At 52.1% G+C, this 137564-nt stretch overlaps 29 protein-coding genes across 29 annotated transcripts in view; 18 read left to right on the forward strand and 11 right to left on the reverse strand.

The window, feature by feature from the left end:
- Positions 1-934: 934 nt before the first annotated feature.
- On the reverse strand, positions 935-5702 carry IPI1 (Pre-rRNA-processing protein IPI1; the record flags this gene model as incomplete). Its single annotated transcript, XM_036644024.1, has 8 exons — positions 935-1335; positions 1388-1882; positions 1936-2373; positions 2426-2619; positions 2666-2962; positions 3025-3105; positions 4607-5574; positions 5655-5702. The coding sequence occupies 8 exons, from the start codon at positions 5700-5702 to the stop codon at positions 935-937; spliced, it is 2922 nt and encodes a 973-aa protein (XP_036490846.1).
- A 452-nt stretch (positions 5703-6154) lies between these two features.
- DYNLRB1 (Dynein light chain roadblock-type 1) lies at positions 6155-6737 on the forward strand (the record flags this gene model as incomplete). The annotated part of the gene is made up of 3 exons (XM_036644025.1): positions 6155-6172; positions 6252-6551; positions 6633-6737. 3 exons carry the CDS (start codon positions 6155-6157, stop codon positions 6735-6737), a joined length of 423 nt encoding a protein of 140 aa, XP_036490921.1.
- Positions 6738-13610: 6873 nt separating this feature from the next.
- CGCS363_v012177 (uncharacterized protein) lies at positions 13611-16369 on the forward strand (the record flags this gene model as incomplete). Its single annotated transcript, XM_036644026.1, has 3 exons — positions 13611-15330; positions 15383-15877; positions 15930-16369. The coding sequence occupies 3 exons, from the start codon at positions 13611-13613 to the stop codon at positions 16367-16369; spliced, it is 2655 nt and encodes an 884-aa protein (XP_036490847.1).
- A 683-nt stretch (positions 16370-17052) lies between these two features.
- On the reverse strand, positions 17053-17877 carry CGCS363_v012178 (uncharacterized protein; the record flags this gene model as incomplete). The annotated part of the gene is made up of 1 exon (XM_036644027.1): positions 17053-17877. One exon carries the CDS (start codon positions 17875-17877, stop codon positions 17053-17055), a length of 825 nt encoding a protein of 274 aa, XP_036490923.1.
- A 1649-nt stretch (positions 17878-19526) lies between these two features.
- On the forward strand, positions 19527-21190 carry CGCS363_v012179 (uncharacterized protein; the record flags this gene model as incomplete). The annotated part of the gene is made up of 2 exons (XM_036644028.1): positions 19527-20271; positions 20322-21190. 2 exons carry the CDS (start codon positions 19527-19529, stop codon positions 21188-21190), a joined length of 1614 nt encoding a protein of 537 aa, XP_036490848.1.
- A 2813-nt stretch (positions 21191-24003) lies between these two features.
- CGCS363_v012180 (uncharacterized protein) lies at positions 24004-25010 on the forward strand (the record flags this gene model as incomplete). Its single annotated transcript, XM_036644029.1, has 2 exons — positions 24004-24284; positions 24356-25010. 2 exons carry the CDS (start codon positions 24004-24006, stop codon positions 25008-25010), a joined length of 936 nt encoding a protein of 311 aa, XP_036490161.1.
- A 3452-nt stretch (positions 25011-28462) lies between these two features.
- On the reverse strand, positions 28463-31605 carry AREA (Nitrogen regulatory protein areA; the record flags this gene model as incomplete). The annotated part of the gene is made up of 3 exons (XM_036644030.1): positions 28463-30490; positions 30679-31063; positions 31202-31605. The coding sequence occupies 3 exons, from the start codon at positions 31603-31605 to the stop codon at positions 28463-28465; spliced, it is 2817 nt and encodes a 938-aa protein (XP_036490162.1).
- A 14792-nt stretch (positions 31606-46397) lies between these two features.
- CGCS363_v012182 (uncharacterized protein) lies at positions 46398-47366 on the reverse strand (the record flags this gene model as incomplete). The annotated part of the gene is made up of 3 exons (XM_036644031.1): positions 46398-46639; positions 46695-47016; positions 47190-47366. 3 exons carry the CDS (start codon positions 47364-47366, stop codon positions 46398-46400), a joined length of 741 nt encoding a protein of 246 aa, XP_036490163.1.
- A 2127-nt stretch (positions 47367-49493) lies between these two features.
- On the reverse strand, positions 49494-51560 carry sid2 (Serine/threonine-protein kinase sid2; the record flags this gene model as incomplete). Its single annotated transcript, XM_036644032.1, has 3 exons — positions 49494-49857; positions 49909-50947; positions 50996-51560. 3 exons carry the CDS (start codon positions 51558-51560, stop codon positions 49494-49496), a joined length of 1968 nt encoding a protein of 655 aa, XP_036490164.1.
- A 558-nt stretch (positions 51561-52118) lies between these two features.
- Positions 52119-52984, forward strand: saf1 (the record flags this gene model as incomplete). The annotated part of the gene is made up of 2 exons (XM_036644033.1): positions 52119-52191; positions 52257-52984. The coding sequence occupies 2 exons, from the start codon at positions 52119-52121 to the stop codon at positions 52982-52984; spliced, it is 801 nt and encodes a 266-aa protein (XP_036490165.1).
- Positions 52985-54821: 1837 nt separating this feature from the next.
- CGCS363_v012185 (uncharacterized protein) lies at positions 54822-56101 on the forward strand (the record flags this gene model as incomplete). The annotated part of the gene is made up of 2 exons (XM_036644034.1): positions 54822-55664; positions 55715-56101. 2 exons carry the CDS (start codon positions 54822-54824, stop codon positions 56099-56101), a joined length of 1230 nt encoding a protein of 409 aa, XP_036490498.1.
- Positions 56102-56510: 409 nt separating this feature from the next.
- CGCS363_v012186 (uncharacterized protein) lies at positions 56511-56984 on the forward strand (the record flags this gene model as incomplete). The annotated part of the gene is made up of 1 exon (XM_036644035.1): positions 56511-56984. One exon carries the CDS (start codon positions 56511-56513, stop codon positions 56982-56984), a length of 474 nt encoding a protein of 157 aa, XP_036490166.1.
- A 406-nt stretch (positions 56985-57390) lies between these two features.
- CGCS363_v012187 (putative pyrophosphatase/phosphodiesterase) lies at positions 57391-59716 on the reverse strand (the record flags this gene model as incomplete). The annotated part of the gene is made up of 2 exons (XM_036644036.1): positions 57391-57824; positions 57874-59716. 2 exons carry the CDS (start codon positions 59714-59716, stop codon positions 57391-57393), a joined length of 2277 nt encoding a protein of 758 aa, XP_036490167.1.
- Positions 59717-61109: 1393 nt separating this feature from the next.
- Positions 61110-63727, forward strand: CGCS363_v012188 (uncharacterized protein; the record flags this gene model as incomplete). Its single annotated transcript, XM_036644037.1, has 5 exons — positions 61110-61294; positions 61461-61734; positions 61784-61979; positions 62029-62235; positions 62292-63727. 5 exons carry the CDS (start codon positions 61110-61112, stop codon positions 63725-63727), a joined length of 2298 nt encoding a protein of 765 aa, XP_036490168.1.
- Positions 63728-64527: 800 nt separating this feature from the next.
- Positions 64528-65595, forward strand: CGCS363_v012189 (Lysine acetyltransferase; the record flags this gene model as incomplete). The annotated part of the gene is made up of 1 exon (XM_036644038.1): positions 64528-65595. One exon carries the CDS (start codon positions 64528-64530, stop codon positions 65593-65595), a length of 1068 nt encoding a protein of 355 aa, XP_036490169.1.
- A 5570-nt stretch (positions 65596-71165) lies between these two features.
- On the forward strand, positions 71166-72835 carry TEF (translation elongation factor EF-1 alpha; the record flags this gene model as incomplete). The annotated part of the gene is made up of 5 exons (XM_036644039.1): positions 71166-71304; positions 71360-71395; positions 71451-71549; positions 71665-72737; positions 72800-72835. 5 exons carry the CDS (start codon positions 71166-71168, stop codon positions 72833-72835), a joined length of 1383 nt encoding a protein of 460 aa, XP_036490733.1.
- A 631-nt stretch (positions 72836-73466) lies between these two features.
- Positions 73467-76105, reverse strand: CGCS363_v012191 (uncharacterized protein; the record flags this gene model as incomplete). The annotated part of the gene is made up of 3 exons (XM_036644040.1): positions 73467-74768; positions 74821-75089; positions 75145-76105. The coding sequence occupies 3 exons, from the start codon at positions 76103-76105 to the stop codon at positions 73467-73469; spliced, it is 2532 nt and encodes an 843-aa protein (XP_036490368.1).
- Positions 76106-76429: 324 nt separating this feature from the next.
- On the forward strand, positions 76430-77517 carry nse3 (Non-structural maintenance of chromosome element 3; the record flags this gene model as incomplete). The annotated part of the gene is made up of 4 exons (XM_036644041.1): positions 76430-76459; positions 76515-76722; positions 76778-76909; positions 76970-77517. 4 exons carry the CDS (start codon positions 76430-76432, stop codon positions 77515-77517), a joined length of 918 nt encoding a protein of 305 aa, XP_036490732.1.
- Positions 77518-77738: 221 nt separating this feature from the next.
- On the reverse strand, positions 77739-78114 carry CGCS363_v012193 (Uncharacterized protein; the record flags this gene model as incomplete). The annotated part of the gene is made up of 3 exons (XM_036644042.1): positions 77739-77783; positions 77850-78056; positions 78112-78114. 3 exons carry the CDS (start codon positions 78112-78114, stop codon positions 77739-77741), a joined length of 255 nt encoding a protein of 84 aa, XP_036490731.1.
- A 398-nt stretch (positions 78115-78512) lies between these two features.
- Positions 78513-79893, forward strand: CGCS363_v012194 (uncharacterized protein; the record flags this gene model as incomplete). Its single annotated transcript, XM_036644043.1, has 2 exons — positions 78513-79460; positions 79513-79893. 2 exons carry the CDS (start codon positions 78513-78515, stop codon positions 79891-79893), a joined length of 1329 nt encoding a protein of 442 aa, XP_036490737.1.
- A 1019-nt stretch (positions 79894-80912) lies between these two features.
- On the forward strand, positions 80913-83286 carry CGCS363_v012195 (uncharacterized protein; the record flags this gene model as incomplete). The annotated part of the gene is made up of 4 exons (XM_036644044.1): positions 80913-81049; positions 81323-81880; positions 81930-82441; positions 82490-83286. The coding sequence occupies 4 exons, from the start codon at positions 80913-80915 to the stop codon at positions 83284-83286; spliced, it is 2004 nt and encodes a 667-aa protein (XP_036490736.1).
- Positions 83287-84106: 820 nt separating this feature from the next.
- Positions 84107-84414, forward strand: CGCS363_v012196 (uncharacterized protein; the record flags this gene model as incomplete). Its single annotated transcript, XM_036644045.1, has 2 exons — positions 84107-84269; positions 84365-84414. The coding sequence occupies 2 exons, from the start codon at positions 84107-84109 to the stop codon at positions 84412-84414; spliced, it is 213 nt and encodes a 70-aa protein (XP_036490735.1).
- Positions 84415-88752: 4338 nt separating this feature from the next.
- On the reverse strand, positions 88753-90274 carry CGCS363_v012197 (Secondary metabolism regulator LAE1; the record flags this gene model as incomplete). Its single annotated transcript, XM_036644046.1, has 9 exons — positions 88753-88789; positions 88839-89258; positions 89322-89459; positions 89513-89550; positions 89609-89763; positions 89816-89857; positions 89915-90002; positions 90055-90090; positions 90146-90274. The coding sequence occupies 9 exons, from the start codon at positions 90272-90274 to the stop codon at positions 88753-88755; spliced, it is 1083 nt and encodes a 360-aa protein (XP_036490734.1).
- Positions 90275-93822: 3548 nt separating this feature from the next.
- scw1 (Cell wall integrity protein scw1) lies at positions 93823-95379 on the reverse strand (the record flags this gene model as incomplete). Its single annotated transcript, XM_036644047.1, has 1 exon — positions 93823-95379. The coding sequence occupies one exon, from the start codon at positions 95377-95379 to the stop codon at positions 93823-93825; it is 1557 nt and encodes a 518-aa protein (XP_036490739.1).
- A 9610-nt stretch (positions 95380-104989) lies between these two features.
- Positions 104990-105362, forward strand: CGCS363_v012199 (uncharacterized protein; the record flags this gene model as incomplete). Its single annotated transcript, XM_036644048.1, has 3 exons — positions 104990-105068; positions 105171-105237; positions 105299-105362. The coding sequence occupies 3 exons, from the start codon at positions 104990-104992 to the stop codon at positions 105360-105362; spliced, it is 210 nt and encodes a 69-aa protein (XP_036490738.1).
- Positions 105363-111950: 6588 nt separating this feature from the next.
- aflH (5'-hydroxyaverantin dehydrogenase) lies at positions 111951-113006 on the forward strand (the record flags this gene model as incomplete). Its single annotated transcript, XM_036644049.1, has 1 exon — positions 111951-113006. One exon carries the CDS (start codon positions 111951-111953, stop codon positions 113004-113006), a length of 1056 nt encoding a protein of 351 aa, XP_036491144.1.
- Positions 113007-117134: 4128 nt separating this feature from the next.
- CGCS363_v012201 (uncharacterized protein) lies at positions 117135-117817 on the forward strand (the record flags this gene model as incomplete). The annotated part of the gene is made up of 2 exons (XM_036644050.1): positions 117135-117271; positions 117562-117817. 2 exons carry the CDS (start codon positions 117135-117137, stop codon positions 117815-117817), a joined length of 393 nt encoding a protein of 130 aa, XP_036491107.1.
- Positions 117818-126997: 9180 nt separating this feature from the next.
- On the forward strand, positions 126998-128054 carry Rap1 (Ras-related protein Rap1; the record flags this gene model as incomplete). Its single annotated transcript, XM_036644051.1, has 8 exons — positions 126998-127029; positions 127094-127125; positions 127182-127208; positions 127271-127350; positions 127405-127427; positions 127478-127506; positions 127556-127813; positions 127867-128054. 8 exons carry the CDS (start codon positions 126998-127000, stop codon positions 128052-128054), a joined length of 669 nt encoding a protein of 222 aa, XP_036491086.1.
- Positions 128055-136976: 8922 nt separating this feature from the next.
- The window catches only part of CGCS363_v012203 (uncharacterized protein), a gene marked incomplete at both ends in the record, with an annotated part of 975 nt that continues 387 nt past the window's right edge, over positions 136977-137564 (reverse strand). Inside the window, one exon of the mRNA XM_036644052.1 lies at positions 136977-137564. This exon is cut by the window's right edge and continues 387 nt beyond it. Coding sequence (XP_036491061.1) covers positions 136977-137564 — 588 coding nt within the window.

A 137564-nucleotide genomic window follows, 5' to 3' on the forward strand; every position in this document is an offset into this window, starting at 1 on the left:
CACGCCTGGTCCTGACGCAGAGTCCATCCTGTCGGTCGCCAACGCTCCCGACTTCGGACTTGGTGCCTCGATCTTTGGCGGTGACAACGACCCCGTCCTCCGCACCGTTGTCGACGGCCTGAAGACGGGCATGGTGGCCATCAACGACTTTGGCGCGACCTATGCCGTCCAGCTTCCTTTTGGTGGCGTCGGCGGTTCCGGTTACGGACGTTTCGCCGGCGAGGAGGGCCTGCGGGGTCTCTGCAACGTCAAGAGTATCTGCGCAGACCGCTTCGGCTGGATGGGTGTCCGCACCGCCATCCCGCCCCCCGTCAAGTATCCAGTGCCGGACCAGGAGCGGAGCTGGAGGTTCACGAGGGGCGTCGTCGGCGTGGGATACGCTATCGGCCTTGTTGGCAAGATCAAGGGTCTGTTGGACATTATGAAGAATGCTTGATTTACAGCACAGGAGTGGAGACGTATGATTCACGATTCTTAGAGCGTCTTAGACAGACGGTAGATAGACACATATTAATATGGCGAGGGGCGACGAAAAGCATAGTTTAATACCTGGTAATCAAAAGCTGTTTGGTCTGTATTCGAATCCTCGCTCTGTCTCATCTTGCGTGACTGTGCCTTTTCAGGTGGTGTCCTCGCAAATTCTTGTCGTAGATTTAGCTAGATACACGGTCGCATGATAGATGTGGCGTCGACGTCAGTTCAATAGAATCTAGGAGCCGTGGTTGTTCTCAAGCTTGGACAACGTGTAACAGGACCATCATTGCAGACGTCACCAAAGCCAACAGTCAAAACATGTGCGAGAGAATTATGATTAGTTGCCTCCAGACCCTATTCCTTTTGGCCGTCTAAAAATCCACCAAAGCATTCCGAATAGTCTGTGGGCAAGCTACCTTCAAATCCTCTAAACTTCCGAACCGAAATGTCCAAACACCAGTCACCAGCCATCGCCACCGGCAGACGCACCCCAGGCGGGAGCCTCGGTCGTCTGGTTACCGCCAGCATCGTCGCCGCCGCCACCCCAGCCGCCAGCATCACCGCCAGCATCGCCGCCAGCATCACCACCCCAGTCACCGCCAGCGTCACCACCAGCGTCATCACCACCCCAGCCGCCACCACCGAGGTGAGCAATGCCAGCCTCCTCAGGGTCAAAGTCCGACTCGGTCTCGAACTTCAGGTTCTCAAGACCCTTGCCAGTGGGCTTGAAAGGCTCCAGGAACTCGGGAATATCCTGCTTGGTCTCCATGAGTGTACGGACCAGAACGCTGGCAATGGGCTCATCACGCTCAGTGTAGAAGGATGTAGCAATGCCACGCTGACCCATACGACCAGTGCGACCTGGATGTTTTGTCAGTATGCAAAAGGTCATACTAGTCAGGGTGCGTCTTACCGATGCGGTGGGTATACTCCTCGATACCACCATGGTCCATGCTAGGCAGGTCGTAGTTGATGACATGCTTGACATTCTTCACGTCGATTCCACGAGCGCTGATGCCAGTGGCGATGAGAATGGGAGCCTTGCCCGCGCGGAAAGCGCGCATGGAAGCCTCACGCTCTAGCTGGGTACGGTCGCTGTGCATGGAGGTGCACGGAAAGCCCATGTTGAAGAGGTAGTCGTCAAGCTCGTCAGCGGTACGCTTGCTGTTCACGAAGATGATGGTGCGGCAGGCAGCGAGAGACTCAATCTGCTCCTTCAACTTCGATTTTTTGTCAAAAGGAGCGACCTCGATCACGCGCTGAAGAATGTTGGTGTGAGTGCTGCCGATACGACCGACGCTGATGCGGACACTGGAGGAGGTGCTGAGATGCTCCTTCGCAAGGTCACGAAGAGCCTTGGGGAAGGTGGCGGAGAACAGCATGTACTTGATGTTCCCCTCCTGCTGTTCTGTGGAAAGGGTCAAACTTTGGTCCGTAGAATAAGATCAGGGCGAGACTTACCACCACCGGTCATGATGACGTCGAACTCCTCACGCCAGTCATCTTGAAGCATCTCATCGGCCTCGTCGAACACCATGTAGCGCAGGCGGCGCAGAGACAGGACGTCGGGGCGCTGGATGAAGTCGCAAAGGCGACCAGGAGACGCGATGAGGACGTCGCAGCCCTTTCCGAGCTGCTGAATCTGGTCACGAATGGGGCCACCACCGTAAGCGACGCAAGGACGAAGCATGGTGCGGTAGCACAACTTGCGGGCCTCGTTGAAGATCTGAATGGCAAGCTCACGAGTAGGACAGACCACGACAACCAAGGGCTCGGCGCGAACGGAAGCCTCGCCCAGCTGAATCGAGGCAGGGTTGGGGCGCGGAGCGGCCAGCTTCTTCGCCTTGCCCATGAGCTTGTTGAGGATGGGGACTAAGTAGGCGGCGGTCTTGCCAGAGCCTGAGTAGGGAATTAGCTTATGGAAGAAGCGTCCCTGGAATGAAAGACCTACCAGTCTGCGCGACAGCAACGACATCGAGGCCCTTGTGGATGGCCGGGATCGTGTATTTCTGAATGGGAGTGGGGGCATCGTAGCCACACAGGTTAATGTTCTCGAGCATGACCGGGTGAAGACCGCCATTCTTGTAAGAATCGATGGGGTTGACGCGAATTTCGCCCTCCTGGTGAACCTCAACTTCGGAGATGCTAGGAATGTCAGCTTCAATCTATGACTTTTTGGAAGAATATTTACGCTGTGAAGTCAAGGCCGGAGTGGTCACGGCGAGAGTCCGGGTCACCAAAGAGCATGAGCTCAAGCTCGGGGTGCTGAGGACCGACCTCACCGTACTCCTCGTCCCACTCGTAGATGGCAGCATTGCCCTCCCAGTTGCCGTTCTCGATCGGGCCTGACTGGGCCATCTCCTCGTAGTTGTACGTCTCGGGCTTAGACCACTCCTTACCCTCGGCGTCAAGGGCGACAGGCTTCTCAGAGGCAGCAGGCAGCGCCGCCTCCATCTCACCGACGGAGAAAGACATGGCGATGGAGTTGCTGGAAAGAAGTAGGAGTTAGCAGTGGGAAGCAAAGCAAAGGTGTCTGGGTTTTGAACCTACCAAGGTCGACTGATGGTCAAGAACGCGGTGAAGGACGACTGATCTGATGACCGCAGGCAAGACTGGACGAGATCCTTCCGGCTGGATGATTTTTTGTCAGTCGAGGAAGGATAAAACGCGCACAAAACAACTTGAGGATGAAATTGTTGAGGAGAAAACCGAAAAGGCTGGGTGAGAAAGGGAAAAAGGATTGAAGCAGCTTCGGCGGACAAGTAAGTGGGAAGGAAAAGGGCAGGGCAGAGTGCTGTCGGATGGAATCGAGGCTAAAATCTCCAGCCGACCGAACTCGAGACTGTGTTTTTGGAGGAAAGAACGCGCTCTAATGAAGCGCAAGGAAAGTGAGATGTGCTTGGGTCTGGGAAGGAGGGATACGGGGGGTTGAGGGAAACCAGGAAAGGTCTGCAGGAGGAAAGAGGCATGACCAGCGAAACGAGAAGCACCCAAGCCAAGGCTCACGAAGCGAATCTCAGTGACGCTTTTGATCTGATGACAACAAGATGGACGATGACGTGATGATGGCGATGGTGATGGTGATCTGAAGAAATGGGGGTAACCTACCTCTCGTGATGCTTGATAACGTTGTTGAAGACAGGCAAATCTTCTGATGTGAACCTCCCGTCTCGAAAGGCTGTGTTGTGTGGAGAGAAGAAAAGAGAAACAAGTCTGGATCTTGGAGGAGGGAAGGAATTAAATATCGGAGGGAGGAAGGGCGCGCGGCAAGGCGGGTGGCCCGAGGGTCGTCGCGTCGAGACAGGCAGGCAGGTAGGCGGCAATCAACAGGGCAAGAGTGAAAGAGGGCAGAAGGGCAGTCGTCATGGGCGTCATGTGGAAGGAACGGGGACCCAGGGCATAGGCACGACGTGGTCCTGCCTGAGGTAGGTGGTCTTGGTCGAGAACTGGCGTGAGAACTCGAGATCCAATGTCATCGGCTAGTTAGCCTCCTGAATCTGTACCACTGGATACGATCAGTCTACAAGCCAATCTCACATGTCTTGATAGCCTACGTCTTGGTGCACAACTACTGGGCTTGACGAGATCTTCTCGAACTCCTGAGGCTTGGAACTTTTCTAGAAGAGGGCTCAGGTGAAACCGAACTGCATGATGCATCTTGCCGTACCCAGCATGCAGCCTGCATGTCACCACAGCAGAAAGAGACGGTAGGCTCTGTTTGGCGACCAAAAAGAAAGACATTTAGCAGGGTGGGCTGCTTCACTTTCAACAAAGCCCAGGGCAGACACATAGAAACATAGAAACGGAATTCTCACCGAGGTGAGCGGGTATCATTGATGTATCCATCCACATCTATCAAACGCTGTCTGTTCATAGGCGTATCTATGGGGTATCTTGTGGAAGCTTAGGTTGAGTCTCCAGCCTTCATCTTGGACCGCATGTGCGATAGACTCCAACGTATGCGTATATACCTGCTTCGGACCACACGCTGCTTGACACCTAGGGCCAAACTGTCGCTCTAAGGAGTTGCTGAATGGCTGATGGCGTTCCGCAATGACGACGGAATCTCTTCTGTTTGTGATCCTGACTTTAGGGAAGCCTTTCATCGGTCGAATGCTCCTATGCCCCTTACCATAAATCCAGCAAATCCTGAGGGTCAACGGCGGAAGTAGGCTCATATCCCTCCATATCCTTCTTCAATGATTTCTCTAAAGTGATGGCAGATCGACCACTCGCACCGCCCTCCTTCTTTGCCTGCTCAATACCGCGGCTGAAGGATTCCGAGAACCTCTTATGAAAAACACGCTGTCGAGACTCGCGATCGTTGTACATCTCCGCCTCTTCGTCTCTACGAGTCCCGAATAGGTTGAGATACGCAAATGGATTTGGTGCCCGTGGGATGCGGTACATGTTGTCGTAGAGGGCGTTCGGGTTACTCGGCACCGCAACCTCTGGCTTGAGCCCTGCCTTGAGAAACCTCGCCAGCACTCCAACTTGCCTTGCGTGCGATTGCGAGTCTTTAGATCTCAGGCCGGTCTTTGGCGCACTCGTCCACCCCGTACTCGACTTTACGGACCATCCCATCAGCGCGCAGAAGCTGTTGAGCGTCTTGACCCAGCCGCCGGGACAGCTGACGGTCTCGTCCTCCGCAACATCAAGAAGCCACTCCAATACTGACAGGGAGTCGTTGCTGATGTCGGCAGAAAGATGCGTCATGCCGGCGCGAATGTACATGATGCACTTTTCGGCGTGATGCTTGACTTCGGTTTCTGGGAGTTCACGAAAGAGCTTGAGTAGTTGACTGCGGACGGGACCTGAGGCGTCAGAGATGAGGGGCAGGAGTTTGCCGAGGATGGTGGCGGTGCCGACGGGGTTGTTGCCAAAGCCCACCTGGCTCGTGAGATGTGCCAGCGCTTCTTTCCGCACCTTGTCTGATCTTGAGGTAGATGCGAGGGAGAGGTGGTGTTTGAATTGTGTTCCGACGTCAGGGGCTTCTTCTGCGAGGGACTGCTGGCCCATCACAATGGACTTGGCCTTGAAGCTAGTGTCTGTGAAGTTGGCCGGCTTGGCCTTGGTCTTGCCAACCTTGAACTTTGGTTTCTATGCCATACTGTCAGTAACGCTTCAGAGCCATGATAGGGTTGAAGGTGGTCCATCCACGCCTCATTGGATTCTCATACCGCAAAGTCCTTGGCCTTTTGGTTCTTTTTCCTCGTGCTGGAACCCATGGTGGCTGTGTATGTGAATAATTAAAGACTACTGAAATATTTCGGTGACGATATTGCCTTCGGTCAAGCGTAAGAACCCCCAAAACCGTGTCTGATATCTTTTTACTGAGATTTTCACATGAGAGCAGCATGTCACAGCAATCAGACCCCTGCCAGAACGGGTGCCAGAAAATTTCAGCGGTCAGAAACGGCAGAATTTGAGCGGCGCTCGGCCCCACCAAGGCGTTGGTACGCTGTTACCCAGTGAATCCTAGCAGCAGTAAGGTACAACAGCACCGACCGAGCTTAAGCTGATCCAGCCTTACAGACCAAACACCCGAGCTCTACGGAACCGGCCGTCCACGATAGAACGAGTCACACACTCACCTTGGACCTCCCTTCCTCAAGTACGGCGGGCTGACGAGCAACACCACTTTGGCTACCTACCCCGCCTCCGTCGCAGCACACACATAATGGCCGAATCAGTACCCGTGAGCGACCTCGAGACTCCTCTGCCAATGTCGTCATAGCTGACATCCAGCGCGCCCTTCGCGCGCGTGCAACACGAAGACCAACGGCCCCGATGCCCTCGACGAGACTCTCAGTCGACTCTCCAAGAAGCCCGGCGTCAAGGCCGTCGTCATCCTCGACCGAGTCACCGGCGCGATCCTCCGCACGACGGGACAGCTGTCCTTCAACGCCTCAGCGCTGCCGAGCGGCGGCTCCTTCTCAGGGGAGGGTGCGGCTGCGCAGCAGCAGCAGAACGGCGAAGGCGAAGGCGATCAGCCGCAAGGTCTGGAAGACTTCGCGGCCAAGGTATGGAACTGGGTTAATGCGTCGGGCACGCTGGTGTTGGACCTGGATACAGAGGTGAGGACGCCCATCCACCAACACTCGGAGCGCAACCTTGAAAAATTGCTGGGAGAGCTGGCGCTGACGTATCGGGGGTAGGACGAGCTGAAGCTGTTGAGACTACGGACGAAGAAGCAGGAGCTGGTCATCGTGCCGGATCCAAAGTACCTCCTCATCGTTGTCCACGACACACCGCCTGCTTGAGAGGCACACTCAGTCATCACGAACGACCTCAGCTGGCGTTTCACGAGGCCCCTTCCTCTTGACCACATCGAGCGAAGTGCGCTTGATGCATGCATGCATATTAGCGGGCAGGGGAACCCATTGGGCAGGCCGGAAGATGAGGGCATCTCCAAGATTACCTACGGTGCAGAAGGTCGGCGAAGACTAAGACGGAAAACTCTGCGGCACGCACAAACACACATGCATATAAGATTGCTGCAGGCAGACGAATCGACAAGGGCTGTCGATGGGCGGCGCGAAGGCACCAATGATACCCTGAAATTACAAATTCATGACCATGGCATTTAGGCCCGGAAATCCAGCCGGGTCGGCAAGGCGGGTGCGGTCACGACGTCCGGGCCGCTTGCTTGGCTAGGTTAGCTTTTCGACGCTGTTGGACGAATATGAATATAAGATGAATTGCAAACCTAAGCCCAAAGTCAAACGAGGTCGAGAAAACGAGAAAACGAGGTCCGGACTGGCCGGCTTGAAATAGCGCGTAAACAAAGCCACCGGCTTCTTTCCCCGAGATCTTCTGGGCCAGTCCTTGCTTCGAGGCGGACTCGTCCATCAAAAACATCAAACTGGTCCGTTCGCCTCCTGTCGTTCACTCCCCGAAGGCACGAACGACATCTCTTCACCGAACACCACGTTTTGGCACCAAGAACCGTGGCGCGACAGACCGTGGACGGGAAGTGGGTTGGCTTAAGCGTCCAGCCGCACGCAGGACCACCCATCCACACACCACACCAGACGCACCTCAGAGCAACAACCCCCTCGTTCGTTTTGGGGGCTTATAACAAGCCTAGGATTAGATTAAAGGCCTGTCCCTCTGGAAGCCGCCGCCGTCATCCCCTGGTTTCGACCAGTCGGCAGTCGAGGTTTCGTAACCTCGCGTCAGAGAAATCTTTCCACGGACAGCTTTTTGGAACGTGAAGAAAGTGGTCCAACATGCAAAGGCGGGAAATGGGAATCTCGTTTCAGCAAGCTATGGGAAATCCTTGCCGGGCACTCCGTGGCGCCGGCCTGGCCCCCCGTCCCCCCTTTCGTCATCGTGTCGAGTTGCTCTTTCGTAACGAGAGATTGTGGGCAAAGAAGTTTTTTAAACTTTTTTAACCTATTCGTGCATTTTTCTGGGCGTGGTTCGCTGCGAGGCGTGTTTAATTTTGGTGCTGCCCTGTGGTAGGGTGCCCTTGTAGTGTAACCTTCCGTTTTGGAGTGACACGACCTATTTGAACTCTGTTCGGGGTTTTGTTTACATATTCCTTCGCCAAGTGTCGCAATCAGTTGCTAGACTTGAACAGTTTTCGCGATGTCGAGTGCCATCTAATGCAACTTGATGGATGAGGCCGGCTCTCTTCCCGGTGTCCTCGCATGCTCCGTCTTCGGCCCCGTTCCCGATGACTTTGAGACAACCGCGTTCGAGAACACTGGAGAGAGCAGAGAGTACGCAGACGACCACTCGTGAATTGACGTTCTCACCCATGGCACTGTCGTCTCATGTCAAGGAAGATCAGGGCCCTCAGCTGCCCAATGCTTCTGCGGATACCTCTCTGGAGCTTTGGGGGAGCTAAGCTAGGGGGTGTGGTTTGGTTTCCGCCGTGGCTGAGGGAGGCAGCAGAAGAAAGTCTGCCGCGACGAAAGCCTTGCGGTCAAGAGCTCCCGTCGTCGACGTTTCAAAAGTCTTGAAAATAGTTCCAGATACAGCATAGGGAAGGGGGGATCTTCAAAGTGCTGGGCCGCACCGGTTCCACCACGGACCCCGAACCTGGTCGGCAAACGGTTTTCTTTACCCCATATCGAATGTTAGAAGATGTTCGAGAAAGAAAGAAAATTGAAGGACTCCTTGCATTCTCTGTGTTTGGAAACTCTGAAGCAAGCAGCATGGGAAGGGGGGCCCCGGCAAGGAAGGCTGAAGCCACATCCGCACGCATTGCAGAGGAACAATGTATCTCGGCGTTATCCACTGGTGGCACACGGCATGCTTCACCAGGATACGCGACGGGCCGACAGAGTCTTGACGATGGTGGCGTTTTTATTTTCTTCGTCTGGTCCCTCAATTCTGCAAGGCCACGGCACAGGCAATGCCAATTTGCTTCGATCCCGCACGGCGTTGCCAGGGTTGCGAGCTTCGCCGAGCTTCTGGTCTGCGGCATGATACGTGGTTTGCTTTTTTCCCTTCCCTGGTGCTTCTTTTTTGCACAGCCCGTATTACAAATTGAAGGCCAACCCAAATCCAACTAAGCCGGTGAGTCTTGAACTCGAACCAAGGCAGTTGAGGGATCAACAGCGCGACAACTCAGCAGACGAAAGAGTCCACTGCTACGTAAAATCTCCGTACAGCTCGTCATCTCTTGGAGGACGGGGACCGATGACACCTGTTGGACAACGCTGGACTCGCCTCACACCCTCTCCTGCACAAGTGGAGAGTGATGTTGCGGATCCCGAAACCACCTAATCAGAGATCTGCTGGAGACCCCGGTCGTGTACTTCATTCACATGCGCGCCTGGTGGCTGTTCGTTCTTGTTCTGGCCTCTCGCAGGAACCTCATCTTCAGCTGGAGCACCATTTTCCACCGAACATTTCTTTAGCTCTGCCTTCTCCGCCATTGATATTCGCACCTGGTTCTCCAGAAGGAAAGAAGAGATCAAAATCCACAGACGTCAAGCAGCTGGGGTGAATTTCCCAAAGTGATGTGCTGTTGCGGCCGTGGTCATGGATCCCTTACCCACTTGCGGCCTCCGTGCTCTGGCGCCGTCTGTGTCTTGTCTTTGCTGTCTGCTACCTGTCACCGGTCTGGATGTCTCTGTCCCTGGATGTTTGTCTTCCATTCCGGCACTGGCACTGGCCTGACACGTTCCCGGGAGGCGGCCTCGGCAGGACGCAGCGCGTTATCATGCAGTCTAACATCGTCGAAAAGGAAAGGGGAGGAGGACATACATACAATACGTTGGGCGGCGGTGCTATAGCTCTCGCACTTTTTTGCCTGTGCGACGAAGAGTGCCGTACCGCGAAATGAGAAGATGGGAGATGGGATAGGCCTGCAAATCAGAGTGACAGCCCGTGCCATGGAACCGTCGCTTTCTTGTGTCCCTCCATGCTAGCTTAGCTTCCCACGGTAAGGCAGCACGACGCAAGGCGGGACAGGGGACATGGTCCTGGGCTCTATCACTCTGGTACATCTTGCAGCAGCACCAGGTCAGGATCAAATCCGGCGGATGAGAGCACGGAAGGCAGGCTGTGAAGGCGAAGTCGAAGAGAGAGGGAAAATGGTACATGCTCTGTTGTCTGCAAGATACGGAACACCCACACCCCCCAACTCGCATAGCGGAGATGACGAGCGATCTAGCAGAGGTCCTGATGGTTTTGTTTTGCATGTTATTTTTCATTATTTTATTTAACTATTCTTTTTTCTTCAGCCCTCGCGTCGCTGATTGTCGCCTCGAGTTGCTCGAGAAAGACGAGCCTTAGCCCGTTTAAACCGCACAATCTGGGATCTGAGACTGCCGGGCTCCGTCGCTTGTCCTTGCCCAGATCCCTGAACGTCTCCATCTCTGCCTATCTCCAGTCTGGACGCCCCTCCTCAATCGTCCCGCCGGTGCTGATGCTGCTGCCCTTCTCCTCGTCCTCCTCCCCCTCCCCCAGCTCCGGGGGTGCTATATTCAGATACGTGAATAATAATTCAAGGACTCCCGTAGCCTGCATGACAAGACAGAACACAGACCAGCCAGCCAGGCCCATGTTGCCCTTGCGCGTGCGCGTGCGGCTAGGACGAGGGGTGCACCAACAAAGTGGACATCTCGCAGCGCGGGCTGTCCTATCCAGTGCCTGTCTTATCCTGTGCCATCTGTCACCATCCAGTCATAGGAGGGTCGTTGCGGGAAAACGCAGCCCAGGCCCAGCCCAGCCAGACAGACAGACACCAGCGCAGCAGATGCTGCCCAAAGAGGTGAAGGAAGAGAGGATAAGGTAGACGTGGAGAGTGGACGATAACAGGAACATGTCCTCCCCCTGCCTTGGCAGCTCGTGGTGCATGTATGCTGCGTGTGTGTATGTATGCGTGTGTCTCTCTATCTGTCTCTCGCTCTCACTTGATTCGCATTTCTTGTTTTAACATCCCGTCGCCTTGCTTCCCTCTCCTCTCTTCCTCTCTTCTCGCAGTCACACACTATTATTCTCTTCACCTACCGTCATCCATTCCCCCTCCATCTCGATTCTGCTCTTCCCGTTTCCCGTTTCTCGTCCCCCCACCATCATTATTGTCTTATTGCAGCAGTCAGTACTTGGTTCGACCATTTTGTCCCGCGGTGCCCCCCTCTCCGTTGCAACTCCAAGGTCGCCTTGCAGAAAAGTTGGAGTCGGCTTTTTGCCTTGCACGTCGGGATAGGACCTCAGCCCCCCTCCCCCCCTCATACGCCACCTTGAACCAGCCACGGCCAGGCGAGACAGCAAGAGAAGCTTGGAAGACCACGACGACAACCAGGAAGGAGGGAAATATTCCAAGACTCGAAGGGAATTTACTTGGAAAGAAAAAGAGGGACGGTCCAGGAAGACAGGGCCCAGAAGAGGTCAAAGTTGGAAATCCCGAGGGAAAGTCGAGACGAATGAGACGAACACAGCAGCCACCTTCATCTCATCCCAGAAGAGACGACTTAGACGACAGGAAACAAAGATGCCGTCGCTTTCGCTCCTAAGACGGGGGACGACCAAGAGACACGAGCAGCAGCAACCGATCACACCCCAGACGAGTCCGCGAAGAGAAAATGAGAGAGTGCAGCGAACGGGTACTGGCTTCGGATCGGTGGTAGGAGGCGGGGGTGCAGGCGCAGGCGCAGGAACGTTGGCAGGATCAGGGACGGGCGAACGGGAGCGCAAGTCGTCCAAACGGGACTTCTTTGGCGGGCTCTTGGGTCGCAGCAGGAGTCGAACGCCGACAACATCGACGTCGTCGCCGGCCAGCTCTGCGCGGGGGACCGGTGCCGAATCACCAACCAAGCTTCCTGTAAGTCGGCATTCGCGCGTTTACTCATGTCATTCTTTTCTTTGGTGTCTTTTCCGTTCCTTTCCCCTCCCCTCCTTTGACATTCAGAGATCATCCACACACACCCGTGGTTCTATTTTCCACCTTTTTAGTGGCCCGCTGTGGTTCTGGCTTCTCGGTGCCCCTCAAGCAAGGTCCCTGAAGGGTGCATTTTCGCTGGGGCGGGCGGGCGAGTGCCCATCTCCAGTTTCCCGATGCTCCGATGCTCCGATCGCGCCGGCGAGAGGACGGGAGGGGGAAAGGGTCTGGAAGTGGGAAATGAGGGAGTCCTCGGAATAGAAGCAGGTGTGCTGGGAAGTCTCAGATGGGTGCAGGCAGACAGGCAGAAGATGCATAGACATTACGCAGTGCGAATACCTACCTGCTCCTGCTTGCAGAGGACGGCAGATTGGCGCAGCATGATGATGTATGTACGCGGCGAGGCAGCGCGCAGCAAGAAATCACAGCAGCGCGCCAAAGCAAGTGGACGCATCTCTCAGTGTCACCCACCCCTCAGCTCACCCCGCTTCCTCTCTGTTGAGTGAGTCTGAGTGTGAGGTGCCATCTCACAGTGACCCGACTTCACCTCAGGTCAGGTCAGCGGCGTCAGTGGGTTCGCCTTACCTAAGGCTGGCTGCTGGGCTCCGTCACCCGTGCGCTAAGCCTACGCTTGCCGTTGGCCATGCCTCAATGGACGTGGGCAGTCACCACCTCAGTGTGTGGACGTGGAAGCACCGAACGTGCGATGTGGGGACGCCCAGTGGGTCTTGCCTTCCAGCCCCTGGGCCTGGGTCTGGGCGGGCTGAAGCTGCACCCTGCAAAAAATGCCCTGCTGATGCTCCAGTGTCAGTGGTGTCCCCGTCGTCGGTCGTCGGCGCTCGCCCTCCCCACCGGGGCCTGCCCGGGTCCAGTCCACGTCTGGGTCTGGGTCCTGCACCTGAGGTGAGGTGCCTGCCCTGGGTCCCGCTGCCGCTGCAGACAGTCCCCTCCTCGGAGCTAAGAATACCTACCTACTGCGGCAATGGCAACCAAACCACAGTCGTCACTGCCAATTCCCCTCCGTCATGGCACTTCCCCGCCATCATCTCATCCAATCCCTTCATGGGAGCTGCATCAGGCCACTTTCAATGCCCTGTCTTTCTTTTCTTGCCCACCTCATATACCACGCTGGTGCAATTCCCGTCCTCGACAGTCCACTGGATGGATGCGGCTGGTGTAAAAAAAAACTCGTTCTTGCTGTGACGTCCTCCGAGATGTTTCGCTTGCTGAACCTGCACCTCCGATGCTCCTCTCCCCTGGTCTGAGATGCGAGATGCTCTGACGATCTGTACCCGTTGCTCCCTTGCATGTTGCTCTACCGCGTGACCACCATCCGGGACCCAGCTCCAATTGCCTACCTGCACCCCTTTTGTCTTTGTAAAACACAACTTCCTCCTTTTCTTTTTTGTCTTCTTGTGTCAGAGACGTCAGAGAAGCTGCTTGTCAACCGATATACAACACCTTTCAAGACAGGCCACGAGCGTGGTCAAGCCATTGAGAACAAAGACCTCACTTCCACCTCCTCAAAGAAGCCTACCCGGTCCTACCAACCGCCATTCTACTTCAGTTTCGTCCAATTGGATCATCCTCGCTTCAGCCGTTGCAAAAAAAATATAAGCCGTTGTGTCTCACCAGCAAACCCCAGGTTTCCCCTCCGCAAAGCAGTGCCGAATCCCGCTCCTCTCGATCGCCGCCCCCTCTTAACCCCAACAAGCCACTTCCTTCCCCGCCTCCTGCCGACAGCGAGCAAGCCAATGGCCAAAAGGCCAAACCAGTCTTGAAGCTGACCAGAATTATGGCGACCCTCAGCGACGATGACATTGAGAAGCTCTTCTCCGGAGCTCCTCAGTACTTTGCCCGCTCCGAGGGCCATTACACCGGTGCCCCGCATCCTTCCGTTGCCTTTCCCTGGGACGAGTCTCTCGAGATCCGCGACTTGACCGACCATGTCCAGATCGAAGACGCCGCCTGGAGCTGCATCACAGCATGGCCTCATATCACGAGAGACATGAACAGCAATCCCGCTGCCATCAAGTGCGCCAGAGAGAGGAAGCGCGCACACTTCTACCCCCGATGTCGAGAACGGCCTAATATGCTGAGCATGCAAGGGTTGGAGAAGGGCACCATGGGTTACCAGGCCGCTCTTGAGGTTCCTGTCGGAGATGCTCTTCAGGAAGAACAGTTCGGTTTTGGCACTCTCGGATCCAAGGCCAACGCCATCATCGATGCGCGCCAGAAGCTGCTTGCTTCCAAGGACGGCCTTCGCCGCCAGGAGGAGTCGGCTATACTGGACCAGCTTATTAAGAATGGCGCGAGGTACAAGGAAAACCGGATTCACAGGAAGATATCCCATACCTTGTACAACGAGCTGTTCCTTGGCATCTTGCACCCGCCCACCCGGGTGATCGATCACCATGACCCCTACAGCCTCTCGGTCCAGATACAGGCACTCGTTAAGGTGCTTGCAGCGCCCAACGTCTGGATCGACTTTGCGCATGTGGAATGGAGAATTCGTCTAGGCCAGATTCTCTGGGGCTCGTTTGAGGGCGACGAAATTGAAACCGACCCTGAAGTTGACGACGCCGAAACCAACGAAGAACGTAAAGAAGAGAGATATTGGTTGCTGCTTCAGATTCTCCTGTCGTGCGAGCTTCTAATAAGATTAGACGCAATTACCGAGGGCGAAGAGCTGGGGATTGAGAGCATTAGACCCGCCGAGATTCACCGTTTCGAAAAGGACGCGAACCAGTCCGTCAAGTGGTCGCTACACCTTGCGCGGGCTTGGCTAGAGAACATCGAGATTGTCGAGGCCAAGGTCGACCCAGCCAATGTTGGCCAGAAACGCAACTCTGGCGGCTGGCTGGCTTCGTTAACTGGCAAGATGAGCCTACACCATCACAACAACCATGCCAACTCAGGAGAGAGCATGTCCATTTACACTATCCAGGGTCGTTACAGCGAGAGACAAGTGAACGGCCTCACACACTTTGCGCGGAAACTGCGATGGCCTGATATCGAATCGGACATTTACGCCGAGCAAATCGAAGAAACCGTGGGGAAGGTGTCGGAGGCAACCCCTATTCATACGCCCGCGGAAACCCCATTGAGTATTGACACGCGGAGGTCGTCCTACTTTGGTGGCGGCAGGGCAGAAGCCAGCGTCACGAAGCATTCGTCAGGCAAGCGTGGCGTTTCTGCGGCTCTCCACCCGTCAGGTTGGCTTTCCAAGTCCTATGTGTCGGGACTCATGCTTCCTGGCGAGGGACTGTACCACTTGATCATGTCCACCCTGTTGGAAAACGATAAAGAAGCAATGGCAAAGCTGGGGCCAATGGCCAATCTCTGTGGCGGGTTTGTCTACCGGGGCAAAAGCTTTTGGAGCACAGCTTGTATCGTTGGCCGTGTTTTGGCAGCTGGTAAGGGCTCTGCTCAATGCATGGGCTGGATTTCAAGCGACATCACGCCTCAAGGCCACGGCGAAGGCTGGATCAACATTGACGTTGCCGATGTTTCCGGTAAGTGAACAGACAGTTCTGATTTGTGCGTGATTGCTGATTCTTGTAACAGCCGATATGAAGAAGACGGGTAGACAAGCTCGGCTTTGGGGTAAGACACACGTTGAGCGGGACTCATGCGTCCTGGGGGATGCTGATCCCAGCTCTGTCTTGCCTGCGGACTTCATCATTCCGTACGAGAACAACTACTCTGAACCGCCGCCCAGTCTGACCATTGATTTCCTCTCTCTGAATCTCTCTGCGCCTGTGGATTCGGTTGACACAACACCCACTGAGGAATTCGTGACTCCGCTCTCTGATGTGACTCGGAGCTCAGAGATCCACACCTATCCGTCCTCCATCTCGTTTTCCGTCGGCTCTCTCGGCGGCGAGTCCAAAGAGCACAATTTTGCGCTGTCCAACGATATCCATTTCGTTACAGCGCATCCGTGTGCTCCATCATCTCATGTCAAGGTGATGAGGTCGCCTTCAAGCCCCACAATCCAGCAAATCGATGTGGACGGCACCGGCATCGGCGGCAAGAGCTCAAGCCCTGCCACCATCACCGGTAAGTTGCCTACTTCTCTCGCCGCGCAGCCACGTATACTGACTCTTTCCAGGGCATCCCCTGCACAAAATGTTCACTTACACGGTGATCCACCTTTCCGAGCTGCTCGAGAAGTCGGCCGCCTCGCTGGACGATTTGCTGCTCAACACGGCCTCAGTCCGGCGCCCCTCTCTCACGCCAATCATTAATACGACACCCCGGGTCCTGGTCATTGACTGCATCACGGGTATCACGCGTCAGCCGCCGACGCAAGAGACTCCGACGTCGCCTATCCTGGAGCGGACCGCTAACGGCGCCAGCCTCGCGGCGGCTAAGATGCACCTCGAGTCGCGGCGCCGTCAGTTTGGTAGCGACATGGAGATCCTCGTCCGTGCCTTTTGCGCCGAGAAGGGCTGGAACGCCATCATCTCGCGACGTCGACGAGGCTGCCTTGCCTGTGCCATCAGAGAGGCCGGGGCACTGGCGTGGAAGGTCATTATTCGTGTCGAGTAGAAGGCCGCCCCCCTTTATTTCATTTGTACATGTAAAAGCTTGACAGCAGACGGTTTCAGTGTTTTCTTAATTTTCTTTTGGGCGTACCGGGGACAGGGACGGAACTACATGAAGTACACGACGTACACATGCACACACGAGAGGCATATAAAGCGTTGCTTCCAAGGAATGACTGAAGAAAGACGGAACGAGGTGTCTGCATAGTTACGTAAAAGCGGCAGTGCGAGATACCCCCTGATATACAAATACGCTGTAAAGAAGATAATCAACTCTCCTCAGCCCATCGGTTGTGTAACATTTGAAGGTAACGTGGGTGTCAGACGCTGCTGCACTGAATAGGGAAAGCGGCGCCGGTTCGTGGCTTGACCGTTGCAAAAAAGTAAAACAATTTATATGCATGTTTTAACGAAGGTGTGCTATGTCGCGTGGCACTGCAGGCCAAGTAAGGTAGGTACGGATACGTAAACCAAGAATGCTACACTGAAAACAGCCGCACCACGGGCTCGAAAGACTCATCATCGCAAGTAATGCACACGACGCAGACCATCCATCGTCACAATCTGGGAGCTTTACATTGGTATCATGCCAAATCACACGCACACGCACACAAACAAATAGCCTCCTCTGTTTCGTTTGCGCATCACGAAAACGTTTTCCTCTCCCCCATCCCAACCCACTCCAGCTTAGAGGTCGCTGCCGTCGAACCAGCTGTCGACGCTCCACTCCTTCCAGCCGCGCTCCTCGCCGGGAAGCTTGATGGCCTCGTACTCGTCGCGGGTGACCTTTTGCCACTCGTCGAGGGGGATCCAGCCGATGTAGGCGCGGTCGCCGAAGCCGCCGATCCAGTAGACGGAGGTGACGACGAAGCGGACCCACTCGGACTCGTGGACGGGGCTGCCGGGGAGCCAGTACTTGCTGTCGGGGTGCTTCTTGACGAAGCAGCCGGCGAGCTTGAGTGAGGTGACGGGGTCGACAGGAATCTTCTCGAGGTAGCCCATGAGGGAGAAGCGGGGGAGGTTCGCGGCGGAGTAGGGAACGGTATCGGGGCCGTCCATGATTTGTTGGTCGCCGCCAAAGATCTTCTGCTTCAGAGAGGACAGGAGAGAGATGCGCTTGGCCGGGGGGAAGGGCGGCACCCAGTGCATGGAAAGGGAGATGTTTGAGCCGGCGCGGACGTTCTTGAACGAAGTGGCGATGGTGATTGCGAGGATAGTGGGGTTTCCCTCGTCCTCGCAATCGGCGACGTAGTCCATGAGGCCGATGGGCATGCCGGAGAGATCTGAGCCGGAGGCGGAGTGGGCGCCGGCCGGGAAGACCGTAGAGAGCTCCGCGAGCTTCGTGTGGGCGAGGATGCGGCGGGCCATAACGGCGGACTCGTACGAGGACGGGATGCGGGTGAGGGCGTCGGCGGCATCGTCTGGGTTTTGGAGGATGTGGGAGGGGGTTCCCGCTGGGAGGAGGGCGGAGGCGGAGGCCGCGAGGGCGAGGAGGGAGGCGATGGACTTCATTTTCAGAGAGCCGGTCGGTGGTTGTCCTAGAGGGGAAAGAGAAAAGAGAATAACTGTGGTTGTGCGAGGGGGGTAGCAGCCGGTTTATGTAGTCCGTCACTTGAGGCTTCCTTGATTCGGTCGGTCGGTCGGGGAGGACGGGATCGGATCGTACGAGGTTGGGCTGGCGGGTCGGAAAGGCTAGGAGGGCCAAGAGTTTGTCTTGGGAAGTCGCCTAGGTGAGGGCGAGAGGCTATTGAAGTGCAGATGCGGCGCGGGGACGATGCCTGCTTTTGGAGGTTCTTTTGAGACGGAGGTCTTGGTCTTGTTCGGTCGGGGTCCGCGCTGGGCGGCAATATACGGGGTACGTAATGAAGAAATCGCAATAGAGCCCTGGATCGAGCGAAGCACGGCGTGTTGGACGAGTCGGGTTCTGTAGCGGGCGTGATGGGGACGGAGGTTGGCTAGGTAGGGGTTGGTCAGTAGGTTACCTCAGGTCTTGGTTTAGCAAGCAGACTCCGCAGCGGCCATGAGGAGGAAGAGTGGACATGTGATGTCTGGGATGAGACGCTTGGCCGGGGTGGTTTAGATCTGATAAGCCAAACGTCGCCTAGCGCCAAATTGTCAGAAGGTTTTTGCTGGGTCTCCCACTGGGAAGGCTCATCATGCGGGCATGGGTAGGGGCATCGGCCGCTGTATGCGAGCCTGCAGGTTGGTTGATTTTTCCCTCTCTCTATCGCTTGTTGAGCGTCGGTCTCCCACTTGGCCTTGGGCCGAGAAGGTTAGACCAGTTTGTGTGTACGTGTGCGTGTATATGTGTGTGCCTTGCAGGGAAGATGTTGCATGATCATTTGCGATGTATGGTGGGAGCAAGTGGTTCGATACGGGAGCATGTGTGATGTTGATGGGTTGGTTGGGAGGACGAAAGGACGAACAGCCTGCCACACAGAACATGGTTTGCTCAGATCTGCGTGCCGTCAGTGAATCATTCTCGCGCGGAAATCGCAGCGTATGCCCCTCCGGTTCTTGCCCTCAGCGCCAGCCACATGCAGAGCAGACCGGGAATGCACCATCTGGAATGAGCACGAGGAGCGGCTGCGTCAGACAAATAGCGTTGAACGGGGATTTTCCAAAATGTCACACAAAGTTCTTCGAAGCAAATTGACGTCTGGTCATTTATGCATACCACATGGCATTACGTAGATACCTGATTAGATGTAAAAGGGTCTGATTTGCCTGGGACCCAGAGAGGTACCTAACGTCCCTGGAGGGGAAGGAGGGCTTTGTCGCTAGCGAGCTTTGATTGGTGGAGCAGTGTTTTCTCAGCGGGGCATCTGAAAGGCGCGCTCTGCCAACAAAGACACCACCACGACGTAGGGGGGGCAACACTGTACAAACTGAGCCCTTCTTTTGACGACGCGACGACATTGAACCGCTATAGAAGGCGCGCCTTGGTCACCGGGGGAGATTCTCGAGTTTGATCTTCATTCGGCGCCCTCTGTGGTACGAAGGAGGGCATTCGGCAGCATCCGTTGTCTCACTCTCAATCAACCCCACTGAAAAACTGCATCTCATCTCAGTCGACCTCGTCCGCCACGGACTTAAAGGAGTGGACAAGAGCTCTCGCAGACACCAAAAAGTCCCAGATTGAGATGGAAACACAGACCGAGATGGCAACATGGAACGGTCTCCCTGTAGAGCTCAGAGGCCTCATCCTCGGCCACCTGGCCAACAGCGCCGTCGCCGAGCGTCGCTCCAAAATCTGGCGGAGTAAGGCCAACCGCCACGACATGGGCAGCTACGCCGTCGTATGTCGCCAGTGGCAGGGCTTCATCGAGGAGATCAACTTTAGCTCGCTCGAGATCAACTCCGCCAAGGATCTCTCGCGCTTCGACGAGCTGACCCAGGACCCCCGTCGCCGCTCGCTGCTTCGCCGGTTGGCCCTGCGTATCGAGCTACCCCGCTATGCCCTCAAGCTCGCCAAGGTCCCCGAGACCGACGAAGAGCAGAACGCCAACGAGATCGCCTTTACGCAGGCCATCTGGAACTTTTTCGACATCCTCAGCAAGTGGGAGCCGACGGGGAAAGGTAGCATCGAGCTCGAGTTGAGCGCTGCTTCACCGAGCGACAAGAATAAGTACTTTGGGGAAGCGGGCCTCGACCAAGACGGCAATTCGAGATTCTTCGATCATGATCTGGACTTTTCATTCATCACTGCGGCATGCGAGCAGATTGGACGACACGGGTTGCCGGAGGTCTCCGTGGTGTCAAGCTGTCAGGTGCTTAGACAGAATCATCGCAACTTTTCATCCCGGTCGCTTCTCACCATCTACTCGAGTCTGCCCAATCTCAGGGAGGTTCGATATGAGCCATGGCATCAAGTGGATATGGAGGCACAACTGGAGGTTGACTCAGGTACTTGCCCCCCTTTTATAATTGCTCGCATGTGACGCTAACTTTCAAAGACCACGCGCGAAGTCTACCCTTTTGGCCGTCGTATATCAAGCGCTTCAGCATCTTCGAGCACTTTGACGCCTTCAACGACGGTGCCGGTGGTGAAGAATGGGAGGACGCAGATTCCGACAGTGATGATGATGCTGCGGCAGGGGCAAATGGAGGCGGCAATGCAGACACCAACGACGCCGAGGACCAGGGCGACGTACCAAGAACAGCCTGTCCAAGCTTGGGTCAGAATCTCGGATATCTCAGTTTACAAGCTGAAGAGATGGCCGTATCTAATGTTGCCGACGCCTTGGACTTCTTTGGTGGTGTCCTCGGCCGCAAATCCACAACTCCAGTCTGGCAAAATCTGCGCCTGCTGACTCTGACCTCCCACACAATGATTTCTGGCGTGCAACCCGAGAACATCAACGCCGTCCTCTTCCTCACAGCCACAGCGGCAAAGCACATGCCGGCACTCAAAATGCTGGAGCTCTATAAGGTGGACCAGTTCGGCGCCGCCGTCTTCCGCTATACTGTAGACGACAGGTCGACAACTCTCAGCTGGGAAGGCACATGGGAGTTCCGCGTAGAGAAGCGCGTTAGGGACGCTTTTGCGAGTGTCGCCCGCAAGAACACCCCAAACGAGCTGACACTCCTGCCAGAGACCTTGCTGGGCGACTACCGCGGACCATTCATCTTCATCAACGAGAATCTTAAGTCCAAGGAGCTGGTGCTACATCCTACGTCGTTAGAGGACATGCTGTCCAAGAAGATGGACAAGTGTAAAGCCTGCAACGGCTTCTGCGCCCACCCCAAGACGGGCGTTCAGGTTGAATGGGAGTCACTGGCCATGATCCCTGGCCCGGAGGAAACTGAGGACGGGGATGTGTGAGATCGATGCTCTAGTACATTATGGATGAGTACATGATTAGATACCCGGCGCGCGCCTGGAAACGACGGAATGCCATAGACAAAACAGCATGAGTGAAAGTTTACCATATATGTCAAAATATTTAGTGAACCTCTCCCAATCAGTCAAGCCAAGTCTAGTATCACCCCTAATTCTCGCCGATGATTCATTCGGCGTGCCACGGACGCTTTGGGAAGGTCCTAACTCCTAAATCCGAACTTTTGCCGGGCCATTCTCTCCGCCAAAGCCAAACAATCGCTGGGAGAGGGAAAAAAAAAACAAAGGATGCACTGCTCGCCAAAGCCCGATTCGCCCCACCCCCACGTGACCAGGGTCCACGCACACAAACGGACAATTCGCCCTCGCTCCAAGCCTGCCCTCACCCCATCGCAAGCAATCCGACGCCCATCGCCCGCGAGTATTCTCGACAACCCTACTCACCGAAAAATCAATCACAGCAACACCACCCCAAGCCGACAACATGGGAAAGGTTCACGGATCGTTGGCGCGTGCCGGAAAGGTCAAGTCTCAGACGTAAGTCTTGTCCCGGCCGTTTTTCTGCTTGTTTTTGGGAGGAGGAGGCGACGCTTGGGTCATCGCGGCAAACGATGAGGGGGAAAAGACACCGGTCGGTCGGAAAGAGGAGGAATCATTTCGGTGCACCGCACAACGCGTGCAGGCTATTCCATCGCAAGACGACAGAAGATTTAGGGACGATGAGAAAACGAATGACCGACCGGGCTTCTTTTTTGCTGGGATATTTGATCGATGAAAGACGACGAGATGCTGACATTCTCGATAGCCCCAAGGTTGAGCCCCAGGAGAAGAAGAAGACCCCCAAGGGCCGCGCGAAGAAGCGTCTCACATACACCCGCCGCTTCGTGAACGTCACCCTCACCGGTGGCAAGCGCAAGGTACTATTCCCTCGATGAAGACTCGCTCCGTCTTCAGAAACCCTCGACGATAAACACAGATTTGACTAACGCCACCGACTCACAGATGAACCCCAACCCCGGCTCTTAAGCACCCTGCCCTCTTTCTGTTTCCCACAATGCATTCGATACGACTCTAGGAACGTTTGTGCCCACACCGACATGAGGGTGGAATCGACGGGACGTTGTTAAAAAGGGTGGTGGTTGGCGAACAATGGAGAAATCTTTTTTATGGGAAAAATGCCCCCGTTCGGCGTCGGAGGAAGTGCCCACGCACTGCAAACGTGGAGGAAGTCTCCCCGCCCCTTTCGGCTCGACGATTGGCATTAAAGAGAAACACGAATGCGTACTGCAGAAATACGTAAAAAATCATTTCGGTTTTCTGGCATTCAAATCGGAAATGGGGAAATTCATTTTACATGCTGCTTCATTGTCTTTACTTCGCCACGCCCGCATGCGCAATGTTTGACTGCCTTTACGTTCCGGAATGTCCTGGGCCAGCTGGTCCCTCGCTCGAGGAGAAATATATGACTGTTTTCTCCTGCTACACGCACACTTTTACTGTTCCCTGCCGTGACGAGATAGCTGACCTTGGTGGCAAATGTCAGATACCGCAACCAGCTTTGTCGAATCCACATCTCCGTTGTGTCCAGTTGGTCATTCTTGTCTGCGACGGACACCCGTTCGAACGCTATTGCGCTTCGAAGCATACTTAGCTGGTCCAGAAGGAGACAGCGAAACACCGCAGAGACTGATTTACCAAAGGACTACAACCCGGATCAACCCCACGCTCAAGTTTGAGTCACGACTTCATCAAGAACTTACTTGACCACGACGTGAGCTGGTGTTACAAAAGCGTATCGTTGAAAAAAGTCTGCCTAGTACTCGACGCCACGCCATTGCCGGTAACTTGCTCGACCAAGATCTTGAGAGGACAGTTGCGGTTGATATTGCCACTCGATTGGTCTATGTTCTGGTGACTGGCAATACCTTTGAGGGTTCTAGCATCGTGCTATGATTCTCTCGGTGAGGGTTTGGTGGCTGCTGACGGACGAACAGGTTGCAGCCAGAGACATCCCCACATCGAGATACTAAAGGTCCCAAGACAGTGTGGTCGAGATACTGGATCGTTCCTAGCGACTCTAACACGGAGGGAGTCAGGTTACCAAGGGTTTCGCTCCTGGCCATCAACAAGTCCTGTTGCATACGCTGGTCATAGGTGGCTACTTTTGGCCCATTAGCTCCTTTCCTTGATAAGACTATCCAGGAGTTCCAAACAGCCAAGAAAAGGTGGAAGGAGAAAGTGGCTGGATGGACCACCAAGGGAACCCAAGATGTAGACTCAGAGGAGCTACCAGCGAGAACATGCCTGGTGATTTTTGCCACCACCTTATTATATCGAGGTCATTTGTTCGAAGGATACTTCTCACTTGCGGCCATCTTCCTACGTCATGCAGCTCAAGCTTGGTACGACGAACTCCAGGTAAGCCGGACCAGAAATTCAAGTTTTCACATGACAGAAAGTCGAACGGTCCAGAACGACTCTCGCTTTCATGACTTGAGAAGACGTTGCCAAGCTGCCTTTTGACGAGGCCGTCCATGGCCCTGGATAGTCAACCTCTGCGAGTTCCTCGCGCCCCAGATCAAAGTATGATAGCCCGAGGCACCACACGGTAGATTGCAAGAAGCTTCAGCTACCTTGACATCTCATGCCAAAAACTTATATATACACATGCTCGCCGCCAAACTCTTCACTTGCTCTCTGAACAACTTCTCCCTTCTATACAACTTTTACCCCAACATTACCTGCATGATTTCAACGACAACAACAACTACTAGTACTACTACAACTACAACGCTACAATGAAGTTCGCCTTCGCAGCCACGTTGTTGCTGACCGCAATTTCGGGCGTCGCGGCCATTGGGTGGCCGTCAAACGCTGGTTACTATCACGGATCAGAAGGCATCGTGCCCCCGGGACCCTGGGATGCGCCCGACGCCCGATCCAAGTGCAAGTATAGCAGGGGGAGACAAGTCGGTGGTGGACGGCGGTCGCGTTTCCATATCCGGATCAAGGACTTCAAAGGCGACGCCGGCTCCTTCTGCCATAGATTTTGGGAGAACCTGAGAAGATGGGGTCTTATGTAAGTCTTTCCTTTCCATCACAAGCCCCATCCCGTCCTTTGGATGGACATGGCTAACACGGATGACGCAGCTGCACGCCCAACTCGTTTGAGACCTGGAAGCCTTTCTGCGGCATGGAGGAGGGCGACCTCGCCTGGAGGTTCGAGAACAGCGTTAGATGTAACGAGGGCATGGTCGCATCCACCTTTTGGGAGGTGACCCAGAACGAGTGGGGAGGCATCCTCTGCAGAGACTACGCCGTCGATGAACAAGACGGCGCTTGTGCACACTGCCCCCTCATGAGCGAGCCTTTCTGGGCCCACACCATCTACGACAAGTTCAAGGATGACAAGGATGATGACAAGAAGGATGTCAAGAAGGATGTCAAGAAGAGTGACGTGAAGGATGCCAAGAAGGATGTCGAGACGGATGTCAAGGAGGATGTCGAGACGGATGTCAAGGAGGATGTCGAGACGGCTGTCGAGACGGATATCGAGACGGATGTCGAGACGGATGTCGAGGAGGATATCGAGGAGGATGACGACTCCGACGACGACCTCGACGACTTCGGCGACCTCTTCGACGACCTCGACGACGTCCTTAACGAAGACCTCTTCGACGGCCTCGACGACGTCCTTAACGAAGACGTCTTTGACGACAAAGACATCTCTGACGCCTTCGTCAACCTTGACGAGGATGACGAGAAGAAACACGAGGGCCTTATTGGCAAGGAATTCCAAGCCTAATGATCGCCCAAGTGGCTCACGGAGAAGCAAGTTTGACAATGCTGCATCTATTTCAAGTCGGTAACAGTCAGTGAGGGGAAGGGGGTATGCTTTTTTGGGCACAGTTCTGGGAGTTTTGCTAGCTAGGTAGTATTGGTTAGCCATCCAGGCAGTGTCAGTTACCTATCTAGGCAATATCTACACAGATCTATAATCTATTTGTCCTCCACTAAAGCAAATATATTCCTTATGTGCTCGCTATGTCGTCGCTATCGCTGTCGTCATTACTTGTTATTCCTATGTTATCCTCATCTATTATCATCTATTATCGTACATCTTCGTTATTGTTATTACCATTCCTGTTGTTGTCTCTACTGCTGTCGTCCTTGTGCAAGTATGACGTGTCTACGATACTGCCCTGCTATCCAGACTCTGCTTGAAACCATCAAGTTCCCGTTACTAAGCACAAAAACACTTTTTCGTAGCGCAGGCTTTTCAGACGAGAGCCTTGCTCAGAGTGTCCGCACCTTCATACACAAGAGCAATAGTGATTAGATGAATTCGAAGTAGTCCTCCTACAGTTTGTCCACGTCAATTACCACATACACCACGCATCGCCCATCGCACGCGCACCTTGAGATCCCAGCCCAACCCAGATAACCCTCCGCCCTTCCCTCCCACCACCTCTTCGTCCCTACACAGCGCTCCCAAACGAACCACCGCCCCTGACAAGAATCTGCCAAACCTTCAAGCCCGGGGGCCCGTCTGCCTCATCGCCTCCGCGCACTTTTCCAAATCGTCAGTTCCGAACTGAGACTTGCAGACCCTGATAACCTCTGCTTTCTGCACACCCGGCGGCGGCGTTAGATAGACCGCTGGTGGCAGCGCGACGCTGACGAACATTGGCTTGGGCAGTCCAGCGGCGATTTTTCGCTGCTCTTGCAGATGCTTATCATGCCCTGAGGGATGCGCGAAGACGCCACCTAGGGCGAAGCCGGCGAGGAGAGTGGACGGTCGCATTGTCGAATGAGCCGTGGGGTTTTAGTTTGTATTCTTTGGATGAGGCGGCGTTTGGCGGGCTAGGTGGGCTATGACGAGGAATTTCTCTATGGCGGTGGTTCAAGGATTGGGAGATGAGAACTTTTGTGAAAGCCTGGCGCCAGGATGTATTATAGAAGGTCAGCACGCAGGTCATACCATGCGAGACGTGATCCAAAGACATACGAGTACGGTCTTCTTATACTTGGCATACACACGCGGGGCCCCTCTTCTCGAGGACGAAGCCAACGACCATAGGGCTGAGCCGAGAAGGGCTGCGGTAGACACGAACACCGTCTGCGTCTGTCCGGACAAAGTAGCATACTTCGAAATTATTGAAAGACTAAAAGCCGAGAGACGTCGGCACATTTCTTCTTCCCCAGCGTGGTCTGCTCGCGATGCTGGAGGGCTATTGGATCGTGGCGGAGATGCATCACGCAGGCGTAGATAGTTCCCTCTTCCCCGTCTTCCTCGGATACTCCCGTGGTTGGGTCGAGATGTAAGTGGGTGTTGCTTTCTAGTCCTGCTCATCCTGCAGGATCGAAAATCAAATAGCGTTGTCGGTAACACGGCCATTCCCGTTTGCAAACCCCCTCTTTCAACATGAAATATGTAACGGAGAGAAGATCGAATTGATAATCTCGTCTACAGCTGATGGCAGCGAAAGACACAGACACACCAACGGGAAGAGATCACTATCCAATCGCATCTCATACGTCGAACGCGTGCTTGAACAATGGCCCCCGGTATTCGCCAAGCCACGGCGAACTCAAAGAAGCAACCTTGTCGACTGCAGTCGGGCCTCATGACCAAAGCCACAAAGCCAGAGCGACGGGCACCAGTCCTTTAGGGCTGGCCCCGCCATTTCCATATCATCAACCTCTCTGTGGTCTGTCAGGATTGTGACCTTTGCAACTCGACGTGAAACCAGGCGCATAAGCGACGGAAAACTCGCCGCACAGCTAGCTCGAAGAGGGGGGAGGAAAACAAGAACGCCTACAAATCTCAAAGGACCTATCTCGAGAAGAAGTACAAGAAAAGAAAACAGACCTTACATGATGAAATTGGCATTCATCTTGGCCCTCGCCGTCGCTCTAGGAGGGGAAGCCGCCGCAAAGCCGTCGAAACGTCATCCCCTCTCGCCCGATTCACCCTACTTGACGGGAAAGGGATGCCCGCGCGGTTGGAAAAATTACGGTGTCGAGTACAGCCCCCAGATTTCCGGCACGCTGTATAAATGCTTCTAACATGGCCGGAAACATGTAGCTTTGCAATGGAGATTCGTGCCAGTGGGCAAACGGGCGGAATTACAAGTGCAGTCACGGATCCTGTGTAAGCCTTGTCCCTCTTCCTCACCTCGTTATAAATTCGTCATTTGCTTCCAAAGAAACCAAAGGGGAACCCTTTACTGATATCAATACGTTGGTTTAGGTTGGCAAGGGAGGTGGTGACGGCGCTTGTTGTGGGTGGCCGGAAATAACCTGGGAGGGTGGAGCAACATGCCCCAATGGAGGCTGGTGATCTCGGGCCCGTCTGCCAGGGTGTGTTCCAGACCGGCCTATCAAGCGTACCTTGGGAACCGGCGACGGAGCGAAGTATATCCCCGCAGTGCTCCGGGGGTGGGGCGAAAACGCCGAAGCCTCAGTATGTAGTCCTTCAAGGTCGCACGAACTCAGCATCGGCTACGACAGGCATGACCATCACCAGCGTCCACATTGACACATCGCAGGGTCTAACTTAGCAATACAAGTTTGAGGCATAAAAGAGGTATCTCAGTTTATATCATCCGATGCGTGGCTCTAGGTATAAAAACATGAAATTGACCAATCCGTGAAACCCTCTCACCCTCTGCGTACAAGGGGGACCAGTATATCCGGCGCTCACCCAGGTCTTTCAAAGACGCCGCTCTAGAACGCTTGGAAGCAGAAAGCTCGTCCCTCCCAACGTATCTGGAGAAGATCCAGATGGTGGCCGCGCGCTCGGGTAAAATAAAACAAACCCAGGTCATGCTCGTAATTCGAGAACCGTTGCTCCTCCGTAAAAACATCATCATCTTCGGCGTCTACAGCCTGACGCATAAGCCACCATTACTCAGCGCATTAGCTGGGATATCGCTCGCAGATCAGGCATCCCGAGGGTGCCTCTGATCCAAGAGAACAGACTTGCGCAATACAGCCGTTCAACCCCATTATGTTCCCTGTTCAACTGGCCAAAAAGACAGACAACCGCCACGTAAGGACCGATATCAAGGTCTGGTATCAAGCAAAATTCGTAAACAGCGCAGAAAGCATGGCCCGATCCTCAAATCGAACTCCGACCCGAGAGTGGGGAGAGAGTGTGTACCCCACCGCTGATTCTATAAGTCGCAAGAAAACGCTGAAATTCAAATATGGCGCATTCCGTGTGATGCCGTGCGAGTGGTCCGTCGCAGGGCCTTACAAACTCATCGTGAGCCACTCCCATTCTTGAGGACCGGATGCCGTACCACCAGGGTTCATCATCGGCCCATTTTGTCCACCGGGCATTCCCATCATGCCCGCGCCCATCATGGGACGCTGGGTCATGCCGAGACCGTTGGCCAAACCCAGGGAGCCTGTTGTTGGCATAGGCGTAAAACCAGTGGACCCGAGAGATTTCGCAGCCTCGTTTGAACCCGTCGAGTTTTCGGGGCTGTCGACTTCCATGCCAGAGAGCACATCGCTGCCAGCACTCTTGCTGTGGCGGCGCTGGCGCTTTGATGATCCGGAGGAGGACGAAGTGCCACTGTTCCGGGGTAGGGAGGCGGCGCCAGGACCCGGTGTGTTCTTTGGCGGCGCGGCGGCAATCGGCACAACGCCCTTGCCACCAGCAGCCGCGCCGGTAGACGAGCCCGTTCCGTAGCTGGTAGGCGTGCTACCAGCAGTGTTGCCTCCGGATGCGGCTCCACTTGCGGGACTCTCGCCTTCGTTCGCACTGCCAGCACGGACAGCAGCAGGTGGTGTAGTGGCGGTGTTGACGGGCGTAGAGGAGATGGCCAGGGTCGAATTCTTTCGTGAGCCAACGCCCGAATTAGCGGCGTTCTTCTTCGACCGCGTACTCGTGCCGCCGACCGGCAGACTTGCTCCCGAGCCACGGTTCCTCTTCTTGATAACATCCGTCTTCAAACTCAGAGGTCGCACCACACCGTGGAGTTTCAAGAACAGACCGCAGGCATTGCAAAGGGGCTGGCCTTCAGGGTTTCGTCTCCACAAGGGCGTTGTTTGAGTGAAGCAGTTCGTGCAAGTCGTCGGCGTGTTTCCCTCTCCCTGGTTGCCCGCTGCAGCCTGCAAGTTCGTTGTCGAGCCAGACTTAGAGCCAGGCGGCGACGAAGGTCGGCTCGGAGCCACGGATGAATAGCCTGAGACGGTGCCGTTGTTTTCGGGGGGCGAATTCGGTGTCGACTGTGCCATGCGGTCGAAAGGGTTTCCATTCCTTCCCAAGTGCCCTGCTGGAGTTGATGCGGTGCGCGGAACTTTGCTGCCTCTTCTATCTGACCCTTGACGGAAAGACTGCGACTGAGATCGCGGCAAGTTGCCGCCTTCCCAGTCGTTGTTGTCGACGTAGTCTGTAGTGGTGCCGCCGATGGTGACTTGTTTGCGAGGCGGCCCGCCCGGGTAGCGTGCAGCTTGCGTGCTGTACTGCCCTGGCAGAGAAGGATCCCAGCCTAGCGAGCTGCCGTCGTCCATGGGCCCGGGAGAGAAGTCTTGGTTCATGACCATGTTGCGATCGGCGAATGCACCACCATCCTCCTCGTCCGAGTCGGCACCAAAACTGAACATGCCCTCATTCGGCAGGGACATGCCAGGTGAGCGGACCGAATGATCTTGCTGAAAGACTTGCGTCGGATCAATGTGCCCAAAAGGACTGGTCGCACTGCTGAAGGCGGATACAGACTCCGTAGTAGGAGCAGATGCAGGGAACATGGGGTTCCCGTTCGCATTGTTGTACATGAACTGCTGGTTCATTTGGCTTCCCATGTTCTGAGAGCCCGGGCGGAAGTTTTGCGACCTCTGGCCGCGCATATCCATCGATCCAAAGTAGAAGTTGTCGTTATCGGGCATGGGGTGCGGCGTCGATACAGTGGAATGATAAGCCGATCCCGGGGGCGAATAGAAATCTGACGGGTTCAACGAAGAGGGCTGGGCTCCAGAACCATTGTAGACACTGGAAAAGGGGCCATGGGACACCATGGGCGAGGTGGAGGGGGAGAATGAGAAGTTCTGCTGGAAGGGCCCAGCTGAGGTGATGATAGGGTCGTTCTCGATGTAGGTATCGAGAGGGAAGGGAACTCCCGACTGATGCGGGTTCTGCGTCATGTTGGCTTGATTGGCGTTGTCGAGTGAATATTCATGAAGTTCCGAGTCTGCATCCAAGTCATTGGAGTTTGTTGTGTTGCTGTTGACGGCGGGCACATGGGGAGAGAAGTCGGCCGGACGTTTACGGGTCTAAGTGCGGACGGGTCAGCGAAGCCCAAAAAAAGGCACTAACAATGATATCGGGGGGTGTGGCGATGGGCGCTGGGGGGTGCGCCAGATAGGAAAATGAGATAAAAAAAAAAGTGATGGATGGGCGGGAAAAAAACATGTGCGTCGCTGAATTGGGTTGCAGCTTTGACAAGGGAAAAGCGGCTCACCCGTCTCTCGTCAATACTCGTTTTACGGTGATGGCGAGTAATGTAGTTGAATTCATCTTGGGTCTTTTGGTGGTGAGGAGGAAACGGAACCGACTGCGGGACAAAGTGCTGTTGAGCGACCGAGTCTTTGCGCGATTTGATGGGAATGGCGGAGGTGAAGGACGAGTGCATCTGGTTCCTGTCGTCGCTTTGCTTCTGTGGTTGAGGGGAAGGGTTCGTCACTGGCGTCGCAATGTTCTCGGAGAAGATGAAGTCGTCGAGATTCATGGAATCCGGGTGGTTGACGTTTTGCTCTGAAGACTTGCGCAATTGAGCAATGCCACTGGGTGCATTCAAGCCGAACGAAGCGGATGCAGCTGGCGGTGCCGGCGCAGATCGAGCGAGTCTGCATCATCCCACACAGGTTAGCCAGGTCTGTCAGCAACGGCCGGCCGTAGTAGTCCTCGTGGCCATGGCATACAACGCAGCAATAGCAGAGCACCACAACCAAAAAAAATTGAAGGCGGAAAGGAATATTTCTTACCTCGCCTTCTCCTCCTCCATTTGCTTCTTGCGCAAGTTGAGAGCCATCATTCTCCAAGTCAGGTTCTCCATGCGCTGCTGGTTAGGCAGCATCTGCTTCGTCTTGCTGAAGAACTTCCACACCTGAGTCGCCAGCGGATCCTCCCTCTGCATGTCCTCGGGGCTCTGGTTAGATTCCATGGCTGATGCCTTCTGAAATGGCGGAAAGGCCGAGTTTCGCAAAAAGTCGTCCTGCGCATTAGGATACAGCGCAGCGGAAAGGTCGAGTCTGAGGTCCCTCAGGCCGGCGGGCAGCTCGCTGGGACTGGCTTTGGAATGCGCCTGGGGTTGCGACGTAATGGTAGCAAACGGGTCGTCAGGCCTTCGCGGGAAGCGATAGTCGTGTTCTGTTGATGTGGGATTCATTGAGGTGAATGGACTTGACGTCGAGATTGGTGACGATATAATGGCAGCCATGTGAACAGGTTCTGTCTCTCGTGCTCTCTCTCAAGTGAAGCAGAGGGAAAGGAAAAAAAGCTTCCTTGGGGAGAGGGTAAAGGTTTCGGTTTCGGCGAGTCGAGGGTCACAAGAAAGGAATTTCCCCACGTTCGCTTGGCTGCAACTCTCACTCCCAGACTGGTAGTGGTCGTCTGTGACTGGGTGGCTTGCTTGTCTCCGACTCGCTCTCTCGCTGGGGCTGGTCGGCAGCGAAAGGTACTCTGTCAAGGTACCTTACCTTACCAATTACCTAGGTAGGTTGGCTGTGGTGTAAGGCACACGCAGAAGAGGCACGCAGAGGTTTGGACAGAACAAAACCCGTATTCTGACGGCAGATGGTGTCTCTGGTGCTGTCGGAAAGGTCTCGAAAGGGTTAAGAAAGGAGTTTAGATCAGGAGGAAGGTTTCGATGACTGGGCCGTCTCTTCGATGGCGCTGGGTTTTTGGTTCGGTGCAGCAAGCGTCGAGGGGGAGAACGGGAAGAGACGTTTGTTTGTACTATGACCATGACCCTACAGGTCGGCGGCGGGAGGGATCTCTTGTCGCAGCGAGGGCCGGCGGAATAGTGGGCGGTATTGCGTAGGTAGCGCAGCGCGCGAGAGAGAGAGACAGAGACGACCTCCACTGAGAGAAGGAGCGCGCGACCAACAGCCGTGAGTGGTGTCGCTTGCTGGGATGCGATGGGACCAGCATCAGTGCCCACCCACAGTACGTACTCGTTCTCTTAGCGCAGCGCAGGTAGCGTAGTGGGTGCCGTGCCTCGTGCAGGGTGTGTGCTAGGTGCCAGGTGCTGGGGGGGAGGAGGGGAGGGGGGAGGGGGGCAGCGTGGTGGGTGAGTGGGAGTTGGAGTTGGAGTGGGAGTCGAAGTGGGCGGGTCGGCGTGGGACGGACGTCGTCGTGGTCGCTCTCTACCTTACAGTGGCTACCTTACCGGACGTGACCCTGGCCATGCAAATGCGGGAGGTGGGTGTGGAGCCCAATCGACCTCTCACCTACCGCGGTAGTACCTACTTTGGCACGAATCCAAGCCTCCCGTGCCTCTCGCTGCACTCATCTGTCTGTCTCCCCCCCCAAAGACCCCCCCTCCTTCTCGCACAGAGAGAGAGTTCGTTCGGCTCCTGCACCTCTGAAAGACCAGCCGTTTTACTGGCCAATCTTGCGCTGCTTGTAATGCACCGAAGCAAAAGGTGGATCTTGCACCGAAATTATTAAGGTGCTGTTGTAACTATCAGCAAGGTGGTGGGGGAGAACGAGAACTCCCAAGGCCCAAGAGGGGGACCGCCGCTACACTTACGCCCCGGCTTTACATTCTCCTCTCTCTCTCTGCGCCTGGAATACTACAATCCACGCTCAAAGCCGCCGTCCGTCTGTCTGTCATTCGAGATGCCCTCGCAGAAGGCCCCATCTTGTCTTCCGTGCCGCTCTGGAGCCTGTCTGCTGCACTCTGTACACGACCTTACCTCCAGCTGGGTAGAGCGTGCAGCGGTCCAGTTGGGCCCCTCCTCCTCTCTAGGGACCACAGGCATCGCTGCATCCCAAGGTCTGTCGCTCCGCCAGGGGGCAAGGCCACAGGCAGATCCCAGTGAGAACCGACAGCGGCGGACTGCTCTTCCCGGCTTTCCACCATCACCGGAGGGAAGATTGCTTAGCCTCACGATTCGTTGGTGGAAGTAGTTTACTTCACCGTTGTCGCTCCACGAGCTGGGAATACCCCTCTTTGAACCCAAATCCCCAATACCGCTTCTTTCATCCTGATACTCGCCCTCTGTCGGACCCCTCTACCGAGACGAGACGTTAACATGGCCCTTCATCGACATCCTTCCTTTCAGGGGAACATTCTCCATGGGGACACCGAGGGGACTGACATCTGATCCGAATACACGCCGCGCCCGGCCCTACATCGCATGCTAATTTGTCCCTGACAGCTTACTAGCAGTCGGCAGCACGAGCTTCATCCACTCCATCGGACACCATCTCAAGCCACGGCGTCTTCGAACGTCGCGAAGAACAAATCAGACGCATTTGTCAGGCTGACCATCGCACGCCGTAGGCCGACGGGGAACAGGTAAAAAAAAATACCGCTCAACCGTACGATGCCCTTTCTGAGAGGGTAGCACCGAGCCGAATTGCTCCAGCGTGGCAGAAACCAGTGCGCCGGGCAGCGGACGTTGAACTGAATTAGAAGAGGTGGAGGCCACTAGAGACCAGAGGCGGCAGCGGCAGACGAATCGTACGCACTCGTCTGTACCGCAGTACTGCCGTTCGGAGTCTGCCCGGCCGGCAGTCCAGCTCGCCGCTACCTTGTCTTCAGTGCAGTGTCTTGTCTCGTTGCTCCCTCTCCTGCGTCGTCTGCCTATCCTCCTGGCAGGTCAGCCACCCAAGACAGACAAGCGTCATCACCAGCACTGCCCGCCGTGTTGGTCGATTCCTGAGCATCAGCTAACATTTGCCATCGCTTCGGCCGTTCCTCCTGATCAGAGTCGAACAGCACACGACCTCCATCACTTCCCCGTGTGTCTGGCCCGCTCTGCGTGATCGAGACTCCAGACCAGCGTGACGACGTCCGAATCTAAGCCCGGCGATGCGACCGTCTGTAGTCCAAGGACATCGACTCCGCGCCGCTGGTCCAGAATCCATGGCAGCTAGCTTACATGATCCCGCCCGTCAAGTCAGATTTCAGGGTCCTGTCGGGGCATGGGAGGAAACTTGCAACAAGCAAGGCACGGGCAAAAACCCGCCCCTCAAGTCCCATCTCGGCGGAACTCCACTCCAAAGGACTTCGACTGTGCGCTAATGAAGCATGGGTGAGGAGTAAATCGAGGCACCACTGCAGCAGTTGCGCGCCGGGCGGCGGTCCCTGGTAGCGGTACAATAATGCGTAGCAGTCCTGGCCTTCTGGCACCGGCCTGGCAGCGCCTGCCCGCGTGTCCAACGACGTCGCTGGTGGGACTGGTTCTGACTCCAGGGCCAGAGCCAAGCCGTCGCTCTAGAGAGTTTTGGTTGACCGAAGCCATTCATTCGATAGATCATGGACGGCATCTCAGTCAAGAGACACAGACCTGGCATCTGAATCCGTCGTCGGTTCATCAGATCTTTCCCCATCCGTTTGCCTCCTTGGGCCCCTCTCCAATACCCGCACCCATCATCCACATCGATATCGGAAATACGTGGTTATTCCTGTTGCTTGCGCATGTTGAACGCGCATTCCAAACACGGGGCAATTTCTCGTCAATGAGATCTGCTGTATTCTTAGGCTGTCGTACCCGTCCATGTTAGGCGGAGCCCATGGAGACGACCGACTGGGCCACATGTTGCTGGGAGCAATTGGTCCAGGCCCCTGGTGCGCCACTGCCTGGCCTTCTTCAGTGCAGACCAAGCAGGGGGGACTGAGAGCTTGTATTCGTACGCGGCTCGCTGCTGCCGCGGTACATGTTGCGCTTCCGGCTGCCATTGGGGGCCTTCTTCATGACAGTGTGCGGCAGGCCCTTAATAAAGTAGCAGTTCGTGGCCAGGTTTGGACAAGCTAATCCTAGAGTGTCGGTGGCTAGTGAGGAGAGTTGCGCCCGTTGAGGCGGGTTGCTTTGCTGATGGTAATGAGCAGGCATGACGGCTTCAAGGAACTGCAGGCTGGAGGCTTCGTGCTCATCACGGATCTGTTGCTTGATTGATCCATGGGCATCCACCCAGAAGCAAGCGAGAATTCGGGCGCTTTTGGCCGTGGGAAGCGTGGCTTGAGACCGGCTCGAACCCCACCAACTTTCACCTGCTTCTTCCCTGGCCGGTGCGCCTGTATGATGCCGCCAATCAGGGGTGCCGCATGCAATAGTCTCGAACAGGTTGGGGTCCAAGGTACTGCGGCTGTACAAGATCGGAGACGCCAGTTGGGTAGGTGAAACTCTGGAACATGGCATCTCGCCATGAGATGTGCTTGTATTGGCGACAATGACCCCCGGACAACCATCCCACGCTGCAGGTCTGGCCAGTAGCTTCCGTTAAATGAAATAAATAATTTGTCCACGCCGGGTTGGTTGTCAAGGTCTGAATTAAGTGAGGTCTATCTTGGGGAGCGTATTCGCAGAGCACTGCAAATAGTCGACAGTGGCCATATGACGAAGCTTGAGTGGAGTTCGCACGTGTGGCAGACCAAGGACATAGGTAACAGCCAGCCTCTTCTTCCCCTCACTCCGGGCTTGAGCGGAAAGACGGAATGGAGACGTTGTTGATGGGGCTGGTCAGCCTTAGGCTTGGAGATTTGGAGATGGCGGGATATATCTCAGCCTGTCGCTGGCTCTGCTTTATGGTGTACTCGTAAACCCGCACGGCTATCGACCCAGCTTCCAGCCGGGTTTGGTCCCCCACGCGGCAACGTCTGAGGGTTGTGGTGTCGTCGTCCGATGGTAGGCTGGTGTAAGGAGTCGCCCAAATGCACGGACGAGACATGAGAGAATGCAATACTGAGGTGAGAGGTGAATGGTCAGCTCGCGGTGCGTAGTAATTTTAGGCTAAAGAGAGCCGCGCGAGCTGTGTGGGATATCGATGCACCGTTGGGCGCACCCTTCCCGCCCAAACATGGTTCCGACATGGCTGCGTCGACTTTTCGGCTCTCCAAGAAGAAGGCAGGCTGGCAGGTGCAAAGCTGCGTCAAGAAGCGACGGAAGAACACCGAGGACTCCTGTTCTGAAGGCTGGAGGAAGGTGCCTCGAAGCTCAAGCTTCGAAGCTGTGCTGTGTGTTGTGGTTTGTTGTGCTCTGGTGCGCTGTGCTGTGACGGAGCATCGATGGCAATCGGATGCAGGTTGATGCAGCTCGCGAGACTCGGCCGGCATTAAGGGACGAGGGAAAGCGTCAGCATGCAGCAGACGGAACGAGATGCAGCAACCAAGCCTGCAGACTCACCAGAGGTCTGCAGAAGAGTGCAGCCAGCGTTGCAAAGAGGCCCGGCTGGAAGGTGAGTTGACAGCCGTTGGGCGAGTTAGAGATGTTCCCGCCAGGCAGGTATGGAATACCGCGAAATGGGGTGGATGCACATGTAACGGGCAGGTACCCGAGACCGAACAGGCAGGGGAAGTTGAGCACTTGCAGGAAAGAGCACAGGGAAGTGACAGGGAAGCCATGTTGGAGACCCCCACACGACAACCACAAATGGCAGCGACGGACGCGGCGACAAATGGAAGGGAAAGAGCAGGGCAGCGGCAGCAGCAGCAGGCAGGAGCAGGGCAGCGCAGCCGGGCGCGCGCGGGCAGGAACGGGAACGGGCAGGCACCACGGAGGAAGTAACGGCCCTGCTCAAGCTGGCCAGCCCATCGCCATCGCCATTGCCATCGACATCGACACATCGACGGCGACCTGACATGATACTAGGTACGGATACAGAGTACACCTACCTAGTTATCGACGGTGAGGTCGTCGGGGCAAGTTCCTCCACTGCCACCACCACCACCACCAACAACAACAGCAACACCGGTCAGTTTGTGACCCTCTTTTTCCCTCTGCAACGATGGGCATGAACATCACCGGCAGTGGGTCTCGGCGCTCCTTCGCGGCATTCTCCAGACTCGAACTCCATTCACTCACACAGCGATGCTCTTCTCCAGTCTCCAGTCTCCAGTGCGGCGGCCCCGTTTCTCCTCTCCAGCGCCTCACTTCGCTCCCCTACTCCTCCTCCTCCACCAACGAGACGGGACTGTTTACTCCAGCAACCTGCCGCAGATACTCACTTCATCCGAAACCTGCTTCCCCTCCACGGCCTTCCTTGTCTCTTTTACCGAAAGCTATCCTGTCATCCAGACGCATTTCCCGCTATTTTCCCTTGGCCACCAGTACACTTCCCACGATATCGATATCGATATCGAGCTTTCTACCTGCCTACCAACTCCATCACTACGGAGCATCTCCACTTCCAACCAAACACGACATTGGATCTCGCTCGGATGAGGCACCCTGCCTCAGACACAAACAACTTTCCGCGGTTCGTCTCGAACACGGCCGCCGCTATTCTGTCCGTCTAAAAGCCGTCCGGAGCATCTCCGCGACCCAAGCATTCAACTTCCAAGCTCTCGTCGATTTCTACAGTACGACCTTGAATCGTGGAATGACGAGTACAGTCGTTACCCCTGAAAATGCATGGCCCTCAAACGGAATATTCACCCCAAAATGCATACGTATAAGCTGCCCGCTTTATTTTATATAGTCAGAATACGAAAAAACGTATATCTATATACTATATATAGTCTCTTAGATTTATCCTTTTTAAGGGGGTATTATAGGGGGTTTAAGTTAAACTATAGAGCTAAGTAGGGGTAGTAATAGGGATAAAAAATCCTAGATTTTTATACTAAAAGGGGCTAATCTTATATTACTACGCCTAACTTATCTTTATTACTACCTCTTTTAGTATTACTTTTTTAGCTTTTTTAATAGCTAAACTAAGCGTATAAAACTACTTAGCTTTATATAAGTAAGTAAATAATTACTTAGTTTACTCTTTATAGAGGGAGATTATTATATATACCTTTAAAGCTTTTAATATTAGATTAATATAGCTAAATATCTCTTACTTACTTAGTAAGAAGTAGTAAAAACTTATTACTAATACTCTATTTACTCTTAAGGTATAGCGTAAAGTAACTACTTAATAGCTAGTACTTAAAGCTATCCTCTATAGCTAGTAAGTTAAGTTTAAGGTGAAAAGATATATAATATCTCTTAATTTACTATAAAAGAAGGTATATTTAATTTAGTTAATAGTTCTTAAAGCTAGAAACTATAAGGTTAATATTAGTAACTTATTTAGCTTTAGCTATAAGTAGCTAGCCTTATTTAAGAAGAGATATTATATTAAAAGCTAGCTCTTCTATAGTGAAGTAATATTAATAGATCTCTTAGTAAGTTTATTATAGAAGATCTAAAAGATCTAAATTATTATAAAGTAGTATTTACTAAATAATATATATAATATAGATAAGATTAGTTTTTATTAGCGTTATATACCTACTTCTAGTTAAACTATTATATTTTAGCTTAAGGTTAAGAGGGATAAATCTTAAATTTCCCTCAGCTTTATTATTAATACTATAAAAGATAACCCTCTTTAGATCTAAGTAGTTAGGAAAAATAAGATATTATATATACTTTATAGCTTTAACTTTAAGGGTATTAATATTATATAGAGGTATAATAAATAAGCTTAATTTATAATTATAATTATAAAAGATTAGTTAATTATATTCTATTACTATATAAAAGTTAAGAAGCTAAGTTAATAAGTCTTACTCCTTATAAATAACTTCTCTACTTATATTACTACTACTAAATTTAACTTACTACTTTTAAGTATTTAGATTAAGTTTTTACTACTAAATATAACTTTATACTTCTAGTTAATAGATTAAGGTATTATTAATACCTTTAAGAGCTACTATAAATATAGCTTTCTCACTTAGATAGTAAAAATACTCTTTAAGTTATTTAGTAATAATTTTATAAAGCTTATAGATCTTTAATATACTTTATATTAAGTATTAGTAGCTTTTTATTATTTACTTAATTTATATATAATTTAAAACTATTAGAAGAGATTAACTTTTTTTAATAATAATAAGATATTTAGTAAGTTATATATAGTTTATATTAATAATCTTTTTACTCTTTTTTAGTAAGTAGTAATATTATCTTAAAGTTCTAAAGTTTTAAAGGACTTTTTAGATCTTTTTAATAAGAATATTATTCTTAGAGAGCTTATTATACTTAATGAAGTTATAGCTTATATTTTTTATAATTATAACTATTAAGTACCTCTATTTTTAGTAGATAATAAGGAGATTAATAAAGAGGATAATAATACTACTAATTAGAATCCTCTAGTTATAATTAGTATAATAGAAGCTATTAGCTATATTAATAACTTTTTCTATTTTACTAAAAATAGAGATTATATTTAGTAGTAAGAGCTATTTATATTATATAGTTTTAAAGTGAAACTGTTTTAGAAGTAAGAAAAATATAGTAAATAGATATTAATTAAGGATTTTTTTATATTATTATAATCGTTAAACTCTGTATTTTATGTGTGCATTTTTAGAATAATTTATTTTACTATATTGACTATAGTAGCGATAAAATTCGTGGGTGATCCAGAAAATAGATATATGCGTTAAAGTGTATATCGAAGTGATGCCCCGATTGTATGCATTTTCAGGGGTAACGACTGTATTAAAGGTTGCTCCGCACGTTATTTGGTTCATCCCTGCCACCGTCAAGTCAATTCTGAATAAATCACCAAAAATCACGGTCCAACCGGTCCTTTTCTCCAATTGCGAGTCATTTTAGAGGCACCCATGACTCCCTTCACAGGGCAGACAGGGCGGGCCAGCCACTGGCAGCCAGCACTCACTCGTTTCCTCGTGGCAGAGGGTCCTTAAACGGGCATCTTCCTGGCCTTCAGCTTTCGCCTGGCGGGCGTTTTGCGACAAGGGTGGCCATCGGAGAATTGTCGTGTTACGACTCAAGTTGCTGGGTCTTGCCGAACCAAAATAAACTCAACACACAACGACTTTGCGGTCGGTGTAGGACCTGATTTCTGCGCTTCGGTCGCTTTCCCAACCTCAGACTCTCTTAATTCGGTAAGCCGGAACACACGCCAACCAACAATGGGACATGTCACCTCCAGGAGCCACAGCGCCTGCTTACGTTCATGGATTGTGACACAGAGCTCTTCACCTGCTGCTACCCTGTCTGTCTTGTTGTTGATGTACAGGCATCTCGCAACTGCTGGACTAGTCGGATGGATCTCCATTTCGCATCGACCTCGGCAGCGAGCCAGGTCCCATCCAAAGGCTTCAATGCCTACCGAGTATGACGCTAACACGTCAAGGATGAGAGAGACGTCAGCCGCCAGCGACATCGAGGGGCCTTGTCAAATTGATCCCGCCGGGCATCAAGCTCCGTGGTAGGCTCGCATCAACTCGGACTTGCAACTCACAGCTCTCGGTACATGCACTCCTCTGCGATGCAAGTTGCATCATGTGTGGAATTGTTTCACCAGAAACGAATGTCCATTTTTACAGCCTCCAACTTCGCGATACTGCGATCAAGCAAACTCATGACGAAATTCTGTTTGTCCGCTGTCGAGTTGAAGACACCCCAGCCGGACTGAACCAGTCAGGGACCCTGGCTCTTGACGCAGGGTGCGCAATTCGGCCCCGTCTCCTATGGACCGATCCACGACTGCGGCAGCGGCGCACAGGGCTTTTGCATCCGACTGCGCAGACTATTCTGGACTCGGTTCAACTCGCATCACAGTGGAACTACCTAGGCCTTCAGGCTGCCGACTGAGAGAGCTCACGAACAGAACATCGACGCTGCAACAGGGTATCACGGATTATGAACCGGAGGCTAAGATGAATCTACTCCTCTTCCCGAGTCCCGGTGCCCCGGCTGCAGCGTGAATTATCGACATCTGGATGGAGACCCCGTTCCATGCGTGCACGTCCAGCCGCTGCGGCCGACCTACCGCACGTTTTTGGAGTGTCCAGGGTCCGACGAAAATGGAGCGGAACGAAAGACGCCTCCCGACCTCCATGATCGGAGACTGCAAGACATGCCCAGCGTCGGGCTTCACCAGAGTCCTAGATGGCTTACGGAGCCAGAGCACCCTTCCGGAAACACTTCTTGACATCCAGAGCCTTGTTGGTCCTGGCATGGTTTCGAAGGGCCCAGTGAGCTTTGTCCACCGCTAATCTCAATCTACTCTGTACTGCACAGCATGTAACTACGACGGGAGCCAGCATCACATGTGATCCATTTGGAGTAGCATGGAGCCCTCGATCGAAGCATTCGACATGTCAACGGTGCTATGGCTGACGTCGTGGTCTAGAACGTTCCCGGTGTCTGTGTGATGGTCTCATTACACCAGCGCCCGTTTCTACCGATGGGGATTTGGAGGTTGATGATGTGCATGAACAGCTTCAATGAGTTATGTCGGCTTGGGGCCCCACGGCTACGACACGACAACAGTGCATGGCAGCCGCATGGCAGGCATTACGCTGTCGGATACCAGATGAATGTTGTTGAGTTCTACATCTGCCGTTGCCTTTTCTGCCTACTCGCCATATGCGACACCAACAACACCTTGTTGTTGTTGTTGTTGTTGTTGAAGAGAGTCGGTAGAAGTGCATCCTGCCGCTCAACTGAGGACAGATACGGAAGCTGAGAGTGCGCCCCTGCTGGAATGCTTCTGCATCTGGCCGGTATCGCAGTGAAACTGGCGGGTTTGAAAAAAACCGCAGACTCACCAGCAAGCGCTTGTATGCAAGTACGAATCCAGAGCCATCGAGCCTTGTCAGCCTTCTCGAGTAGATGTCGGAGCTGGGCCGGTACCCCTCCATTGACACTGGCGGCGTATACTTCGCGAGTTTATTGTGGATGGCGGTGAGTCGGGAGTGGGCTTCAAGTCCCCGGCAACGCCACCGTTGTTCGTCAAAGAACATCGGCCATCCTGGAGAATCGGCATGAGTCGCTGCGCTAGGATGACAAGTGGTCCATGACTTGCTTCCCTGGCTACCTGCACGAATACCTCCCAATCGAGAGTGCAGACTTGGTCGTTTCAGACGAGAACAAGTCAACCGCCGCCCATTGGCTTGGACCGGTGTCTCTTATCGAGTTCCACCCCACCTGGATATTTTAGGGCCCGGCAATCTCGGTCAAATTGCGTGCCCCCCACCGTCATCCAGCTGCGGGACTTTGTCGTGTGCCCTCCGGCGTCGTCGCTGATCCAAGAAACCAACCAAATGCTGCTGAATGGTCATCTAAAAGGCTCAAAGGCTCGCGGTTTTCGGCCGACAACCGCCTGTGATGCTTTTGCGGGTTATTTCGTGCCCTGGCCCATGAGCCTTTCATATATCCACCTCTTGTCCTACCGACGATGTCACCGTTATTCAGGGTCCGTCGGGGCGAGGTCGGCCGACGTGCAAAACGGCCGCTGATCCAACGTCGGATATAAACCACCATGGTTTTCGGAGCAACGCAAAGCGAGGGCGTACGTGGTCGATCACACCTGAAAAGGGGTGCTTCCGCCGTGAAACCCTCAACTGTGGTCAGGCATGAACTTGCCCCGCGTGGGGGTCCGGATCAATTCTGTGTTCACTCTGGCTGCGCCTGCCCAGGCAGGGAGCATGCCAGCATGCCACTCAACGCCTTTGCCATGGCGGGTGGTTGGATGATCAACACCACATCACCAGTTCGCTATGGCCGGGTGAAGTCATGTCCTCCATCTGTTGTAGCCACGAGCCCATCCACCATGACGCTTCCCGGGTCGCTCTCGGGAAGAAGGACGGCAGTGGTCTCGTGACATATGCCGATGTCTCGGGAAATATTACCAGTCAGGTGTCCAAGAAAAGCTGTCTGGAAAGTGTTGCATCGTCGAAACCTCCGAGGTCATCCTAGCACCGGTTGTCGACACAAAATTGTGTCGAGCATATTGAAATTGTCGAAATCGTCGTCGAATGGTCCGCTACCTCACACGTCTGGAGAGAAAGGGAAGACGGCTTGACTTATAAGCTGCTCTTATCTTTGCCGATTCTCCCAAGACGAAGGCTGAGCCAACGACTTGCTCGAATAGGGCAGCTCATTCTTTGCACCATTTTTCCAGCAAATTAGCAATGCGATGCCGCCAGAGATCGGCTCCCGTGCGCAATCGTGTCCCTGTCGGTATCGGTGCTATCTCTCTCTATCTTTCCCTCGGACCTGCCCTATCGGCCGGTGAACGCACACCACAAGGTCAGGAGAGGCACCAGGAAATCACTGATTCGAGCGTTGTTGTATTTTGCGTTGCTATCATCCCATGTACCTGGAACACCTGCAGCAACTCTCGCTGCCTCCTCTTATCTGTGCCATGCCGCCTGTGGCAGCTGCTCTCGTGACACCCTTGTCGTTTGTCGACCATTTCCTGCAAGGAGGGTTCAGCCGTAAGGCCTGTAGCAACGACCTGCCTCGAAAATCTCTGCGCGCTGCTGCGATGCGGACATGCAGGTTGGCCCTATACTGCAGGTCACGGCTCTTTATCTTTGCTGCCCGTCGCGTGGGATTTGTGCGTGTGTTTGTTTCAAAAGACGACCTTCTTATCTAGAAGATGGGCGGTCTGGGCGGGAACGAGGGGGCCCGTTATCTACGATTCCCCCCTTTCTCCAGACTTTCCCCGGAATTCGATGCCGCCAGTCGGAATGGTACCTTCTAGATAAAGATACCACCGTCCTGTTGGAATCTGAGTCGTCGAGTTCGTCCCTTCTTTCTTTGCCCGGTGATATGGTCGTTCACTCCCGGTCTTGGCCGATGCGCGAGCTACTTTGTACTTGTGAACCCTCTCGAAAGATGCGGCTCTTCGGAAACACCCAATGCCATGCCATATAACTTCCGAAACGATGAACGATAACCGAGCGACGAGAACCCAGGCCGATGCTTCATACGGTGATGATGAGAATGTATAGGGAGGGAAGACGTCAGGGCAGCACAGGCTTATGAGCTACACGAGACACATCCCGGTTGTCGAGACAAAGCATCGTCATCCCACCGAGGGCTGCTCGGGCTAAGCTGCGCGAGACATGGTCGGAACTTCCGTTCCGAGCCCTTTCCGCGGCAAGCTCTATAAGTCTACGGACCTACCCAGTTCAGCGCTTGAGGATAGTTGGGCTACGAGAAGCTCAGGTTATCGACGACATTGGGTTCGTGTGACGAAGGGCACTTTTGCTGTCCCATGTTGCACCCCAACGTCTCCAGGTGCGACGTCAGCCTCAACGGCGCATCTTTGTGTCATCGGGACCGAGTGTCTTCCACGCCTCGGCACACAGCCGGCGGTTCTGGCGGGTGTGGGATGGGCGAACTTCTTTCCCATGCGATATTCGATTCGAAGAAAAGACCGACGAAAACGAGGAGGAAGAAGTCTAGTCGTGGCACTTCGTCGACGAATGTTCTGTGTCATGGACTAACTCTGGCTGGGTTCCCACCCTGATATGGCCCATCTATGTCGAACGACGAAAACCGCAAACGAAGCGACGATATGCCGGCCTATACGAGAAAGGAAGACACGGTTCGGATTTGTGGTGGGGGGTTTGCTATGTGTTGGTATATAGGCTAACTAACACCGGCCATATTCGACATTGAAAGGCTGTTTGAGCGCGGCGGCTTTTGTCTGCAAGACCTTGGCCTGACGCACACGCCTACTTGGATGCGGCTCTGGTAATGACAGACGGCTTGGAGTGGTGTGTGATCATGTCTGAACTTACGTAGACAACCCCCATAATGTCCCCATGTGCATCGGCCAGTGGTATTTGGGCAACATGTTCGTGACGAAAGCTTTGCTGGGGCATAGCCAACATGGCTGCATTTCTTGGTCACTCATGTTCAAGAACAAGAAGAGCTTGCTGTCCAAGCCTTGTCATCCAACCCTTCATTTTGCGTGGAAAGACTATCGATATCAGTCAGGGACAGACAACTAGACTAGCAGTGGGAAAACGGATCATGGAAAGAGTAAATGACCCAAGTCATGTTCAATCGCCCATCGAGGTCCGAAGATCACTTCAGCGCAAAGTGGCGAATAGATCAAATGCGTCGCGACTGTAGAAGACAAGTCAGTTGAGACATTGTGAGAAACTGATGTTTAGGAGTATTAAACCCCCTTTGCACTATTCACTGCTATGTTCCGTACTTAGGGTAGACGTGTAATACTTCTGATGATGACAAAAAGACATTGTTGTCGATCATTTTCTCCGCAGACATGACGTCCGAGTAATTACTGAAGGCGGGCGTTGGAGGCCCCCAACTTCGGGTGCATATTCAACATTGACATGCCAGGACCTTTTGGCATGAGATGAATTTCTAACAGCATCATTGTCCCCTCTGAAGCTCTTGTCTTGTTAACTAATGCCTTTGTATGGCACATTTAGCTTGGAACTTTTCTCATCGACTAATACTTGTTGTTCAACCTACCATCCCAAACAAACGCCAGGGGGTGGTGGACGCCAGATTCGACCATGGACCATGGCGTGAAATCGCTCGAAATCACTCCGAGTATCTTTCTCAGAGTACCTATTGGTTGTTACTGGTCCCCGGCCATAATAGTGTCAGAGTATGTCTACAAGAGGTAGGGGTTCTATTAATGTCCTACTTGCAACCGAAACATTCAATACCATGTTAGATTCAATCCAAATTCGAACTGCCCGTAATATATCGCTTGGCACATTCCAATGGTGAAACGAGAGTAGAGATGGCGCGCTTATAAAGGCAAAAAGTCGCTCTTTGAAAACCTCATAAGCATCATTCTAATCTTCACATATCACAGTTCACATAAGAATCTCGCAGCTTAAGTAGAAACATCTCTGTTCCATCATCGTATCCGGCCGTGACTATTCTAATGGTAGTGTAAGGACTGTCGTCGTCTCCGTCCATGGAGAACCTTCATCAACTAATCGTTACACAAGGTATCCAGCCTTATTAATTTCCGCCATGCCCCAAGCCAACTCCGGGTCATTACAAAGGAATGAAGTAGAAAGTAAAAGATATGAACCTAATCCCCCAAAAGCCGGATCCCTTATTTGCTCCGAGACATTTTTATCATGTACCCCAGTTCCCAATTCTTATCATGCGTCCATGCCAAAAAGAGGGAGAAAGAGGATGGGTAAGGTATACAGAGAAGCTGTGTTCAGCTTGGCGTTGCTGGCGGTGAGGCTTCTTACAACAGACCGACGACGGCGACGGCGGCACCGAGGCAGGCACCGGCGACCTTGACGCTACGGTCAATACCAGCAGCGGCGTTGGTAGAGCCAGTCTCCTGGGCGGCGAAGGCGCCGGTGAAGGTCGTCATGAGCGTGCTGCTGCCGGAGACGGCCTGGGCGACGGTCTGGGGGCCAACGGTGGTGATGACACGACCACCCTGGCTGAAGGTCCTGGTGACGGTGTCGGTGTGAGTCTTGTCTGAATGGAGTGTTAGTCTTAATATGGAAAGTAACGATGAGCGGGAGTGACTTACAAGCCCAGCCAGGGCCCATACCGCCCCAGGCACCACCCTGAGCCCACCAACCGTCAACGGGGCATCCGGTCATGGTAACGGCGGCGGCATCGCCAGTCTTGGTGGCGGGACCCCACCAGCCGCCGGTGTAGGTGAAGGTGCTCTTGGTAGCACAGTCGGTGAAGGCGTGGCAAGCGGACGAGGAGACGGAAGACCAGGCAGAGAGGGCAGCGGTCTGGGTAGCGCAGGCGGAGCTGACGCAAGACTTCAGATCAGAGTTCTCCGTGCAGAAGGCAGCGGGAGTGGGGGTAGCGGTTTGCCAGTGGGAAGCGAAGCAAGAAGCCTATTGGAGGTTCGTGTCAGTCAATTGTACGGTTGAGTTAGAGTTTATCGAAGATGGGATAACATGTGGGAGCAGATGGCCCGGGTGCTGTTCATCCGCTCTTTGCACACCGACCACCACATCTCTTGATACAACAGACGGGACAGAAGAGGAATTGACGGGAAAAGACTTACGGCGCAAATAGCGGCAGGAGATCCGCCGAATCCTCCGAAGCCACCGGCGCCCCAGCCGCCTCCAACTCCGTAACCGCCAAAGTTGCTCTCGTTGGAGCCGCCCCAGCCTCCGGGTCCGGGGGCAGCGATGGTGACGGCGCTCTGGGCGAGGGCAGCGGCGACGATGGAAGCCTTCATCTTGACTGTATTTTTGAAGATTGTTGGAATGGGTTTTGTATGTTTTTCGTGATTCGAGAGATGCTTTGCAGCAAATAAACTCTTTGACTTTTGGTTATTGCTCCTTGGCTTACTGAATAGGAAGGAAGAAAAGGTGACTGAATGTTGCGACGAAAGGATGCGTCCCGAGATGATGGTTCAAAACAAGACCAAACACAGGATGACCGAAGATCGAACAAGACCTTTATATCAAAAGTTTCACCCTCTGTCAAAACGGCAAGGCTCTCTGTGTCTCTCCTCTGGCGCACGCCGCCGCCTCCTCCGCCCCCTTCGCTGATCCACTCGTCGTGCAGCCGTTGTGCGTACACTATTTTCGGTCCCGAGAAGTCGAATACCCATAGAGAAGGGGGGGAAAGCAATGACATCGATACCTACTCACCCCCCTTCGTCCCTGTGGTGTTACCGGTCACGGACACCGCGTGGACGTCTTTGGACTTCCGCAGATCCTACCACGCAGCTGGTTCCCTCTCCCCCTTCCCCCTTCAACGGCAATCCTCCGCAGCCGCATCCGCGCATACATCCAATCCCGCTGAAAGTGTTCCAAGCTCACCCTTCCATCGGCGCACTACGCAGGATGACTAGATGGGACACACGCAGAGAGAGAGGGCGGAAGGGCTGGCCCAACACCGCGCGGCCCTCTCTTGCATGGCAGGCTTGGCGCTCACCACCGGGCGCGGTGTCACAGGAGAAAGCGCGATGCTTCCCCAACGCACATGGCTGCTTGTAGTAAGCAAGCCACTGCAGCATTCGGACGGCTCCTCACTGGCTCATCGGCGGTTTTGCTCGGCCGGGGGATGGTGGGTTCGCACAGGTTTGCTGAGGTTTGATGGAGGTAGGTAGGTTGTTGTGTTAGTGTCCGGGATGAGGATTGGGGAACACCGGACAAAGCGGCCCCTAGTGTCGGTCAAGAGCCGGCCTTAGTCTCTAGGAAACGAACGACCAACCAACCACCATCTTTGAAGCAAGCATGTTGGCTCGGTCCCCCGGAGAGCGGTCAAATCCTTCTTTTCTTCTGTCTCTTAAGCTTGTGTCGCATTAGCCCCAAATTCTCATCCAGTCTCGAGGTAGAGGCAGACTGACGTCGTTGTGCCGATTCGTCCGAATTGGTCAGTTGCTTTGCCATTTGCCTACTGCTTCTTGCGCCTGCGCCTGCTTCTGCGTCTGCGTCTGCGGCGCAAGACTGCCGTCGTAACCGCGATCCCACTGCTTCCACAAGGGCGAGCCACAGTCTTGTCCAGGCGCCGAGATGGTGACCACCGACAGCCCGACTGAAGTCTTGTGTGTGTGTGTAAACGACCATGTTTCAGAATATGTGCTTATGCTGCTGCTCGGTTCGGGCTGATCGTGTCCACCTCCACTACGAAAGCCCAGCCGCCAGTCAGATTTGGCAGCAGATCGTTGGCTAGCTGCCGTCGCGCCGAGAGGCGAGGCTGGCATTTGGTGCTCACTTCGGCTTACACTAAGGCAGGAACTCTCACGGTGTCTTGCGCCAGCCTCAACGGATGACGCGGAAGATCGACTTACATCGGGGACGTCGGGGGATACCTCACCGATCCGAAGTAATAAGGCCAATTTTCTGCGTGTGTGTATCGTCTCTAGTACAACATGATATCGGATGTCGGCTGTCTGCAACGCCGTTTTCCATCCCTTGTAATTATTCCCGACCCAAGAAAAAAGTCCCTGCTTAATGCCATGCAGCAGGCCTGTCGTCCCGATCCTGTCCTTCTGCAAACTCCAACGTTAAAAAAAGAAAAGAGCCCGATATTTCGTCTCAAACAAGCCGTTGCCGCAGTGCAGCTTGCAGCTGTCCAAACTCATACAAGAAGTCCGTTGCCTCCCAACACCGCCTCAACCTGCTTTCTAATCCCATGACGTCTACCTCATCATCATCATCACAGGCGCTCGCCAAATTCAGGTTCAGCGAAGACCTCTCAGAGTCACCGAGGGCCCCTGAGCGTTCCACCGTGGACGCGGAGCTTGATATCGCGCCCGCGTCTGCGCATACCACTGAGCTTGCGTTCGATACTTCGCTCGACACTGCGCCTCATATCGCGCGTGGTACCGTGCCATTCGCCACATTGGTTGGCTCTACAGCATTGTGCCGAAGGCATCGTCGTTGTTGTTGTTGAACGGAAGAGGCTTGCGCGGACTTCCCTCCTCCGTGGTCTTGCGGTGTCGGAAGGTGAAGCCGACAAAGAGGCTCTTGCCCATTTCGTCATCACGGTCCGCCATGCTCTCCAACGCCTGCTGCTTATCATGCACCTCCTTGTACTTGGCCATATCGGCCTCGTTGGTGAAATCATCGAAGTAACCAGCATCAGTCTCGGAGTCCAGCTCGGGTACGAAAGGCGCCTTAGTCGTTCGCAGCTGCTCCCAGTCAACCTCGGCGAAGTATTGGTGAGTAAAGATTTCCTTGATGTTGGAGAATCGCTTGGACCGAGAGTTGATGCAACTAAGCTGGGGTTAGAAACCTTTAGAAACAGTGGCATTGTGGGTCACTTACGTCGTGATAAAGTTCCATGTGCGGTTGCTGAGGAAATAATTGGGATCCTCCCAAACAGGTCGCTTGAGCACCTCCCTCCAATGCTTCAAGTTTCTCCAAGTCTCATCAGGAGTAGATCCGGCGAAGGGTGGGAAACCGGTCAAGGCCTCGAAAAGCATACATCCCAAACTCCAGTAGTCCACAGTGTAATCGTACTCGTCACCTCGGAGCACTTCAGGCGCCATGTAGTCAGGCGAGCCCACAATGGACTTGGCGTAGTTGGTGTCCTTTGCGCGCATCGTTTGGTATCCCTCTCGTCGCTCGGCGACACTTCGCTGATCCATTGGCTTGCCAAATGGCACTGAGGTCTCGGAAGCCTTCTCAAGGCGGATTCGCATGGACTCGATCTTCGCAGGAGCAAGGAAGCCGGCAGCCAGGCCGAAGTCGGTGAGCTTGACGTGACCTGTAGAGTCGACGAGGAAGTTCTCAGGCTTCAGATCTCTGTGGATGTAGCCGAGCTGATGGAGGGCATCAACAGAGCAGAACATCTCTGCGATGTAGAAGCGGGCATGGCGATTGCTCAAGACTCCAGTGTTGTTGAGCAGAGTGCGGAAATCGCCACCAGGCACGTACTCCATGGCAAGATAAATGCTCCTATCATCTTGGAAAGAGTAAAGCAGTCGAACAAGCCATTCACTCTTGGCGGTGGTGAGAATGTCACGCTCCGTCAAGACATGACGAACCTCATCCAACTTGAACAGCAACTTCTTGCTCATCACTTTCAAAGCGCACACTTCACGAGTATCCTTCTTCTGAGCTAAGAACACCTGGCCGTAGCCTCCCTGGCCTACCTGGGTAAGGATCTGGAAATCACCCTGGCGAAGCCTGACACGCCTCTTTCGCAGATTGGCGCGCTCTCGGCCCGCGTACTTGGACCACATCTGCTTGTATGCTGCCTCATCGGTTTCGGGCGGGGGAGGAATCTCGGAGTTGAATGCCACCAATCGGTTCTGTCTGGAGCCAACGTAGGTCAACAAGTCGAAGTAGTAGTCGAGGAAGTCTATCGTGGGTTAGCAAGCATCACTAGAACCTATGGGAGAGGACATACAGAGCTGGGTGACATTGACCAATCTGCGAACGTTTGGGCGTTGCAGGATCTCGAGCTCCTCGGGAGTAAGCGGTTTTTGGGTGTTGAACTTGTTTCTGGGCGTCAATGGCTTCTCCTTGGTTTGGTATAGCTCGTGCCGAGAGATGGCAGCGTGACTTTGCTGGTACGGTGAATCGGTGCCTCCCAGACGCGTGATCGGAGGAGTGTTTTCCTGGCCGTTTGACTTCTTCAAAGGGCTGCCCGTAGATGCGACGCCCTTGTGCAGCACGCTATCTTCGACATTGGGGCTCGCCTCACTCAAGTTGCCCTTTCCTGGTGACTGCGGGGTATTGATGACGCTCAGCGGGCGCTCAAGCCTGGGTCTTTCGAGGACGGGGGTGTTCAACTTGAGTGCGCTGTCGAATGCATCGGGAAGCTCGTTGGCGCCAGGAGGGACAGTCCGTTTGCTTGGGCTCCCTTGAGGCGTGCTGGCGGGGTTGATGAAGCTGTTTCTGGTGGGCGTCTCGGGCCTGGCAGAAGCATCCTTTGCTCCTCCAGGGAGGAAATTGGACATGAAGCCCGACATTGTGGCGGCGTTGACGATGCTCGTAAATGCGATTGGGGGAGGGCGGTTAAAGGGAGTAAATAAGAGTGATCAACCCGTGAGGAGGGGTCGTTTAAGAGAAGATGGGAGGGATGGTCGATACCGCTGCAAGGTACAGATAAAGTTCAGGACTCCGACTCGCGATAGAGGATGCTGGCAAGCGAGGAGTGTGTTGTTATCTTCTCCGCCGTGGGGTTGATGTTGGGTCGGAGTCCAGGGTGATGGATGGAGTCGGCCCAAGATCTGCCCAAGAGAGAGTGACCACTGCACAGTCGATCGCTGGGTGGACACCAGAATGTTTTAGGGGGGCAGCGGGAACAAAGCAATAGTGTTATTGGGCGTTGCGGGGTCCTAAGTCAACAATGTTGCAGGGGCAACTATCGGGCCCCTGTTGATTGGACGCCTCATTAGGCGCGATAAGATAGACGATAAGGTTCCGTAGCTCCTTATCGGTCTTGGCGAAGACGGAAGCTTTCGACGTCAACGCCAACCCGTCTACTGCACATCATCAACCTTGTTTCACACGACAGAACCACAACCATGCCCAAGGAGCGCAACTACAACCCGGTGCAAGCCCAGCGCAAAGCTGACAAGGCCAAGGCAATCAAGAAGGGTACGTGGGGATCAATTTCGCGCGCATACAGTTATATCCAGACGGTCACTGACTTTTGCATCCAGGAAAGGCTTCAATACAATCACAACGAAACGAAAAGCTCGCGCGCCGCAATCCCGAACGAATCCAAAAGCAGATTGATGACTTGAAAGCAATTACAACAGGAGGCGGCAAACTCTCACGACATGAAGAGCAGGTTTTGGATGGACTCGAGAAGGAGCTACGCGCCGTGAAGAAGGCGCGTGAGGCACTCGGCGACAAGGCTCCGTCATTCGGCCGAGGCTACCACCGCGATGGCGATTCCTCAGGAGGCGTGCTAGGAAAGCGCAGACGAAATGACGATGAGTTGACGAGCGATGAGGACGTACCCGATGAAGTGAAGCGCATCCCGATGCCTCGCGACACGCCACCGCCGATACCGAAGGAAGTGCTGGACAAGTGGTACGCGAAGAGACGCGCTCGCAGGCAAGCCGAGCAGGCCGAGAGAAACGAGAACGAAAAATCAGACGAGAAGGAAAAGAAGACGTCAACCCCAGCACCGGAAGCCAAGACCGTGTACGAGGCCAAACCTATGGTGCGCAACTTGCAAAAGGAGGCAGTGGCAGCATTTGTACCAACTGCGGTTAGGATGAAACTGGACAAGGGCAAGGGACAAGGTGGCTTGATAGAGCCCGAGGAGGCAGACAGACTGGAGCGAGAGGGCTACTTGAAAACGACTACCGCTACAGAGGAGACAGAGCCGTCTGGACCCAGGAAGGTCATGATGGAGGAGGTCGACGACGATGATGCCTGAAGAGGGCGACTGACATTTCAAACGCCAAGAGGGAAGTGATTGATCCGGCACTGCCAAAAGCAAATTCGGCCGCTTCACCGTTCACCGGCCTTTTCTCCATACGATGTATGCCGAGGAAGTCAATAGCCCACTCAGTAAAAGGATCAACAGTACCCCTTCCAATACATACTGCCTCGGGTCTCATGGCGGTCAGCAAAACTCCGCTTGGCTCTACATTTATGGGAGATGAGTCGCATCACGAAGGCACCATGTGCTCAGACTTCTTGGACAAGCAGACCCTGCACAAGGCAGCATGCCAGAACGTGGCGTGCATCAAGACATTTATTCTCACCCCGGATTTGTTTGGCCTACCCACGTCATTCTTATATCCGGCCACGGTACTCGTCGAAGTGCTTTTAAAGGGTCTCAAGTGGGTTCAAGGGCACCCAAGGATAGGCGAAGTAGGAGGCTACCAGTAGATGAGAGAGACTCTCTGGAAAGAATTCATCCTTCCTCGTGCATACAGGCTTGAAATCACCAGTTTAGCAGCGCAGATACCCTATCAATTGCAAGACTTCTTCCGCTTCCGGTTTTTGCATTACTATGACACAGGTTCCCCGTAAAGTGATACCACTTGGAGACAGCAGCAAACTACTGTAACTGAACGTCGTCCGTATCTTTCGACAGTGATGTCATCCGTGGTAATGGATACTCGAACCGATGGTCTACAGGGATGTCATCACGAAAGGATGCAATGCGGCCGCTCTTCCTGTAGAGTCAAAAGGTAAAGCCCGAAGCATTGGCTAAACCGCCCCTGTGTCCTGACAAAGCCGTCAAGTCCGAATTAACGTCTGGTATTTTAACTGTCTTCAGAGGCCTGGATATACGCTCTCAAACTCATCTTTTGCAAAGTTCTGAAGCCCTGTACTCATGTTGTGAATGATATGGACTCCGCAAGCAAGTAAAGAATTTGACTCTGATGTTGCGGTGGTGTCAGATCGACCAAATACTATGTCTGATGGAGGCTCTGCTTTCAAAATAACAACATATGTTTTAGTATCATTGTTTTAACAAACTAGGCTTCCTATTGATTCTTCAAGTGACTTGAATAAGTGCTGTTTGGCCTCCAATCCTGTACTTTTCTGGCTTTCGTAATGGCCGACCGCATTGTTCAAAGACACCACTTGAGGTCTCAAATGTCTGCACAATATGGCCATACGAAGGGAAGGTGGCAATGTGTGTTGATATCATGGTCGGCGCTGCCATTGCTTTCTCTTGTAATCCTTAGCCTCCAAGAGTGAAATACAGATCCTGCATAGGTAAGAATGCAGTTGCTGATTTGCTTTGACATCTTAGCTGCTAAAACAGCGCTTCACAACTTGAAAGATAGCTTTTTCTTTATTTACCGGTCAAAATCATGTCTTGGTCATGGCTTTTGTTGTGGACGCATGGAATCTCACATCACTCTGTGGTGTCCATCGAAGCGATGCTTTGCAAAGTGAGACGACCACAAAGCGTTAAGCAGGTGATTCTTATTCTCCCGATTACCCTCGCGAATGAAAAGTCGGCCAGAAAATACCACGTTCTCCTTTTTCCGTTACTGCCTTTAGCAGGTCTACCTTCACCCATCATCAAGATTGAAAACGGGAAAAACTGCCCTCCGCTCCTCTTCATCCCAAGAGAAGACCACCATCGGTCTTCCCTCCATATCATTTTCGTTCGTACTTCGTCTCCCGCAATATCCCACCACCATTCAGCGAGACTCCCACCGTCACGAGGCCCCCACCACCACCAGACTCCTCCCATCTTGGGAGAGCTCTTCCTACGGCCCATAACCTCTCACAACCACTTCGACACAATGCATCCCGAAATCCCCGTCGAGTGGGACCACAACATGGGCACCCTAATGTACGATATTCTCATCAAATACAATTTCGGTCAGTCCAATCTCTGGGTCAAAACTACGACCTCAAGCAGCCAAACAGGAACGGTCGACATGTTTACCTTCACCGGACAACCGCGGAAGGTCTACCGAAACCTTGAGCGCGGATTCAAGTACTGCTTCCTCGGAGCACGTATGTTTCCTTCTGGTTGGCAAGACGAGTTTCGGTGCATCCTTCCCCTCGGCGACTTTTACGATGTCGATTACGTTATCCCAACTTTTGAGATAACCCGGAACCCTAGCGACTCACACCCGACGCCGTATGCAAACGTCCCTGAGATCGGACCCTGGGACAACTGGAAGCAAGCCCGTCGCCTGGCGCTCAGAATCGATCACATCAAGGATGGCAAAGTTATCGGACAATACCAACACTCTCACGACCACACCTTCCCGTACACGAAATACGGTCTGGGTTCCGAGCATACCAACTTCCTCGCTGGAGCGTGGTCTCGCGTGATGGCTTGGATCGCGGCCTTGACGAACGTTAAGTGGGCCAATCGAAGTTGGTTCCGGCACTGGGCCATTCAACCCTACGAGGTTATCGTCGAAGAAATCACGCCATGCTTCGCGTCCCAGCAGATGGTCATCTCCCAGTCCGGTCCCAGAGAGATCCAAGAGCCGCCCAAGCGTATCCATGTGGAGAACAACATGAGAATGATGTACGAGCTGTACGCAAGAGAACACCCGGAGATGTCAATCGGCGCTTGGTCTCGCAAACTGCTACCTAGCGGTAGGGAGACATGCGATGCCTGCCACATGGTAAGTAAATCAGACATGCCCTCCAGGACCAACTTGACTAATATGCCCAGGCCATGTCGAACCCCGCTGCTATGCATTGCCCACTAACCTGCTTGGATTGCTCTCCGCAGCAGGTCAACCTTCCCAACAGCCGCAAGACAGTATGGACTTGCGACTTCTGCGTGTCTGTCGGACGCGTGTGCACCTTCACTCCAGAACGGTACCTCGACCAGCATTTCGATGACTTCAAATCCCTCGGATATGCCAGAGTGCTTGGAGGACATCGACAGTTGTCCGACAGCGAGAAGCGAACTGCTAGACTACTGCTCAACGGAGCTTGCATACCAGAGTATCGAAAGGAAGTCAACCCTGTGACTCCGGAACATGTGTGCGACAAGGAGGAAATTGATTACGATGGCGATACGGAAGAAGATGGGATGTACCGCGGATGGAGATGAGAAAACCATGTCAAAAAGGTCATGATCGTGTGTATAGACTCGTGGAGGTTTGGTAAGAAGCGTGGCCTTTGTCAGATTCTGGTTCAATTGCTGGGATAGATATCAGAAAGATCACTGAAACCCCCTTACTTGATGTCGATGTGCCCCAGAGGCACTTTGCGCCTGTCCACGCCTTCCATTTTTACGTTTAGATAAGTAGGTCAGGCACCACGCGGAGCAGACGAATATGGTGGTAGCACCTTTGGTAGGCTACCTTCCCTGTGTTGTGAATATTTAGAAAGGAAGTCTGGCCTGCCTTCGCGTCTCTGAAGACCTTGTCCAAGAACTTGCCTGTCACATCAACAAGAAATACGACATCCAACATTCGCTTGAATCATAATCAATTAATACCATCCTCAGTTTGACAAAAATGGACCACCGTATTGTCCAGGATCCTCGAATCGAACAGCCCTTTGCTGTCAGCCTCAAGCGTCAAGTCGATTTCCCAAACGGGTTCTCCCTTCCCAAGTTCACAAGAGCTTGTGTCTATTCCAGCCGGTTGGCGGGCCGCAACCCCAACGACCTGATACCCATCCACCCAGTCATCCAGCGCCGGTTCAGCATCGATCTAAACGACGTCATTGCGCAGCCCGTGGTCTATGTCCCGGCTGATGCTCTCGAGATCGGTGTCCGCTTCCGACGCAGCTTCCACCCCGGCATAAGGGATTATAGTCGAATGCGTGCCAAGGACAAGGGTCTCAGACTCTACATGTTCAAGTTGAACCATAGTGCAGATACTCAATATGGACCGGCAGAGGTTTTTGCAGACTTTTATCCTGACGGGCCTCCTGTAACATTTTTCGTTCGGAAGGACGCTGGCGCATACATGCTGCCGGGGTTTTAGTGCCATTCCGATTATGTCGACTACGGCATCAGGGTCCAGAATGTGTGGTGGTGGTAGCTCTTAATTTGCGGTGGCCGACGCTTCGTTGAATAACGCATGACAGGTTCGGGGATCAAGATCAACTGTCGTTTGGCGAAACCTGACCTGACTGTGAACAGAGGGGGTAATATCACGAGCATATTGCCATTGGCATGTAGACAACACCATACGGTCCGAGCTTTGCCAGCGAGTGTGTATGGACAAGCGGGAGCCGATTTCCAAAGAAGACAGACTAAAATGGTATAGAATAATGGCCAGCGAGATAGAAAATGCAATTGGAGTATCAGCCAGTATAAACAAAGAAGCCGCCCAGTCCACCAACGCCAGATCATGAGTCTCGACCGTCTATAATATTACAAGCAGCACATCATTCTGAGTTCTCCGAACCCTCATCACTCTTGTTTCCTGTAATCTTGTCCCAGACTTTATCAAACTTATCTGTAAGCCAGTCCCAGAATCCCTTCATGGCTTCTTTACCCTTTTCAATGGCGTCCTCGTCTGCACCGTTGCTCTCCTCCGCGGCGTCCGTCGGTGACGGCTGAGGAGGGTCAATCTGGATGGTCTTGACCGACTCGGCTGCTGGCGTGGATGACTGAGCCGCCTGTGATATGCTCGTTGGTGTGGCAACAGAGGCGGGCGCTTGCGAGGTGGTGTATGCGGGGACGGGGTCTTGTGGCTCCGCAGGAGTGTCCTCGGACTTGTGGGTGCCCAACGGTGACAGCGGGAGGCGCAAGGTTCCATTGTTGGGCTTCGGGACAAGACCAACGGAGTCGCAAAGTATATTGTAGACGTTGATGTTTTCTGTCTCTGTCAGTTCACGTTCTAAAGACTGGATAAGGGGTTGGCTTACGGAAGTTGTCGATCTGGCTGTTGGGCGGATGAGGGAACGCAGGGCCGCGAGCGATGAAAATGGCGCGCATCAGCGGGTGTTCGTGGTCATATCCGTGCAGTCCGCGAGGGTTGTAGACCGAGCCGTCCTTCAAAGCCTTGGCGACGTCCATCTCCTCCTTGGTCACGATTGCCCAGCCGGTCTTGGGGACGATCCACAGCGGCGCAATGCGCTTGTTGTTGGAGAAGTGATAGCGCTCGGGCATGTTGACGTCGCGGAGGTAGACGTCAAAGTTGGGATTGGTCTTGGCCTTCTCAGCCAGGCCATCGTACAGTCCCTGGAGGTCGTCGGGGTTCTTCGGCCTGAGACCATACAGAGGCCACCCATCGGTGTGCGCGATCTTGGAGGTATCGACGAGGTCCTCGAGCTGCATGAGGCGAGTGGTGTCGGTGGTGGCCATACCATGATCGGAAACGACAATGACGTTGACGATGCCGGTGAGGTTGCGCTGCTCAAGCCCCTGAAATAGCTGGTCCATCATGGTATCGGCATCCTGGATGGTGGAGCGGATCTCCGTGCTATTGGGGCCGTATCTATGGCCATCCGCATCGACATTGGGAACGTAGGCCGCAATGAGCTGCGGTCGCATGTCCTCCACCTTGGCCGTCTCATCCTCCATACCGGGCTTGTCGAGGAACTCCAGGATCCTACTGACCTTGTTCTCGAGGGGCTCGTTGCCGTTGAACTTGTCCATGAAAGTAGGCTCAACGCCCAGAATGTGCGCCTCACTGCCAGGCCACATGTGAACGGCAGAGCGGATACCCTGGTTCTCGGCAGTGACCCAGAACGGTTCGCCGTCCCACCACTTGGCATCGAGGCTGCGCGCCGGATCGGTATAGTAGAATTCGGCGAGCATTTCGGGATCCCAGAAGGTGTTGCCGACAACTCCGTGGCTTTCGGGGTAGAGGCCGGTCGCAAGGGTGTAGTGGTTCGGGAATGTGACGGAGGGGAACGACGGGTTCATGTATTTTGGCGAGACACCCTCCTTGACGAAGGCGTTCAATCTCGGAGTGAGCCCGCGCTGCAGGAAGTCGGCGCGGAAGCCGTCCAGACTGATGATAATCGTCGTCGGCGCAAAGAGCGCGGTTCCGTTGCTGACGAACTCGGCCTGCCGCGCTGAGTTCCTGTTCATCGACAGCTTCCACGCCACCAGCACCAGTATCGCGAAGCCGACCGAGATCATGCCGTAGATGAACAGCGACCTGCGCCAGCTCCTCCTCTTCTCGGTCTTTGTCTTCTCGTTCATCTTCAATCTTTGCCGGTCGATCTCATCGCTGTCGTCTCGTTCACTACTCTCGCCGGTAGAGCTCCCTTCCTTCATAGCCCCCTCTTCCATCTCGTACATCAGCTCGCCGTCCTCGCCGTACGATGCCTTTTCCATCAACCTCTGCTTCTTCTGCTCCCGCCTCGTCCGCCTCTGCTGCCTCTTGTCCTTCTCGCTCAACAAGTCCTCCGAGGACCCGTTGCTGGACCCCGGCCGGGCGCCATCGGCGTCGGCACGTCCGAAAATCCTCAACGGATTCGGAACCGCGAGCCCCGACCCTCGGCGATGCAGGTCCTGCTTCTTCTTGCGTGTATCGGTGACGAGCTTGTCGACCTCGTCCTCCTCCATGAACACGATGCTGTCGGCAGCGCGCAGCTCGCGGCTGTTGCGGGCGCGCTGCTGCAGCTGGTCATCGTCGCTGTCGCTCTCCTGATCGCTCCGGTTGCTGTGCAGGGATGAGGCGTCGTCGTCGTAGTTCCCAGGGGCGAGGAGGCTCGCTGTGTCGCGGTCCCCGCGGGACCTTGCGTTGAGGCCTCGCATCGGTGTCGGGTGGCGGGACGCAGTCGCGGTGGCTGCGGATGCCGGTTGGGAAAGGGGGCTTTCGTTCGGCTTTCCTAGATCATGAACGAGACCTTCATGAGACGTGTGCAGAACCGGAGACCTTTTTTTTCGAGTTGGATTGTGTTTCTCTTACAACAGAAGGTGCCCCTGTAAATGGACCTGGATGGCTCGCGGTGATTAGGATGCTCCATTCCGCCGCATTGGCGCAGGGTCCTCGAGTGTCATTGGTTCCAATAAAGTTGCCCCGCTTTCCGGGCTGACCTGTTTGGGAAAGTTGCTAAAGGGGGGTCCACATCGGCCCCGTTACGTTCGCTCGGTCTCCGGTCCTGTCATTCGCGTAGCTCCCGTTCCCTGTCGGCAGCTCGGGCATTGGTGTGTTCATCCCGAGTGCGACGACAACATGGCACCGATGGCGGAAAGTTGGAATGCCATTCTCAAAGCGACGTTCAGATTGAGATGTGTGCTAGTTGAAGCCGTAAATAGCGCTTGTGCTCCCGCATCACGGACTCGACCCGGTCCTCACCGCAGAGAGGAACGGCGCTAGACCTCACATGCATCAATAAATGCCTTGCAGCCTCCAATGACAAGCAAGTGATCTGTCCGCGAGCTGAGGCACCCCTGCTCGGTAACGACGGCATCCATGGTGATAGTGGCGTTCCGCGTTGCATTCCTCCCATCGGATTGTTTGTCTAAGAATGATACAGCACGAAAATATCATGGAAGTCAATAATGGTAGGTTCTTTGGATGATGTCGAGAATACAGGGTCGAGGGTGCCTGTCTCCTATTTTATTTAAATTCAGCCGCCTCTTGAGTGGCTTTGTATCATTTTGCTCCAGAGATCTAGACCGCTGAGTTGGTCCCGAAATTCGTAGGACGACCAGGATCAACCCCAAGCAGGAAAGAGCTTGTTTCCTTTTCGTGCCACGAGCTGAGGCTTTCATGTGTATCACGGGACCTTACTGTGTCGCTGATTGGTAGATTCGAGCAGAATAAGCAATATTCGCTACATTCACCCTTCTCCCCTGTCTCACGCACCCCTCCTTACGGTTCCCCTGCCCTGCGAAAAAATCATGGGAAGGTCGGGTCTGCAGTCTGGCCTGGTCAGGGTCTTTGAGGGCCGCTCCCTCTCGTTGGGATTGCGCTTCTTTAGCTAGTGCCCCCCGAGGCTCATGAACAAGGTGCCATTATCGCCGAACTTCCCGTCGTAGCCTGTTTGAAGACCTGTAACTTGGAGTCCTTCAAGATGCGATTTTCTTGATCAAGATACGATTTAGAGTCTTTCGCTCATCGTCAAAGATTGCTTGTTCTCTTAGTTCCCGCTTCCGAAACACCAAGCTTTTGCGCCAAGCCTCGCCGGCATGCAGCGGCGCCATGCACAAGAGGCCCTCTTTGAACACGGCTGTCGTGTTTCGTACGCCTTCTTGGGACCGCGTCGATGGGAGCCCCACGACGGTTTCCAGCCCAAGTACGATCTGGAATCCTCATGATGAAGTGATTCGGCGCTTTTCCGACCCAGCCAAGGACGGTGATGTCCGAGCTAGTGGGGCGAAGTACGAGTGAGTGACCCTGAGCGTAGCTCTATTTACATAGACGCTCCAAAATGTGTTGGTACACATATTGCAGAGGCAGCAACAGGGTTTCCCAGAGTTATCAGGAAAACTAGCCTCCGTAGACGAAGCGCAAAGTTCAGCACGTACAACGGACTACTGACGATTATTCTAGAAAGGCTGAAGCATCATACACGGCGGCTGTCCTGTCACTCCAGAAGCTCCTCAAGGACGAAGGCGGTATCGCAGCCACAAGCCAAGATGGGAAACAGGAGTTGTCTATGGTTGCAAAGCAGCTTCAACAAGCAAAGGAGGGTACTCTGGACAAGAAGAAAATGTCCAGATTCGTCAAATCGTTGGATCACTACCAAGGTGTCTTTGACATCCTCTCCCAAGCCGACTTCTCAGGCTTGCCCTTGATATGGGGCGGCATAAAGCTCGTCTTGCTTGTAAGGGAACCGTATCATGTATTCAGAGATAGTTTCTAACATGCCGCAGATGTCCAAAACCAGTTCCGATACTCTTTCCAAGGTTTTCGAGGTCATTATCGACATCGGTCGAAGTTTAGAACGGATCAGGGGATATGCGATGCTCTACGCGACCCCACGGATAACAGAGTTTACTGTCGAGCTCTACGAAGCTGTCGCAGAGTTTCTGGAGAAGGTCATCACTGATTTCAAAAAGAGCCCTTTCAGTGAGCAGAATGGAACATGGATTCGAGACAACGACTGACTCATAAGCAGGAAGAGCGATGGTGGACCTTCTGCAGCCTTTTGAAGTACGGTACGGTGATCTTTTGACGAAGATGAGAAAGGTTCAGCAGGAGATCAAAGACGATGCGGATCTTTGTATGCACGTTAGACACATGCAAGTGTGGTCAAGTCATTCGATGGCTCATTACCGAAGGGATCTTCCGATGCAAAGACATCAGATGTACCAGGGCTTTAAAGGTTTGTTCGTCAAGGTTTCGGATTTACACATATATGCTAACAGTATGAAGCCATAGCCGAGGACCCGAACGCCGCGATTTTCGAAGCAATCAGGAAGAACCTTTTCCGGGGATTCGAGCTAGAGGCCGGATACCACCAGGAGCTAGAGTCCACATATAAGACGACAACTTCAAAGGCATGGATAGAGTGGTTCAAGTTGGAGCAGAAATATGTTCCATCAGGCTACTCCCACGAGACCAAGATCATCCAGGCCGAGTGCGATGCCCCGGATCCCCAGCATGCCTTGATTTGGAAGAAGCAGCAGCGCACGTTCGCCTCACATGTCCCCTCCGCATATCTCATATGGACCCGCGGCATGACCGCGCAGTCGGCTATAGCCTCCCTGGTTCACCAGATACTCTTCCAGAAAACGGAGGTGATGGCCCAGGCGAGCCTGGACCTGGACCAGTTTAAAGAAGCCAACAACTCTCCACGTGCCCTCTGGAAGTTCTTCACACACCTAGTGACAATTCTCGGTGGGTGCATGGTGTACATCACCATTGGATCGGTCGGCAAACACGAAGCTGCTATCGTGAAGAAGTTTGTTGCGATGGCCAAGACTTGGGACGGGCCGGCCATTAACGTCACGTTGATCCATCCTTTCAGCGACGACTTTGCAAAGACAGAGGATGTTATCAATCTGGACGACAAGTATGATGTACATCCGTCTCTTACGACGACTGATGCCATGCATCATGTCCTGGTTCTGGAGCTCAACGAAGGCAAAAAGGTGTCTGAAACCATCCAAAGTCTGCTTTGGGAGACTGTTTGGAGAGAAGTTCGTTATGCCGTGATTGGTATTGCCTTTAATCAGGTGGTAGAGCATATACAGAGCGCGGTTAAGAAAGTAGCAGACGTGGCGAGACAAACAGACGCCAGAAGCAGCGAGCATGATGAGTTTCGAGAACGGCGGGAGAGGAGGGCGAAGAAACTATTTACTAACACTGACGCAAAGCACTGGAATGCTGCTGTATCAGTGTGGACGGGGAACAAGTGGTCTATGGACGCTCTGCGGGAGCAAATCCAAAGACACATCGATATTGTCGACATACATCTGCCGGCAGACATCAAGGCGGGCTTGAAGGAGAAGCTGGATTTGCTCCTGTTCGATGATGAGACGGAGCTTGAGCCGCGGCCGCTTACAGAAAGTCAAAGGATGTCGATATGGGATGAACTGCAAAACGCTATTAGACCTGGTACCCAGGTCATGTTTTGCAGTCAGATCGAGGAATTACTGTCCGCAGTCCTGGAGGATTATCGGATGGAGGGTCCCGAAAAAGAGGGCGAGGCCAAGACCCTGTTTGTGTATCTCGCCAAGACGTGTTTTGCGAAGAGCGGTCGATGGAAGAACACCTTCTCAGAGGATAAGAATCTGGTAGCGGACGGGATTACGAAGGCGATCGAAATTGGGTTCCAGCATCTTGTCGAGGCTTTTGCTTCAGGAGGATCCTGAGGTGAGGGGAAATACCGGATGTAATCAAGCGATGAGGTTATAATCATGCTGCAAAGAAAGTTTCTTGAGGAGTCTTCGCAAGACTTGACACAGGAGGAAAGAAACACCTGATGACCTGAAGATATTGGCGACAAGAGTGTCGAGGACAGACCTTAGAAAGCAATCGGCTATGTGTGACTAGTAATGAGTTTGGTCAACGCGAAGCTGGTTCCCTTCTGAGCATCACCCCGGTCACACTCTCAGTTTTATTGGCCCGAAGCACACTCAAAATGAGGCTGCAACAAGCCACAACTATGCAAACAACGGGGGGATATGCGTTCTTTTTTTCTCATCTCCTCTGGCTTGCTGCACCTCGTGGGACAGGTCTCCGATTTCGCGCAGTCGTATTGGTGGTGGTGAAGTGTGGGATCGCAGCTCGACTGAAGGGTGTGGTTCTAGGATACCCCAGCTCTCGAGCTGCTGCCACAGTGGGGTACACGCCCCCTAACCCCGCCGTGGGAGGTCCCCTGGCTCTTACAAAGCCCGCTAGAGAGCCCGCGATCTGCGATCCTTGAACTACTGCCAGGTTGACTTCACTTCAGCTTTACTGCATGCGCATTGTCTACATTGAAAGCGGTTTGTTTTTTGCGACTCTGAGTTCGCATCTTCAGGAAATTCTCATCAGGTCTGAGAGTCGGTTGTCCTAGCTGAAACGCAGCCACCGAAGCGTACCTGCAACCTCACCTTTACCCCACGGCCATAAACCTCTCACCAAACCGTTCCACGACCGACCCTCATCTACAGCCTCAAGCATTCTCAACATGGCCGACCTCGTCACGACCCAGGCCAGCTCCGAGAAGAACGTACAGTTCGGCTCCGCGACCCCGGCACAGCGTGACGCCGCATGGCGCCTCAACGGCGTCTCTTGGGCCCCGCCCATGTCCCTCGAGGCGTACATCACCCGTGAGACCGCGCTCTCCAAGACGAAGCTCTCGGAAAACTGCACCTATTACGTCCTCTTCGACCCCGCCGACCCGCAGCACATCATCTCCTCCTGCGAAGCAACCGCCAAGACTCTCTTCGTCCGCGACGCCCTCGGAGCCTTCCGTGAGGAGAAGGCCTACGCTATCGCTTCCGTGTACACGAACCCGTCTCACCGAGGCCACGGCATGGCTACGCTTCTCCTGAGCAAGCTCAAGGAAGCTATGGATACCGACTCCAAGGCGAGCGTTCTCTACAGCGACATCGGAACGGTGTACTACGCGCAGCTCGGCTGGACGGTCTATCCCTCGCTCCAGGTGTCGTTGATCCCAGATGATGCGTCGGGGTTGCAGCCCACGCCGCCAGAGGGCGTGCGATACCTCGCCGCGGACGAGGTCCCCGCCTTCTGTGACAAGGACGTCGCCCTGCTCAGGAAGAAGTTTGAGGATCTGCCCGCGGACGGCAGGCCTCACATCGCGTTTGCGCCGTCGGCGGCGCAGATCACCTGGCACTTCACCAGGGACGGCTTCATGGCGAAGGAGCTCGCCAAGCGGGAGGTGGTCAACCGCGGGGCCGTCACGGCGGATGGCAAGGCCTGGGTCTACTGGGACCACGACTTCCGCGAGAAGAAGCTCAAAGTGCTCCGCGTGGCGGGAGACCCTCAGGCTGATGTGACTGCGCTGCTGCATGCCGCGGTGCTGGAAGCCTCGAACTGGGGGTTGGCCAAGGTGCTGGTATGGAACCCGGACGACGGTGTCGCGGCGTCGGCGAAGAAGGTGAGTGATCGTACTGATGGTGCTGTGAGGGTTGTTTTTGATGAGAGGTTGGACGGGAGTATCCCTAGCTTGCGGTGGAAGGGCGAGGGGGAGGCTGTGTGGGAGGATAATGAGTACTATGCATGGTGCTAGACTGGGCGTTTAGACAGTAATCAGGAATAAAGGATGATAATAATTCGGCAGTCCATATGCTCCCATAGATGATGAAACTGACTTGTCAGTGCTTATCGAAGAACAAAACGCGGGGCAAAACAGCCTCAGCAGCAGCGGCACCGGTCAAAGCAGGCAGGAGCAGAAGCAGGCTGATGGCAGCAAACAAAACCAAGGCGGGCGTGTTGTTCAATGTGCTGGGGGAAGTCAGGAAGTGATGCTGCCGCCAACGCCTGATCGTTCTCTAGCCTGATATACGAAATGGGAAGTGATCTGAAATGGCTCTAGCAATATGGGTCGCGCAAGATACCCATTCGCCATCTTTTTGGACATGCTGGACTGCATTCTTACATAGAGCATAGCGTTAGAGCGGGAGAAGCGAAGCCAAGGAGTCACGTACAGTGATCTTGTACTACCTGGTCGGATACCGAAGCAATCTGCAGATTCAATGGCAGAACAAGAACAAATTCTGAGCTAATGTGGAGTCATTGGGGAGGGCAAGGAAGCAAAGAAGCTAAGCAAATCAGGAATTCAAGCAAGCAAAGTAAATAAACAGTGAATGCAGGTCGAGAGTGCACATAGGCAGTGCGAATAGTGGATATGGGCAGAGAGGGAAGGGTCAGCGGCGAAGGTCTGGTGAATTGAAAGGAAGCAGCTGCTCTAGGTGAAAATCTAGATTGAGGGGACTATTAAAAGGCAGACCCCCTGCTAGGATTTACTCCCAAATCCATCGCAATGATGTGTTTGCTCTCTCAACTTACCTTCTATCAACGCAATAAACCCATCACCCACCACCAAGGCCTATAAAAATCCAGAATGGGACTGGGATGGAGTCTTGGCCGGCTTTGAGGCCAGTAAGACCTCTTTATGCTGTCAATCCTAGATGAAATTAGTTACTAAATTAAAAGCAGTAGACAAGGCGAGAAAAGAGTGGGAAAATCAGACGCCTGAGTATCAGGAAAAAAGGAGTCGGTTTGTCCCTTGCTCGAAGCTCGAGTGCTTAAGTAGAGGCTGCTGCGTTAGTAACGCTTGAAGAACTCTGAATGCCTTCATTGACACTGAGTAGAAAGGCATGGCTTGGGCTTACCGCCGAGGAGCAGAGCAAGAAACTTGCGGTAAGCATCACGGTATGCCTCTCACGACCACCCCTAAACTCAAGCCATCATTATCTATGAGGTTTATGTTGAGGAAGTTTCATAGCCCACCCTATAAGAGGGTTCACAGTAGATAAATCCAGTAAGAGCACTTCGGCCGGTGCTTCGTCCAGTAAGAAGATCGCAGTAATCTATGAGGTTTATTATTCCGCCATTTTGCAGTCACAGACATCAAACAGATGTAGAGAGAAAGGAACTTCAAACCGAGATGCATGAGCGTTGCGAGCGGCTTGTGAAGGAGAGAAACCCCGAGCAAGGCTCCAAAGAGTCGAAGTGACGCTTGGATGCCATAACGACATAAAGAAGTCGTGACGAGCTCGCTAACTGAATTACAAGCTCATGAGGCTATTATGGTGAGATACCTTGGCTTCGGTAGGAGGTGCGGGCGCTTCCTAGGGAGAAAAGGCGAGTAGAAGCAGGGAGGAAAGCAAAGAAGGAAAGCAGGGAGGAAAGCCGGGGCGGACAATCAAGGAGGCCAAGCGGTGAATGTGAGACGGAAGGCAAACAGTGAATGAAAGCAAGGAGGGACGGTCGGCGTCGAAGGCTTCGTAGGATATAAAAGGCAGGCTCTAGGTGAGTTCCGACATGGAGGGAACAAGTCAAAAAGCAGACCACCAACAAGCACTTAATCCCAAACATACGGCAGCTGGATTTTCTCTTCGATTCCCTTCTTCCAGAACCATCATCAATAATTATGGCCCCTAAGAAAAACCAGAATCCAGAATGGACTGGCTCAGAAGCCGACTGGGATTCCGGTAAGTCATGTGCATGAAAGATCTCTGGTCGTTTGAGCTGGATGAGATTACCTGCTGACGGGAATGCAGTCTTGACGGTAAAGGAACCGTGGAACGAACAGACGCGTGAATGGCAGGAAAAGAAGAGTCAGTACATCCCTCACTCAAAGACTGGATGTTCAATTTGCTAATCAATACTGCAGTGGCCGAGTGGGGTTCGTGTTGCGCTATGCCTTAGCTGTTGGAACGTTGACTGACGAATAGTGTTGCAGAGGTTTTGTCGAAGCAGGCCTTGATAGACCCCCAGGCGAGGAGGGAGCAGGAGGCTGAGGAGAAGGTCAAGGAGGAGGCCGCGGCGTAAGTGACGCTCGGAGAACTGTGGAATCCTCCATTTTAACATTGATTAGAAAGTCAAAGCCGCCTGAGCCTACCGCTGAGGAGCAGAGCAAGAAACTTACTGTAAGTCAAGTTGGACGGACCTCTTGCCGTCACCTCTGAACCTGTCCATCAAGAAAGAAAGCTGACTTGTAGGTAGGAGCTTCACGCCCGGATGGAGGAACGCATCAAACGGCTTGTGGAAGAGAGATACCCTGAGCAAGGTCCTAAAGAGTCGAAGTGAGGAGGGGCCGCTACTGTCTACATCGTGCTACGAGGGCATGTCACTGTAGCGTTCGTCAAAACGCACAGACGGTGGGGGCGGATCGTATATGGAAGGATGCAAGGAGCCAAGGCACTTGAGAACTTGAAGAGCTCTATCCTCAGCGGGCTTGGGTTGTTGCAGGGGTTCATTTCGTTAGGGTAAGCTGGCTTGTTTTTTGTTTTTTAATGAGACGGCCTACTTTACCTATGCCAGAGCAAGTACTTTTCCTATGGATACACGCCTTACTATCTATGCTTTACTATCGTCGTTACTATTGCCGTCGTTATTACTGTTGTCTTCGTCTTCGTCTTCGTCGTTGTCGTTGTCGTCGTCGTCGTTATTAGTGATTTGAGTATTCAAGAAGTATACAGGAAAAATGGGCGGTTTCTTTCCGGTTAAACAAAGTCGTGAACAACCTCTCTAGGAAACTTACATTATCCAGGGGGAAAGGTTCGACGAGGGGATAAATCTCACCCTATGGCCTGTCACAGCAGGAGCCAAGCTTGGACGAGGTTGCCGTGAGTTAGTTCCGGGCCTGGCCGGCCCAGTGGGCCGTGTCTTGGTTGGACTAGATCACGTGGTGCGATCGGGACGGTCCCGGGTGGGGCCGTCTTCGACGTCACTCATCGGACTCCCCATCTGGGCAATGTAAACACTGGTAAACAAAATTCCATGCTGTCTCGAACGCCAGCTCAAAAGGAATCAGAAGAATGAAGTTGCGCAAACTTTGATATTCAAGATCACGTGGCTGCAGCACATGTCTCATATTCTTATCTTATCTTAGAAAGGGATTACCCCTCACTTGTTGCTTTGTCCCACGACGGCACTGGACGGCTTGGACTCGAAGAAAGCGGTCAGCTTCAAGTAGACGCCAAATCTGGGCGATCCCACAAACCGCACCAGGAATTCGCTTCCTATCGGATTGTTATTCGGTTTCATGAGATTGGGACAGAGTAGAAGAAATAGTCCTGGAGGTCCGGCGCCATGGCAACGTGCATCATGCAATGCTACTGCCCCTCTAAAAGGGAAAAATTCATGTCCCCTGGTCGGGCGGCGCAGGCGCTTAATGTGCTGCACGTCACCCTGGCCTGGATCTCTGTTCTGCTTGCTTCTTGCCACCCCCCGGTCTGCCCTCCTCGCGAGTGAAAGAGCATCGACCAGAATTTTTTTTTTTTTTTGCTGTCCCTTTCGCTTCTGTGAGGAACCCCGCATAGCCAGCTGCCCGCCAAACCCACCGCCGACCGCGCCCATCAGCAACATTTTCGGACTTATGCGTCTTCGGTGTGAGCCAGGGTGTGGTCGGCGTGCGGTCATAAGGGGGCGAGGCGCTAGGGGGTTCTGGTCTTGCAGGACGTCGTCACAAGCATTTGCGTATCTCGAGGCCGTGCAGTCTGTCACTAGGAAGACGATCTCGAGTTTTCCATGGTATTTAGGCCGAAGGATAGCAGACACAGGGGCCCCAGGCAAGGACAGGCCTCACGGAGCAGCCTTGGAGTTTTGGGAGGATGGACCATGATGTCTGTCGCACTCTGCCGCAGACCGCAGCGGTACCAGCGCCAGAGAGCCAGCCGTAGCAGTGCCAGAGGTGCCAAAGCAGCGCCAAAATCCCTACGTGACTCATGCCGAAGAAGAGTTGGGCTCAGACCTGGGACGCACTGCCAACTGGGGGTTCCAGGTTGGGCTGCGCGGCAACCTTGCTGACTGACAGGGATTAGGAGGGGTGGAGGGGCAGAATTGGCGGCCATGGGAGCCTTATCGCCGCACAAGTACATCCAAGTCTCTCAAACGTAGCAGCTGGCATATGGGACAAAGCACGAGAGGGAAAAAAAAATTGTGTGTGTGTGTGTGTGTGTGTGTGTGTGTGTGTGCTGCGTGTCTGGAGCGCGCGCGGTCTGAGACGGCAAAGGGGGAGGGAGAAGGTCAAGGACCACAAACGGCTGGACGAGGTCGATCGGAAGGACTGTGAGGTGAGGTGGCCAAACTGCAGGACGACCCTAGTCGCCCCTCCTTCCCGTAAGACGACACGGGCAACTAGCTCCCGACCTGAAAATTCATCGTGATGGATTTGTTTTTGGCCAGAGAGGAGCCGGTCAATTGACATCACCTCTTGGATCTGCGGCGGAAAGTCTGGAGCTCCCTGGAGTGGGGGCTGAGAAGGGAAGGTGAGGCCACTGAACAGCTGCGGCAGCACGCTACCGTAGCTGCCCGTTTGCAAGGTGTTGCCCCGCGAACAGCGGTCGAGAAATTGCCCCTCCAACTTTTTTTTTTCTTGGTGCCCCTCGTCTGTGATATCATGGGCTATGAAGGTCCTTGTCGCGCGACTCACAATTAAACATCAGGGTCGGGCAGGAGCAGCCGTACACATGTTGAAACCGAAAGAAGTCCAAGACCTGCCAGATTCTCTATTCACAAGTTGCCAGGGGAAGGCGCGCTTCAATACCGCTCTTTCGTAGATGGTCTTCTCAAGGTGAGGTAGGAGGTTGCCTTGGTGGGGTCGGTCGAGTGGCGGGGTGGTACGTGAGAGGGACAACCCAGCTACGCCTCAGAGGTACCTCTTCGAGAACTCACACAAAAAGGACGCAAACAACCAATCAGAACTCGCAATTTCATCTGAAAATAAATAAAAAAAATCGCTGGCGTGTGGTACAATTCTAGGGCATTCATCTGCGAGCGGTACTGGACCCACTCTGCCCCGCCGCAAGACTTTTCAACCCCTCCTAGAGCGCCCACCTCACCCTCGTCCACCTCAGACACAAACTTTTCCCCTCCTCTATCCACCACAACCATCCATCTCCATCCCACCCATCCTTTAAAAACTCTTCCACCCCTCACAACTTCTCATCGTCTTCTTTCTTTCTCTCTTCGTCTAGCATACCACACGGAAAGTGTACCTGCAAAGTGAGTTTCCCTCCACAGTATCTTGGTTCGCGACATCATCGCGGGGTCAACAGCTACTGACATTTCCTTTCTCTCAACAGCTTTTTCACATACCACACATAACTTCTTCGATCCAATACCATCAAAATGGGTAAGGAGGACAAGACTCACATCAACGTCGTCGTCATCGGCCACGTCGACTCTGGCAAGTCGACCACCACTGGTCACTTGATCTACCAGTGCGGTGGTATCGACAAGCGTACCATCGAGAAGTTCGAGAAGGAGGGTAAGTCACAACCACACATTCAACCTCATCAGAACAATAAACTAACTTCTCCAAGCCGCCGAGTTGGGCAAGGGGTCTTTCAAATATGCCTGTTGGACCCACTTTTTATTCCCCCGTAATGCTGCCGGAATACTGATTGTTTCTAGGGGTTCTTGACAAGCTCAAGGCCGAGCGTGAGCGTGGTATCACCATCGACATTGCCCTCTGGAAGTTCGAGACTCCCAAGTACTATGTCACCGTCATTGGTATGTCTGGCTTTCTTGCGCTGAAAATTGGCTCTCCGAAAACCTCTTTGTGGATGGGTGCAATTATTCGGCGGGCAAATTGCTCAAAAGGCACACGAACTGACACATCACTCAGACGCTCCCGGTCACCGTGACTTCATCAAGAACATGATCACTGGTACTTCCCAGGCCGACTGCGCTATCCTCATTATCGCTGCCGGTACTGGTGAGTTCGAGGCTGGTATCTCCAAGGATGGCCAGACCCGTGAGCACGCTCTGCTCGCCTACACCCTGGGTGTCAAGCAGCTCATCGTCGCCATCAACAAGATGGACACCACCAAGTGGTCTGAGGACCGTTACCAGGAGATCATCAAGGAGACCTCCAACTTCATCAAGAAGGTCGGCTACAACCCCAAGACCGTTGCCTTCGTCCCTATCTCCGGCTTCCACGGCGACAACATGCTTGCCCCCACCACCAACGCTTCTTGGTACAAGGGCTGGGAGAAGGAGGGCAAGGGTGGCAAGGTCACTGGCAAGACCCTCCTCGAGGCCATTGACTCCATCGAGCCCCCCAAGCGTCCCACCGACAAGCCCCTCCGTCTTCCCCTCCAGGATGTCTACAAGATCGGTGGTATTGGCACTGTGCCCGTCGGCCGTATCGAGACCGGTATCCTCAAGCCCGGCATGGTCGTCACCTTCGCTCCTGCCAACGTCACCACTGAAGTCAAGTCCGTCGAGATGCACCACGAGCAGCTTACCGAGGGTGTCCCCGGTGACAACGTTGGTTTCAACGTGAAGAACGTCTCCGTCAAGGACATTCGCCGTGGCAACGTTGCCGGTGACTCCAAGAACGACCCCCCTGCCGGCGCTGCTTCCTTCAACGCCCAGGTTATCGTCCTCAACCACCCCGGTCAGGTCGGTGCTGGCTACGCCCCCGTCCTCGACTGCCACACTGCCCACATTGCCTGCAAGTTCTCCGAGATCCTCGAGAAGATTGACAGACGTACCGGCAAGTCCGTTGAGAACAACCCCAAGTTCATCAAGTCCGGTGACGCCGCCATCGTCAAGATGGTTCCCTCCAAGCCCATGTGCGTCGAGCCCTTCACCGACTACCCCCCTCTGGGCCGTTTCGCCGTCCGTGACATGCGTCAGACCGTCGCTGTCGGTGTCATCAAGTCCGTCGACAAGTCTGCTGGCGGTTCCGGCAAGGTATGTTCTCAAACACTCACCCCTCTTCGTCGTATGTCATCATCTAACACTCTCATCAACAGGTCACCAAGTCCGCTGCCAAGGCTGCCAAGAAATAAGTTACTTGACTCACCAGGGTTGGGTTCTGAGTTCTTCCGTGGCACACCAGCTATGGACACTCACTTCTACGGCTTTACGAATTCCCTTTGCGTGGCATGAGGACACATGATATGGCTCGGAGCACGAATATCGGGAGGAAGGATGGATGATTACGTCAAAAAACTTCTCATGATACGTGCTTAGTTAGCACAAAAATAGAGTCCTAGAAGTGATTCCCAAGTTAAAACTGCTGTGCCCCCTCGCCTGTGACCTGATGTCGTGATGCTTCTGTCGATGTTGTTTGACTGATGATTTCCAATGCGGTGAATCTCCGGTCGTGGTACTGTTGTCTTGACGTGCTGATCATTTTTGCCTCCCAACTCTTTCCCGCCTTGGGAAGTCTTTGTTGAGACGCCTGTTCGAGCTGTGTATGGCCCACTGCTGGTAAGTTGAGCTGGGATTGGCGCTGTCTGAATGAGTGATCAAGGCAGGCTTTTTCTGGGTTGGGGTCTTCTCTCAATCCCTCGAAAGATCAGGTACACATTGTTGCGAAAAAGGCGAATCATAAACTCTTGATGTTTTCTATAAGGCTTGTTCGTATGTTATACATAGAATACATATTACAGCTTGACTTTTACCATCCACTTCATCTTACATGCTGGTGTCCGAAACCTCTGGCTCTGCCACAGGCTCGGCAGCAGCTAACCTCCTTTGGTTCTCCGCCTCAGCATCGACCTCTCCCACCCACTTCACCACCTTGCCCTGAGCCAGGTCCTTGGCCAGGCTCAGGAAGCTCGCAGCATGGAGGTCTTGCTCCTCTGGGGGCAGAGATGGATCAGCAGGCTGCGCCTCGAGAACCATCTCTGCGCGCCGACCGCCGTGGTGGCCGGCCTGGACACTCGTGTACAGAAGCTTGTGCCCTTGGTAGTCTGCCTCCAGCGTGCGGCGCATCTCCAGACCCGCGAACATGTAATCCGTCGGTTCTGAGGGGTTCTTGATTGGCGGATTGAAGGGCGTGTCCGCGATGCGTATCATTGGGTGAGGGCCGAGCCGTCCCGCGAGGAGGTCGAGTTCGGCGGTGTCGATGTACTCGCGGAAGGGGGAGTCGTCGAGAGCAGAGGCGGACATGACCCTCAGATCGGACTGGGAGATGCGCAGATCGACGGGCTGATCCGGTATGGAGACGTCGGTGTGGTTTTGATCCGCGACCACGACGAGGCGCTTCGGGCATGAGTCCCACATGAGAGGCCCTTCTGGTAGGTCGTCGGGGATCGTGAGTTGCAGCTCGAGCAGGTCCGGACGACGAACAGGTCCGGACGAAGGCTTGACGGCATCGCTGGGCTTTTCGAGCTTTTGGATCCGGGTGAAGTCTCGGTTCTTGAAGGAATATTCAGGTTTTGACTCATGGATTGAAGGGAGGGCACGGAAGGTGAGGACGAGTGAGGTGGTGACGGGTTTGGACGAGTTGAGTCTTTCGGACAGGGCAGCGAGGCTGGCGGGAGGAGGGGAGGTGGGAGAGAAGATGTGTGGACTGGGATTCGCGGCAGCGGCCGCGTTGACGGCGTCAGCGTTCTTGTGCAGAATGTGACCGAAGCTGGCGGTGGTTGCGGTGTATGATTTGCTCCTCCTCTCGCGGAATTCCGACTCCGTCGGCGGTGCCTCGATGGGCTTTTGTAGGACGTCGCTCTGTTTCACTGAAATGTAGGGTTTAGGACGGGAGTCGCGGCCGACGGGTTTCGCCCAGCGAGACCACTGGGTCAACTTGTCCACCCACGAAAGCCTCTCGCGCCCAATCACCATGGGAATGTTTCGGCATGCAGTGTCTTTCGGACCCTTGAGGTGTACAGTTTCTTCTTTGGGCCAGAGCGCGGTGAGCAGGAGACGTCGAACGACGTCGGCACGGCGTTCTTGGCCTCTTTGCTCGGGCCCGTCGCGGAACCATGCCACTTCGATCTGATTCTTCTGGTCAGTACAGTCGCCTTTACGGTTGGCAATGACAACCCACAATCTTTTCTTGGGGCCTGTGAGTGATCAAGGTGCTCGTGAGCTGGCCTAGATGCTCCAAAAGCGTGACGGTCTCGTCATCATTAGGGACCCAAAAGACGTCGTCGATGGTTTGAACAACCGTATCCTTGGCCGCCTGTTCTAATTCCTTCATGATAGTGTCTGTCTTCGCCTTTGTAGCGATGACCTTAATGCTTGATTGCCCGATAAGAATCTTCTCTTCGGCATCGAGATACGTCCTTCTGATGGCGTCGAGGCGCTTCTTTTCTCCTGTGATGGGTCAGTCGATGATCTGCTAGGCACGTGTCAGATAACCGTCACTTACTTGAAAGCATACGCAGGAATCTCGTGGCAATTCTGGGACTGAATACACCTTTACCATCGACGTACTCTCTGATCTGGAGGCCCCAGGCCTCCGTCAACAGAGTCAATCCTATTCTTTCCTTGGGCGACCCAGTAATCTTGAGCTTTCGTAACGGCGCCCAAGGCTCGCATTTGGTGCCTCTTATAATGCTGTACATCGGCTGTTCCTTGCGTTCAGAGCTCTTCAGAGCAGTCTTGCTCGCAACCAGAAGATAAGCCTTCAGCTGAGAGACTGTGAAGCCCTTCAGCAGGTTCTGTAGCAGCTCATCAAACTCGTGCCTGTAGAGGATGGGGTCGCTGGGACGCAGCTCCTCAATGTTGGCCAGCGATTGCTCCTCTGTAAGCTCTTGCGCCTGTCTCTCCAAGTCTGCAGCAAGATTCACTTGCTCCTCTGCGGCCATGTGCTCGACGGGCAGCTTGCGGACGGCCCTATTCGAATCGCGCATGATGACCGCCCTAGCAACCTTGCCTAGCGCGTTGCCAGGAAGCACAGCATGCTTGAGTTTCACCACGCGGCCGCTCATTCTTCTGATGTCCCCTTTATCCTGCCATGTTTTCTTGAATAACAGAGGCCCATCTAGTTTCGCCGCGGGAGGCTCGTTCTCGTCCTTGCTACTCGATGCGATGTTGTCTTCTACAGGTGCGGGGTCTTGACGTCGTCCAATATGCTCGTCGAGACCACTTTTGACCTTGGATTGCTCTCGATTCCTTCCTGGTTTCTCTCCATCCTTCTCTTCTTTCTGTGTTTGCGAGTCCGCCTCGAGGCGATCCCATGCAGAATCGGGACTACTATAATGCCGTCGCTGGAGGAACTCGGATCGTAAAGGTGCCACTCGGTGGGAGCTGAGAGCCCTGGGGCGGTCGAGGAGTCGCAACTGGCATCGCAGGCATATACTTCGAGCAAGAACTGCTCGAGAAATCATTTGGAAGAAAGGCGCCCGCCAATGAAGGTTAGGGACAAGTGATTCGAGCCTTTGACGATTGTTCGGACATGACGAGCCAAAGCTCCCAAATTTTGCGACTGCAGCGGGCACCTGATAAGATAAGAGATTAGATAAGTGGATCGCGAAGTAAAGTGCGCCTGCCAAAATCGCGTCCCAGCGCGTCTAGATCATCATTTCGTGGCTAAACCTTCCGCAACGAATCGGATCTTCTTCGATTGCATTCTTGAAACGATATATACCTCCTGGGTGGGCTTGTGCGGATATACATGAATCTCATTCGGCTACATTATTCACGCAGACAGGATGCCTCCTACACAACGACGCAGAAGACAGGTATGCCCCGCGGCATGCACTGATGGCCAAAGAAGGCAAAGCTGACAATCAGCAGGTCGAAGACGAGTCTGAAGAAGAGGCCCCGGCACGTAGACAACGCCGCGCGCACGACGATTCCGAAGATGCAGAAGAATATGGGGATGAGGAGAACGGTGAGGCCGACGCCACCCCGGAGGATCAGCTTGCCAAGAAGTTGGTGCGCTATGTGCTTGCGTGCGAATTTTCACGAACTCCGATCCGCCGTGAGGGCATCAAGGAGCGAGGTAAAGAAAACCATCGTTTGGGCACGGCATCGATGGCAACTGACAGTTCTGCCAGTTCTTGGAGACCAGGGAAGATCATTCAGGAAAGTCTTCGACTTGGCGCAATCGCAGCTCCGGACAGTCTGGGGTATGGAGCTGCGAGAGCTGGCGGTTAAGGAAAAGTTTACAATGGCAGAGAAGCGCCAGGGTATGCCTACAGAATGCTCTCCAATTGTCTCTAGATCTGGCGAAAGCTAACGACTTGCAGCATTAAAATCCGGCTCCCAAGCCAAGACCACCTCCGGCGTCTTCGTCCTCTCCACGACACTCCCTGCCAAATACCGCACCTCCACGATTATCACACCTACAAAGGCACCCAGCGCCGAGAACGAGTCTTCGTATATTGGCTTCTACACCCTCATCATATCCATAATCATGCTGTCCAGCGGCGAGCTGTCCGACCAAAAGCTGCGGCGCTACCTCAACCGCGTCAACGCCGAAGCCAATGTCGCTGCGGAAAAGACAGAGGATATTCTTAAGCGGATGCAGGCCCAGGGCTATGTTGTCCGCAAGGTGCAGAAGAATCCGGCGTCACAGGCGAACGACGGTAGCGAGGATATCACCTGGCTCGTCGGGCCGCGGGGACAGGAGGAGATGGGTATCGATGGCGTCGCTGGTTTGGTGCGTACGGTATACGGGGAGCAGGCAGACGAATCGCTTGAGAGAAAGATAGGCGCCAGTTTGGGCATCCAAGGAGAGGATGGAGAGGGTGACGTGGACATGTCGGAGGCTCCAGAGCCGGGGCCGTCGCGATGATGGCCATGGGCACGAGTGGTGTAAGGACGTCTGTCGAAGAGGTTGTAAAGAATACCCAGTGGAACGCAGCATTCCAAGCTTACGCGTTTATGAATAGCCTTTGTTCGCAATGATTAATCAAGGGTATCTGTGCCCTCCTTTATGATCCCAATGAGCATGTCCCCAACGCCGTTCTGTCGTCTCCCAATTGTAAAACCCAGACATGATGGTACGGTGGATGGTTAATCTTCGCGTACTGGTGGCGGGCCAGCTGGTTGCATCATTTTCTGGCAACACGTTAGCAAGACTGTACTTTGTATTTCGGACGAGCTATCCCGAGAAGGTGAACGCACCCGAATCAGTCTGGCTCTAAGGAGCTGCGTGGGTTCGTTCTCTGCCAAAGCCATGTAGGAGAGCATGGGTGGGTGGCCGGCAATAGAGGAGTAGGTGTCGCGGTAGATGTTGGTCTTCCATTCCCAACTCGTCGTGTCGGGGTGTCCTGTGCCAATATACTTGGCTTGCAGGCGCTCGAGTTCTTGCTGGTTGCGGAGCTTGTCGGCCTATCAAACGCGTCGTTAGCGCAACATTGCGATATCAGGGAAGAAATGAACTAACCATGTTGTCCTGTGCTGATAAGTGTGGTGTTTGTGTTGACTCTGTAAAGTTCAGATTGAGGCAGATGGAAGGACCGGACCTTGCCTGCAATGGATGCGCCGGCTGAAGCTCGGCTGACATTCACCGAAATGGCAGGGAAGCACCGTGCACCAGACCTTGGTTGCTCTGAGGATCCACTTCACCTCGACCACGGACCTCTTGGTTCTCTCAACTTCACATTCAACTTCTCAAAGAAACAGACTTTATCCATAAACCCGAGCTTCCCCCCGTTTATATCATCGCACTCATTCTTATCAACTTGTGGTGGTCGTAATCCACACTTGTTCAAGAATCGGTCAGGTCATACACCTCAGCATCAACACATTCAGATCGCCATTGTCGCCCCAGCAACGGCAGTCGCTATGAGCAAGATCAAGGCGTTGCAAGACAAGCGGAGGAGAGACAAGGAGGCGGTCGAATCAGCCGAAAGAATCAAGTCGAAATGTGCCGACCAGCATGGAAAGGCCCACGTTGCGCACTGCAAAGACTGTTATGGGGAAGTGGTGCAGACGATGAGAAGCAGATACCTCGACTCCAAGGACGAGTGGTTCTCTAACAACGCCGCATTCTTGAACGACCTCGACAATCTGTTCGCCAAACTGAAGGACTTCACAGCAGATCTCAAGGCGATTGAGGGGCGCATCGACAAGGAGAAGGCAAAACAGTACCGCGAGACCCTGCCTAGAACCGCAGCAGGCCGCACCGCCGAGGGCGCGATGAGCAGGGCCAACTTTCAGGCGGCATTGGAGGACGAAGAGAAGCCAACCGCTACTCTTGTCGAGGATGTCCGTAGGGCTGTCAACAGGGGCGTTGACGACGCGCCGAAACTCGAGGATTTGGCTTCAAAATTCGACAATCTTCCCTCGGAGAAGGAGAACGACGTCCTCATCGACGTTTTCTTTCGCGATCCAAAGACGGGCGAAGTTCCGCCGTCCTGTACGAAATATGTGGAGAAGCTACGATCTGGTTCAGATATTGAAGAAGTAATGGCTCAAATCGAGGCCGACAGGCCAGCAAGGTCACAGGCGTCCGGCAACATGGACAGACACAAACGGACACTTAACGAGCTCAAGAGGGCGCAGGCGGCACATGAGCAGGATAAGATCCTAAAAGCTCAGAAGCGGCAGCAGCCTCCTCCTCAAGGTCCGCAGGTCAATAAAGAACTCTATGACCTTCCCCCATGCCATGTGTGCTCGGGCAAGGTGCCTCCAGAGGACGTTTTGGCATGCCCGTTGTGTCTCATCTTTGCCGAGTTGAGCCTGACTAAGAGGACGGTCTTTGACTCGGAGAAGTGTTACGAGGAGGGATACGTAAGTTATGCTCCCTACAAGGCAGAAGAACAAGAAGCTGACTGGCAGAAAGGATGAGCACCTCAACAGCGCTCATAGCTGCGCTGCCGGCGAAGGCTGCATCCAACTTAAGGACGAGGATGAGGAGATGGGCGGCAGCGGAGAAGAAGCTGTTATCTGCGAGGAGTGCGCGGAGCAGCTAGGCCAAAGCACAGTTTACTGCTCGTCACGATGCGCGAGCTCGGATTTCCAAGCGCATCGTGAAGGTGTGCATATTCCCAACTGGAAGGGCCTGGGTATCGATCTCGATACACAGGGCGAGCACTTGGTTTTTGACAACGATGAGAAGACCAAGTACCATGTCAACGACATTTCCAAATTTGTATGGGGACTGGATGATGCGTACGAGCGCATCTTCAAGGGCAACAACCCTGACATCAAGGACATACAGTAGTAGTAATGATGCATCCTTCGTTAAGCCCAGTCACGTCAGCGGCTGAAGTCGAATAGCATACCATAATGTAGGATCCCGATTAAAAGACTTTGTTTTTATTGTCACCTTCGGTGGGTTTTGAATTGCCGTTCCTTTGTAAGAATTTTATCCTTTGTGGAACTGAGAGTAAACATGAAGCTATTCGGATGCAAGATGAGAAATAGTGGATTCCAGCTGTTGCCACTATGGAAGTGAATGACTCGGGCTTCAAACAACCAGGAGACAAAGTCAAGCTCTCACTCGACTCTCAAACGGGGTTCCCGCTTATCCGTCAGCTGGGTCGTATTTCAGGGGATGTGATTGTCTTTCGCTGTGCCTGTGCGACCCAACACTCCGAAGTGGTTCGGAACTTATCCTCAGACGTCGTTGCAGATGAAAGGCGCACGGCGTGCACCACCTCAGGGTCCAGAGTCGGCCTGCAAGCGGTCGAGGCCCCTGGCCGTCGCCCTAATAGCGGAGTCGAATTAGCGCGACGTACGTCTCTTCCCCAGAGGACGTTTATTGCGGCCAGCCAATAGCCAACATCCGACGGTCACCGGAACATCATTGGTTGCTCTTATCCCATTGTCCTTCGCTGACCTCCCGTCACCGCGATGTCTCACTAGACGGATGCCTGCTGCGTACCCCTAGACGCGTGGAGCTTTGAAAGCAATCGTTCATTCGCCGCCGCGACGCTCAGGTCATTGACCAGTGTCGACGAGAACCCGGCCGACAAGGAATACCCTCAAAACCACTCGTGCCATCGCCTCGTCAATCGGGGCAGACCCGGCTGTCCAAGCGTTCAACGGCTTTAACTCCCTCTTCGTCCGGACCCGGCGACTCAATTGATATCGTCCCTCGTCCTTTCTTCCCATCCTGCTGGCTGGACCCCAAGTACCAGAACCGCTGTCGGTCCTGCTCCCCACGCTGTCATCCGGCTCGTCCACCCTTCCGACCCCGCCGGTTCCTTCTGGACCCCCCCTCATTCCTCATCCATCGCGATGGAATCCAATGTCGACCTTGAAGGCACAGGCAGCAGCAATGCGCCCCCGCGACAGAGGGTCACGAACGCCTGCGAGGCCTGTAGAGCAGCCAAGGTGAAGTGCCAGCCTAGTGTGCAGACTGGAATATGTCGAAGGTGTGTGTGTCCACTCCGTCTTGGCTAGACGAGATGCTATCTTCCGATCTGCTTCGGCGTATAAGTCCATGTGCATACTGACCCGTTGGCCGATCGAATTAGGTGTCTGGAATTCAAGCGAGAATGCGTCTTTCGTACCGGCCCCAGGACACGCCGGCCACGTCAATCCAAACTGTGAGTATCCCGTTCCCCTTGTCGAATCCTTCAATCGCGGTCGTATCCCGTCATCTTGGCACTATCGGAACCTCTGTACCCATGCTCATTCTTTCACAGGAACCAGGACGCTCCGCGGCCCCCTCCTCCGCCGGGCCCTTCCAAGACTTTTAGCATCGACTTTGAGATGCCCCAGTTGGAAGAGCCCGATGATGTTGACGGTCTTGCCGCGCGCCACGAGCGGTATATGGAGGAACTCTTACCGTTGGACTCCGATCAGGACTCAATCGACATGATGTTTGGCCTCAGCGGCTCTGGCAGCGGCTCGCTTTCTACTATTTCTTCACCCCCCTCGTCGGGACCCTCCGTCTCGGTATCGAGCTTCGGTTTGAAGCCTCAGTTCAACCTCGACTCGGCCGAGAAACTCTTGCAGACATTCCGGACCATGCTCAAGAACTTTCCGTGTGTCGTCCTGCCGCCCGATGCCACCGTCACATCACTATCAAAGACGAAGCCCTTCCTTCTCCTCGCCATCCTAGCGACAGCATCAGGTTCCAGTGCATTACAAGGACACACGCTTTACGATGAAGAGTTTCGCAAGATACTTGGCCTCAAGTTCGTTGCTGGCGGCGAGCGGACCTTGGAGCTCCTTCAAGGCCTACTCATCTACACAGCATGGTAGGCAGCCTCCGTCTCACTGACTTTGGACATACACTTACAGGCCCAGGTACCCATTTCATCTTCGCCCAAAGAGCAAGCAGGCATTTCAATACGTCCGCATGGCCGCCGAGATACTGCACGATCTCGAGCTCGTCGACCCGCCGCCAGGCGTCACCGCCGCGTCGCCCGTCACCCCAGATCGGCTCGACGGCATCCGCGCTTACCTCGCCTGCTTCTACCTCATCTCAGCGCACGTCTTGCCTTTCTTACAGTACTTCCGCAAAACCTCTCTGACCGATGCTAGGTTTGCAACCGGCTGGGCAAACACGTCGGCGCTCCAGTACACCTCCTGGACCGGCACATGCTGTGACATACTCGAGCACTCCTCCGCACTCAAAGGTGATCACATGCTCGCTTGGTTGGCTCGCCTGCAACATATCGTTGAGGAGGCGACAGAGTTGGCAAAAGTCAGGCCGAACTCTGAGCAGGTCAAGCAGCAAGTTCACTTTATGCACTTGGGTCTTGAAAGCCAGTTTAGGGAGTGGCAGGGCAACATACCCAGTAGTCTCAACGATCAACGTAAGCCCCCTGCTCCTTTTGATACGGACATGTGTTAACAACAAAAAGACTCAATGACCATCGCAAATTTCTTCACGGAGATCTATCTCCTCTCAGCCCCGATCTTCCAGCTCCGTTCGACATCAAAAATAGGCGATAGTGATCTCGGACCTCCCATGCCCGTCAGCCGCCTCCAGAAGATCCTCACCCTGCTCCGCAGCTTCTTCGACTACATCCTGACCCTGGACAAATTGGACTTCATTTACTTCGCCTCAATAGACTGGGGCCGCTTCATCCAAGGTGTCATCGTCGCCATCCGCGTCTCCTTTCCTCTGCCACTGTGTCCGGAATGGGATCACGCGCGCGCCCGCGAGCAGCTGCAGTTCGACTCCTACCTGACGAGGCTATCGGCAAATCACGAGGAGCTCACCCCTGCGACGAAGACTATGGATGTCTTGTCTGCGAGCAAAGTCATCTTTGCGGTGATCAAGCGCAAGTATGAGGCCCGCGTGGCGAACATTGAAACGCCGGTGAACAAGCTACCGAGGACCATTCGAGGGTGTCCGATGTTTGATGGAACTTTGGACCCGTACTTTCCGATCTGGGATCAAGATTTCAACCGGAATGGACCGCATGGCTTGGCGCAGCAGATGCCGAACGGAGCTTCCACCATGGTGAATGGCCAGCCGGTGTATCACGACCTCTGGGCTACGATGACAATGAACTGGCCGGATGGGCCTGCTGGGGATCCAAACCAGGCGCAAGATGGGTTCGATCTTGGGCCAGGGCAAGATCCGTCTCTGCAGCTGGACCCGTCTTTTCAGGCGACTATGAATCTTGGTCCTTCGCCCAATGGGAGCGGTTGACGGGTGCCCATGTCATCGGGACACGGAGCATTTCACTCTCGGAATTGGGAGAGAACTTGAAAACTTTGACTTTGGGCAGGAGGATTTTGGCGTGAAATATAATTGAGGCTGGGTCATCATGTTTTTGGATTTCATCTCAAAACACTCGAGAAAGTCTCTAGGCAGGCGTACGGTGCAGCGTAAATCGGAGAAAACCAATACCAACACTCTTCTTGATAATGAACATAAGCACCCATGCTCTTGGCATTATGTTTCAAGCATTGCTAGCATTTGAGGTTGTATTTTAGGACTCTGATTTGTTATGGGGCATCCCTTTGTCTTTGCAAACCCCCTTGTTCTACTCGTGAAGGGCTCTGTCTTCCTTCACATTATATCATGCCTTGATGACATTAAGGTATCAGATCACCGATGAATTATAAGGGGGGCAACAGTAACAGCCTTGAATGACTTGGAAGAAACCGGTGGTATTCTTGATATTCTCGACCCGCAGCCAAGCTTGACTGCTTCCCGTGGCCCGTTATCTTCCCCAAAGCCGCTCGAGTATCAACTGCCTCCCACCCTCACGCCCATCTCTCGACGGGTGCCGCCTTATGCATCTACCCTCGGCGAGTGCACCCGCCATCAACCCAGACCAAGCACCTTCCTTTCTTTCTGCGTTTTGTTTCGAAAACACAATCAGAAAATTCTGCCTCGCCTGAGGTTGTCTTCAAACCTTCCACGACACAACTCCCAAGCCAAACAACCCACCAGAAAATATTCACATCACCAAGCCCAAAACACAACCACACATCAGAACAAACTCCCCATAACACAAGCAAAAATGGACGACGAGCTCAAGCACTTCTTTACCCGCGCCACCGTCATCCAGAAGGATGTCCAGGAGATCCTAGCCAAGCACGGCAAGGACGTCGAGATCATCGTCGCCGAGGATGACGGCACGAACCGCATCCGTCTGCTGTACCGCGACGACAAGGTCTACGCCAGTAAGTCGTTTTCTTTTCCGCGATGATCCATGACAGGCTATGAGTCGACAGCAACAGGCACAGGGAGAATGAAGAAACTGACGTTGTGGGTTTAGTGGTCGTTCCCTGGGTCTACTCTCCCAAGAAGGACATCCCGAAGATGTGATTAAGACGAGAAGGGGGACGACGACGGTGCCAAGAGAATGGCCTGAGCTGGAGACATGGGGATCAAAATTTACTTGGACTCTTGTTCTCGTTCAGCTGGAATTTTGGGCGGTGTGCTGTGATCTCGCTTCGGATCGGTATCGGATTCAGGGGCCAACTGAGGTCGAGGGTATGAAGCCTGTGACAACATGATAGGATCAGCAGAATACTGAGCACCATTGAGACTGATCAAAGAAGCTTCCCTTGCTCAGATGGCGTGTTGCCAATAGATCCCATCTCTTACCTCGAGCAGTCGTTACGTGATTTCGTGACTCCGTTTCTTGCTACAAGCGCCTAAACCGAACCCGTATCCAAGGACTTGTTTTGGGTCTATCCATGTCTACCAGATTTTCTGTTCATTTATAAATCTCAGACGTGGATATCTGGACAGGGAATCAATGGTCAGTCGTCAAAGAGTGGAAACCATATTGGCTTGGGGCAGGAAAGGCCTCGGGTGAAAGGCGCTACTCACAACATTGCAGATGCTAAAGCACAACTCAGCCCGGCTTGGACGTATATGATGGATTCACAAGAATAATTCGAGCGAAAAGAGAAGTAGCGAACAATGAACGCATAGGTGACTTGCTTCTCTGCCAAAGAACTTGTCGCCGATGACTGATGGAGTGCAATTGGTATGCTAGTTAGGATCTAGTCCAAGTTGAGTCCGAAGCCGCGTCCACGCCGTCACTTAGATCACCAAATAGTTTGATTACTTTGAAAATCACTTGAATGGACATTAAAACAGCTAGGCACACTGGTCCGGGCTGTCCTGGCAGCCTTGAAGCTCTGATATGTGCTAAGGATCAAACCCATTCTGAACAAAGACATGGAGCATTGTACATGAGTTTTGCTAGTCGGGCAGTGTTGGTTAGCTATCCGGGAAGTGTCCTCTATGATTCGTGATTATAGAGAGAACGATAGAAGCAGTAATAAAGATAACGACGACGACGACTACGAAGACGACGACGACTGAAACGACCACGACGACAACGACAGTAATATAGATGACAATAATAGATAATAACGACGACGAAAGCGAGAATAGGAAGTGTAGCCGCTTTAGAAATAGGCTACGGACTATATACGTGTGTTTGGACACTGCCCGACTAGCAAAACTCTTGTACATAACCATAACTCAGCAGACACAAGGGGCAGTTGCATTCAATCCTCAGAAACGACTATTTTATGACTGAGAATGCATGGAACCTTCACAGAACCGTCGATTGGAATGCCAGCTTGCTTCTCTGACGAGGACTTCTCATTTCCTGCGCACCCCCTCTTCTCATATATTTGTATCTTATTTTCTGTTAACTTGAGGGATTCCCTAAAGGTTTGCTTGCAGTGACCATCAGGAAACCGCAGATTATGAGGGGGGTGAATCATCCTTCACTCTCAGGGAGACTTCATACGTCTCATCTCGTCATCTGAGTGACTCATTCTAAGCCACCTCTGGTATGGACGCAAGTGAGAAACATCACGTCATTCATGAACACATTCAAAGAGGCTTGAAAATTCTCGCACAACTCAAAAATCGGATCACATTTGCAGACAGGGCTCATCAACACACGCGTTGAAGTAATAGCAAGAGATTCATGAGCCGGTCATCCACCGGATTCTAGTCTGGTAAAACTTTCAAGTTTCATCGTCCTTCGTCTCTCGATAGGACGTTGTAATAACCAAATTTTTAGGTTATTTCCGTGAAAATAAAACCAGCGGTTCCTCTCTTAGACGCCAAGCTGCCGAGTCATCAGGCTCGCAAGTCAGAATACACCTGCGTCTTCGAAACCACTTGACTGACCTGACGTTACTTTTCGAGGCGCTAACATTCACGAAAACCGAAAATCTAGAGTAAACTGATTGGACACAGAGCCTCAACACCCTGTTGTGACGGAGCAAGTCTATAATACCTCCCCTCATGACAACCATGCCGTTCGTATCCGTATCACGCACCCGGGTCAAGCGCCTGCCGTGCCTCGTTTCCTCATCCCAAGCGCCGTATACCGGGAAATGCAAGTCAGCTCACATCGTCTCACCCCTCGTGCTTGGCAGATGATTCCTCGAGGAACCCATCCACGTTCAGCCTCAAGGGTCAGCCGGTGGCCAGAACCTTGCCTTGTTTCCCCCTCCCAGCGCCTCTAAATGACAGCTCACACCGGGCGGGTTACACGGCGGCGAAAATCATGTCCGCTTACAACCGCCGTTGCACGAGATGCACCGTCCTCGAACGAGATGGGGTCGCACGACCGCAGCCCGGACCACCGGTGGAAGCAGATCCACATTAATCACCACCGGACCCGCCCGTCGGGCCCGGGGCCGGATCGCCGACACGCGCCGCGCCTTCCTGGTCGAGGTGATGTACACTGCAGAACAGAGGGCCCAGACCGCCGCCACCTCCGCGTTTTCCCTGCTCACACACCAACGACACCACCATCGCCAACGGAAATCGACAATCTCCATATGCAGGCGTCATCACATTTCTTCAACGTTTCGAATAGGTCTCTTTCGAGCTTCTTGCAGCATGCGGAATGCGCGTTTCGCACTTTTCGCTAATCAAGGGCTACCAAGAGCACTTTCCGATGTGGATTCGATTCCCAACGTGACAGTTTTCTCCTCGCGCCCCAGAACCCCTGCCACAACCACCCACCATCTCCTAGCGGCTTGCCTCGGTTCCAACTTTTCTCACACACACTATTGCTGTGCCTCACATACATCCCACCTCGAAAATCAACCGCGTACCAAGTCTCACTCACCTCCCTTCACCGGTCCCGTCCCGTCCCTAGGGCCCCTCACCGGTGAAGCGAATCCCACCAGCCACGTCCGCCCAAGACCAGCGATACAGAACGCGGCCACACTCACGAGACACACCTCAAGTCACTCCCCGCCCACCCAGTGTGTACATGTCTACATCAAGACGATTGCCAAGGACCCCTTTCGGGAGGCTTAGGGGATAACAAGAGCCGTCCCATACCGCCCGTCCGTCCGTTTGATAGACGAAACTGACAATGTCGCTGTCACGCTGCCATTCGTCGGCGCCCGCGCACACGCGGCGCAAGCCAGCAACCGTCACTTCTGGGCGCCACACCGAGGACAACCCGGCTAAGAACACGTCAGAAGAGGCAGGGCAAATCATGAGGTCGCGCGGGCGCGCCTCTTCTGCGCGTCTTTTTCTGCGGCGTAGATTCGATTTAGCCTGCAGGATCTTGCGGGCGAGAAGCAGCTTCAGGCTGCCTGCAGTTCTCATCTCTTGTCTTGAGATGTTCATCTCATCCCATCGCGCAACTGCACCCCAGCAGCCGGATGTCTCGCGGCCCTTGACGGTTGCCTCGCTCTCGGCACTGACAAATTGCTTACCCTCATCTAGCCTGTGATCTCACATGATGCCGGAAAATGCGGAAAATAAACGGCATTTCACCATGACATTGCTTTTGCTGCTCTCGATCCGAGCTTCGCAGTTTTCGGATGGCGCAAGTGCCGACATCCCACCCCATGGCCGAGGCCGAATGTCCCACGCGCCGAGGCAAACGGCGCCCGAAACGGCAGCTTTTTTCCTTCTCCATCGCCGCCGCCCGCGACGCAACCTCAGACTCAGAGGACACCTCCAACATCCCACGCGTGAGGCCGTCTTCACACCATTAGCCCCTGCGGCCGACGAATGAGAACCGGCCCCCCAGGTTTTATGTCCAATGGAGATCTTGTCCATCCACCACACCTCTCTAACCCCAAAGGCAACGTGGTTGCCTCCCAAATCTGGTCTACGTGTCTGAGACGCCACGATATCGAAGCCCGTCAGTCGGGGAAATGGGTGTAGCGGCCGTTTCGGTGGCTTTTTTCGACACGCTGCTCTTGCAACCCTCAGAGAAGCTGTCAATCCTAGTTGGGTTTTGGTCGCTAACGCGATACGGCAGTTGTTCCCCAATGTCTCTGATAGCTTGGTCGGTGACTTTGCCAGCGCAGAGCTCATGTCTCAAACAACGCATGTCCATATAAGGCTCTAATTCTCGTGGACCTTCCGCATTGGTTACCAAAGGAAGAGAGCCATTGAGACATTCAAAATGCAGCACAACTGATCGATTATGGAGGTGGCCTGATGCCCAACCTTGATCACGTAACTTCTCGGGCCACTTGCACCAGCGCCTCTTGATCCATTGCCGATGGATGAGGACAAAATGCACAACAGGGAGAGTAGGGATGCTTTGACAGCTGTGTCTATTGAAGTCCAGTTGTTTCCGTTGTACTAGCCACCGCTCATCCAGCTCTTTGGGGCGTTCGTGGAGTGCCTCAGCCATGGCCAGAGGTCGGCTCATCTTCCTCCAGGCTTCCGCCCGTATATCGACCATCTATGTGTCAAGTCAGTACCGCCGCCAGCACAACTCAACTACAACTTACATGGAGAAGTACGCATGGATACTCCTGTCCTTTAACTCCTTCCTCACCTCCATCGCAAACACCATCGTCTCCTCTCTAGTCCACTTCAGCCCCCTCGTGAACGGCGCCATGATAATACCTTCCCAATTCCCGGCAAAGTTCTCCTCGCACCAGAAACCGAGCTCTTTGTACTTTGAATGTCTCGCCCACGGATTCGTGGGCCACTTGAAACGGTGGACATGAACGTCCTCGAAACCCACGTCCACCATGACGTCTTTTAACCCCTGCACATCGACAAACGGTCGGCCCAAGATCTCCGAGGCCTCTGCCATCATGCACATGCATCTCGACAGAGCGGAGTCGGGCTTGAGGGTGCCGTCGTCGGATAAGGGGTTCACGTCGGCGTCGTTGAGCTCGAGGTAGCCTCCGGGGTTGAGATGGCTATCGGATTTCGCGTCAGCTGCTGTATGAACGTGACAACAAGCACTTCTATTGGCCACTCACTCGTAGCATTGGGCGAGATATGTCCTCCAGTCGTTGATAGCCGACGTCATCATCCGGCTGTGGATGTAATCGAACGGGCGCGACCACGTCCATGGCTCCTCAATGTCGTCGATCTCGAACTTGACATTCGGCGGGACACTGAATGTGTTAAGCCAAACGACTTTCAGGCAACTTCGCTTGGGCAGACTTACTACTCTGGGAAGTTCGCAGAGAGGTCAACCCCGAGCACCTGGCACATCGAAATCGTCAGCCGCAAGTCAAGTCCGTCGGAGCCGGTCCAGATATACCTCGGCCTCCGGGTGTTCGTCCCCGAATTCAATGGCCCATATCCCGCTCCCCGTACCACAGTCGAGCACACGCCCGATGTGTGAGTTCATATCGTTCGGCGGCGCCGTTCCGAGCTTATTATCAAATGTGAGGAGGTACATGTTATGTTGAAGATCTGAAAAGACTGGTCAGCAGCTGTGGGTGTAAGTCACCTGGATGAGGCATACCCAGTCGATCGACTTCCTGCTCATCGTTGGGATACATGTATTCTTCCAGGCAATGTCAGCGCGTATCTGCCGACGGCGGACCATGTGTAGAATACTCACTGCCCTCTTTATACCTGTGATACGTCCTCCCGTTCTCCGTCCGGTAGTTGAGGATTGACTCATTGACGCTGGTTGTTGACGAGGCGAGCTTCCAACAAGTCAGCCTCTGCTATTGTGGTATTAAAGCCCGGCGCTCTTACGCTCGCCGTGTCGAAAACACTATCATTGTCCACGGGCTGTACAGACACTTAGCCGTGAAGACAAATACAATCAAGACAAGTGCTTCCCCACATCTTCCGCGGCAATCTCGACGTCGAGATGCGCCGTGATCTGGCCCTCCGTCACCGCCGGCGGGGAGGACGCCGCTGCCGCCGGCGAACCGGCTTTGGAACTGCGTCGAGACGCCGCCTTCTCGGACATCCTCTCGTGTCGGAACTTTCGCTGATTACTGGTTTTGTCGACCTGTCATTTCGAACAGAAAATCGCCTTTCGTAGAGCGTCCAACTCTCTTCCAGAAACAATTACGATCGCACTGTCAGATGGATAACCCAGGGAAAAAAAAAACCACATACAAGACGCAAAAAGGAAGAAAGAAGAGAGAGTCCCCGTGTCGCGTCACATCCCGCGCGCGCGTGCGGCCCGCTCCATCTCATTATATCTCCTAGCCGCCCGACACAAACCCCTCTCTCTAGACGGGGAAGCAGATCTGAGAAATGCAAATCGACCGCGACGGCGAACAGTCCAAGACATACATGGCACCTGGCGGGCAGATCACCGGTGGAGAGTGAGTCGGAACTGCTCCGCGGACGTATTAGAGCACAATCGATGGGGACGAAAAATAACGGGAATAAGATCAATCGTACGATGGACCAAAAAAAAGGCGGCCGGGTGTGCTGCGGCCTTCGGACCGCACGCCTGCGGGATCTAGACGGCAAGGAGATGCGTTTGATGATGCACATCGCTGGATCCGGGTTGCCAAGTCGGGGGCCCCATTCAGTCACAAATCACGTAGATACCGGCGATGGGTGGTCGTGGGAGGGGAGCTTTTCTGCCAACGAGACAATAATTCCTTCTGTAGTATCCTTTGCGAGATGCACACTGCCACTTTTCTTATTTCTGAGCATAGAAGCAGCATGATCCAAAGCGGAAGCCTACTCCACCGACCTTGCCGCCTCGTTGTGATTCTGCAGTCTTTGAAGACTATGACAGGTGATTGCTCACAAAAAAGCCAAACATGCATCGAGACTACGTGATATTTCTGCGTAATGTTTGGAGTTTACATGGCTTGACTTGCGCCGGAAGTATTCTTCCACCATCTAAGAAAAGACTACATGAGGCGGGACAGAGGCAAGGACAGAGACGAGGATAGCGATGAGAGGACATATAATTGCAAACATGTAATAAGACCATAGAGAGAATTTTCCTGAATTCTCTTCTTTTCTTTAATTTCTTCACCTCGTCACTTTCGAAGTGGTTGAAATCGGAGCATCTGAGCTGAGGCCCTCCGCTTGCCCGCTTTGGTGTGGGTCTTGGGCACCAAATTTGCCATCCCATCCATAACAACACCAATCCTCGATAGTCTAGTGGTGAGGATATCGGCTTGTCACGCCGGGGACCGGGGTTCAATTCCCCGTCGAGGAGATTCTTTTTGCCTTTTTGGATGTGTATCTATCTATCTGTACTCAATGAGGCGCAGAAGGCGTCAATGAAGATAATGTAATCCGCAGTCTTTCTTGGTTGTTGAGCGCCATTGTGTTGAGGGGAAGTCAAATTCCAAGGCGTCGTTATGGCTTCACCGCGCCACCTAAAAACAACCTGGATGGAAAGCATGTACAGCAGATAAAGTCCAATACGAACGCCGATGACGAGTCGATGAACGCAATGCTCAACTTTTATCTTCAACGGCGCGTCCGCAAGATGCACTCCTAAAAAATCACGAGTTCGAAAGAAGACGAAAAGGTCGAGCGGGCAAAACGCCAAGACACTGCCGAAAGGAAAAAAAATCCGCGCCCCCATCTTTCCCGCTGGATCATCCGGGGTAGATAGAGAGAGATAGCGTAAGGCTCAGGCAATTCAGAAGGGACCAGAAAAAATTAGGGGACCACCGGTGGTAATGGAACTGGCACAGGGGGGGGATAAAACCGGCGGCAATGCAAACACTGTAACTCGGGGGGGGGGCTCAGGGATATATCCCTCCTCGGCCCCCGAAAATACATCGTGGACGCGCGCGCGCTCGAGCGCGAAAGGGCGGCGACGCGACTAAACCCAAGACGGGGCCCTTCCGACCTTGTGCGACGTGAAGCAAGGTAAGGTAACCCATCATCCACCCGGCCCAGCTTCGGGTTCCTGTCCATCAAGCGGGGGGGTGTGGTGGCGGCGGCGGTTCTCGAGAGGGGGACAGGAAGGTGTTGGCGGTCACTGTTTCCCCTCAACCGAAAAACAGGCCGCGGAACCCACCCAGCCCACCAAAACTTTACCTTCCCACCGGGAACGGGATCGTCACGCGCTGTCACAACCTCAATGGGTCCAGATCATGGGCACAAACTTGAGTCCCGGTTTGTCTAGTCACAACAGAAATCAAACTCCTTTCTTGGCCTAATAGTATCCCATAAGGGGGTATGTTTCGCTCTCAATGGTGAAAAAGAAAATTGGCAAAGGAAACACGTCAAAAAAAACGAAACAATTGGAGAAAACGCCGGGAATGGGCGTCTTCCCGCCAGGACAACCCTTCCAACCCCGCCTCTTCGGTCCCCATGACGCAGCCTGCTCATGGAGTGTCCCAACCATTGTGCTTTGCGCGATGCTGGAGGTCCCCCCTTCCCGTCTTTGATGCCAAACAAGAACCCCAGTTGAATGCGTACCCATGCCTTTGTGCGTGCCTGACAGAAGGAAAAGATGCAGTCTTGCCTCCCATGCCCAGAATGGAGGAAGCGCCGTTGCCAGACTGCCTTCTCTTCCCTTCCGCCTAACCTCCGCCTTCTCTCTTTCCGTGTTCGCGTTCTTTAAAAATCCGTGTCCTTTATGACCCAAACGTGTGTGTTGCGCGCGATTAAAACGATGACTTTCGGCCTCCGTGCCTTTTGAGGGGTTTTGCTGTTAGATCAACTTTGAATCCATTCGCTTTCTTCTGTGCTTTTGGGCATTTTCTCTTTTTGGTTGACTCATGCCATGCTCCTGAAAACCTAACACAACGCTCCCCCGTACGCATCAATCGCTAATCGCTGTGCCAGTGAATATCCCATTCCCCCGCGAGTTTCTTTGTCCTTAGTCCCGTTGCCCCAGATCCTGAGAATGCTTCGCAAAACAGCATCGCAAAACGCATCGAACCCAGAAACTCCGTCCTCGAGTCGTTGGCGCAGGGTATAATAGTCCGCAGGGACGTGAGACTAGATTCCCCGAAGCTCGTCTACCGTAGTAAATGTCCGATCCACGCGCCATGCTGAATGAAAGAAAGGAAACCAGACCGGCGCCATTATCGAAAACAAAAAAGGGGGGAATAAGAGAAACGAGAGTTAAACCGAACTACTTCAATCAAAACCTCGACGTTGCCGCGCCCCTGGACCGAGGTGGCCCATAACGAAGCGCCTCCTGGTGCACGTCTTCCGTTCCCGAGAAGCTCACGCGACTCCGAGTCATAAAGAGGGCCCAGTCGCTCAAAGCCAAGATGGGAATCGTGTAGAGTTGATGTAAGAAATGAGAAGATGAGAAGATGAGTGCCGAGATGAGATGCCAATGTAAATGCGTATGCGCCGTGTAGCAAAGAGTGCCGCAAACCCAGGGTCTGAACCCATTGAAAAGCTTGGGTAGAGAGACAATGTCCCGAGACGGACTGTCCGTCGATGCCGTCCCCAGTCCGTCTGGTTACCTCAATGTCGTCGTATATTCATCCAGGAACACCGTAACGCCCAATTATTTCGCCACATTGCGTTCCAATGCCCTAGGGCAGCTTTAGCCCATCCTCTGAACATCTACCTGCCCAGCATGTGAGGTGGCAGGTAGTTGGAGTTGTTTCCATTCATCAAAGATCCAGGCCCGCCGGCCGTCATGGCGCCGCTGTACCCATTCCATACATTACTGTTGCTGCTAGCGGGAAATCCAGCGACAGTGTACGACTGTGCGGCCGAACTACCGTTGAAGCGGCCGGCGCCGAGGCCTGGGGGAGCTGCGAGGCCAGGAGGGGGTCCATTGGCGGTCTTGAAACCGTTTGTAGAACCCGTCATCATGCCCCCCATGGGTGAAGTGGCCTGGCCGGGAGTTTGACCAGATCGAACGCCAAGAGGGTTCTTGGAGAAGCTCAAGCGAATGCCACCTTTGACGCTGTTGTGCAAGGGCTGGCCGTAGAGATCGTGGAGAGCCTTCGTAGCGAAGGAAACGTCCTCAAACTCAACAAAACACATTGGGCCGTTCTGCTTGGTCCGGAAGCAGAGGCGCTTATATCCTCGCTGCTTGGAGAACATAGCCTTGAGCTCTTCCTCGGAAGTGTCGATGGGAAGGTTGCCGACGTACAGAGTATTGCACGGCGGGTTCTGGTCGGCTGGGTTCACCGGGGGGAAGTTATGCCGGGCGTACGGGTGGCCACCTGTTATGTGAAAGGGCACCCCCCCGTGTGGGCCGCTGCCCAAGACGGTTGGCGACATGGTAGCTGGATGAGCTGACATCGGTCCCATCCCTTGCTGACCATATTGCGGCAGAGATGATGGGCCGGAAGACGAGCTGGTGTTGAGGGATAGGTTGGCCAGACGCGAGATGGGAAGCTGTGGGGCGGTGGCCCGTCGCTGGGACGTGGCGCCGTTTTCCGCGTAGGCGACCGGATCCTTCAGCAACTCACCAGTGTCGTCGTCGTCGCCGGCGTCGTCATTGATCATCGATTTCCCTGTGGCGCGAGTTCGTTCCGACAGATGGTTTCCAATAGGTGACTGCGGGGAGAACAGATTCTGGTAGTGCGCGCTGGACTCGGGATTTGGCAGTTCGCTGGAGCCGTAGATAGCGTTCAGGGGCGGCGAGATCTTCTCTAGAGGTTGAAAACCCCCGTTGAATCGCGATGGCTGTCGCGATGTTGGCGCAGAGGATGTCGCGGAGGAAGCGGTGCTCGACGGCCCAGTACCTGCAGGCTCGGCGTATCGCCTCGAGGTGGTCGGACTTCCTCCAAGAATCTCAACAATCATGTTCGCGTCGTTGGAAATGTTGGACTTCCCGTCCAGCATGTTTTTCGCCTCGATTGCGCCGTTCGTGGTCCTGAACTTCAGAATGGCCGATCGGAATCCCTTGTCGTCAGAATGATCCACGGGAAGAACCTCAACGTCCACCAATTCCTTGGACCACACGACCATGAGGCGGAGCGACTCTTCGGAAGTGTTCAAAGGGAGACGGCGAATGAGGACGGAAGAAGCGGCGGGACCTGCGTTAGCGAACGGGGTGCCTACGGGCTTTGTCGCATCGAAGGGGTTGACGGAGGACAGGAACGCAGGTTGGCCGTTGGACGACCTGAAGGGTTGCGATTGTTGCAGAAAAGTCGGCGCAGCCATGGCAGTCTTCGTTATCGTATTTGTCGGATGGAATGGACTTGCGCGACTCGTTGTCATTTCAAGAAAAGTCGAGGTATCGCCAATGAGGCTGAATGTGCGCGGCTGGTTCACCTTTACTCGCCGGTCATCCGCCGGTGGTTCGGTGCATGCGCTGGCGCGTGGTTCCCGGGGGGTTGCGTTGTGGTTGCGGGAGATTGCTGGAAACTTGCGACAATCGCGCTGATCACAGGGGTGATTGCCTGAGTACTTGAGAAGGAGGGTGCAGATTGCTGGACGTAAACGCGCTCCAAAATATCGTACGTCGACGACAGTCTCTGAGGGGCGGCGAGACAGAGGGCGATGAAAGAATGCAGCCTGCTACAAGGGCGATATGGAAAAGTTGGGGGGGGGGGCTGGACTCGGTTTTGGTGGAGAGGGAAGGGAGAGGGAGCGTGCGAGTAGTGCGAGATGAGCCGTCGCAAGGTTATATCGTGCCTTAAAGTTCGGGGACGACGAGAGAAAAGGATACGGTGCCAATGTACCGCGAGGTGGTGGTAGTATTGACGGCAGAGGGGGGACGTAAAGACAAGGTGTGTTGGTGGGAAGTGTGCGAGGGTGAGGGAAGAGCAGGAGGAATGGCGTATGGTGTGGTGTGCGCGCCTTGATGGGTTGGGTTGGGTGCGCCGCGGTGCGGTGCGGTGCGTCAGGACAGGAGAGGACGGGCGGCTGGCCTGCTTCGTTCAAGGAGCATGGGGGAAGGAAGCAACAGCACGCATCTGCGGGTGTGGATGCTACTGGGCTGCTGGTTGCGTTCGAGAGTCGGGTCGCTTCTGGGACTGGACGGAGACCAGGACTGGGACTTGGGTACCGGCGCGCGGTAGGTATGCAGCAGATGACAGGCTAGAGCAGGTCGACTTGCCGGGGCCCCTCGAAGCTTGATGGTGACAGGCACCCAATGGGGCTACGGCCACGGGTGGGTGACTCGAGGGCGGAGGCCAGGAGACGGCTAAAGCAAGGTCGACAGAACGACTACCGTGACGGGGGCTTTTGGGCCCAGGACGAAGGGTACCTGAAGGTTGTGAGAGAACCGGGGGTGGGGGGTATCGAATTGTACTGCTGCTGCGCGATTGCAGACGGCAAAGAGAGGGGAAGGGGGATTAGAGCGGGCGGAAGCGCGGAAGGATGTTGCAGGACAACGTCGACTTGGAGGGTTTTTTGGTGCGTAAAAGTATCGAAAAAGGCACGGTTGCCTGTGTAGCCAAAGGTAAGCCGGGCTGAGTACCGCAGCAGGTACTTTGGGGAAACGGAAGCCCAGGGTTGATGCAGGACGATGGACGATGAGAGAGATGGGGGATATCGAGGAAGATCCCACGCCAACGTACCCAAGGTACCTTATCCCGCAGCAGGCCAGTTAATTGAACGCTCGCTGAGAGAGAGGGTGTGTGGAAACGAGAGTCGGTCGTACTATGGACGTAGTGGCCACTGGATGCTGGGCCCGGGGGCGTCGACGGTGTTTCCCTTGGGGTGGTGGCCCTTGTTCGAGGGTTGAGTCTGGTCCAGGCCGCAGCCCAGTCACGGTTGGACTTGGGCCTTGGGTTGGGGGGAGGGACAAGGGAGCAAGTTGTTGTGGAGTATCAATTGCGCGCCGCCGCTGGAGTATTCGGGAGCGACGTATCGTACCAATCAGATGCTGATCGCGTAGAGTTGGGAAGGGTTCGGTGTGGGCTAAGGCAATGCTAAGGCATATGTAGAAATGTATACTTTCTGTGTACCTTGCCCGGTGGGGAGCGACGCGACCACTCCAAGAAGTTTCCCGGCGCCTGTAAGTGACTAGCTCGTAGCGGTCCCTGACAATGACAATTGCGTTATCTTTGGCTTCGAGGACAGCAGAGCCTTGGGAGGGGTTGTCGCTGAATGGCCTCAAAGTCGTTTCTTTGAAAATGTTTGATATGGACAAATTGGCGAATAATGTTGACGACCTCCTTGTCAGTGGCGCCCGCCTGGGTCGAGGGGATGTGGGTGGGATGGAGTTATTGCGTGCGTCTGTATGTACTTAGTATCCCCCAAGGGAGAGAGAGAGAGAGAGAGAGAGAGAGATGGGAGGGCGGGCAGGGAGACGGCGCTCACAGCAAGAGTGTGGGCAGCAGCAGTAGTGTTGTAGCGCCAGCAGCCGGGTGTGGAGGAAGTACCGTGCTTCGTTTGAGCGAGGTTATGAGCATCAAGGTACCGTCGTTGTGTGTAGGTTGGCGGTGGTGTTGGTGGTGCTGGCCTGTGTGTGGTTGTGGTGGTGGTATCGGCGGTGGTGGAGGAGGTTTCTGGTCGAAATGGACGGATGGGAATTGCAAGACAAAACAACCTGAAGGGCGGGACGTAGGCTAGCGGGCGAGCGAAGCAGGAGAGACAAGAGAAGGGGAAGGGAGGCCCCTGCCAGCACTCTTGGTGCTAGACCGGATTCCCTGGTGGCACAGCCTCTGGAGGGGACAACGGCGTCAGGAGAGAGCGTGGATTGGTTGGAGATGGTGGTAGCAGTGCGACCGGGCTCAGGGGTCTTGTAGACTTTCGGCGATCGTTGGCACCGTTTGAGGGCTGGTGCTTGCCAGGAGGCGCGTGTGTCTGTCTGGCTGGCAGTCTGTAAGGTGGTGCGGTAGATGAGCTGGTCTGCTTGAGGGCTTGAAAAGTGTGTGTGTGTGTGTGTGTGTGTGTGTGTGTGTGTGTATGTGTGTATGTGCGTCTATGTGTGGGAGAGAGAGAGAGAGAGAGAGAGAGAGAGAGAGTGTGTGTGTGTGTGTGTGAGCGAGCAGCGAGTGTGTGAGGACGTGCAGAAAGTGAGAGGCTCCTTCGGTTTCTCTTTGTGCGAGCGCAGATGATGCATGTACCAGGTATGATATGCAAGCTACTTGGTGTTTGCTGTGTGTTGGGGGGAGAATGACGCAGAGTAGGATTGTCTGTTCTCCAGCGGCTTTAAAACACACAGGATGAAGGCCTCGCGTTCCAAGAGGAGGACGGAGGAGAGGAGAGGAGGCAGCGGCAGCGGAACGTGTCCCGGGGAAGCTCGCAAGATCCAAGCTCGGCTTGTGAGTGGTTGCAGCAGATGGGGTTTGGAAGACATGGAAGGCAGGGGTGGGCATGGATGGGCAGAAGAAGGACGAGCTGGAGAAGGGCACCGCAACTCCTACCTACCTATGCTGAGGTGTAGCACCTCATCAGTGTCGCACTTTCGCAGTCTGCCGTGCCGTGCTACGACGGCGTCTCTCGCCTATCTGAGTTCTGGGCGTCGACTGGGAGTGGAGACGATGATTCGAAACAGGAAAAGAAGGAACGACACAGAGATAGCACCTGCCACTTCCGCTTGCAAAACAAGTTCAGCCCTTCCTTCCCTCCCTGACATTCAGCAGCAGTATGTAAAGCAAGCAAGGCGAGGCGCTCGGGGGCCAGGAGGGAAGGAAGACACTGCGCTGCGGTGTTTCCAACCGGGAGGTCTCAAAAACCCATGAACGGGAAGGCAGGACCGGGGATAGGAGGAAGGTATGGGGCCGCCTACCTACCTTACCTATCGGCAGGGCAGCACTGTCCCTGGATGTCCTCCTGTGCTCCTGTGATCTTTCCTTGCTTTTTGGCATGTTGCAGCACGCACGCATCGGGGAAGGAGCGCACGTGGATGGAAAATTATTTGATAAGGCAAGAGCGTCGCGAACTCAAGGCAGGCTCGCTGCGCTGCATCCACGCCGTTATCGCCTTTGGGGTTCCAGAGTTGAGCTGCGCTGCGCTGCGCCGCGCTGTTGGATGCAATGCGATGCCGGCACACACCTAACCTAACTCGAGGGGCAGTTGAGATCATATGGGAGATTGTATAGGTAGGGTGACGCAGAAAACCAAATACCTCTTCCCAAAGAAAGAATAAAAAAAAAAATTGCAAAAATCTTCAGTCTGTTGCGACTACCCTGCTTGCTTGACGCCTACCCACTGCCTGCAGCGTAAGCTGCCGCTGAAACTTGGGAGGATTGGGACGGGGTCATTGCATGGAGCTAGAGAAGTGTGCCTCGTGCCTCTCTATGGCATCTTGAAGCCAATAGGTAGGCTTCTTGGTATCCGTCGAGACAGGCCATAGAGAAGCTCACCACCGCACGGGAGTGTGGAGTGTGGCCTCAGATGTTGTACGAATAATCCGTGCGGATTTAGCCAGACCCAAAGGCAGGCCAGGCCAGGCCAGGCCAGTCGGTCTACGAATGCCTTTCCTTACAAAGTACAGTGTGTTTCCTGGGAACCCCTCGACAGATCTGTCGGCCCTGATCTACCACGCGAGACCACAGACCAGACGAGGCCATGTGCCCGTCACGCCAGACCCGGTACGTATCGACGCACACACGAGCAATGGCAGCCAGAGACATCCCCCGGTGCTCCACCTCTAGGCAAGGAACACCACGTCCGCGAAGCAAGGGACCTGAAGAGAGACCAAGACCAGACAAGAAGACCCTTTGCCCGTGCTTGCTGGCTGCGAGCACACCGGCCGAATGCTCGGTAGCCATGGTACTTCACAAAGCTGGTCTGCAGATCGGCATCGACAATCGTCCAGAAAGAAGAAAACCACATGGTTCATGGCCGAGAACCAGCCACTGCCAGCCTTGCAAAAATCCACGTCCATCAACGACGCAGTGGCTTTCTACCCCACTGCAACATACATCATGGATCGTCATTGTGCAGTTCGCGGTGACGGGGACATGGGAAGTTGTGTGGTGCGTACTTGAGCCGTGGGCTCTGGTTATTGGTAAGAGCCAGAGATCTCGGAGTGCGGTGTGCCGTGGTGCCCCTCGTTCGACTGCCAAGATCCCTGAGGTTTCTGGAGTGGCATCCACGGCGGCACGCCAGACAGTCTGCCATCCGCCGCAGCGAGAGCCTGAACCTGAACCCTTATTTGAGTTCGTGCGGGCCAGTCTGTGCCTCGCCTGCGGTCAAGTTCAAAGAAGACACATCCCTAGCTCTCGAGTCTATTCCGACACTTCTGGTCAGCTTTTCTGCCAGTATCAGACTCGCATCATTTCCAGTCCGCTTCACCTCCTGCATAATCCGGCTGCCAATGTTGCTCTTCAACGGCTCGACGGGACTGATAATCATACTACCTCATGAGACTTGAAACCCATGATAAGCCGCATCGCATGCAGGCGAGCAGCGCACCCGCACCCATGACATGGTAATATCTGCAAACCTAGGGTTCTGCATGTCGGAATGGATGGTCAAGCAGAAGACGGCAGTCTGGTCAGTATACGCAAGGAATTCCCGAGCTGTGTTACACTGTCCTCTCTGATGCTGAAGCTACTTGGGCACACTTGCTGGCTGGGAGACAGGAAGCAGTGGCAGTGGATTGCGACTCCGTGTGAGTCACGGTGCCAGTCGCGCAAGAAGTGCATGAGGTAGGATTTAGACTTCCTGTCTTAATAATCGCCAAATTCAGCTTTCTCTCCCTCTGTCTCCCGACGCGTATGATTGCGTGATCAAGAATTCTGTTGATGTGAGGGAGGACGCGGCTCTGCGAGGTACCTGCCTAGGTAAGTCTCCTTGGGACCTGAGACATGGACCTTTTAGCTCCCACTAGGGGTAGCTAGTCAGTAGAAGCCCTTAGACTCTATAGTATATCTAAAAAAGATATTTATAGCGTATAAGATAGCTATAGAGGTATCTAATTAAAGTATTATATTAAGCTATAGATTATTTTTATTTTAGCTTAACCTTATTTAACCCCTTTATAGATATATTAAGTATTTTAGTAATACTTATATAATATTATACTATATTTTTAGTATTTATAGCTTATTTAATAGTTACTAAATAATATATTTAGAGCTTTTTTACTGAGAACTTTATATTTATATACTATAGAGTATTAGATATACTACTTCTTTATTATTAATAATAAAATAATATAATTTAGCTAGTTTAAATTATCTTTTTTTATAATCTAAAACCTTTAACTTATAATAGTATTTTTACTATATATAGTAATAATTTCTTTAAAGAGAGCTTATTAAAACTTAGCTTATATTTAATAAAACTAATTATTAGTATTACTATAATTATAAGTATTATATTAAGCCTTATAGAAGGCTAAGAAGGTATTAATAATACTAATAAGTAGATTAAAGTTAAAATTTAGTATTTAATAGCTATTATAATATATATATTTATTATAATAGCTATTAGCTTTATATTAGTTATTAATATTAATAATATTTATAAATTAGTTATATATATAGTAAAACTAAGAAAAAGGTAGTATTTTTATATAGTAGATAGTAACCTTATTTATAGTAGTATTATAAGCCTTAAATAGTACTCTTAATATATTAGTATAAGTTATACTACTTTTAAGCTTTTTATAAAGCTTTAAAAAGGTATATTTATATCTATTAAAGCTAGTAATAGCTATTAATATTAATAAACTATCCTTAAAAAATAGTTAGTAAACTATACTATTATTAGTTAGCTTATAGAAGATAATACCTTATAATACTTTCTTAAAGTAATTATTATGCTTTTTAAGCTTACTTAGAGTAGTATAAATATTATTAAACTAAGCGTTATAGTATATACTTATAGTAATAATATTATAATAGTAGAGGTAGTATAATAAGTTAACTAAAGTAAATAAGTTATTAATAAATAAGTAGTATTATTATTAATATCTTAGTAGCTATAATAAGATAAAGACTAAGTAAGTAATAATAGCTTTTATAAAGGCTAACTACTTAAACTTAATTAGTAAATATATAAGTAGTAGTATAGAGGGACCTTAATTTATATATTAGGATTAGTAAAAAAAGTATCTTACCTCCCTAATTACTTATACTTTAAAGCTAATAAGTATAAGCTTACTCTTTATATATTAAATATTAAAATGCTTACTTTAGTATTATACTATACTCTTATTAATAGTAATATAGCTATTAAGGATCTATATTTTAGTTAATATATATTATAGTTAGTTGCTCTAGCTAGCTATTTTATTATATATTATGAGGTATATATTATAGAAGCTCTTAGTAATAAGGTTATAAGTTAAAAAGTTATAGTATAGCTATTTAAATCTCTCTTAAGAGAGCTATTAATTAATAAAGTATAAGGAGTATAATTAGTATTTAACTTAGTAGTTAAGAAAGTAATACTTATAGTAAATAGTTATATAGATAAGTATACCTAAAAAAATATAAATCTCTATTATAGTTATATATTAAAGCTTTTATAGTAATTAAATAAGGTTTTTAGTAACTTTAGTAAAGTTAATATAAATATAGTAATATATCTCTAACTTCTAGTTAGTTTAATCTACTTACTACTTAACTAACTAGGGAAGTATATATTATTATTATATCTATAGTAGTATAAAGCTTAGTAGTAAGTAGATTTTATATTTAAAGAAGGTAGAGAGGAGTTTTTAGTATAAAGTACCCTTAGTATATAAAGGAGGGGCTTTATTATACTAAATATTAAGTAGAAAGTTAGAATTACTTAAGTTATATTAAACTAAGCTATTATTATATAGAATATTTAGTTAAGGGTTTAAAGGTAGATTTTATTTATTTTATAGTAGTAATAGCTATATATAACCTTATAGTAAGTTAAGGTTATTAATATTAATATTATTAGCTAAGCTATAGTTAGCTAGCTACTACTAAGGTTTTATAATAATACTAATACTAATAAGAATATAGTATTTAATATAGTTATTAAGGTTCTTAAAATTATTAATAATATTATAATTAGTATTATAATTATTAAATAATTTAATAAGATTAATAATTATCTTAATAAATACTATTATTTATATTATTATAATAGTTAATTTAATATATTATAAATAGAGGTATAGTAATAATATTATAAGTAAAATAAGTAGAAGATTAAAGTTAAAGAATAAGGTTAATTTATAGCTATTAAAAAAAGTAAGTAAATACTAACTAGTTTTAATAGAAGTAGAAGTATTTAAAAAGTATTAATTTTACTATAAAAGATAAGTATATTAACTAGTAGCGTAGCTTAGCTAGTATACTAATCCTTTTTTAGGCTTATAGCTGTGGGGGCAGCTAAAAGGTCTATGTCTTGGGTCCTAAGGAGGTACTCTCACACTAGAATGTTGGCCTAGTGGGTGATCCTAGAAGGCGAAAGCCTGCGACGGGAGATGGAGGAATTTGAGCTTGCTGTTCAGCAGGACGAAAGAAACAAGTCGGCCTGCCTTCCCAGACAGGGATGGCACTCGCGCTCCCTTCTCTTTCCTGCCTACCTTAGGTGAAATACGCAGTGTGCGCGGGTTGGTAGTATCTGTACTCTGTACGAAGTATGCAGCAAGAGCGGGCAAGCGGTAGCAAGCTCCTTCAGCCAGTCGCGGAACGACTGGTTGCCCATCGTGCAGGCATTCCCTCCCGTCTGTGCTGACGGGACTTACATCCCACGGGTCCCACGGTGGCCGACCTGCCCGCAAAAACAACACACATAGTACCTTCACCAAGACAAGAGAAGTACCCTAAGAAAAAACGGACTGCCAGTGATCTGCCGGTCTCCGATTGCCCGGCTCCCGCTACGAGGGCTCGGAGTCTCCAGTCTCTGTCGCTTTCACCTTCGACCCGGATCGGCTGCTCGGGCATCGACACCACCCACCTGGACCCGAACCAGACGCAGGCAGGCACTGAGAAACAAGGTGAGGCAAGCCTCTCTCGCTTATTCAACGTCACGTTAGACGCCGATGAACCTCGGCAGTAGTCCGCCTAATTAAGAAACATATCTCCACGCATGATTCTACAGCAAAGACTGTTCTTGTTCTGACTTATTCCCAGGCACATGTGATGTGTCAACCCCGAGAAGAAGGGCGATGCCACGCAGCGGCGGCGGGGAAGGTGGAAGGTGGGCCGTAGCCACCTCCAAGAAGCGTGGGACGCTGGAACCTCCCGTCCTTGGGGGAGAGGGTGGCCAAGAGACCTCAACCACAGCCCGAACTTCGACCTCGACCTGCTGGGCTTGACCTTGTCACCTTACACCTTGACCTCGACTTCGACCTCGTCGACGCTTGCGAGAATGCGGCACACCTGCACGCCAGCAGAACCTTCCCTTGCCCAATGCAGCCCTAGCGCCTTGCTTCCCTGTCCGCTAGCTCACAAGCCGCCTTCCGGTCTGCGCCTTTCCGAAACAGGATATCTGGGTGGGTTCTGTCTCTTTGAAGATGGGTGCGCGCCGTTCGACGCACCCTGCCATCCCTGCCGAACTCTCTTGCTGCTCCTTGTACGTGCCTTTCTCCCTCACGCCTACGCAAAGTCGACGGAGGCTGATATGAGCTGCCCACACGACCTCGACGTACCTCATCAACATTATTCGACTGCTTTTGCTGACTTTGACCTCCAGGAGCACCACAACAATACAGAATCATCCGAAATGAACGTCCAATCGTCCGCAAACAAGCCTTCTATTACCGTAAACTCCCGCTACCTTCGAGCCTAAGCCTTCGGCAAAACGTCCGTTCTGCAAAACCCGGAACTTTTCATAAGCAAATCTTTCGAACAGCAACTCTGAAAAGATGCGAGATGCGAGACACGGGACAAAGCATCGTTGACTGTGGCTGCGCAACGGTACCGCTGGCTGGTTCTTTCTAATGCCGATATCATACACCCGCAATTGCCACTGGCTACGAGCACCATGCTGTAGTGTTGTTCCAACACCAGCCTCTCTTGGTGCGCAGCCATCCTTGTGCTGGCTTGGCTTGGTTACTTGCAAGTTATTCCTCAGCTTCAGTTTTGCCTTCACTGATTTAGATCAAATCTTCAACACAACAGCTCTCGGACTTAAGATCAATGCTGTCGGAGACAAGCCTAAAGCGCTTCAGCTGCTCTGGGGAAAAACTTTCGAGGTATGTTGCATACACCTCGTCGTTCACATGCTTTTTGTGACGAATATCTACTAGTAGATCTATGTATGGCGATACATGCCTCCAATTATCTCGCCCCTGGACGTCGTTTTGCACATGACGGGGGCCTAGTCATCTCCAAGCAAATTAAGAGATTTTGAGTTTTCCTCCAGGCGCGGCCCGGTAGTCAACACTGTTTTCTGCGGCTCATTGGTGACACCCGGTTTGTCCTGCCATCCGCTCCTCGTCGCATATCTGGGTCAACACAATTCTTTTGTCAACGTGTGAACAGCCACACCGTCCACACCAAGTTTTATCCGGACCCGGTCTGCAAGGGTCCAGTCATAATGCTCCCAAGTGTACTCTGTTGCCTTTCCAAAGCACGAGGATGTAGGACTGCGGACGACACTCGTCGATGCAGGCCAATCATCAGTCTTGCTCTGTGCGTAGGAGGATGCCTGGCATTTGGACCGAAACAACTCTTTGTGCTTGAACGCAACCCTCGTGCAACGACTGCTGGAGGTACGCGGCCGGTATGCCGACTTATCTTTCGCGGGGAAATGGCACACGCGGAGGTTGGGTAGTATTGAAACAACGGACGACATTCATGTCCGACTTAGGCTGACTCCACCTGAGATGTCCACGCAGGGCCGACAAAGACAGGAAAAGAACACTGAAATCTTATCCAGCTCTGTCGCCGCGTGTGTCTCTCTCTTTCTCTCTCTCCAGACTCACACTATCATGGGCATTTCAAGTCACACCACGGTGACGTACAACCATTTCACCGAGGGACACCATTCTCACCACACCTAACCTTCTGGGCAACTATTGAGGGTACTCGAGGTACTGAACAGTGTCGCGGCTGGTAATTTCCAAGGATTGGCCTTGCTGAACTGCAGGATACGCGAGACGTTGCTGGAAGGGAATTCACAACACCGCAGAGGCAAGGAACTCTCGAGGAACCACAGCCTTGCACAAGTTCACCTTGTGCTGTTTCCTCTCAACTTAGAGTTAGAAGGCCGTGAGTTTTGACCTTGCCCGCGACCAAAATAACCTTCATCGCTTCGGCAGCGATTTTCTGACATCCGTCGTTACTTTGAATTATCGCCTTCGCTTGTTTCGACATACCCAGGCGTTTAGCTGCTGTCCAGATTACAAATCGCCTCCTCGCGGTAGAGGACAACCAGCAGCCTGGCAGAAGGAGTCGCACATGTCGCAACTCCATGGACTTGATACGCAGCTGTTTTGATACCACAACGGGCAAAGCTCTCGACTGAGACTTTGACGAGTGTTATTTCATTGGCCCATAACCCCTGGCAGCGCCGTAGCGCATGGCGCTACTGTACGGATGCCATGGCCAGTCACCTCCGGATGCAGAGCCCTGAAACCAGTGGAGGAGCGTGTTGTCATGGGATGGGTAGCAACGCAGAGCGTTGGAGGAGATGGGCTTTAATTTTGCTTTTCATCTGGCCGAGAATTGGCGCAGCCTACAGCATCTTGAACATCAACAGACTTTGGAGTTCGACTCAGTGCGCACAAGGATCGAAAGACGACAGGGTCTAGCTTCGGAGCTTTTCGACCAAGCGACGCTGCTTGGTTACCACGACGAGTTAGTGGATGCATGTGCGGGTAGGCAGATCTGCCACCGAGACAAGGCCTGCCAGAGACAAACGGCGGTGGTTATCGTCATGTATCCCACTAATATTATACCGTGCAGGCGCAACGCTCCACTGGAACTGTCGTCGGGTCTGTACCTTGGGCCTGCTTCTGACATCTGTCAAGTTGCTGGCGATCCGTAATGGCGCATCGCCTCATCATCCAGAAACCCGGCATGATTGGTCTTGAACACCAATTGTTTCGCGCTTATCTACACCATTTTTTTTCTTAAGAGAGATTGGCTGCGGCGGACGGTTGCTTAAGTGGTCGTCTACGGCTTCATTCTCGGCTTTGTTGCATACTCTCCGCGTGTCTCTTTGGCGGTCGACAAAAACTCTGTTTCTGCGGTATCAGAAGCATCTGAGTGAGTCGACAGCGGAGCCAGAGAAGAAGCCGATGGACAAATGCACCCTGAGACCTGCAGTCAGCCCTCAGAAATACGAACGCCCTGTGGGCTGAAGAATGCACCACGCGATGACGAGTTATGAGCACATGCTTCGGCGGAAGCTGCATGATTTGAATTGCCAACATCGTCAAGAATGAACGGCAGCGGGGGCGGCTACTGAAAACGGCCCTAGACAGTTGAGGGTGCGTACCTGGGCGGAAGGGTGTCCCACTGGAAGACTTCCGATACGACAACGAACACAGCGTCCCACCGTTCACTAAAGTAGCCTGCGGGGCTTTCGGCTGGTTCTTGGGAAAGCTTGGCGTTGGAGACGGAGTACGATACGGCTCTGTCTCTGCAGCATGCCATTGTTGGTGCTCATGTACACGAGAAACCCGGCGAGTGGGGTTGCCTTGTGAGGCTTGCAAAAACATGGCAAACATGACCTTTCACTATCAGCAAGCGTTCGTGGCCGTCTTGGCTGCTATGCAGTTCCGAACCCGACGTCCCGAGGGCCAGGTCTGTCGAAGCGAAGCACTTGGAGGGGAGGGTCACAGCGACAATTGCTAACCGATGGCTAGCTGGCAGAAAATCTGAACACATTTGTCCATGTTCATGAGTTTGGGCGAGATCGGAGCCATGTCTAAGCAAACTTCAGCTTTGACATTGATATCGAGCTTACTGGCCATCCGCGAAGGCGTATTCGGCTTGACCCCGTTGCAATGAGCAACGCGATAACGCGACTGCCAGCAGGTCGACGACACAAGCCTCATTCTCGCCCTACCTGCATCTTCCTCGTTGAAATTTAGCATGCGCAGGTGTCGTCAGCATAGAACCCGCGATGCTGGTCCGGCTTTCTTCACGGCTCCTTGACCCCAGCGGTCAAACAGAGGTAGCTATGGGATACGGCCATGATTCCGAGACAAAGCGCCATTCTTCCCGCGTGGACAGACTGAGCTTCACGATCAGCCACTCATCGTTCATTCCTTCTATTTGATATTTCGCAGTAATTATGTTCTCCTCTGCAGAAATTCTAGCATCAAACCCATATCGGAAAGGGTTGAAGTTTCTTGTATTCGTCAAAGCAAGGAAGGGTTCCCGCCCTTGTCCCAAGCAGTGGCCAACAGCAGCAGCCTCCATCCATCCCTAAGCTCTGTCCGTCTGTCACCAAGCATGCAAGCTGCAGCACATAAAACAGTCTTCGTCCGAAAACCGCCGTAACCCCCAGAACCTAATTTTGGATCACATCCGGAAGAACACCAGCCAGCCCTGCGACGCCGAGACAACCGAAACAGATACGGGCAGGCACTCCCTAGACTGTTTGTGGTGGAACATGCCTGGCACGGAGCCCTGAGAGCCCCAAGCTCTGCTCATCTCCTTGGGACCTGAGATATGGACCTTTTGGCTCCTGCTAGGAGCAGCTAGTCAGCAGAGGCTCTCAGATTCTATAGTATATCTAAAAAAGATACTTATAATATATAAGATAGTTATAGAGGTGTCTAATTAAAGTGTTATATTAAGTTATAAATTATTCCTATCCTAGCTTAACCTTACTTAACCTCTTTATAGGTATATTAAGTATCTTAATAATATTTATATAATACTATACTGTATTTCTAATACTTATAGTTTATTTAATAGTTATTAAACGATATATTTAGAGCTTTTTTACTAAGAATTTTATATTTATATACTATAGAGTATTAGATATACTACCTCTTTGCTATTAATAATAAAATAATATAATTTAGTTAGCTTAAATTATCTTTTTTTATAGTTTAAAACCTTTAACTTATAATAATATCTTCGCTATATATAGTAATAATTTCTTTAAAGAGAGCTTATTAAAACTTAGCTTATATCTAATAAAACTAATTATTAGTATTATTATAATTATAAGTATTATATTAAGCTTTATAGAAAGCTAAGAAAGTATTAGTAATATTAATAAGTAAATTAAAGTTAAAATTTAATATTTAGTAGCTATTATAGTATATATATCTACTATAATAGCTATTAGCTTTATATTAGTTATTAATATTAATAGTATTTATAAATTAGTTATATATATAGTAAAACTAAGAGAAGAGTAGTATTTTTATATAGTAGATAGTAACTTTACTTATAGTAGTATTATAAACTTTAAATAGTATTTTTAATATATTAGTATAAGTTATATTACTCTTAAACCTCTTATAGAGCTTTAAGAAGGTATATTTATATCTATTAAAGCTAATAGTAGCTATTAATATTAGTAAGCTATCTTTAAAAAATAGCTAGTAAACTATATTATTATTAGTTAGTTTATAGAAGATAGTATTTTATAGTACTTTCTTAAAGTAATTATTATACTTTTTAAGCTTATTTAGAGTAGTATAGATATTACTAAACTAGGTATTATAGTATATATTTATAGTAATAATATTATAATAGTAGAGGTAGTATAATAGGTTAACTAAAATAAATAAGTTATTAATAAATAGGTAATATTATTATTAATACCTTAGTAGCTATAGTAAAATAAGGACTAAATAAGTAATAATAGCTTTTATAAAGGCTAACTACTTAAGTTTAATTAGTAAATATATAAGTAGTAATATAAAGAGACTTTAATTTATATATTAAAATTAGTAAAAAAAATATTCTACTTCTCTAATTACTTATACTTTAAAGCTAATAGGTATAAGCTTACCTTTTATATATTAAATATTAAAGTATCTACTTTAGTATTATATTATATTTTTATTAATAGTAATATAGCTACTAGAGATCTATATCTTAGTTAATATATATTATAGCTAGTTACTCTAGCTAGTTACTTTATTATATATTATAAGATATATATTATAGAGGCTTTTAGTAGTAAAGTTATAAGTTAAAAAGTTATAGTATAGTTACTTAAATTTCTCTTAAGAGAGCTATTAATTAATAAAGTATAAGAAGTATAATTAGTATTTAACTTAATAGTTAGGAAAGTAATACTTATAGTAAATAGTTATATAGATAAATATACTTAAAAAGATATAAATCTCTACTATAGTTATATATTAAGGTTTTTATAGTAACTAAGTAGGGTTTTTAGTAACTTTAATAAAGTTAATATAAACATAATAATATATCTCTAACTTCTAGTTAGTTTAATTTACTTACTACTTAATTAGCTAGAAAAGTATATATTATTACTATATCTATAGTAGTATAAAGCTTAGTAGTAAGTAGATTTTATACTTAAAGAAAGTAGAAAGAAGTTTTTAATATAAAGTACTTTTAATATATAAAAAAGAGGTTTTATTATATTAAATACTAAGTAAAAAGTTAGGATTATTTAGGTTATATTAAATTAAGCTATTATTATATAGAATATTTAGTTAAAAGTTTAAAAGTAGATTTTATTTATTTTATAGTAGTAGTAGTTATATATAACTTTATAATAAGTTAGGGTTATTAATATTAATATTATTAATTAAGCTATAGTTAGCTAGTTACTACTAAGGTTTTATAATAATACTAATACTAATAAGAATATAATATTTAATATAGTTATTAAGGTTCTTAAAATTATTAATAATATTATAGTTAGTATTATAATTATTAAATAATTTAATAAGATTAATAATTATCTTAATAGATATTATTATTTATATTATTATAGTAATTAATTTAATATATTATAAATAGAGGTATAATAGTAATATTATAAGTAAAATAAGTAAGGGATTAAAGTTAAGGAATAAAGTTAACTTATAGCTATTAAAAAAAGTAAGTAAATACTAGCTAGTTTTAGTAGAAGTAGAGGTATTTAAAAAGTACTAATTTCACTATAAAAGATAAGTATATTAACTAGTAGCATAGCTTAGCTAGCATGCTAATCCTTTTTTGGGCTTGTAGCTGTGGGGGCAGCCAAAAGGTCCATGTCTTGGGTCCTAAGGAGATGCACTCCCCCGTCTCTTTTGACTCTGCTCTGGTGCAGTGTACACGACGCCTGTTTCTGCTCTAGGTGGTCCATTCCGTCCGTCGGCCACGAGTCTAACGCCGCGGCCTGGCGGATTGCGCCTTCAGGAGCAAGCGGGGCCGTTGATGGTTCTTCAACCGACCCGCTGACTCGGCTTGTCAAAAAGTTTCTCCAGTGGCAGAGTCCGAGATGGGTGAATTGAGATATCCCTGTCCTCCGTTCCGTTCGGTCTGTCGAGTCCGTGTTCGTCGTCTTCCGCGCCGGACTGATCCTCCCGCCGACGATGGGTGTCGTGGGTGGAAACAACGCAACGCAGGAACGGCTCTCATCAGCCGAGCTGACACATGCTAGTTGCTTCAGCCGCAATCGCACTACAATATACAGTGCTTACTCTGGGGCGTCTCCGCCAAGGGTCCAGCACCGCTGTCATCAGCCACCGAACAGATGGAGGTCCCTCATTGATTCCCTCGCATCGCATGGCTTGTTGAGGATGCCGTCCAATCTCGAAAACTAGACATTCTGTCGTCTTTGCGTATCCCTTCATACTCTCCGTCTTCTGCAACATATTTACAGACAAAGCCGGGGGCCACCATCCTCTTCAAATACCGGCTCGCGCGTATCAAATACTGCTTTGCAGCTTCATACTGCATCAAATCCACTAGGTGCCTTCCTGCGTCTCAACAAAGTCCATATCTTCTGCAGCCTGACCGCCCAACATGACGGTCGCACAAGGATACCACAACCTCATTCCCACAACCGGCTTGTCGGAGCCGGTCGACACCACGAAACCATATGACCCATCCACACTATCATCCAAAACAGTTCTCATCACCGGAGGAGCCCTCGGCATCGGCGCCGCCTTCGCCCGGGAATGGGCCTCCCACGGAGCCAACATCATCATCGGGGATATCAATGCCTCGGATGGCGAGGCCCTGATTGCCTCACTCCGTACGAGTCACCCCAATGCCTCTCACCACTTCGTCAACTGTGACGTTACCTCCTGGGAATCGCAAGTGAACTTCTTCAAGGAAGCCGCGCGCCTCTCTCCAAACGGCGCCATCGACATTGTCGTCGCCAACGCAGGCGTCAACCACGTCGGCCATAACAGCACCTTTGACAAGCCCGTCGCCTCCAAGTCGGACCCCGACGCCCCCAGCGAGCCATCCACCAAGACCATCGCCGTCAACGTCACAGGGGTAAGCTACACGACGAACCTCGGCATGTTCTGGCTTCCCCGCAACGGGAAGCGCGCAAACGACTCGTCCAAGCCGAAGGACCGGTGTGTCCTGCTCATCGGCTCCATCGCCGGCGTCGTCCACCTCCCCGGTCAGACGCCGTACTGCATGTCAAAGCACGCGGTGACGGGACTCTTCCGCGCCATGCGCGCAACGGCGTACATGTCGCACGGCGTGCGGCTGAACATGCTCTGCCCGTACTTCATCAGCGACAGCAACATGTTTCCTCGCGCCGGTGAGGCCGCGCTGCTCGGCGGCGGTGCAGGCGGCGCCCGGTTCGGGGACGTGGTCGATGCTGCCACGAGGCTTGTCGCGGACGAGGGGGTCATCGGGAGGGCTCTGCTTGTAGGGCCGAAGATTAAGGATGAGGAAAACGGGGTTGAGGATGAGGTCGCGGCATGGGATGTTTATGCGGAGGATTACAAGGATTGTGAGGCTTTTGTTTGGAGGTGGGTTAGGCTTATGAACACGATTGAGATGGCCAAGGGGTGGGTTGGTTGGGTGAGGGATTGTTTTGGGATCTTGACGAGGAGGTGAGAGGGGAAGGGAGGTTGTTGCTGACTGTGGGACAGTGAGAAAGTCTTTTGTGCAAGCTCGCTGCGTCCAACCGTGTCGAGGCACGCGAGTGGTTTAGTAATGTCTACAAGAAGATGAACATGGCAATATTACCATTTTGAGCAAGATGAGATGTTGCATTGTGAGATCTGATACGCGAGAGATCTGTGGTGGTCGATCGATTCGGCTGACGGGAAATAAGGTCAAGCTTTTTGATCCTTGCGGTTCAGTCAGCATCTTGGTTTGCACGAAGACTATCCGCGCTGTCACGGCGTGAGGGACCAACCCATGAGTCGGAAAAGAACTGAAGGTTCTCAACCTACATTCGTGTCGTGTTCACGTCGACCTTCATGGGGTTGGTGTTCTTAAAGCTTCGAGATGTATAAATAGATATAGGTTTAGCGAAAACTGCGTTCGACACCAAATCAGGCCAGAGGATCTTGGTCTCACTGAGAGGTCCAGAATATCGATGTTCCTGGTGTAGTATGGCTCATGTAGGGAATCATCCGCTTGCCCCGATCGGCTGGGAAGTGTTTGTCAGATAAAGTATCGGGCAGGACCGTGAGAACAGGGGGTATTACTACACGTATAGATTCAAGGCAATGAATAGAGAAGGTACTGATGGACAAGCAACTATGGCCTGAGAGGGTTGAAAGTGTCGAGGTTCAATCTATCAAGCTCTTCAATGCAAACTTGTCGAGTGACAAGTGCTTGCCGGGTTAAAAGCTTGTGAATCCCGACATTTGCTTGGAGTATGAGTGAGGGGTGCGTGGGTGTTTGGTTTATATAGTCTTGTACAGATGTGTGTGTCGCCAAGTGTCAAGTATCCTTTGCGACTTGATTTAAGCTGCCCTGTTCTACACGGTGTTTTCTTAAGCAATGGCATTAGCGTCGATCTCTTTTGTTCAAAATGGAGAGGAAAATGGACTTCCAGCTTGTGTTGCTCTAAACTGTGCCATGTCTGCACCCAGCTTAATGGCTATGCTAGAGCTTTCTGAGAAAAGTCGTGAGTATGCGCGGAGGGATATGTTGGGAGAGGTGACGAAGCTACCGGTGGAGTAACAAGAAGAGGTGTCGAGTGATTGAGAAATATTTCGAGGCCCTTAAATTCTTAGGCGGATTGGGCTATGCTCAAGTTAAGATCACCGGGACATCTCATACTTTTGCTCCGAGCAAGCCCTATGGCACATGATAGAGACGGCAGGTGATTCTCAGACCTGTAAATTGGGACATAGTTACTTGGCAGCAGCATACTAGCTCTGATGTAGGAACCTCAGGGCATCAGTACACCCGGATAATGCTGAGGTCATTGGAGACGACGATACAGGCGAAAGGCATGATTCATCTTCGAAGGCAGCTTGCTGTATTGAGTTTCTTACCCGAGTCTGAGGGACGCCGACGAGTGACCGAAGTAAGGCAATGTGCAGCAGCAGTACCACCGCCATTTTTGCGGTCGAGTGAATACAACTGCAGCAAGCAGCAGTGTTATAGACATGAGCTTCGCAAAGTATACGCCTCAGGCTCATGGCCTCGCTGTATCTGCACATAAGTCTAACTATCCCAGAGTGTCTCGTTCTCTTGAGCCAGGATCGCCGCTAATTTTGCCGCCGCCGAAAGATTCCAGAGTATCGATGATAGCAACAGAACACTCGACGGGGTCAAGCTAAATTAAACCTTTGGTTCCCCAACCCCTTTGATCGTCAACACGTTATTGTCATCCGCTCATGTTGTCCGTTGTCTATTCCAAAGGTTTGCCTCCGAGCTGATATTCACATCGAGCCTACTGACCCCTGGTTCTGAAGATCGACATGCCTTTCATGTACTGACGCGTGATAAAACCAAAGAGGGAGACAAGATTGATATAGTCTCGCTAATTTGTTGAATTCAGAAATGATCATCATAAGTGTGTTATATACTTTTCAGCGTTGGGCATTTTCAGATCATCGGAATGACGAGAAGCCTTCGCATGTTCCGAACATATATATAAGCAGGGAGCCGTACATTATTTTGCTCTGCGATCATCCATCCGTCCCGATGTTTCCTGGAGGGATTTACATGTCTGGCAGAGGTGGCATGCTAGTCGCCAGCTCATTGATGTTGATGCTTCGTCCGTGGATGTGGGGTATGCGATCTGGGAGATGAAGGGTCGTAGAGGGAAGAAAGAGGAGGTTAATTAACCCTGGGGAGAGATATTGAGACAGTCTTGATGTTTGGTATAAGTTCCTTGATGACCCATCAGGCATCAGGTAACACTTGAGGTGATGTCTATACTTTTGCAGAACGTAGCGTCAGCGTGAAGCATCGGGCTTCATGCAAGCGTCAGTATTATTGCATCTGTTTGTTTGGGGACGTCAAATAGACGCAGATGATAGAACTTCAATGTCTTCTAGACAGAACCGGCAATTTGTACTCTTCACCGCAAATGGTCATTGCAATGTCTTTTGAAGAGAGTGTGACCAGCAGAAGCGATGCGATGGGGGATGGAATCTCTGGCATGGAAAACCCAATACATTCCAGCATTCTTATGGATGCAAAAATCCGAATACATATGAAGAGGTGGTGGACGCCAGCGCGTATGCAAGTTGTTCTAGACCCGGTTTCCAAGAGACGCGTATGAAAGACTTTAGGCCCCATACTCTGCTATGACAGGCTTTTAAAGTCACTTTACAGCGCTCTGGATGAGTTTTTTATTCGTGACGAGCGAAACCCTATGAAGCCTACGTCATTTAAATACATGCACGTATATACGATGTTCCAATGACAGGCATGGTCTGACAGACTTCCGGCAGGATTTCCCGGAGGTAGCCGAGACTAAGAACATTGTCTTTCAGATATTCTGATGTAGTGCATATATAATATAAATTAATATCACTTGGGCTATGAAGAGACAAGGGAAAATCATAGACTTTGGCATACTCCAGCCAAGTATGAACACGCTGTGTTAGTGGCGCACTCGCATTGTTCTACGATCAGACCCGAGTTTTCGGCAGAAAGAGATCTGCAGAAGATGGTCGATTTGGCTCATACGATACACTTATGAATAATTCACAGAGCTTGGGGAACTGTGAAGGATGCCGAGGTTGGTGGTGAGATGGTCACCGAGTATGGAAACGCAGACCGCTCGGATTCTTGTGTTGTAAGCTCAAGGTTCTCTTTTACAACTTAATGAGAAGGGCACCGAATTCTTGGGAGCTGTACTCAGGCCGGCGAGACGAGTTTCAGTAAGTAGGTTTTTGCTCTTACGTGGACGGTCTACACTTCTCACAGGGAAAGAGCCGACGTCTCGAGTAGCTCAGCTCGGAAATCAGACCATGAAAACAGCCCCAAGATATGGCTTTAGAGTCCTCTGTTTGTAAGATGGCGAGCCCACTGAAACATCTTCCTGGCGTTGATGGTGGCAGCCACTGTCTATCTATTACAGCGATTATGTAGCTGGCGTTGAGGACCTCGGGAACTTTGTGTTGCGGCTCGATACAGCTCCAAGCGGTCTAGCTGCCGTCAGGCTGATATCTCAACAATAGAAATGACTCCTCTGGTGCCAACGGATATGTAGGTGCTGTAGGTGCCAATACGCAGGACCCAAAGCTCATTACATTACGAGTGTCTGCGGCGATGGACCAACGACCAACGCTACTAGATAGTTCCTCAAACACTCCCAGGTGGTCTTGAATCTGCAGACCTGCAGCGGTATTTGAACCTGATTCTGTGTATGCGGCTGCTTTTCCTTCACGCATCCACCTAGCTTGACCAGGCAGCTGCTACCCGGTTGTTGTTGGCCTCATGAAGTGCCAAAGGCAACCCAGAAGCCGTCACTTTAGCACCAGCTTTGACCAAATAACCAGAGCGAGCTCCGAACAACAAACGACCACGACCACTGGGACGAGAATTTCCACCTAACGGTCTTTCTTCTCGTTTGCCCTTGCCTATCTGGCTAATTCTCAACCAGGGTCCTCTTTCTCCCCCATCAAATCCACGTCTGGCTGATACCAACACCCTCTCCAGACCACACTCCTCGCCCTGCTTATCTGTCGATTTCGTCCTCGTAGGTTCGTTCACCATACGGCCATTGCATGAAGTTTCAACTAACAACAGGCGCAGGATCCTCCCATCATGACTGAGCGGCCCAGCGAATTCCGCCAGCGCGGCGAGACTACCGACAAATGGCTGGACAGATTGCGACGTGTCGACCCTGATGCTGGGGACGATGTTGACGGCTTCTCCAAGATGATGGCGGAGATTGAGAGAGAGTCGGAAGAAGCTGCTGGCATTCGCTGGCATTCGCTGGCATTCGCAAGAAACTCAGCAGCGACAGGACGCCAATCTGGCGCACTTTCAGGACTTCATCAAAAACCTCGAGAGGCTTACAGACGATGTCACCGACGACCAGCTTGAGGAGGCATGCTTCCCTCCTCCCAAGGCGGGCGACTCAGGTCGCTCCAAATGAAAGCCCCTCTCGCGCAACCTGAAGTATTTCATGGGATTCGTCGTGCGCTTTGGTGTGCCCCCCCGGTATTTACGACGCTGCTATCTCCGACAGCTGCCTCGCCCAGTACCGCGATGTCCTCATGTTCTGGGTTTCGAGGAGCTACCGTCTGCGCGACAAGGATGGGCCTCGGTCCCACGAAGTCTCCAATGAAGTGACAGAAGTCGTGCAACATCTGGAAGCCAAGCATGGAATCACCCGCCGCTCTCAAAGCATCGCCGAGAAATCATATGTCGACATCGTGGAGCTCCGTCAAATGGTCGATGAAGGAATGAAGGCGGTGGATGGGAAGAACATCATTGGACGTTAAGACTTGGGGGTACTTGCTGAGAAGCGTCAAACACCTATAGATTCAAGATGATCTCACGGTCGTTGGCACTCAAGGAGAATTCGCTGCGATGGAATTGGCGGGATCCTGTCTGTCTTTTGAAACCGATATGGTCAAGTAGTCGTAGTATCTCAAACATACTTCGGCTCTTGAGATAGAGAATCTTGAAGTCCTGGTGCCCTCCGATATTTACCATTACACCGTTGCCAAAAGGCCCAGGGGACCCATGACCCAAAGCGCCGAACCTGAATTCTCAAGGCCACTGCAAGCATGCTCCTCTGCCAGGTCTTGCTTGCTTGGCTCTTGACTCCTGCAGACCGCCACATCTTGATAGCTTTTTCTGCTGGGGCTTGCGTATCTCGACGGAGCACAACACAGCATTCATGCGTGAAACAAACGCCGCTCCCCAATGTCTAGCTTCAAAGAGAGGAAAAAGTAGGGAAGGGTGACCAACCTTTCAAACTTAGTAGCCACTTCCCCAGTACCTCAAGTCACGTAAGAAATTTAAGCAGGAAGCAAGACGATCTACGTCTTAGACACGTTGTCCCTCTTTTATATCAGTATGTCACACGCCTATCTAACATAGAAACTTAACAGTCGTCCTCACATGCCGCTGTAGCTCTATTACCCCGTCAGTCCACACGAATATTATTAAAACCACACCCTAAAGCTCTGGAAAGTTCCCAGGAACCCTCAAAAGCAATACTAGCCCCTAAAAACAGAGCTAACCAGCAAAAGACTGGACGAACAGGGAATCGAACCCTGGACCACTCACAAGTTAGACAGTTCAACTGTCTGATGCTAAGCGAGTATTATACCACTAAACCATTCGCCCAATATGATTTCGCCCGGACTTGAACCGGAGACCTTCAGTGTGTTAGACTGACGTGATAACCAACTACACCACGAAACCATTTGAATTGTTGAAAGCAATTGCGAAATGTGCGTATGTTAGGGTCGGCGACGAGGCCGGAAGTTGTCGTCGAGCGAGGATTGGGTGGTGGGCGCGACGTGGTGGGGTGCATTCCGGCGCGGTGGGTCGGCGAGATGAGAGACCAATCAATCTCGGGCTCACATCACGTTAAGAGAAGGTCGGTTGCGATTCAACTCTAAAACCAAGGTTGTGTCTCCCTCGGTTGCCCTGTGTCGGGCGAGATGTTCTCTCGCTGCCTGTGGCCGTTATCTCGTCCGGTGATGCCAGCGTGGGGGCACTCGGCGGTATCAAGCAGTCTCCCAAACGAATGGCAGGTTGACAGGGACGCGGACAAGGGTGAGACGGCTGGTCGTTGTCAGAGCCTACGTACGGCATCTTGTCCCGATGCTGTGATTGTGCCAGCCTCGTATCTACGCCGCCTTTGAGCTCACACGGTGGCCGGGGCGGAGTCGAGTCCGGTATGTGGCAGTCGATATGCGGATGATCCCATCACCTGCCTGAAGATCTTGGCTCTATCCGTACTCAGCCAGCCATGGAGTTGAAGAACATGCCATGTGACCTGTGGATCTCTAGTACGAGATCGGCACAGCCCCAGCCTTGAGCCGCATCCCGCTCGTAGACGTCCGGTTCGGTCGGGTACTCCTGGAACGGCGGTGGCAGCGGAGACACACTGGCTCGTCATTACGAAGCACGTGGCGTACGTCGTGGTACACGACAAGCGGCAGCCTGCCTCCCCGGAATGATTATCCAATAGTCAGGCAATGACAAGCGACTTGGAGGATGAGTCCGGAACCATGGTGATACGCAGAAACCCGTGCCTCATGGGAAGGCGTCTTTCAATCCAGTCCTGGATTGCAAGGCGCGGCGCAATGGGATCACTCAACGAGACCACGCGGCCGACCCGGCAGTTTCTTGAGTGGCGGTAGCAGGCTCAATCGCTTTCGGGTATCAACTTGACCGCGCGCTTCGGGAACTCTGGTCCCTGATGATTCCGGGCGACTCGGGCCCGACCTTCGCGCGAAAGGAACATCGAGCTCAGACTTTGGAGTGCTCAATATAGCAGCACGGGCCAGTGCGTTCTCTCCAAGGCAGATCAGTTTGTTGGCTGTCCTCAGGTACGCAGGCAAGGCGAAGGCCTGTGATGCGTGCACAGAGCCTGAGGATAAGTCTGCACAGTTTAGCGCAAGGTCGATATTGACCACTGGGGATTGCGAGATGAACTAGAGACTAGCTCGTGCGATTGCAGATCCTCCGCATGGAAGCACTGGGAAACCCATGGCAATGCGGCGCAGGCTACACCAGGTTTGGCTCAAAGGACAACGTCGACGGCATAAACATCGAAAGACTCGATATTGGGTGGCACTTGCGGCAATTGCGTTGGCAAAATTTGACCGCGGCAGAATGGTAGAACGGGAGTTTCGACCAAGGACGACAATGACAGCTGTTCGTAGAAGAATGGACGGTTGAAAATTGCATCGACAGATGTTTGCTACGATGAAGCAGAAGTCATCAATAGTCGAAATGAGGTGACCCGGATTTTGGGACCGAGTATTGGGGGCCGAGCATTTAGGGGATCGACGACGAATTGGCGCATTGACTTGGTCAGGGTGGTTAGAGGATTTAGACTTCCTGCCTGAAACTCTGTGGTGCTAATGGTTCAGTCCGTCTCATCTCCGCCACGTGGGAAGGTGAGATGGCGGAGAATTGGCCTGGGCGCCTGTCTCGCAGTAGACATCTCGGCTCTTTGGCGAGTATGGTGTCAGTTTCCACATGGCTGTTCGAGAATAAACGACATCAGCCATGTCGATGGAGATCATATCGAACGAACCAGGGGCGAACCGCTGTCGAAAATCTCTGCCGCTGCAACGACCGAGGCATCAGAGACGGACTAGGGCTCCAGGTGGAGGAACGTTGACAGGCCGTCGCTGGCACTTGAATGGCCCGGGGTCTAGACGCCGTTTGCCAAGTCTGCAACCCGGTAGACCGGTTCCTCGGTTCAAGCAGAAGTTGTTCCTTCGAGGGTAAAGCCCGCAGGCCGGACATGGAGAGCGGGTCAAGGAACAGCAATCTCAGAATCGAGATGTCTTGTTTGGTTGGCAACGGGGTCGATATGCGGGTGATGGGGAGTAAACGAAACCACCTCATCTCAGTAATCCAAAAGCATGGAGAACAATGTCATCCAGCAGCACAGACAGGAGCTCATACCGAGTTGGGGGCCAGAATCCGGCCTGGGTTCCTGGACAAGCCATGGACTTGCAACGTCATGGTGATGGTGAAAGGAGGGTTGAAGTTAGGATCTTGCCTAGAAAGGACGCCCAGGCCGAGGAATGGAGTATCGCAGTCGTCATGGCCTCGGTATCGGGCCGTAGTGATGTGACAGAAAGTTGAAGGGAGTGGACTCTGCGAGAAGCGAGAAGACTGCAGTCGCATCTGCGGCTAGCATTCTGGGGACCCCGGAATCCCACCAGTCGGTTCACAGGTGTAAGGCGCAAGGGAGCCTGTTGTTGAGATGTTGATATCAGGCTATTTGGGAAGGAGAGAAAATTTTCATGACGAGCGCGGGTTGGAGGCAGAAAATGACGAGTTGCGATTGGCGAATTAACGGCGAGTTCAAAGTCTTGGCTTGTTGGTTTGCTCTGGACTGGCCGATTGCTCACCGGGGATAAGGCGGGAGGCGGCTGACCCTCGTCTATCCGGAAATTTGCGAGTCTTTGCAAGCTGCCTACTTGGTAGAGGTTGAAAGTAACAGGCGGACAGTGACGTACGTGTCTTAGTCTTCGGCTCCGAGTGTCCGCGACAAATTTGGTTCGGTTGCGGGTTATCCGTGGATATACGGGTATCCGCGGTGATGATTCTGACAATTGATTGAGTGTAGATGAAGGATTTGTGGTTGATAGGGGTGGACCTCTTGGCAAGTCATGAAGTGGTTGACAACGTCTGAGGGACTGGGGTCCAGGAAGTGGGAGACGGGTCGCGGTCGATTCTTGGGTGGTTCCTGTTGAAGGTTGTGACCGGATCGGGAAATGTCGATGAAGTTGAAGAGTCGGGTGCCAGTTTAACCCCTCATAGAGCGCGTGTGTGTTCGGCAGTGTCCAAGGTGACTTTGGTCGATGAAGTGCATGGAAGCATGCCCCGGGCTGGCATGGACAGGCTGTGTTGGGATACGGTAGTGCATGTGGATCAGAAGCGAGAGGGCATCTCGCAGACTCGCAGGATGGAATAGCTGCAGCACCTTGTTCAGTCCCGTCTGCTGTCGGTGGCTTCCATCCTTACCTAGCTACCTCAGGTAAGGTAGATAGGTACCTCAAGGTTCAGAGCTCGGGGTAGAAAGGAGCGCGAGTTGTTGCATTGTCGGCTGCGAGGCGGTGGTGGAGGAGACGGAGACGGAGAAGGAGGAGAAGGAGGAACAGGTAGCAAGGCCTTAGGTAAGGTACGAGTGCATGGCCGATTCCCTGTGCATTGGCCCTGCATCTGCATCCAAGGTGCATTGGCTGGAGTGCGGCTGTGCATTTAGTCCCTGGGAAAGGGATGCAGGAAGCAGGAGAAAATGCGAGCTAAAATGTTTGGTAGACGCAGGATGGAAACTCTGATACGGAGATGCTGGAAGCTGCATTCAGAGGGAGTCAGTCATGCTCTTGCCAGTGGTTGGACTACCCCGAGTGCGTAGGTGATGTGGGCAGCGGACAGGAAGAAGGTGGAGAGGAGTGTCGTGGAGTGGAGACTTTCCCTGCCATGTGCCGATAGCTACCTTGCCTTAGGTAAGATTCAAGGGCTAGTGGGAAAGAGCAGCCGGGATGCTGTGTCCTCGGCCGAGTGTCAAGTCAGAGACTGAAGAAGGAGCGAATGTGTCTATGGAAGGTGAAGGTATATGGATCCGTAATGTAATCAATCGCCTAGGTACCTACCTAGGGAAGGCACGATTTGACGGGAGGCGTTGATTGCAGGAAGGAGGGAGCTCCCCACTTGGTGAATGACGCAGGGCAGACGCACTCTGCATCGACCTCGAGTATCTTCGCCGGGAAATAGCTTGCAACGGAATACACGGCTTTGGTCTCTACCTCTTACCTTACGGACGAAAGTGTAGCTTGGGTACCTTAGGTAGGTTGCACGAGAGGAAAATGGCCGATGGGACGGCATGGAAAAGAACTGGAAGACTGGGGGGCAGCGTGGCCTGCCGCGGCAAGGGCTTTCAATGGCTGGAAGCCACCGGGACGAACCACGAGGTGAGGCAGTCGTTGGGGTCCACTGTCCACCGTCCCATCGCCGCTCCTGCCCTGTCCTTTCTCTCCTGCCCTGTCCATTCTGCCCTGCACCTGCACTTGCACCTGCAGCTGCCACACGCGGAGCCATTAAAAAAAAAAAAAGACAGGAAAGACTGAGAAACAGAAACACCAGGAGCGCGCTAAAACACAACTCGTCGGCATCCACTGCGACCTGAACTCCACTTTCTCTCCTGTCAAAAGGCTCGAGAGCGACCACCCCAACACATGAGAGGTCAACCAACTCACTCGTGAGCCCACCATCCCCTTGGCCGGAGGCACCTTACCACATGGGACGGTTGAGCACCGCTGGAGCTGGTCCACCGGCCATGCAGGAGCGGTGCTCGTGCGTCGCAGCTTTCTGGGTCTCTGGGTAGACGGCAGCCTGACTCGCTGGAAGAGGAGAAGACGCGCCGTTCGACAACTCCTCTCCTCTCCTCTCCCGTCCTCAGGGCATCCATTGATTCTACCTCAGGCTCATCCAGCGGTGCTTGCGGCTTGCCTTCTCTGCCCATTGACCGTCGCGGCCGAAAGAGACGGGACCGCCCAGGCCGGAGTGCAGAGCACCTCATCCGCTGGACCTGCCCCAAGGACACCAAAACCCCGTCTAAGCGGCATGAGACTCGCCCGGTCGAACGACACTCGCCAGTGACGAGATGCCAGGGTATTACTGCACACGCACTAGGCCACCTTAACTAGCCAATTGGAACCCAACCTGTCCATCGGGGAGATATCACTGCATCTTGGCTCAACTATCGGACATATAGCGAGGGCAGCATGCCATTTTGGGAAAGAAGGAAGGAAAGAAGCTTGGAGATGGACCCCCGGATCAACATCGACACCACGCACCAACGACGGGACCACATCACCACCTCACCATACCTACCTTATGGTACCTACCTAGGCGCACCATGCAACGGCAGAAACGGGGAACCACCTCACTCTCAAACACCGCCGCCGTCTTCGCAAACCGCCAAACCGCCAATCCCCAAATCTCACGTTGTTCCTTTGTGCACACGACAAAGCCCGCTGCCCCAAATAGCTTGGGGCCATTGACGACGTTGGACCTACCGCGCAAGCGTCCGACAGTAGCGTCAGCCTCTCCGTTATTTCGAGACAGTCCAGCATCCAAGCTGCGAGACACCTTTCCACTCCTGGTCGCCTCCTGCTTCTGATGATTCTCTCATCGCATCGTCTCATCATCCGCCTTCTCCGGCGGACACTGTGCCTTGGGTTTGCTTTGTGAGGAACGGATACCTTACGCAGTACTCTGTAGAGCGCATCTGTATCCATCGGGCAAGGTACGGACCAGGCATCCGTGGACCGTGGACCGTGGACCGCCCGGGGATTCTTACATGCCCCTCCCGCCGTCGCTTCCTCGTCTCATGTACTGCGTACTGCGTACTGCGTAGTCTCGTCTCCATCTCGTCCGTCGTCAGCAATAAGCATTTTCTCTTCTCGTCTCTTCGTCCAATCCCTCGGCCTGTCACCCGTCGTCGCCCGCCAGTCACATCACCCACATCGCATCACATCGCATCCCATCCCGTCACCTACGCGTACCTACATAGAGACTGCGTATATCGCGTGCATCGCACCGCACCCGCACCCGCCCCTCGCCATCTGTTGCCGCCACACGTCGCCTCTCGCCTCTCGCCTCTCAGCCCTGACGAGTCGTTTGTTCTTTGGGCTCCTTCCACCAAATAGAACAGCCATTCCTTGCCTTGGCCCTTGTTGCGGTATGTCACCTGGCGGCTGTGTCTTGTAATGCGTGCAACCATCAACACATGCTCTGCCATCAATCAACTCGATGCCTTTTGCTTCATCCCTCCGGCTCGCCTTGCCTGTCCAGAGCCTGAATCCTAGCGCTCCGGCATTAGCATTGAGCTTTCTTTCTTCTCCGTGTTGCTGCTGACTTCATCACTTGATCGTTTTACCTTTACTTTCTCTCTTCCTCCTCCCCCCTCTGCCTGGCCTGCTATCTGTTGCTTTTGCTTTTTCCTACAGTGTCTATTTCGGTCAGCCAATGCAGTCGAGCCCGGCAGCCGGCAAGCGGAAATAACCTTAGCTGACCTCAAGTAAGGTATCGGATCAGATCAACCTCAATCGTCCTGTCTTGTCCCGGGCCTCCAGGACGACAGCCACAGTACCAGCCAACCAACCAACGCATCACTTGCTGGCTTTCTCCGGGATCACCAGTTACTTACATGGACACACCATCGTCTTTGACGACCCCATTGGCGACACTGCACCGCACTGCAGCACTGCAAGCACAAGAAGAAAAAGCGCAACCAGGTCCGATTACCTTACAGCAAGACAGAAGTGACGACTGCATTTGACAATCACTGACCTCCCTGCTTCTGCTACGTGACTTCTGCTCGTGACGCCCCCACCCTCCCAAATCCTTCCTTCAGCTGGGTTTATCTTTTGCATTATCCTGACCGTTCAGCCTGGTCGGCGAATATTTTGCCTCTCTCACACGCCCCTCCGCCTCCCGTCACCTTACAGATAGATACCTACCTACACAGTAGTAGTGTAGTGTACTTGGACCACGACCTGGGGCAGACCCAGTACGTACCCGTTCAGGCCCGCAAGGTAGGTGCCTTAACTTAGGTACCTTTCCACCTCATGCTTGAGCTGACAGCCCGCCCAGCAGCGGCACGCACCACATCCAAGGCAACCTGCTGCGGCAAAGTCTCTCACCTGCGGTAACCTCACCGGGCAGCCGCTACATTAACCTCTACCTGCTACCGCCAGGCACTCTGGCTACCGCCATCAACGTCTCAACTTCAACAGCTCACCCTCACTCACCACAGGGCACCTCGCCTCGCCTATCCACTCGACCCCGACATTGACCTAGCGTCCCCTGCCTACCTGGTACCTCCTTCAGGTACCTACCTACCTTACGAGAGGCCCTTGCAGACCAGACGACGGACGGGTGGACAAGCCAAACTCGCCTCTTCCTGCTGCACTGTACCAACGGACCTACCGCGCGCTGCCTTAGCCAACTTCTATTGAGGTGGGCACAGAAAAAGAGAGAGAGAGAGCCTTGCCGCGAACTTGGATTCCATCTCTCTTTTCTGCCTCCTGTCTTCCTCATCTTGACCCTCGGTCTCTTCCTCCTCCTCTTCCGTCTTTTCCTCTCTCTTCACGCTACTCACCATCCTGAGCTGCTTGCCTGCCTGCCTACCTACCTAGATACGGTGGTGGTAGTGTTGCTGGTGTTGCTGCTGCTTTGCCGCCCCCATCTTCCATTATTCTTTTTTGGCTTCCACCCAGCTTGCTGCTGCGCTGCACCTTGCACCTTGCACCTGTTCTTATCCCCCCCGTGCATCTGCATTTGCATCTGCATTTTGCTCGTCCCCCGTTCCCCGTCAACCCCCCCTACCCATATCCCAGGCTAACACCCCCCTCCTTCGTTCCCCACTCTTCCAATCAATTCGGACGGGCCAGACCCAGAACTCCCTGACCCGAGCCCCCGTCCTTCAAACCTCGACCCTCTGCGCTTCAACTACAATTGCATTCGGGCCCCCCCGCCATCCTCCCTCGTCCACTTCGGGTACCTTGTTGCATCTCCTACTGCTGCCCGCTGCTGTGGTCTGCAAATCGTAAATCGCTCTCCCCCGATTTAGAGAGATTTGCACGGCATTTCCACTCGCTGCCGCCAATTCGTCACCGGCTTCCCTTTCGGACCTCATCAATACTCCGCCAGCCTCTCGCTCTTGCAACTTTTCCCCGCCAATCTATTTAACCTTTGCGACCGCCTTGCCGCATGACGCGCCAATTGCCATTTTGCGAAGGATACCAGCCCGGCGGTCCTTTCTCAACCGAGGCCGACCTGCTGTAAAAGCATCACCAACCGGCGACTTCACTCACTTGCCCAAACCTCGACTGTTTGATCGAACGCACTTCTACCACAAATAGACTTACCCAACCCGCACCGCTGCAAAAAAGCAGTCTCAACCAGCAAACATGTCACGCCACAATAGACACTATCAATCATGGTATGTGATTGATCCCTTTCGAGCTCTCCTCTCGTAGGGAATGCAAACTAATCATCCCATCCAGTCGCGAGCTTCATGTCGTTGTTTTGGGCGCCGGTAAGTTTATGCCAAGAAAACATTCGTCACGTGCTCCTCTCTGACCCTTTTTGAAGGAGGTGTTGGCAAGAGTTGTTTAACAGGTGAGCATCCACACTTCAGCTGGCATTCCTGGTCAGAGTTTGATGCTGACAATTCCTCGCAGCCCAATTCGTCCACAATGAGTGGATTGAGAGCTATGATCCTACCATTGAGGACACCTACCGGACACAGCTCCAGGTTGATGTGAGTCGCCATGTCATTTTAGGCTCAACGAATCACTGACTCGGTCAAACGCAGGGACGGCAGGTTGTCTTGGAAATGTGAGTAGCACTATGCGTCATGAGACAGCAGCATCTGACAATGCCCGCAGCCTTGACACTGCAGGAACAGAACAGTTTGGTGAGCCAGTCTTCCATCTTACTATATGTCTAATCTAACATGAGAGCAGTGGCCATGAGAGACTTGTACATGAAATCCGGTCAAGGATTCATCTTGGTCTTCAGCATCACATCATCCTCGTCGATGAATGAGATTGAGATGCTTCGAGAGGAAATCACGCGCATCAAAGACGACGACAACGTCCCTATTGTCATTGTCGGCAATAAGGCCGACTTGGAGGAGCAGCGATCAGTACCCAGACAAAGAGCTTTTGCCTGCTCTCAAATGTGGGATGCCCCATACTATGAGACGAGTGCTAGAACAAGGAGTACGTCACTGTCCCACAATGTGTCGACTGGAAGACTGCTGACCATTTCCCAGCAAACGTTGACGCCGTCTTCATCGACATATGTCGCCAGCTGCTCCTGAAAGACGAGAAGATCCAGGCTCAGGCCATCCACGACGAGGACGACCACGAGAACGAGAAAAATGCCGGCATCATGGGCTTCGCCAAGCGGAAGAATCGCAGACGGAGGCGCGCAGATGGCCACCGATGTGTCATCCTCTAAACGAGTGCCGCCTTATCCGAACCGACGCTTTCTAGGCCCGATCAACGGCCATCTTTCCAGCGGGGCATCTAGCGCGCCAGACTGCTTATCCATGTCACTTTAATGCATCACGGAGCGCAGCAGCTTCACCACGGTGAACCCGAGGCATTGCTTTTCTATTTTTTGGCGTCAGAAAACACTCGCTTATCACGGCGACTTTTATTTGCGCGCGAGAGAAACGGCTGTCCGTAACTCGCTCGATTTCAAACAGCACACCTTGCACCCATTCCTGTTACATTGAACTATTTCACTTCAGATTTCGACACGGCCTTTTGTACGTTTGACGACTTCATTTCTACACGTCCATTGACTTCATCCAAGCGACGGCATTGGAGGCGGGGCTTTTCCTTTCCAAGCATTGCAGCAGCAAGATTCAAAATTCCAGATCCAGAGCGCAGGCGATACTTTTACCACTTGTCGTTTTCATTTCTGGTGCTTCCCATTTGCAAGTTTCTTCTTCTTTCATGATGGCACGATTTTTGGAGAAAGAACCAGTATCCACATACCTCACTTCTTTTCCTTTTTCTTATTCTGCTTCTTCATCATCATACCTAGGGACAGAGACAAAACAAGACACTGGGGGAACTGGGAGTTTTAAGAACAAACAAAAACAGATTCCAATTGGTACACAGCTCACGGCTGGGCGTTGGGGGGGAAACATTGGTTTTGCGCCGGATACATTTTGTCCTACAGAGAGGTAGTGAGGCCGGCAGCTGTTGCCGGCCACAGCCCTCGGAGGTCTCTGTCGACCTGCCGAGTGCAAGAGCAATTGATGGCATTCCAGGCCTCATTCAAGGTGTAGACTACGAAAAGCGTGGGCTTGACTGTTATACCGAGGAGGCATGTGACTGATGCAACCCTAGCTGGGTGTTGTGGATCGCAAAATGTGACGACGCTCCGGACATCACATCATCTCGGAGCCGAGCGGTGGCCCGGAGGAGATGGACGCATGGGGTAACTAGCGTATCGATCGCCGAAGGGAATTGGGCCTGGCCAGATTCCGGCATATCCCCATGATGCGCCCTACTTTTTGTTCCTCGATGCTGATCTGACAGCCTTTCGACGTTTCTTTATCCCACATGGGCCGTTCGCCTCCCCCACAACACGGCGCGTCTCGATGCAGAATCGTGTTGTCTGACATGCACACCTTCTGCATTAGGGTTCCTGCTACACTGCATGAAAGCCAAGATGCCAATTGGGAGGTTGGGACGCTGGGTGGACGGGCAGGTTAGGGATGGAGATGTCCTTGGTCGTTGGTCGTTGGATCGGAGACTGAGGTGAGGGGCTCTAATGCAAAGAGAAGGAACATCGACGAGATGGATTGATGCGGATATCGAGTTCTATAAAGGTGTGCTGATGCGTGGGAGCCGCGCGAATTGGAACTGAGGCCGCAGTGAATGCAGACGACCGCACTGCTCAACCTCTGTGGTACGTGATGATGCCTCTGGGGAACTTTGGTCTGATAGAGCGGAGGGCAGGGTGTCTGCGAGTCTCGAATATTAGTGAAGCTGCTGTTGGCCTTTGGGTATCCCAAGTGAATCAACTAACAAGAGCAGTCTGATGAAGTTGCGGCCATAATATTCACCATGGCAGCCGAGCAAACTTGAGACGTGCTTCTTCCAATGATTGTTGGCTGCCAAAGTAACCGATGTCCTGGTTCAATTGCTTTGCTGTGCTCTGTGTGAATGATAGAAGACGGCGCTTATGTACAGCAGTTGTTTCACTGCATGGACTCGTTTTACAGCAGCTTGTGTTGGAAAGGTGCCCACAGGCGCGGGTATGAACCATCGACGGGTTGTGATCATCGTTCACGCCGTGCCCTCAGGTATGAATTCTGTCACAGAATCAGCAGCGAGTGTGCGGAGTGAAGCGTGTCGAGAAATATAAAAGGCTGGCCGAGGGCGTGCTTTAGTTTGGTGCCAGACCAATGTTGTCTGAACTATACCGGTTCATCAATGGTCGTAAGCTTAGTAGCTGGTCAAAGGTACCCGGCTATGAACCTAGCATGAGACGACAAGGTCAAAATGTTTTGAAGCTTTCTTGTGTTAGCTTTCTCGTTCGTCATGGCCTGGTGTTCTTCCTCGTTTAGGGGGTATGAGACGTTGATTCGAGATGCGATCCTGCTGGGTCTAACATGCTTCCTGTCCCTGTGTCTTAAGTTGAATAACATAACGGAGTCATTGTGTGTTGCTCTGGGATAACTGACGATGTGGGACGTATTCATCTTCGGTGGAGAGAAATTAATGAAGATGCTTTTCGGGCAGGTCATATATTACGTTGAGACCCAAGTCCTGACATGTTCGAGAGACATCGATACGAGGCGACTGAGAAGCTTACTCTGTCTGTCTGTAGTTCATGGTATGAGAATGAGAGACAAGAAGAAAAGTGTCGCGATTTCAATTCTCCTCGTCGAAACATCTGAAGTTCGTCGAAAAGATTGGTTCATGTCTTGAGGCTCTCCAATCGTAGGAAACCCAACCGTCGTGATACCATTGTGAGCTGAAGAAGTGGCGAGCTGGCTCGCCTCGGAATTTCTGTATCTCTCTCTCTCTCTCTCTCTCTCTCTCTCTCTCTCTCTCTCTCTCTCTCTCTCTCTCTCTCTCTCTCTCTCTCTCTCTGGCGTCTCTGTTTGGTGAGTATCATGTCCACAATGCAACCGATAGCAGCGAGAGGGAAAGCTTGAGAATGAAGTAGCCGTCGACGTCGAGCCGAGCTGGCTGGTTGCGATGGCCCTGAAACTGGACTTATTGAAACTGCGACAACATCCAGCTATATTTGGTTTGTATCATAGGCTTTTGAGAAGCGCAACGTCATTGGGCTTTTAAGCTTGCTGAGGATACCTTAGAATCCGGTGGTCGAGTCGTTATTAAAACAGCATATACTATGGACCGAATTACGAGAGATCGACTTTTGCCAAGCAATCGTGCGGAAAGCTTTTTAGAATAGGGCCTTGTCCAGCGTTTGACATAAAACCGAGGGTTAATCAACAAGTGAGTGCGAAGTACAATGTATCAGTACGGTAAAACGCGATGGACACCAGACGTCTTTGGGGTCTCTTCCCGCCGGCTATTGATGCCATCATAGCACCGGACAAGGACGAAAATGGCTCTCTATAGATGAGCTCGTATGATGCACATAAATCACAGTCTAATGCCCCAAACCGCCAACGGATGGCACTTGCCTTGACTTCGAAACCCATGCGAAGGCTAAAAGTATTGGGTTGGTGTGGCTTACGACGATGAACCCCAACAGCCATCCTTTATATGCAACTCTTAGTCTTGAGAAAAGTGTGAGAATATTTTGTTTGAAGAGACAATCTACCAGAAGGTGTATATAAGTCAAACTCAAGCGTACATAATGTGGGAGTAGACAGCAACAAGAATGAACGTAGGGCGGGTCGAGTGACTTGGCTGTCTGCAACTTGTTGACTTCATCATGTTGGAAAGACATTTCAACTGCCACGAGTGAAATTCGAAAAATAGCTGCTTCGTCTCTCTTGCCCGTGTATTGGTCATGATGAATACACAACGAGCACAATCGTTACAAAGGTCGATCGGCGAGACCAAGCCATCAAGCATGGGCGATGAAGTCTGGATATCTGCCGCAAGCAATAACCTGAAGAGTGCTGAACGGGGAGCAGGGACAGTGGATTGTTCTGGTCGATTCAAGGTTTTTTCAAGGTGCCGCCCGCGATTAAATAAGGCTGGCTGCGTGCTCTGGTGGGGTTGAAGACAGAGGTGCCGCGATGAGATGATACTCGACGCATCGTATTAAACCACGGGCACTTACCAGAGAAGAATCCTATTTGAGAAAACATGAAGACCGCATCGAAAGTCTCTCGATGAGGTCCAGTTCAAGAACCACACTCAGAGAATTTGGATGGAGTGATGGGCTTCTGGAAAACACAACGTCGTCCTCTGGCCTTGAGTCACGGCGGTCACGCCACCGTCCACTGATTTCTCTCTAATTTTGGAATTATACGTATGAGTAACCGTTTTCTTTTTTTTCTTTTTTTTTGTAGACCGAATTCAATATCCGATACCACCACGAGGGCCACCAAAGCTGTTGCATCTCCTTCGAGTGGTCAGAATGCTGAAGAGCATAACCTTCATTGCAGAGCCAACATACAAAGGAAACCACGTGTAAGAGGAGCCATAGTTGGAACCGTAGCTTACATTAGATGTCAGCGTGACAAAGGCGAAACCGCGGATGGCCAGAACCGTAGCGTCAAGACGACCATGGAAAGGGGAACTTCTCACTATTAAGAGACGTGGTATGCGACATATGGACTCGGTCTCTTCGGAGAGAAGCCGCAATCAGGCAGGATACTCAGCATTTCCTTTGGCTGGACAACTACTGACGTCTTTATAGTATCTTTCTAGTGAGGTAGCTGAAGCGATGTCATATGCTTACTTCAAACGTGCCAGGACTCCGCACTCGTAATAAACCAGGTATGGACCAACGAAGCCGACACATATGGATGATACCGGCGGTTATTTATCTGAATTCAAAACACGACGGGTGCTGATGAGCATACGGTTAAGAGGTCTTGTGCTATGACACCTTCCTACCTACAACACCCATACCACAACGCATAATCACTGGTCTCTTTCGCACAATATGACTTGATACTGCTCAGTTTGCCTAGCTGAGGCCTGCACTTCAGCGTCTACAACCGATCAGAAGAAAGGCTGGCGTCTAGATTCCTGTACTTTGTCTTTCTAAAAGAGTTTTCGACTGTGACTCTTTAGCCAGTGGTATATCTTCTCTTGTCTTTGAGTAGCCAAGTTACCTTGCACAGTTTCAAGAGCATGCTTTGGCAGTATACGTGCAGCTCGAGCGAGATGGACAGCGGCTGGTGTCCGTGAAGAAGCCCGTTGACACGCGTTGCAGGTGTCGATTACTATCGAGAAAGAAATCATGCTATGGCATGAATTGTAACAAGTCAAGAAAATAGTGGACGGTGCTATTGGTTGGGGGACTATTCGCTTTAGCACATTAGTGGTATGTATATATGTAAGTTGAAGTGTGGGAGACCCTTACAGTATCAAGGGCTTTTCCATACTTATATTAAGACCTTCGAGATCATCTATGAACAGATTTCTAGTAACAGAGATGACGTGAGAAAGTCTATCGGTCGTTCTGCTATGCCCGAGGTCTGCAGCGTAGTTTCAGAAGTTCCTTGAAGACTGCAAAATATGACTCGGGTTTCTGGATCGACCGCGTTTTGTCATTTACCGTCTGTGAATGAAGCTAAGAGAATGCCTGAGGAGAGAGATGTACATGAACCTATTTTGAGCTGTCTAAATTCTCTCATTATAAACTGTTTAGTATCGGCTCAGAGAGTTCGTCTTCATGAATAGAGATGCGACCATTTCTGCTTCATCACTGGCATGTTGAAAGTATGGCTTTTATAGTTCATATAGTTCAGCCCGTCGAGGTGGCTCCATAAGACGAACCCAGCCTGCAGAGAATACAAGAGTGAAATGTGTATATCAGTGCAGAATGAACTAATTATACCATCTCAAGGCAAAAGTTTATAGATTCTTGCCTGTGTTGGTTATTTACTGAGGGTGAAAAAGCAATGCAGCTTCAAGTCCCTAAGGGACAGACGCATTTCACGCGCCAGCCGCTCATCTTATTCATCAACAAGACCCCAAATACTGGTAAGAGAGGTGTGGACAACGAAATTAATGTCGTCTTCCAAGAGCTTCGCTGAGACTGGCATACGTCGAAGGTCATTGATGCAGGGGGTCGCACAATTAACTGCTTGTCACAGACACCTCGCGTTGAACTGTATCTATTTCTCTTATCGCTCAGTATGGTAAAAGGGGAAACTATTACATGTTTATATAAAGGTTCAATTCAATGTTCACCAAGACTTTCGAACAAATTTGCTTAGTTGGCAACCCGGGCTGTAAGTCTGATCGATCCATCTCAAGTCCGAGAGGCCTGCGACACGCACAGCGGCTAACGTCAGCCCATTTTTCTAGCTTTGGGACGACCATGAGTTTCATGTAATAGACTAGCCAACATCATGTTATTGGGTTCTCAGAGACAATCTGACGTTCGGGCTTTGCCTTTGTTTTGCTCTAGCCAACAGCATCAATTTGCCAGGCATTCCGTTCAGATGATGAACCGCATGGACTACTTCTCCGACGATTTTAGATTATCATCCAAGACGCTAGTTGTCACCGTGTTGGATGCATTCTGGGGAAATCCGCAGGAGCCGTGAACCGTTGGCACCCACCCCGAGATGCTATCCAAACAGCACCCTAGGTTACGATGTCATACAGCCTTCGGGCACCATTGCTTCAAACGCGGAGAAATAGATTGACAGAGCTCATTTTGCTTCCCAAAATTTCCTCACTTCAGAATGTCGGTTCTTTTCATAGTTATCTTGTTGCTCTCACTGCTGATCCCACACTGAGCACTTACGGCGCCAGGGAACGTATAAGACCCTCGGCACATTCTGCTTCCGCCAGAGCTCCTAACACAATGCCACCACTAAACGGTCCCGAGAGTTTCTGCTGTCGAGAAATCTTTCTTACCTACTGAAAGTCGTATTTCGCTGGCAACGTCCAACTCTGTGGCGCTTTCACGTCGTTGCAGAATACAAATCGCCGCCATCCGGATCCTCCCTCCGGCGCCTGGCACGTCCTGAATACGTCCATAATATCTCAGCATAACACGAAGGGGATCGCGAGCAAGATTTTGAAGTTGGATCATGCTTCCATTGAGCACCCATCACTGTGGGGTATCAAGATCGAGCAGTACAGAGGCCGATGGATCATTGAGGTACAGACGAGCACCAGCGTATGACTTCTGTCCTTCCCAACTTTAGTCTAGACACGGCAGGTCAGCCAGTTTATATAGAATTCATTGACTTACAGCGTAAAAATTTGCACTTTGTCCCAGAAGGCCGCATCTGCGCCTTCACGGCTTACCCGCTCCCCTCACGTACCTCAGCTGCCCCATCTCATGATTTGATATCAAGCAAGACCCAGGTCGTCCCGCTCCAATCTGTGGACACAATCATTGCACGTTTGTACTTCGGTGAGCGCAAGTTTAAAGCCACCGCATTTCTGTGCGCGGAGCGCTCGTATCGCAGATGCAGCCCAGTCTCTGTCCGCAACACCCATCGTCGTCAGTCCTCGTCCTCGCTACCTAATTCTCATGTTATTTCCCACCAATCCTCTAAGCCATGTGGTGTCACGCATGGGAAAGAGGAAATGCCATTCATGTTGCAAGGGTCAAACTAACGGAACAAATTTAACCGCTATGGCACATTTAAGAGGCTCACCCCAGATGTATCTGGAGATGATCCTCGTGGAAAGAGGTGCCATGGGTTACTGATGTCTTATAAGTTACACCGGCACCACACACGAGACCATGCCTCATCTTGAAAAATCCTGACCCGATGTGATCGGTGCTATATCGAACGTTCTGGTGTTGATGCGACTTCTCCCACAACCAATGAATCCTTGGGTCGGCCTTGCTTTCCACTGATGTGACCAAAGACAACCGTTCTGGTATCGAGAACAGGCTCCTCAGGGTTTTTGGCCTCTTTTACGACAATTCCTGCAAGACCTCGAGATATCTGTCGGGTGTATTCATGCCCAACACCAGGACATAGAAGACGATGAATCACGACCGACATGGCCGCCCAAAGCCCCCGTTCCTCCGCGCGAGATCACAGCAAAGTCTTTGGACGAGCGTCCAAGAACTGACCAGCACTGGTTGAACGAAGACGCATGTGGCAATGGCATTTCTGAAGATTGTAACAGCAAGCTTCAACATGCCATCTTTGTACCTTCGAATCATGACGTCCGGACCTCATCTCGTCAGCGCAAGACCCAGCACAGCTCAAGCTCAACCCTACCATATGCCAATCGTACTCACCTTTCAAAGGACGACCCCCATTCAAACCTCCGCGATATAAAAGCACAGAGCAGAAGAGCAGCCAGTCCGTCCAAAAACAAGATTGAGTGGTGAGTCACATATTGTGGTGCCCCGGTGTTGGGATGGTATCGCTCATCCACCATGACAAGCTGATCCTTCCTAGGTAAAAGTCGAATCGACAACGTCCTCGACAAGAGTAGCTTATCACGGCATTTCCGACAGTCAGTCACTTTCTCTGTCAGCCATCGCCGCCTGGCATACATCGTTGGAATATTCCTCGAGTGGTCGCAGTTCGTTGATAGAACCGTGGACGCGGGGGAAGATCCGATGTAGTTCAGTCGTCCTTGCGAGATGCTCTGGTGGCCGAATATACGAAGATCAATAAGTATGCCGCCTAATTTACTGCTGACTCTCAACTGATTTGCGAATCGGAGGCTTAGATAGTGCCACCCGATAATATTGCACATCACAACGAAGGCCCATAGTTCTTGATCAACATACGCTTTCATTTCATTTCAATCTCATAGCACGCTTTCGCGGCTCTGTCCATCGTCTATAAGCCCACCATCGGTTGCAAAGTCGCCCGTATGCCATGATGTGTATGTATATGTATCACCGCTCAATCGCCGTTGCCTCTTCGCACAACACCTTCCATACTCCGTCCCTAGGTTGATCAAACATTAACGTCGCTTGCCTCAATGCTCCCCGCCCCATCCGCCACGCGACGCTCAAGTAATGCCAAGAAGAAATAAGGTTGGGTGGTTGGTATGAAAACAAAGAAAAGGTGTCAAAATATGTAAAAACGTAACGGGGTATTGGTTGAAGTAATTGCCCGAACCCGCCAAAATCGACGGGTTCGTCGTAAATAACGCCCTGACTTTCCCTCTCCGGGGAGCGATACGTCACCACCCAGACATGTCGACCCCGCGGGAACGAGTCTCTCGCTTTTCTCGCCTTCAATTCAGATTGAAATCTTCCGGTTTACATCATCCTGGGCCCGGTCGGTCCTGGTGGGGGTGGCTTGTCATCCTTGCGATTGACGATGCCAACCAACACGCCCACAATCAAACCGATCAGGAGCAGTAATATGGCACAGAGAACCGCGGCGAGGATGGCGAGCTTCTGCTTCTTCTTCTTGCGCGCCTTGGCAACCGGCCCCAGACCGCCCGGGCTGTTACCGTAAGCAGGCATGCCGCCCGTCATTGACTGCAAGTACGCCCTCGGCTGTCCATCCTGTCCTTCGGGATCCGCAATGTGTGGTGCTGCGGGTGCTGGTGCTTGCTGTTGTTGTTGCTGGACTTGCGGCGAAGCTGTGTAAATGCTCTGAGACTGAGCAGGCACCCCACGTTGCTGTCCAACCGCCTGCTGTTGCTGCTGCTGCTGCCCAAGAAGTGCGCTCTCACTCGGGTTTGGCGAAATTGGGTCCCTCGGCGTACTTGTGCCAGTCGCTCCTGTCCCGGGCCTCGAGGGGTCGTACGGCGGCGGTGGCGGCAGGTTCGGGTTCGCAGCGGACATGCCATCGGGGCTCCACGGGGTCACGGCAGGGGAGTACGGATCGTGCGTCGGGGT

The sequence above is a fragment of the Colletotrichum siamense genome, assembly GCF_013390195.1.
Source record: "Colletotrichum siamense strain Cg363 chromosome Unknown KSG_Cg363_contig08, whole genome shotgun sequence".
Classification (NCBI taxonomy): domain Eukaryota; kingdom Fungi; phylum Ascomycota; class Sordariomycetes; order Glomerellales; family Glomerellaceae; genus Colletotrichum; species Colletotrichum siamense.